General features: G+C 30.6%; 1 protein-coding gene and 1 long non-coding RNA gene across 2 annotated transcripts; both read left to right on the top strand.

The window, feature by feature from the left end:
• The first annotated feature begins 33,802 nt into the window (after positions 1-33,802).
• Positions 33,803-101,542, top strand: LOC132758722 (uncharacterized). Its single transcript, XR_009629616.1, has 3 exons — positions 33,803-34,356; positions 64,389-64,475; positions 101,347-101,542. It is a non-coding gene; the product is annotated as an uncharacterized LOC132758722 (long non-coding RNA).
• Positions 101,543-132,161: 30,619 nt separating this feature from the next.
• Positions 132,162-137,410, top strand: LOC132758721 (FMRFamide receptor-like). Its single transcript, XM_060750425.1, has one exon. It carries the CDS (start codon positions 133,392-133,394, stop codon positions 134,535-134,537), a length of 1,146 nt encoding a protein of 381 aa, XP_060606408.1. The 5' UTR covers positions 132,162-133,391; the 3' UTR covers positions 134,538-137,410.
• Positions 137,411-144,179: the final 6,769 nt, after the last annotated feature.

The following is a 144,179-nucleotide window of genomic DNA, read 5'->3' as shown; positions in this document are numbered from 1 at the left end:
TTCATAGCATAAACAAACGAATATGTCACATAGTTTACTTAAACGGATAAAGAAAACTTAATATTTTGCACATTTCATCGTTCGTTTTTATTTTGTTTATGTATGATATTTTGACCACATCGTATTGATTAAACCAAAACCATTTTAACTCTTTTCATTGATAGAAATGATCATTCGTCAGACATTTCTGCCTGTCTAAAGTACGTGCCATGTAGACATTGGGTAGATGTTGTATGCTGCACTCAGTACATACTGCAAATTTTTACTTTGGTCGGAGAATGAACTTTAAAGTTAAAAGATAAAACTAGCATCAAAGAAACATTTTAAGGAAAAGACTATGTGAGGACGTTCACCCACCTATTTGTTACATTTGTGTGTGCTGTCCATGTCTTTTTTATACGAATAAGGTGGTATTGAGTAAACTTGGACAACGGTTATCCCTATGTCATATCGAAAAAAAAACGTTAATTTAAAATAAAAACTAAAAGAATGGATGGATTAAATACATATATGTTATTTTTACAAAAGCTTGCTCATTGTGATATTATCGTTATGTTTTTTTAAAAGTTGTTTGTTCGTTGTTTTGTTGTATGTCTAAAATCATTCATGTTTTAATGAATACAATATATCAAGCTAACTGTTATATGCTGTATGTAAAGAAGTTTCTTTTTATATGTATTTCTTTATAAATTGTACTTTAATATAATTTCAACTGTTGGAAGCTTTGTCTTACGGACTAGTGTTTTAACGAAATGCAACACCGTTGCGATAGAGTCAAACTAAACGAAGAGACTGTGTAAATAGATTTATTAAAAAAGCCAAGTCCATAGACTACTTAATATATAACAATAAGTAGGTTTATTTTCTTTATTAAATAAAGCGTTTTAATTTAGCGGGTTATTAATGCATGACCGTATCAACACTCGTCTAAGCGTGTATAAAACAGGTTTAGAAGTTTACACCGTTATCTCTGTCACGTGAATTCCGTGCGTAGAATCCTACAGCTTTAGTAAATCACTTCTAGCTTAAATTCCAACGTGGTAACATCGTTCATTAAAACCCACAGCCGATGTTTATATAGCAGCTGATATGGTTTAAAATGCCGAATACCGTCATCTAACATTCAGATAAGTATTTTATTTGCCATAATTGTTTTTTTTTAACAGTTAGAGATTGTATTCTACGATTTTAAGTTCTACCTCTCATGTACATTGTATTTCATAGTTAGTGAGTTCGCTACCTTTGTTCTCTACCTTGCCTTAATTAAATAAATCAGTTAGCTTTAGTATTATACAATATAAAAGTGCATGATTTATTTAGTTTCCGACTGTTTAATACATTTGAATATTCTTTTGCTTTTTGAAAACCCAATTTTCTAGTTATCTAGACACATCAGCACGAACACGTGCCATCAGCACGAACACGTGCTTGGTTTATCCTAAACAGATAGTGATTCAACATTGACGATTTATACTGTTTATCTATATATCTGGTTTATATTTCAATATGTTACGAATTTCAATTACTGCAGTATCTGCCCTATCTGAAGCAGAATTCTGTTGTTATTCATTGAATGAATTTAGTTGGGGTTTTTCACCGCATAATATAAATTTTAATGATTTTGCGTTCATTTTATTTCTAATACCAATTCTTGTGTGGTGTCAATTATCATCCACTTATTCAGTAGGTGGTTGATATAAGATAAAACGAACAGTAATGGTTATATACAACTTTCGTGAAAAACCCTTATCGAACATAGACAACTGAATTTTCTACAGACTGGTTATATTTGTTTAGAATAAGTGCCAGCTCTTTTTTGAGACTTGTTATTATACCTGTAAATAAAATGGGTAGCTTAAATATTTAAAGCTTTGACAATCTTAACCTTTCGGATGTTGGTCGTATAAACCTCTGGTTAAATGCCGATTTAAATAAATTAGTACTACCACGCGGTCTTAGACCGTTAGTTGTGGGCGTGGTCTTTGATAATGTATAAAGTATGTATATAGTTGACATTGTTGGGTAGAGCTGACTATTTTTCACTTATTATCTTGCTGGGAGGCCAAACATTTATAACATTTTTTTTTCTACACTCACATGTGAATGATATTTTGTTGTAAAGTTGCATTTGGTAATAAGGGTTTATCGCAACATAAACTTGATGTGCGATCGGCCGTGTAAAGTGGACATCTGCTCAGTACTATAAATTCTGAGTATAGCTAGCTTAAAATTTATTTCTTACACAAAATTAAATCTTTTCCGATTATACTCTTCGTTTTATGTATCACCTTTTTCATTCTTGCCAGCTATAAATAAAGGAATTGATGTAGTTTCTGGACATTATGCTACGACTGACCGCGTATAATTTATGTTATCATGTGTTTAACTGTTTTCCTTGTCTTTCTATGTAGCATAACCAAAAGGATTGGCAGGTCATCGGCTCGTGAGTCTAATCCCATCAGTCATCAAAGGACGAACACATGTTGTCTTTTCTTATGAAGAAATTGGTCATTCAATCAGTAAACAATATGGCATAGTGGCATGGCATGGTTTTTGGTTGACAGTTAACAAAGAATTTCAATACGCATATGGCGTCGAGGTAATTGCATATTTGATAATCAGTTCTTCTTTTTTCTACTCTTATTTCACATATATAACTTCACTTACGAAGATACGATAATTGTTAATAAACTATAAAGCATCGAATGCAGAACTTTTCCATAAATTGAACTGTTCTCGCACATATATCCCCCCTTTGATTTGAATATGCAGCATGTCTCTAAAATCATGTTAATTCCTCGAAACTAATACTCTAAAAAAAAATACAAAGAGAACATAGCACGTAATTTACATATTACGGGTACTTTCAGTCATGATAATGTTGTGGGATAAAATATTTTTAAAATAATGCTTTAGCCGTGTTTTTATCACACGTTATATAAAAATATTGTTTTGCATATGTCATTTTATTCAAAATGTGTGCATAGTTATTTTTCCATATGTTGGCATTCTAAAATTTTATCGTTATCTCATCTGTAGGGCTGTAAGCTTTAAGTCCTAGCCGATATCAATGTACTGAGTGTACTTGCTTAAAGTGACGCTGTATTCCTTTTTCATTGTCAAGTCTTATTTTAAAAGAATAACTATTTTAATAGGTTATAGGAAATGTACAACAATATCTTATTACAAATCGATTTGTAAAAATATAAAAGATATCACAATATATTATAACACAATGTACTGATACAGAATGTGACTTGAATTCAATAGGATAATTGGATCAAAAACCAACACAAATTAAGTATCAAAACATGTTTCGCTTTATTCAGCTTCCTGAGTTGATACAAAAAAAAAAATGAAGTAAACGTACAAAACAAACGTTTTACGTTAATAGACATCACATTTGGCGCGTAAATAACGTTATAATATTACAATAAGTAATACAATAAAACATGTGCACATGTATGTATGAACGTATTTTTTTACATAGCATATATATAATTTTCGAAAAGAAATTACATAAACTAACTTGATCATAAGATACATATATTTTCATAGAGAAACTAGGCTAGTAAATAATTACAAAACAAGTATGAAAATAACAAGTAGTGAGTACTTATGTGAAAGTTTAGAATCCAAAAAAAATGTGCTTTAAGTTTAATCACATGTAGAAAATTGTAAAAAAGGGAGATAATAATTTAGAAACATCGTTATCAATCAGTATATCTTATAAAGCTATCAAATATAAAATGAAAATGATCTATCTATTATCTATTCAAAACATGGTATTATGCTCAAAATCAATTTATGTTATACGAAATAATCAAAAATCATATTAATACATTATGAACAAGAGCTGTCACAGGAGACAGCGAAGCTCGACTAATAAAATACTGGACGCAGTAAGGAGGACAAAACTATGAAAGAAAAATCAATTATGTATAATTATGTATTAAAAAATAGTAAAAACATAACATTTGTTAACATTAATTCCAAGATCAGGGGAATAATTCTAGAAATAGTCATGCTAGAGTTATGGACCTTGTCACACAACATTTGTGTAATGATAAGAAATATATATTTGAAGTTTGAGGTGGATGCCTTGGAGGGTAAAGAAGTTATTATATTTCTTAAAGAAAATCCTAAGTTCAAAGAGAGATAAATCTGTAAATATTGCTTCAAGAGTTATGAACATTGTCACATAAAATGTAATTGATGATAAGGAATAAGTATTTGAAGTTTGAGGTAGATACCTTTAAAAAAAAAGTTATAATAAAAAAATAAGATTTTTCTAGTAAAGAAATCTAAGTTTATGGGGAGATAATTCTTGCAATATTGGTGCTAGAGTTATGAACCTTGTCACATAACATGTGGATGATGATAACGTATATATATTTGAAGTATGAAGTTAATCACTTTAGAAATAAATAAGCAACAGTAAAAAATAAGATTTTTTATGGAAAATTTTAAGTTCAAAGGGAGATAAATCTGAAAATATTGGTGCTAGAGTTGTGGACCTTGTCACATAAGATGGGGATGATGATAACATAAATATATTTTGAAGTACGAGGTTGATCCCTTGGGAGATAAAGAAGAAACAGTAAGAAATAGTATTTTTTTAGGAAAATTCTAAGTTCAAGGGGAGATAAATCTGAAATATTGGTGCTAGAGTTATGAACCTTATCACATCAGATGGGGATGATGATAAGGGACATATATTTGAAGTATGAGGTTGATCCCTTAAGAAATAAAGAAGTAACAGTAAAAAATAGTATTTTTTAAGGAAAAATTCTAAGTTCAAGGGAAAATAAATCTGAAAATATTGGTGCTAGAGTTATGAACCTTGTCACGTGGGATGTGGTTGATGATAAGGAACATATATTTAAAGTTTGAAGTTGATACCTTAAGAAATGACAAAGTTATAGTGAAAAATATTTTACTGCACCAAAACTTTAATCTAAAATCTGGACGCGGACGCCGACGCCGGGGCCAGTAGGACAGCTCTCCATATATATATGTATAGTCGAGCTAATAATGTAGAATATAAATGTAACAATCAAAATATGCGCGAATAAAGGGAGGTAATTAAATACTTATATCATCGACATAAATAATGTATTTGTATAGATTCAAATAAATTAATAACAATTTTAGATACAGTTAATGACTACTAAAACAGAACAGTCTTTTTATGCCGATATGTACTAAAAAAGATATTGACGAGTTTGTAAAAAGTTGCAAGTATATATACTTGAAAAACGATTTTATTATTTGTAAAGCACCTTTGCATTCAAACCCTTCCGGAAAAATGTTTCTGTCTTACGTTACCAGTATGTCTCTTTCAAAAGTCTCTCCATATTATAATGGTGTTTATCAATCGGCATAAATTCAATGTAAGAATATAAGTACACATGTATATGTATGTCTTCCCATCGTAATATAAGTAAAAGTCAATATTACCTTAAAATAAATCGTGATTGTAATAGGTATTATCTGATTGGCGAATTTTATTTCATAAAATATTGTGTGGCCCTCAATACACGCTATTATGTGCATTTCGGTGCAATGAATGCTGTCCGTCAACATCATCTCATTATATACGGAGATCTCTGAGAGTTCACCTTCGCCTCGTTTTCTCTTTAGCTCTGAATATGTTATTTTTCTACTGGATTTTCCATGCCATACGACTCCATTTCCCAGACCGTATTTGTAACAGAATTTAGCATATTTAGCGCTTATTGTCATAGTTTTCAGCACCATTGCGTTGCTATGTAGCTGTCCAAGCATTTTCGCTGGGAGCTGTCTTTCATATTTTATTCATTACATTATTTCATATTTTGTTTTCATTGACATTTATTTGCACCAAATGCTTAATAAAGTCACGGCCTTATCCCATTCAATTATGTTTGTTATTTCTTTTTCTGCAATGGCAAATTACAATGTTGTTACAACTGTTAAATAAACCTCTTCATTTAAAGGCCGTTATGTGTTAAGAGGTTCTACTTATCATAGTAAACAGGTTCTACTTAACATAGTAAACACAAAATAGAAGATTCTTGGTTCTACTTTTGTCGTTAAAATGGTGTGTTTTCACAACATCATGTTGCTAATTGATGACATCATAATGTTCCCTATTTTACCTTTAAAGAGTATTTATGTGTGAGGCATTTTTCCGGCTGATATCGAACCTCAATTATTTTATAAATAAAACCCGCATAGAAATTAAGTAGGTTTATTTTCTTTATTAAATAAAGCGTTTTAATTTAGCGGGTTATTAATGCATGACCGTATCAACACTCGTCTAAGCGTGTATAAAACAGGTTTAGAAGTTTACACCGTTATCTCTGTCACGTGAATTCCGTGCGTAGAATCCTACAGCTTTAGTAAATCACTTCTAGCTTAAATTCCAACGTGGTAACATCGTTCATTAAAACCCCCACCCACCCCTACCCTTAATTGCTGATATTTATATACAAATTTTGTTGTACGCTTTACTGCTGTCAAGACTTTATATTTCAGCTGTGAGCCGGACTCCATTCCACTGTTAAACCATGCCATGCCATGCCATGCTGCTTGCCCAACTAAAGAGTACCACAATAAGGAGACCATCCGTAATTAACTTGGACATAGTGTTAACTTTCATCACTGTATGATCACAGATACTTGGGGTTTGGAGCTAAAAACGCCTTTAAAATCCAAATAAAATGCATATTTGTCAATCCCAGCACATGTACTGATCATATATATCAAAAAATCTTAATATATGCCGTTTTAAAAAAAAAACATATTTCAACAACTATAATAATACACAAGATAAAAATGTTCGCCGGAAAAAATCCGCACCCCTACCGTCATAATCACCATGTATTTTATTCCATTTCCAATATTTTTCACATAATCCTTTGGTCCATCGACACAGAAGATATAATTCTTCACGATGATGGTCAATTTTAAACTTCAACGGTAATATAAACAACGCAACAGCCGAAATAAACATCAATATTCTCGCCGTTTTTTTTTCAACGACAAAATCTTTCGATAAATTCAATGGACCAGACGGCTATGAACGAAGCTATCCGATTATGTGGCCCCAGCTTTGCCGTGTGCAAAATGCGCAGCGCTTTTAAGTTTGGGAACCACATAATCGGATAGCTTCGTTCATAGCCGTCTGGTTCATTGAATTTATCGAAAGATTTTGTCGTTGAAAAAAAACGGCGATAATATTGATGTTTATTTCGGCTGTTGCGTTGTTTATATTACCGTTGAAGTTTAAAATTGACCATCATCGTGAAGAATTATATCTTCTGTGTCGATGGACCAAAGGATTATGTGAAAATATTGGAAATGGAATAAAATACATGGTGATTATGACGGTAGGGGTGCGGATTTTTTCCGGCGAACATTTTTATCTTGTGTATTATTATAGTTGTTGAAATATGTTTTTTTTTTAAAACGGCATATATTAAGATTTTTTGATATATATGATCAGTACATGTGCTGGGATTGACAAATATGCATTTTATTTGGATTTTAAAGGCGTTTTTAGCTCCAAACCCCAAGTATCTGTGTGTATGATGTTCATAGCTGAACAAAAGCTGTCTGCAGTAGACATTTAACATATAAACAGCTTTAAAACTTGTAATCTTTAACAGTGTTAAAAGGCGTAACTAATAATTGTGCAAATGCGTAAAGTTAAAAAATACTCCAATAGAACATTTAAATAATTTCAAAACATGCGTAAATGTAAAATTTGTATCAATTTGCAAGGATGCGATCCGACATCCGGTGGTATGACATTGACAAACGGATGCAGGTTTCCTCTTTTCCCAATGGGTTTTGGTTTTCCTGAGCGAGTCGACCACAGTTTGCAGATTGATTAATTGCGCATGTTAGACTTTTTATTGGGCACACAATTGTCCTTTGTCGAAATTTAACCTAGAGATAAATCAATTGTATCTGTTTCGAGATGAACTTGTATGTTATAAGATTTTTTCCTTTTTTTGTGTGTGTGTTAATTGACATGTTAACCCCCCCCCCCCTGTTCAAATCGCCCGTCGTGACTTTAGCTCTTTCATTTTATTGAACTTAATTTTGAAAGTCATCTATTTCACTCGTCAAAGATTTTACTCTAATGCAATTTTATTTTTTTGAGTGAGCACCGGTTTTGTTTTATAAATGATTATACACTCTTTTTTATTTTAACAGCCGAGGCTTCCAAAATTAATCACAAAAAAAAAAACAACAACAAAAAACCCATCCCTCAGAAAAAAGAAAAAAAAAAAAAAAGAAAGAAAAAAAAAAAGAAAAAAAAAAAAAAAAAAAAAAAAAAAAAAGGAAAAAAAGAAATTGTATTTTTTCTTCTAGGTTGGCCTCCCGTATCTGCAACCTCGCGTTCGGTTGGCCATCTCTTATCATTGGTGTACCCTTTCTTTAGGGATTCTGTATTTATCTATTTTTATTGGGCGGGCGCCCTTTAACCGTTAGAGGGGGCCTAGACCTATAGGTCGGCCGTTCACCATGTCCTTGAATTGACTGTGTCTTATATGAACAGGGTTAAAATCAGCTTTTCGGCCAAACGGCTATTAGTGGTCTGTCGATAGCTGCAAAAATAGTATGTACGTGTGGGTCCGTATATATTCAAAAAAAATAGATGGCTTTGCTACAAACCTCTAACAAAATGGGTATGTTGAAAACAGACATGTTAGCCCCCCTGTTCGAATCTTTGTCTGCCGCTTAGCTCAGTCAATTTTTTGGGATGGTTATTTAGAACATAGTAGCTTAGTTGCTACGTTCAACCCTGCATTGTCGCTCTCCATATATTCGGTTTTCCATCTATTTATATAAACAAACATATTTATATGTTTTATCATTAAAAAAAAGAGCTTAAATAGGCGTCCTAGTAGTTGACTTTCTAAACTTTCATCATTTTTTCTGAAATTTGTAATGGTGTGTGCTTAAATAATTAACGTATGTAATACATAATTGCCCTCAATACACGCTATTATGTGCATTTCGGTGCAATGAATGCTGTCCGTCATCATCATCTCATTATATACGGAGATCTCTGAGAGTTCACCTTCGCCTCGTTTTCTCTTTAGCTCTGAATATGTTATTTTCTACTAGATTTTCCATGCCATACGACTCCATTTCCCAGACCGTATTGTAACAGAATTTAGCATATTTAGCGCTTATTGTCATAGTTTCAGCACCATTGCGTTGCTATGTAGCTGTCCAAGCATTTTCGCTGGGAGCTGTCTTTCATATTTTATTCATTACATTATTTCATATTTTGTTTTCATTGACATTTATTTGCACCAAATGCTTAATAAAATAGAGATAAACAGAATCCCTAAAGAAAGCCCAACACGGCAAAATTGAAAATGTTGCAGGCTCGGTTTGATTGAGCCTGTTCATGGACGGTACTGGATAGTGCAAGTTACCGTCCACGCCCCCTAGCTCCGGCTTCAGCAGAATTCAACAGGTAAAATTTTGAATTTTGAAACATCAGCAGATGTGTTCATACGCATTTGTCATGGAACCTTCAATGTGACAGGTTAGTGCCATCCCATGAAAAGCGGCATATGGTCCCAAGTAAAAGAATGTGTTTGCCTTGAACGAAAAAAAACAATTGGCGAAACTAAATAAAATGGAATTTTGAAAGGGGAACAGAGGTGAAGGAGCCTGCATATCACAGATAAGCTATAAAAAGACAAAATTAAAAAGCAGGCAACATATCCTACGGGTAATTAAACAGTATTCAAGTGAGGAATACTGGAACCACCCAATTGAAAAAAGCCAAATAGAAGAAACTAAAAATACCACATAACATGAATACACAACAATTATGTCGTGCTGAACGATCTTCAAGGATCGAAAATATAACATCTTTGATTAAATGTACGGGGCGACTTTTTACGCCGCCACACGGCACAAATAACACTGATGTGACCATAAAATAGAGATAAACAAATCCCTAAAGAAAGCCCAACACGGCAAAATTGAAAATGTTGCAGGCTCGGTTTGATTGAGCCTGTTCATGGACGGTACTGGATAGTGCAAGTTACCGTACGCCCCCTAGCACCGGCTTAAGCAGAATTCAACATTTATACATGAACTGGTACAATTTGGGAATTTTGAAACATCCGCAGATGTGTTCATATGGCGGTTGTCATGGAACCTTCAATGTGACACGTAAGTGCCATTCCATGAAAAGCGGCATATGGTCCCCAAGTAAAAAAATGCGTGTGCCCTAAACGAGAAAACAATGGGCGGAACTAAATAAAATTGAATTTTGAAAGGGGATCAGAGGTTATGAAGCCTGAAAATGTATAACATGTAATAAGGTAGAAGATGAATATCATTTTATTATTGAATGTGTAATGTACATTGATATTAGGAAAAAATATATTGCCAGAAAATATTGGATACGGCCTAGCATGTATAAATTTGTAGATCTTATGAACTCAGAAAATAAGAACATACTTAAAAACTTAGGAATATATATAAACAAAGCATTTATTATTAGAAATACTTTGCTATATGATTAACAATGCAAATTTGTCAGTTGTAAATGTTCATGTTAAAAAAAAAAATTACATAATACCATATGATTTGTCTTGCACTTTCGTTTCGGCAAGACAGATATAATTATGGAGAAAATTAAAACGTTGTACATAATTATATATAATATGCTTTCTATTGATATGAATGTCATGTTTATATGATAAGGTTAGCAATTAAAGTCAGCTCGAAGGTCTCTTTGCAACTTAACATGAATAGCCAAATCACTTTTGAAATTGGACTTTCGAAAGTTTTCAAAAATCAAAATGAAAGATAAAGATTTGTTACAATTATTTAATCTGCAATTGATGCGAAGGGACTTTAAATTTTTAGGATGTGTGTATAAATATATGGCAATGCGTTTATGTATTAAAATTCAATTAATTTACAACAAATTTTGCATAAATGGCTCATGTAATTGATATTTTGTTTTTTTGTATGTATGTGCATGTATATGTGTGTATGTATGTTTATATGTATATATTATAGATCTATAAGTTAGTGGTTCAAAGATCAATTTTGATTTGAAAATGTTTATTATGTAACTACTTAAGAATATTTTTCGCTGGTAATGACTTTATCAATCAAAATTGATCTTCTCCAAAAATTTTTCTTTTTCTTTTCATGATTGTTGATATTATGTATATATGTTTATGTCATACACTGTTCGTTATTGTGCATGATTTATGTCCGCATGGGCTTTATAGCCTATTGGAATAAAATAAAATGTCTACTGTCTACTGTCTACATATCACAGATAATACGTCAAAAGACAAATTTAAAAAGCAGGCAACATATCCTAAGGGTGATTAGACAGTATTCAAGTAGGAACACTGGAACCACCCAAATTGAAAAAAGCCAAATAGAAGAAACTAAAAATACCACATAACATGAATACACAACAATTATGTCGTGCTGAACGATCTTCAAGGATCGAAAATATAACATCTTTGATTAAATGTACGGGGCGACTTTTTACGGCCGCCACACGGCACAAATAACACTGATGTGACCAAAAAGTCACGGCCTTATCCCATTCAATTATGTTTGTTATTTCTTTTTCTGCAATGGCAAATTACAATGTTGTTACAACTGTTAAATAAACCTCTTCATTTAAAGGCCGTTATGTGTTAAGAGGTTCTACTTATCATAGTAAACAGGTTCTACTAAACATAGTAAACACAAAATAGAAGATTCTTGGTTCTACTTTTGTCGTTAAAATGGTGTGTTTCACAACATCACGTTGCTAATTGATGACATCATAATGTCCCTATTTACCTTTAAAGAGTATTTATGTGTGAGGCATTTTTCCGGCTGATATCGAACCTCAATTATTTTATAAATAAAACCCGCATAGAAATTAAATCTTTCTTATCGTTATGATAGGCATTCCTTTATTTCCTTTAAGTTTGCTATATCATTAGCTGAAATTGTTAATCTGGCTCAGAATCAGCGGGCATGTGATAAACCAGATGGAACCTGAATCAAATTATAGATCCATTGTATGCATGAAGAGATACAAAAGTTAAATTGAAATAATATTATTGTTACAGTGCTTTTCGTCATGCACACATTATATTTAACGTATTTGACTTGTAAAATAACAATAAAGCGTCTTGAAACTAAGCAGGCTTTTTTGTCAAAAACTGATAATAATAATTTCTGTTTTTAGATGACGTAACTAAAATTGATCCATTATTGTCTAGTACATCAAATGTTATATGACAAAATTTTTGGCTTTATTATTTTATCAGTATAACCGATTTTGAAAAAAGACAGACTCCAAGTATTTGAAGTAATGATGGGAACTATGAATTATTGCTTGACAAACTTATTTATCATTTCTTGTTAACGGGCAATCTATTGTATATAGCAGACTTTTATTCTCTGTGAACACAGGGAAATAATGATAGATGTATGTCAGCTTTATAAAAGATGCCCCGTACTTTTACCTCAGTGTCTGGCCCTTCCTGGGTATTGATTCCATTATTTAAAGTGTTGCGAATTACACACAATTAAAATCGGTGCTTAGATACATGATAGACGTGGCGTTTTCCCTTATCTTTCATGCGCAGACTCGTGACGGATTCTGTAATTTTGTTTTTTATTTCATTGATGTAAACATATCTCTTATTTCTAGATTATTTAACAATGCCTTAATATGCGTACAAATTTCAGGGTTTTATATACTTTATAACAAGACATCATGTAACAATGGAAGCCATTTTGACATATTCTTAGACCACACGAGTTGAGTCTATCAAATGTTGATGGTCTTTGTAATCACAACTGAGAACAAAATATTGTATGCTTGTAAGTAACTGGAAATTAAAGTTTTGCAAGGTAAAAAATGACGTATGTTAGCTATGAAGGGGAACGTTAATAAATTGGTAGACTACCTTTTAGTTTCGGGTCAATCATGAATGATAGAATAATAACAAAACGGAAGAAAGAGAAGGTAAATGTTTTGTTGCTTAAAGTATTGGTTTGTATTTTGCTCTTGGTAAGGGTTAGTTTATTCCTTTTTTTAAAATTGTCTACGTGAATGATGCCAAATGTTGCATGCATGATGATAAATAGGCATTTGTTATTACAAAAAAAGAACACAACTCTTTTGCACCGACACATGCTAATGCTTATGTTCATTAAATAGACCAACGGAGCAATACATTTACACATACATATGCTGCATACAATTTTTAAGTTATTCAATATAATGGTTTACATTTGCTTTTCTTATTTGTAATACTAATCAAATCCTAACTGTATTTTGTTAATTACCAAAAGCTCAAAATACTTAAAATATAAACAAGATCAACAAGGAAAGGCGGCGTTCAATGAACGCAACCCCCACATGACCCAGCAACAAGAATTAATAACAAGGAGCCCATACGGACCCCAAACAAAAACAGGACAGGGACAAATAATTCAGATAATACGCCAATAATACACGAGAAATATAAGATAAATCAACGAATTTTACTAAGTATTTTTCAAATTCTTCTGACATTTTCGAAATAAAAGTAAACTTTGTTTACTGTTTCATCAACATGATATATAAAATGTCAAACTTTACATAATTTCGCGTCAGTCATGTAATAAAAGTTGTGCTCTGTTTTGTATGAAATGAATATAAATATATTACAACGGACACCATCATAACAAACTAGTGATATATGATTATAGCAAATTTGTTATAAGAAATAATGAGTCATAAAATTATCCTTTTGTCTTTATGTTGAAATATTGTAAGAATCCTGGCCTGTATCAATATTTTCATTTCAAAATGTTAACAATCTGATTGTTGTAAATGTTATAATAAAAGCCTTTTGCTAAGCCGCTTGTAAAGATTATAATTTTCTTATCTAAATTTGAAAGAATAACAGAAAACAATTGTACTTTATAAGGAAAATTATATGAACATACATTCACCTTATAGAATATGTAATTAAAACATGATGTTATACATAAAACACTTTTACTGAATTATATGAACGAGGATTAGATTAAATCATTTTCTGTCCAAAATAAACCAAAAGTATGATTATATATATTTCTTTTAGTTAAAGCAACCAATAAAAAATCTGAAATAATATCCAAAAGATGGATAAGCAAATATGTAGTAGCGTGTGTGGGCGGCTATTCCCATCTTGTATGCAGCGAAAGGGTTAACAAATACGAATTTTTGTGACCCAAAATGTTGTAAATTTTATCAACAAGCCAGACGACCTCTGTTTATAGTATTTTGAAATAACAAAATGACATTGACTACCAAGAAATATAAAGCAATATAGCTACAATTTTTTTCTTTTAGATACATGATTCATAATCTGCGTTTTAAAAGAGACATTTTAAAATATCTTTCGGACGAACTGAATTTACTGTTTGACACTGTTGAAACACTAAAATAGAGAAAACGGAATCTCTAAAGAAAGCCCAACACGGCAAAATTGTAAAATGTTGCAAGTTTTATTTAAAACAACATAACTTCAAATACTTATTCTATATATTATATATTTGATGATTGACAACAAAAAACCAAGGTTAATCAGTGATAACTTTGTTTAGTGTACATTTAATACGGTTATTCTGTTATCTCTACTGTATATGTTCTGAAACAATGCACGATAAACATACAGAAGTAGAGACAGACAGTTCTTAGAGAGCAACACGAATTTACCTTAAAGCAAACTATCAAATAATTTTGAAATGCCCCTTTCAGCTTTTTAATGAAATTGAAAACTTGGTCAAAAGAAAAGCAGCAGAATTCAATTCAAAACATGAACAATAAAACTGCAATGCACATTTAAACCTACGCAATGTGAATACCGACATAAAAACGACATAAAACAAATAATGGGTTAAGCAGGAAAATAAACATACGACAAACGGCAGATACAATGTGATTTGCTATCTATCTTTATTTCTGCCGGTCTATTATCATGACAATTGTTGGATATATATTTATAAATTGAATGATACATTTCATGAAAAGAACAGACAAATATGTCCCAATGGAAATACATTGACTACATTTTAGCAATTGGCTTGCGTGACTCTAGAAGCGGTCATATAGAACCTGGCTTTAATGTCTGTTTGAGAATATGTTTAGAATATTTTTACCAGAAATAAACTGACAGAATTAAGTTGAACAAATTCATTCTGCTATTCATATAGTTTATCTATTCAAAGTAAAATAAAATCAACAAAAAAATCTATACTACGTCTTCCATCAAGAGATATAAATCAAAAAGAATTCATATTATTAAAATAATTACGAACATGTATTGTGAATGTCAACTCAGCTGATACATATACAAATAAGAATAGTCTTATGTCAATAATTAAGCTAGTATTATACTATCATAAATAAAAAAAGCATACGTTACATTTCAATATGTATCTTTTCGAAATCTTCAGAATAGCACTCCTTTCTCAGTAAAATATTAATGATTACAGGCATCTCATTACACCTACTATTTACACATACCATGTAAATTGTACACATATTTTTCAGCAAGAAATTTGTGACATCATAGCGTCATTTAGGACAGCAAAATATCGGGCTTAACTCAGCAACAAAGACTTAATGGACGGTAACTGTGAACGGTAACTTGCACTTTCCAGTCCATTAACAGGCTCAATCAAACCGAACCTACAATTTTGTCGTGTAGGGCATTATTCAGGAATTCTGTTTTTCTCTACTAGAAATTTACTGGCACATCAGTGTTATTTGTGCTAGTGGCTGTAAAAAGTCTCCCCTTACTAATCAATGATGTTACATTTTCAATCCTGGAAGATCGTTCATCACGACATCATTGTGTGTGCGTGCGTGCGTGTGTGTTATGTTGCACTTTTAGTTTCTTCCATTTGGCCTTTTTCAACGTGGGTGGTTCCAGTATTCCTACCTGAATAATGTATAATCATCCTAAGGATATGTTGCCTGCTTTTTAAATTTGTCTTTAGACATATAAAATGTAAAATCTAATAAATTATTGTAAATTCATGTGGACTGGAAAGAAATTATATGTTCTGGTTTGTTTTAAGGAAAGTTAAATATAATGTAACAGACATTGCCGTCACAAACAATTGACAGATAATGTATAACACTATGACAATCAAACATGTTATGTTAGAATTTAAACATTGTGTCAACATGCATATTAGTTAAAGGATAATCTGGTTCCACGTGGCTTATTTGATATCTACTAATATAATATTATATTCATTCCTAGTTGATGTTTATCAATGTCACATAATAACATACAGCGTAAATATTATTTCAAAGATGCATGCAAATCAAGCGAAGTGAAACGTTCATAAAATATTCCGGTTCAATATTATGATATAGTCCCCTTTTTATATTCCTTTTGTGAATTATGCACAGAAACAAGATGGATTTTTATTAAGTTCATCATGTGATAAGACTTACATTTTCATTTTTTTCGTGTTGGACTTTCTTTAGGGAATCTGTTCACTATTTTAATCAAACTGTGTCTGCTCCTTTTTTTATTTTGGCGTTTTTGGCAACTTTCGTGGATTCATTTTTCTTTTCAATATATTGTAATATCGGTGTTGGTTGTACCGTGTGGAGGCCCCTCATTTAATCTGTTATGCTATATTAATACTCATTCTAGAGCGTTCGGCACAAATTATTGATATGCTTGTGGTAGTTTGGTCTGTTTCCTGTTCGGTGGCCCCATTGTTCAATCTATGAAAATGCTCGATACCAAATATACCATCATAAATCTTGTGTAAAAGTTATAAGATAAAAACATTAAATGGAAACTTAAGAACTTAAATGGTAGCCTTAAACTCAAAAGGTGATGGTTAAATTACTACTTTCTAGCCAATACTTCACAATCGACGTCTTATTTTACGAGTAATTTTAAAGGCGTTTGATACTGGCACATTGTAGACAATCAAGGTTCTAAGAAAGGTTAAACAAAAATGAAAATACATTTACCAGAAAAGTGAAACTTCGTAGAAACGATGTACACGCGTCTTTAATTCATCTACTTCAGTGATTTAGCTTTCAAATATTTCACAAGAAGTATTTCTGAAGATGCAATTATTATTCTAATTATTGGAATTCAGTAGAAAGAGAAAGATTATGCAGCCTTAGAAAATTCATATTGGTATTGTAAAATTCACACATCGCAAGAAGCTAAACATTATAACTTTATAAGTTTACAGCAGTAACGCTTAAGTGCTAACCAAATAATACTTGTACCATATTAACAATTTGTCAAGATTACCATGCGAAAATGTCCGGTTTAATTTTCGAAATAAAAACAAAACACTTTTCTTGCAAACATATTAAGAGATTTTATGTAATATTTTACATTCTTTTCTTTATCAACCATTATAATTATGAATAAACATAATTTTACTGTTTTATCTTTTTTTTTAAATATTCCATTCCATTAGATAGTGCTTCATTATCGTTAAAGTGTTCACTAAATAAATCATCTTTAAAATAAATGTCTTGTATTTAAGCATTTTCATAATACCAAACACTTTTATTGGTATGCGATATATATCAAGATATCAGGCGGTATGTTTACAATAAAATGAGTTGAATGGAATAAATAGATAACACCGTATATTCCAAGTAACGCAAGAATGTGAAAATAACGCAGGATTCTATGGTGGCTGATTTTTTCCATTCATGATTTTGCTCCGCGACCCCTCTAAGCAAGAAGTCGAGAATAAGCAAGTTAAAATGGCAGAGCGAAAACACGCTTATTGGCCATTTTAACTTTTTAATTCTCGACTTTTCGCTTGGCGGGGTCCCGGGGCGAAAACACGTATGGCACAAATTTGCTACCATAGTATCCAATTATTTATTTCTTTTAATTTGATTTAACATAAAATACGGTGCCTTTACTTATTATTTTGCTCGATTTGACCATGCAGTGCACAGATTTTGCGTTATTCCACATTCCTGTGTGACGAGGTATACCATGTAGTTTTGTAAACTGATTATTAATGTGAATGCCAAATAGATAGTCAAATGCCAATTATTTAGAATAATTCTAAATATTGGCGATAAAACATCATCAAGTCGGTTATAAACTATTTTTATAATATTGTAAAAAGCAGAATGACTTTGTTTTGCCAGGAAATAACATGCATTCTTGTTATTATCGTAAATTTACCAGTTAATAAAGTAATTAATTTATAAAATATATTTAAATAAGTACATAATATATTCTATTGAATCGTAGTTATTTTGAAGAAAAGCTCTTGAGGACAAGATATCACAAAATCTACAAATAAAATAAATTTAATTAAATGTTTACACAAGAAGCAAACTTTAACATAAATATATCACAAACTAGGGATACAAAAACCGCGAAAAACTGAATTATAATATAACAAGAAAATTTTATTTTTGGTTGGGTTTTTTGTCGCACACATACATAATAGGATATATGGCGTCTTTCCAGCTTAACCGATGCAGGAAGACTTAAATTGCACCTCCGTGCATTAGTTCAGGCATAATACGGCACTTGAGTAGAATTATCGACGTTCTATAAGCTACCCAATGAATGAATAGAAAGCTCCTTACGGGATTCAAACCCACAGCGGTGAGGTGCAAGTGGTTTGAAATCAACGACATCGACCACTTGACCACGGACGCACCAGCGAGATACAGTCTTGTATGCAACAGGTTTATGACAGACCTCTACATATGAGCCGCGTCACGACAAAACCAACATAATGGGTTTGCGACCATCATGCATCCAGACCAGCCTGCGCTTACGCGCAGTCTGATCAGGATCCATGCTGTTCGCTGTCAGTTTCTCTACTTGTTAGAGGGTTTGTAAGCGAACAGCATGGGTCCTCATCAGGCTGCGCGGATGCGCAGGCTGGTCTGGATCCATGATGGTCGCAAACGCATTATGTTGGTTTTGTCATGGCGCGCTCATATTGATCTTATGATTTGAGACAACTTAAAGTTTACATGTTCGAACATTTATTTCATTATCGTACTTGTAAATGGTTTTAATGGATTAAAGATATCGTCTCTTTCCTGCTCTGTTCCAAGTTTCATAATTATACAGTAGTAAATGCATTAAATCTTTCTATTTGGTATCAAATATTAAATAAGAAAGTGGCAGTCGGTAAGCAAGAGAGCAGTCAAAGTTAAAAGCTGTCAGACATGAAGCACACAAACAACCAAAACATTATATTTGTAACTCGAAGTTGAGTATGTTAAGAGATAAATAAATGGCGCAAAATGTATTTACAGACTTCGTATTTTACTTTATTCATATTTCACGACCATTAAAGTCACTTCACCTTAGAAGTATCATATTCTCTCATGCAATGAGAATCGTAACTTCTAGTTTGAAAAGGTTCTGTTCTTGGATAAACTACTTTAACATTTATTGTTTTGCCTTCCCTTAGAAATAAGATAAACATTTCAAAGTACATATGGGGGCGATGGGCGTAAAACGTTTATTGCATGTTTAATAATGATTTTTTTTTGTAATTTGGCTAGGTATACGATCAATATAAAACATATCTAAGTCAAACAAATACAATTTATTTGGTTAAAAATATATTGTTGAGTGCTGATTTGTGACTTTATTTCATATTTTCTAATCGCACAGATGTGCCTTTTCAAAAAAGTCACTTTTCTCTTTCTTATGTTTATCTCAAATGTGGTTTTTGCTGAGTCTGTCATTTGCTTTTACTATGTTCATATTCATATATTATATCAGATAACAGCAGCACACGTGACAGTGAAAATATTTCCGATATTTTATTCTAATTGTCTCGTGCTGTCATAGTTACTGACAGAACATTGCTAGGTAGTCTTTCTATAGTACTTTGTGAAATAATTATATTCTGTTTTCAGACTGTGTGCGTAATTGAAAGTAATTGTAATACTTTGCTTTAAAAGCACAATCGGAGCAACAATGTTTTATTTATTTTACAAACATTACACAATGGCATATTATTAAAAAAGTAAATAGTTTTCAATTTGTTGTATTCAAAAGAAAAACACGACTCGTCGCATACTTTCACGTTATTATTCCCTTGTAACCTAATACTTGACAACATTTTGTACTCCGTGAACTCTGGTGGCCTTGGGTAAGGTATCATTATACTTACAGTTTGATGTCAACAGGATAATTTTAAAACAGAAGAACATTCTGATGAAACGTGTATTGAATTTATGTTTTATATGATTTTGCTGTGATATGTGATTTCTTCTGTTGTTACATATTATTTTGATTACATTTATTTTTCTTTGTAAAAATATTCTGCATTTTCATACGTTGGAATACTTGTGTCGTTTGACTTTCGAACGACATTTGTTTCATTTCTTGTACTTGTGATAAATTTACTGCCATATTTGATTCTTTCATTATTGGCAAACAAGTGCAGGGAAATAGTATTTTTACTTTTTTACATTTTTTGTTACTTAAGGATTTGTTTTTGTTTACATCAAATAAGTGCTCACTGTGTTACGTTGATATGTTACGCGTAGAAGTACATTTACTTATTCTTTTTCTTCAATAAATTATTTTTAGAGGCACCACCTTTTCTCCTTTATAAATATAAGTAGTGTTAATTACTGGTATATTCCCTTGAACTTCATTCCACTGAACTTCGTGACTCAGTGAAGTTTTAAAAAAGATATCTTTTGATAATTAAAGCAATGATATTATGGGCAAGAGTTAAATGCAGTCATTAAACAAAAAAGTAAAAGAACAACAAATCCCCCCAAAAATGTCAAAACGGCATAATTGGAAATGTTGCCGTCTTGGTTTGGTTGCGCCTTTTCTTCGGCGGTTCTGGTGAAACTAGCTACCGTTCACGCTCCCTGCACCGGCTTAAGCCGTATTCAAACACAACAATTATGCCGTACTTCAAAAATCCAAAACATTATATATCCGACTGAATGCTCGAGGCGAAGAAAATGTCAAATTTATAATAATAAAGAAATTTAAAGTGTTCAATGTAATAATAAGATTAATGATAAGAGTAAGCAACGATAGAGAAATTAATCAAAGGCAGCTGGCGTGATTTAACTTGAGGAGACTTATCCACGTCATAAGCCTAGATATGTGGTAATTATAAAGAAACATTTAGAGTAATACGAACCTCTTTGACTGAACCTATTATGTACAGGCAGCAGACGAAAATGCAAGTTTGAAAAAGACGCTGTTTTAATAGATACTTCAACTACCTACGTAAAATATTTATAGCAGACAGTTACAATATACCAAATGATGTAAACAGATTCATCTTTATGCAATCTCAGAGATAGATTAATTATTAACAGTTTAATTATTTCAAACTTGGATAGTATTTAATTTGCACAATTGTGATTAATTGCATTGAAAAGCTGATTACTCTCATCCATAAAATTTTATTTCTAATCACGATAAAATGATCATGTATTTAATTTGCAAATATTTAACAATAACATATTATTAAGATAGATATATTACTTTCAAATATATACGTTAAGCAAGAATGAAAAAGAGGTTGTGCTTAGTTGATATTAGCTACAGTTAAGTGCAATTTATCATTAGCATTAACACTATAAATTGGCGATAAATCAAGAACAAGGCTGTGGTAACCTGTTATGAACCACAGACACTTGGGGTGTGGAGTTCAAAGCGCCTTTAAAATCCAAATAAAATGCATTTTTGTCAATCTCAGCACATATACTGTTCATATACAAAATGTATATCAAAAAACTTAATATAAGCCGTTTTGAAAAAATATTCATATTTCAACGTCTATAATAATACACAAGATAAAAATGTTCGCCGGAGAAAATTCGCACACCTACCGTCAACATCACCATGTATTTTATTCCATTTCCAATATTTTCACATAATCCTTTGGTCCATCGACACAGAAAATATAATTCTTCACGATGATGGTCAATTTTAAACTTCAACGGTAATATAAACAACGCAACAGCCGAAATAAACATCAAGATTATCGCCGTTTTACTCCATTTACAAAATATTTCGATAAATTCAAACGTGGCCCCAGCTTTGCCGTGTACAAATACGCCCTGCTTTGAAGTACTGGAATCAGCTATATAACCGAATGGCTTCGCTTATAGCCGACAGGTTCCCATCTTCAAAGCGCAGCGCATTTTGCACACGGCAAAGCTGGTTATAACAATATTTAAGAATATTTAACTATTCGACACCGGTTTAGAGTTTTGATGCGTAGGAATTGACCAAAAGGCCGTACACCTGTGCGTTGTTTATTTCGCAACAAAAAACGACATTTTATTGTCATTATCTTCCCAGTGTGTAGATATTTACGTATACGGAGAACAAAAGTCGTTTTGAAGGACAATCATTGTTATATACGTTGACTCCATTTGTAACTTATAATTCATTTGCCGAGAGTTTACGCATTTTTTACTTGGGGACCATATGCCGCTTTTCATGGAATGGCATCTGAGGAACACAGTGGGGCGCCGCCTTGGAACGGTCAGCAGCATAATAATGACTGCTGGGGAGTTTAAACCGGTTAATGGTGCACCAAACCTCGCTCTTAGCCCCACCATGTTCCTTTAAACGAGACAGTGTAAATAAAATAAATCCCCGCCAAGTGAATTTCTAACAGTTGTCATGGTTACAAAAGGTTAAATAAGTAAAACACTAAAATGATCATGTAGAAACATATAAAAGTAAACCCAATGACCATAACAAAAGTATTCAATGTCCTAAAGGAAGACAGAACAACAAGAAAATCACCTACAAGGGCCCGACGAAGCAAGGCAGAAGACGAACATTAAGACAATTCAGTCCCAAAGGGCTTTACGAACTATCCATCATAGAGTCTCCCACTTGGTCCGTCAGATGCAATCAAAAGAGGAAAGCGTAGTGTCCAACTGTAAAAGGGTTGAACACTAAACATGCAGTATGTCTTAAAATAATAGGGTCATAACCTCTTTTAATAAAACGTTTAATGATTTTAGTAAAAACAGCAGAAAAATTACCATGACCCAAAATCTTACGAAGTTTGTAAATCACATCACTTTCCAGTACCGTCCATGAACAGCCTCAATCAAACCGAGCCTGCAACATTTTCAATTTTGCCGCGTTGGGCTTTCTTTAGGGATTCTTATTTCACTCTTTTTTATCGCCACATCAGTGTTGTTTGTGCCGTGTGGAGGCTGTAAAAAGTCGCCCCGTACATTCAATCAGGAATAGTATATTTCCGATCCTTAAAGATCGTTCAGCACGACATTATTGTTGTGCTTGTGGTATTTTAGTTCTATCCATTCGGCATTTTTCTTGTTGGGTGGTTCCAGTGTTCCTCACTTGAATACTGTTGAATCACCCTTAGGATATGAGGCCTGCTTTTTAAATTTGTCTTTTGACGTTATATCTGTGATATGCAGGCTTCTTAACCTCAGATCCCCTTTCAAAATTCCATTTTGTTTGGTTCCGACCATTGTTTTCTCTTTTAGGGCACACGCATTTTTTACTTGGGGACCATATGCCGCTTTTCATGGAATGGAACTAACGTGTCACATTGAAGGTTCCATGATAACCGCCATATGAACACATCAGCGGATGTTTCAAAATTCTAAATTTTACCAGTTCATGTTAAATGTTGAATTCTGCTTAAGCCGGTGATAGGGGGCATGGACGGTAACTTGCACTTTCCAGTACCGTCCATGAACGGGCTCAATCAAACCGAGCCTGCAACATTTTCAATTTTGCCGCGTTGGGCTTTCTTTAGGGATTCTTATTTCACTCTTTTTTTATCGCCACATCAGCGTTGTTTTTGCCGTGTGGAGGCTATAAAAAGTCGCCCCGTACTTTCAATCAGAGATGTTATATTTTCGATCCTTAAAGATCGTTCAGCACGATATTATTGTTGTGCTTGTGGTATTTTAGTTCTATCCATTTGGCATCTTTCTTGTTGGGTGGTTCCAGTGTTCCTCACTTGAATACTGTTGAATCACCCTTAGGATATGAGGTCTGCTTTTTAAATTTGTCTTTTGACGTTATATCTATGATATTCAGGCTTCTTTAGGGATTCTTATTTCACTCTTTTCTTTTGGTAGTTGCTGTGTTTTTTTAAAGCGACCCAGTTGAATTTAAATTTGTAAGCTACTATACTGAAGGGGACTAGTTTTCATGAACAAAAGACGAAAGTGTAATCATATAAAGTTTGCTTTTCAGACCACAAATATATCTTAAAATATCTGTCGCGTTATCACTGAGCAAATTGGAAATTCCATTAGATCCCGGATTGTTAAATGATAACATGAACTTCCTGATATTTTCTTGCATTTTTATATTAATTCCTCACATGATAGGTTGCTTTCTTTGATATCTTCATGATAGTGTAAATTTCTGACAACTTCTTAAATAAATAAACTATCAAATTATTATTTGCAGTCACACAATCGTCTGCCGATCAATGATTATTTGCAGTTCTAGGATATGTATAATTGTAGTTGCATTTCTAGGAGGAACAACAGCTTTTCAAAATATTTCTGTTTACATTCACTCTTCTTTAATTCATGATGATATCTATGTTGCAAATTAACGAAATACAGCTGGCCATTTATTTAACATCAAATGCGAACTTCTAAAACGTCAAACAGTGAACATATTGTACATTCATTTAGATTCTTTTGAATAAAGAATGGCTATATTTGCAAAAATATTATTTTAAATAATTATTCTCAGACACGATTGAAGATTGAAATTCCTTAAAAAAATCCGGGATTACGTGAAATCTCTTGTTGCACACTTTCTGTTTAACAAACAGTATATGTGCGGGTTCCTTACAACAAAATAGGCATTTATGTATATAGACATATTGATACCACTGACCATACATATTGTTTCAACTTAAAACATTTTTTTTTATTTCATTGCAGAACAAGTAACAGTACTTTTTTATAATTGCGACTTTATTGAATTATTAAGGAGACCATAGTTAAACTTTGTGACGCATGTTATTTTGTAAACAATTTTACTTATTTGTTATAAATTGTTGGATGAAACGGAATTTAATTTGTATGAAAATCAGTGTTTTATTATCATATAATATCTTTTCTTCGCGTAAACCTTTTTTTAATGAATATTACACAACTCACTGAGAACGAAAAACATACACATATACTTTGCTTGACTGTTTTAGCGCCTTAGGTAATATTAACCTCATTCATGATATAAACACAGCCGTATACCCCGTCACTAACATTAAGTTTAAAATACAATCGGAGGTCTCCATGGTTAGCGAAAATCATCGCATTTACTTTGTGTATTGCTTTTGTGTCGGACAGTATTTACTAGTTCAAATAGTAATCTGTTTGAATTGAATACTGAATAAATTAAAAGCCTGCTGTGAAAACTGATTGAACTTTACTCACAAATACTAAAAAAGCCTAACAAGCACAGTAAACGATAAAAACATTGTACAGTCTTATTATTTTATACATGTTTATACCAGTGAAAATATCTGGAAGTACTGTAAAATAGCAAATAGAAACAAGTTAGAAACATCCGTTATGTTAGTAAAACAATTTTGCACTAAATACATGTACTTTGTTTATAGGTTTGCAATATGATGTATAAATAATTTAAATAATAATTTAAAGTGTAAAACGTTGAGTTATCATGATACATTTATGGCAATATCATTGTGTATTGAAAACATTTCATTTACTTACCCTTAAGCTTTCATCCATTTTGTAAACAACAATAAAATCACTTACAATTCAGAGTCTACATACCCATATTTGAAAAAGGCTTCAAATTATTTAGTAAGTTGTTTGGAAATTAACTTAGCAATGTCTGATTCGACAGGTTTATGCATAACCCTGCCATGGCAACCTATGTCGTAGCCGTGCCATGTGAGCCAAACTTGTCTATCGGCAAACGGCAATGACCATTTACATAGAAAACAAGAAATGAAATGAACCATGGCAACTGATAAAAACAGAGAGAAAATTGAAAATGAAATGACTGGTGGTTGAGTACCTACCATCTGTTGTAAATGTGGTGATAAAACCATAGCAACTTATTATCAATAAACTCAAAAATTGACGATGGTCAATTTCTATCGCTACATCTCTCAACGCTCAGTTAATTCTGATCATAACGAATATTAAGTTTATTGTACATGTACATTGTTCATTAATGTTTGCATAGTAAATTTTTTACATATTTCGGATGCAAGTAAATATCACAATAAGTCCACTGAGAGATATTCAACGGAATGTCGACAGTTTAACATTATTTTACTCATAGTTTTCACACATTACTTTCGTTGTTTGATACCTATATATCAATATAAATGCCTGATAAATACAGTATAGAACAATGACTGAAGAATCTGTCTATCATTACAATGCAAGCAAGGTACATTGTATTGTCTCCGAATAAAGACAATTTAATTATTTGAATCTTTCAAGCTCTACCTTTAATTATTGCTCAACTGTTAATTCCGTGTACATTAAGAATGTAATGCATAAAGAAAAGTAGATTCTTATTGAGAAGATATAAGATTGTGATTGTGTTGCGTTAAATAACTTTCTTGTCGATGTAGCAAACCTGTTGTGTTAATATTTGTCGGCGAAAAAATTGTCGTTTACATAATTATGTTCACAGATTTGTGAGGGATCACTCAAATATTTTAAATACGTTTGCTTAGTTGATATAAATTTGTTTCATGTAAGACATTGTTGTCATGTTTAAGGATGCTAAATATGTATTTGCATGTAGTTATTTACCTGTTAGGAATAATATCATTTGAATTTTTTTTTCTACAATCGTATAATATTAAGTGCTAAGACAAAAAGACAGAGTTTGAATAAATAAGGATGTGATCAACAAAATTGATACCCAAAGAAATTGTATAAGTAATGTTTATTTTCGGATGCACTCGATATCCTTTTCAGCACCAATTTAACCCAAAATACCCCAAATAGCTTGATAATAAGATAAATAATAATTTCATTATCTTTATTGGTTTATCTTCTCTTTTATTATTACACTATAACAGGGTTTATAGTTTCCACTCATCTTATAACTTCATTTAGATAACATTACAGATAAAATAATGTTTAATTAACAAGTGGCTTTATATAATTATCATTTACTCAACAACCCTCAACAACCTGTGATCAAGTGTTCAAGAATCGTATTATCTGGAATTTGTTTGTTATGTTTGTTCTACATGTTATACGATTTGAGACGAAGGACATGAATACTTAAATGAAAAATGTCCGTTCGACATTTCGGATAAGAAGTACTGAAACACTTTGCCAAATAAATGTTTAATTACCAAGTATTTGACATGCAAAAGAAGAAAATGGAAAATAGTATCGTCTCATTGCATTCAAAACATTTGCTTAACATATATATATATATATATTGACTTCTTTTCACGCCTTTTCATCCCCCCCTTTTAAGGCCTCAAATGGTGGAAAAAATGCCCTATTTAGACCCCAAACTGTTTAATTTTGAGAAATGTTGTTTATAAATATCACATTTTCGGCGCCTTCCCCTTTCAAAATGAAGATTTTGGACTTGTGAGAGGCTAAAGTTAGCCTCAGGTCGATCAGAAGGTAACGTGTTACCAACGCTGATAGCCTTCAATCGAGATGTAGCAGCCCTCTTAAAACAGTTGTTAATTTTTGGAAAAACTCAACGCAAAATAGTGATTTTTAGCAATTTTAAGATGTTCCCTCGTTGCCATGGCAACAGGAAATTTACGATTGAGGATTTCGTTACAAAGGCTATGGTCCAGTCAACATTTGTGCCAAGTTTGTTGAAAAGTGAAGCATCTGTTACAGTTTCATAGCAATTTGAACGTGTAACAGGAGACTTTTCAATGAAAACAGCCATTTTTTACAAAACGCTCACTCACTATTGGGTTAACATTGACAAAGTTTTTTATTATTCTATGCGACACCTTGTATAATAATATTGATAGACTGGAATGAAACATTTTGCATAATATATTGTTAGCAAACAAACATTTAATGTAATGAATCAAATTCTTGACACAATTATTTTTTTATGGAAATAAAATCCTATACTACTCAAACGAAATTACACAATTGGTTATACTCGTATATTTTAATGAAAAGAAATGAAAATCGTTTCATCTTGAATACATTGCTTTATTTTTGACGTTAAAATGCTGGTCTAAAATACTGCTGAGCAAATATTTACCACCAATGATTTGTTCATTGTTGTTTGATGAGTTAGGAGTTAGAAATAAGTTAACAGTAAATAGATTTCCCGCTGCTAGAAATAATTGAACTTTGTTTATCTAAAATAGCTGAACATCCACAAATATGATAAGCATCTACACCCAGCAGTGGAGTGATTTGATACCGTCTTATAACAATATAACACCTGCGAATATTGTGCAAAACATTGGTTAAAGTAATTATGAAGCTAATACAATAATACACCTTCTTGTCTAAAATAATGATGTAAGGAGCACACACGATTAATTCCACTTTAAAAGGTGGAAGTAGATATAACAATTTAACATTGATGATTGCTGTCAAAGATAAATAATACAACAATTGTACAGGGAACGGTGATCTAGTGGTTAATGTGACTGTTTCCAAACCCAGGGATGATGGAATCGAGCTCTGCCATTTGATCATGTTTCCTTAATGACAAACGTTTTTATTAAACTTTGTACTGAGTTCTGTCTAAAAATCCCAGGTTTTGCATTGGTAAGTGTTCATTCTGTGGCAATTTCTGACCAATCAGATGCCTGAAATCTGAGTTTGAGCTATGAGAATTTCTTAGGTGACAATGCGATTTTCGCCTACAAATTTTATATGCATGCATATATAAAACTCACAATAATATTGTTCTAGACCATTTACTAAATTCCTACAATATATTAAACATTATCATTACATAACTCTGTAAATTGCATAACCGGCCTGGCTGCGTTTTTGCCAAGCCATGTGAGCCAAACTTGTCCATCAGCAATGGCCGTTTACATAGAAAACAAGAAATGAAACCACGCATGAAAACTGATCAAAACAGTGAGAAAATTTTTAATGAAATGCCTTGTCTGGGACCTACCATCTGTTGTAAATGTGGTGAAAAAACCATACCAACATATTATCAATAACGTCAGATTTTGACAGTGGTCAATTACTATCACGCATCTCTCAACGCTCAGTTAATTCCGATCATAACGAACATTTAATATAGTACATGTCAAGTGTTTGCATGTAAAAATGTTTACATATTTCAACTGAAAGTAAATATCACAATAAAGTGTAGCCCACTAAGATATACAACGAATCTCGATGGTTTAACATAATTATACGCATGGTTTTCACACATCACTTTAGTTGTTTGATACATATATAACACTATAATTGTCTGTTAAATGCAGTATAGAACTATGACTGAAGAGCCTGTCTATCATTACAATGCAAGCAAGATCTTGTCTCCGAGTAAAGAAAGTTAAACTAATTAAATATTTCAAGATCTACCTTTAATTATTGCTCAACTGTTATTTCCGCGTACGTTAAGAATGAAATGCATTTGAAAAGACATATCGAGAAAAGTAAATTCTGATTAAAGAGAATTTAAGAAAGTGATTGTGTTACGTTAATTTTTTTTATTGTCGAGGTAACAAACCTGTTGTGTTCTATTTCTGTTGGCGTAAAAAAGGCGTTTACATATGTTCACAGATTTGTGATGGATCACTCAAACATTCTAAATACGTTTGCTCACTAGTTAATATCAATTTGTGTCATGTAAAACATTATTGTCATAATTAAGGATGCTACACATGTATTCGCATACAATAATTTAACTGTTATAAATGATATCATTTATAAAATTCAAATTGACAAAAAGACTGATGTTGATCATATATGCCAAATTTGAGGTTTGAATAAAAGGATATGATCAAAAGAGTGAATATCGTAAAATATCTATAAGTATTGGTTATTTTCGGATGCACTCAATATCCCTTTCAACACCAATTTAACCAAAATAGCTTGATAACAATAATTTCATAATCTTAATTGGTTTATCTCCTCTTTCATCATTTTACTAAGATATGTTTATAGTTTCTACTGATCTGGTAACGTCATTTAGATAACATTACAGATATATTATTTTTTATTTAACAAGTGGCTTTATATAATTATCATTTACTCAACAACCTGTGTTCAAGTGTTCAAGAATCGTATTATCTGGAATTTGTTATGTTTGTCCTACCTGCTATGCGATTTGAGACGAAGGACACGAATACTTAAATGAAATATGTCTGTTCAACATTTCGGATACACAATGACAAATAAATGTTTTATTGGGCAAAAGAAGAAAATGGAAAATTGTATCGTGTCGTGTATTGAAAACTTTTGCTTAACATTACACAAGTTTTTTTGAATGAATTGATGAGACTCATTGTATGATAATATTAATAGACTTGAATGAAACATTTTGCATAATATACTGTTGGCAAATAAATTCGGTTGACATTTAAGGTAATAAGTCACAAGCTTGATACAGTTACTTGGGTTATGGAAATAACATCATTTGCTTTTCGAACAAAATTATACTATTGGTAATTAATTCTACATTGTATAATAAAAAATCATGAAAATAGCTTCATCTAAATGTTTTAAGCTAAAGCATATTGCCTTATCTATGACGTTATAATGGAAAGGCAATAATTTACCACCTATGATGTGTTCATTGCTGTTTGATGAGTTAAAACAGTACGTCTGAGGTTGGAAATAAGTTAACAGTAAATAGACTTCCCGCTGCTAGAAATAATTGCACTTTGTTTATCTGAAATAACTGAACATCCACAAATATGATAAGCATCTACACCCAGCAGTGGAGTGATTTGATACCGTCTTATAACAATATAACACCTGCGAATATTGTGCAAAACATTGGTTAAAGTAATTATGAAGCTAATACAATAATATACCTTCTTGTCTAAAATAATGATGTAAGGATTTCCACTTTAAAAGGTGAAAGTTAATATATCAATTTAATATTGTTGATTACTGTCAAAGATAAATAATTCAACAACGGTAAAAGAAACAGTGATCTAGTGGTTAAGTTGACTGTTTCTTAACTCAGGGATGATGGAATCGAACTCTGCTGTTTAATCATGTTTCATTATTGACAACAGTACTTACAAAACTTTTTTCTGTACAAATCTAAGGAATTTCATTGGTCAGTGTACATTCTGTGGCAATTTTTGACCAATCAAATGCCTGAAATCTGAGTTTGAGGTATAAGAATTTCTTTATAACTTCGGACCTGGTTATATCACGGAAGCGGAATCAAGAATGGATCAAATAAGTTTCAAGCATTCGTCATAATTTTCATTCATTCATTCATCCATTCATTCATTATGATCTTAATTTGAAATATATTCCTAGTGTTATATGTCAAGTGACACTGACAAAATTTCCTATTGGTTGTTTATTATTTATTTATGTACCCTGAACCGAAACGTTGGTATATTAACGGGGATTTTAAGAATTTGCAGTTGACTACTTATTTTCACTATTTATTCATTTAATAGATCTATCTAGAATTATTGTATAATTATATAAAGATTAATATAAATATGATACTTCCATCCGATAAGACCGACATTTACATTTGTTTATATTTAAATGAAGTACCTAGATTATTTCTTGATTTCCACATGAAGTTCATTTAATACTTTATATATTTCGATCAATATTAACATGTTAAATCTAGTGCTTCTAGAACTTACTAAGAATTGTATATTTTGGCACATTTTTCATGATGAAATAGCGAGTTTCTCGATTTGGTGACAAATCAGTTTAACTTACAAACTATAAATAAATGCATGTATAAAACTCATGTTAATGTTCTTGACCAATTACAATGTAGCTTGTAAACTCTTTTAAATCTTACGATAAACAAAACATAATGTCACAAACTCTGTTAATTGCATAAACCTATATGACGCGGAGTTGAATACACTATAAATGCTACACACATATATATGTGTGTGCAAATATTACTCGCCGTGCTGATGAATGCACTTATCTTATTCACAATGTGGCTTGCTTAAAAGAAGGTTGCAAAGTAGGTGCGGCTGTGTTTGAAAATAATTTTACATCTAGTATGAGGTTACCAGATAATGCATCAATTTTTACTGCTGAAGCAAAAGCTATAGATTTAGCAATGTCATACATAGTACAGCATACCCATGATAAATTTGTGATATTTTCTGACTTGCTTTCTATTTTAATATCCATTAAAAATAAAAAAATCTGACAAAATCATGATAAAGAAACTTCTTTTACGATTTCATGATATACTAAAAACAAAATCTGTTAAATTATATTGGATTCCAAGTCATGTAGGTATACGAGGAGATGAAACAGTAGATGCTTTAGCTAACCAATCGTTAAATTTTCAAAAAACTGACTTATTATTACCTGCTTGCGATTTTAGACCGGCTATAAATAAACTCGTATCTTCTTAATGAAAAGCAAATTGGGACAATGCCGTTTTTAATAAACTTCACGATATAAACCCATCTCTTGATGTGTCACCATTTCTTTCTCTGTCAAACCGCCATGATCAAACAGTTCTTCTTCGATGCCGAATTGGACACACTAAAATTACCCAATCTTATCTCCTCACGAATTACAATGCCCCTTTCTGTGTAGCTTATAATGAAAATTTTTACTGTCAAGCATTTTCTTCTTGAATGTCATGATTTTTCACAGGCCCGTAATAGATTTTATTGTGTAAATTCGCTCAAAGAACTCTTTGATACAATTCCATCAAAAAACATCATTGATTATTTGAAAGAGATAAACTTGTATTCTATGATCTAATTGGCTCATTTTCATTGTCATTTACATAGTTTAACATAACATTTTAAGCCTATTATAGCATCCGTAAAAATCCAAACAAACAAACAAACTGAAATAGAAAAACAACAACAACAGAACATGCATATAGGGACAAAAATATACTAGTACATGTAATAACTTTAAAACGTGTATCATATGTGTAATTACTAGAATAATATAACTCAATTTGTTTTTAAAAGAGATTGACTCATTCAAATACTTTCGACAGACACTCAACATAACAATTCATTCATTCATTCATTCATTCATTCATTCATTCATTCATTCATTCATCCATTCATTCATTATGATCTTAATTTGAAATATATTCCTAGTGTTATATGTCAAGTGACACTGACAAAATTTCCTATTGGTTGTTTATTATTTATTTATGTACCCTGAACCGAAACGTTGGTATATTAACGGGGATTTTAAGAATTTGCAGTTGACTACTTATTTTCACTATTTATTCATTTAATAGATCTATCTAGAATTATTGTATAATTATATAAAGATTAATATAAATATGATACTTCCATCCGATAAGACCGACATTTACATTTGTTTATATTTAAATGAAGTACCTAGATTATTTCTTGATTTCCACATGAAGTTCATTTAATACTTTATATATTTCGAGCAGGAAAAAAGTTTGTAAAAAAATACCAATATGATAAATCATATAATTTATATTGCTAATCATAATTTATAACACTTGTAAAAAATACATGTACAAGGCAAACGCCAACGTGATAAACGAGCCTAGTACTGGTTGGTACCAGGAACGAATTCGAAAGTGCGTCTATAAGCTTATAGCCTCCTACACATTACAACTAAACTAGGTCTGTTAAATCTAAATGAGAAAGACCTATTCAGTACTAAAAGCTGTAATTAAAGTGTTATCAAATTATCAGTGAGTCGTTCTTTTAATAACTGTTTTATGCCAAAGGAATACATTATAACTTTCACCTATTATAATATTTATGGAACGTTTTCTTAAATCTGAGTAAATAAAATGTTCAAATGATTTACTCTATTTGTTACTACACAGGAGTTTAACAATGTTTTAATTTGAACATGTCAGTGTGGTGAACCACGACTACTGCCGCCTATGATGATTAAATGATAAAGCCATCGTAGTTTTCATTGAAGCAAGCTGGTGTATAATGTTTCATTGCTAACCTCAACATGTTTAATGTTAACTCGAGTTTGAAAAGTCATAGCGCTCTATACAAAAAAGTAAAACGCTTGTATTGAAAAGAGTTCAGTTTTAGAAATTAAAAACAAACAGTGTCGATTAGTAAAAAAATAGTGGATACACTGTCAATGATGTTTTGTTTTTAGTGTGTTACAAAGAAACTTAACATTGGAACGGCTGTTATTTGAATTTATTCTGCCTGGAACATTTGTACTAGTCGCATGTAAGTTAAACGTTTATTGACTAAGTGTTCAAAATTATTTTATATATGTTTTCACGGATTTAAAACGCATTTAGTGCCAATGTGACATCGGCAATAAACCCCTTATTTCGATAAGTTTTTTTTCTGTGTTTAAAGGTGTATTGTTATAGTTTGACTTTTATTTTGTTTTGTAATGTAATGCCATTTATTTATCATATAAACTATAGTCTATTTATTCTGTAGTATGCAACTCTCATTGCAGTATTAAAATGGTTGGGGTATATAAGAGCAAGTGCACTTTCAAATTTTCGAAAATTGACATAATGTTATCTAATAAGATCATAAATTATTTGGAAAGTTTAAAACCTAATCATTGCTTTTGTTGGTATTAGAAAAGATAGTCAAACAAGAATACCTACAATAATTAAGAATTATTTAACATGAGACAAAGTTAACAGTTTTGCAGTGTCTTATAATCTATGACGTGCACTAGCACTTTATGTTTCAGCTTAGGCCAATTTAAAATTTATTTCCGTTATCTTTCAATATCGAAACCAGATTTTTTATCATCTTTTGTGTGATTTCTTTAAACGATGATTTTCCCCCCGCATGTCCGTACAAACGGTTGCGTTTAAATGTCCTTTTTTCCATTTGATACAATTTAAACTCTTCGTACATTAAATTTTCCTTAAACGTTTTTTTGCTGATTAATTGGACAGTAAAATAATTAAAATTGCAATTACATCGTGACACGCTATTTGTTTAACAAAACAATTACGAGAAAAGTTTAAGGTGTACGAACAATTTATAATGAACTTAAGTTGGTTTACATATTTGAGAACTTTTCAGAGTTTCAGTCAGTATAAAATATAATCTCTATAATTTCTATATCGTTTAAATGTTTTGAAATGAGAGCATATTTTTATTTAGTTTATTTACTCTTTTCAACCTTTTGTCCCTTTTCTTGTGTAATTGTGTAAATGAATGAACCTCTTAACTTTTTAAAATGTCTCATATATTCTGATATAATACCTGACTAAAAACATAACAAAATAAATTTATTTTTAATTATCTACATATCAATGAAAATGATAAAGTTTTGTATTGTATTATTTTTCTTAAATAAACGGGCCTTAAACGTGGTTCCAAAAATAAAATAAAAATAAAAAAAGAGAGAGCATATTTTAACTATTTAATTAGTGAGTTTTTTTTATACCTTTTACTTTACCTTCGTGAAATGTAGGCAGCTTAATTACATAACATTAAGTTTGTATCTGTAGAGTGATTTTCATCTTAACTCTGTATATCGTTACCAGGGTGACCAAAAACCTTAAATTTTTATGAATTGTAAACAGTTTCGTAATGAAACGCGATGACTCGATTTACAACAGACGACATGCTTAATTTATTTAAATCCGAACCGGAAATATCTGTGAAGAAACGAGACATTTAGTTCACTGATAAATTATGCGACGTTGACCTTCAAAATTGTCATATGCCCCACATTTAAATGTTAAGTGAATCACTTTATAAACCTCCATTTGTAATGCATAATTTATTAACATATTGCACTGGAGAATGTTTTGTCGATTACATATTTTTAGTACAATATATAAACATGTAACTTTTATATAACTTTTATATATGTAATAATGAGTATAGTTATTATATCAGAATAATCATCACCATCATAATGATCATCACTTCCATCATTATCATTTTAATTGTAAATACTTTAATTACTATTAAGCTTTTAGATAAAAAAATGTGTGTGTGTGTACTCTATACACTGTAACATTAGTTGCTACTAGTGTATGAAATACCGTATCAATCACTGAACCATATCGTTAGCTGTAAGCTGTTAAGATATGAACAAGTGTTAAACATCTAGGTCAAGTGTTAAAATGATACTGTTTCGAAATAAACAAGTGTAAACCCTTTGATATGTTAACGCCTGCAGTAGACCAAGATCCCTTTATAAGCGAGCGCGGGAAGCCTGCAAATGTTACACGTCTACACTGCAAGCGCATTTATGCTTTGTATTTTAACCTTGGATAATTTATAATATCGCTGAAGAATGAAGAAACCAAATATCAGTTTATTTCTGCAAACCGCATTTCAAAATACATGTCTCTAGTAATATTTCAAATCACTTTTATTGCCACTTTTATGATTTTGTTATGAAAACCAAACCTTTTATTCTTGCATTAAAACATCTCTCATAGGTATTCATAAACGAATGAGAAGACACAAAATACTTAAGTCAGGCGGACTCGATAATTTCATTATCAAAATGACATCGCACGATTGAAGCATGATAAATCTGCTTTCTGTCTTATTTTAAAAATAAATATGTTAGATAATCAGAAGTAAAATTTTTATGCATTAAATGGCACTAATGCATATCGACCTTAACGTCTGCATAAGCTTTCAGACTCGAACTGTTGCAGATGGTAAAAACAAATCATAATCATCATCACCATCATAATGATTAACAAAATTAAAGATGAGAAATATGAATTAAAATTTTTAGAAAAGTAAACAGATGAAAGATTTATGTAATGTGGGATTAAGAACCGATTTTGCAGTTATTTATTACCATATTCCTACGTCGTTAGGTAAGGGCTAGTTTTGCTTATTTTGACCTGTTTGTGTAATTTGCGTTGGTTGCAAGTGCTGCTTGTAATGTGTTAATTTTTTTTGTTCACTTTACAATATCTTTCTTAAAACTTTCATGAAAATCAGCATGAATCTGGAGGCATCTGCTTTAGATGCATCCTTGTGCTGTTGTAGATGCTTATGCATTAACCTTGTTATGCAACATATACAACAATCATTTTAAACATATATTTTATTCCAAAAAAGGCGCGTAAATTGAGAACTGGAAATGTCTTTAACTGGTGCCATTAACATTAACTTGTAACTGGTAAATACCTTATTTTCACGTGCTGGAAATACAACTTGGATGGATTTTTTGATATAATAAAAATGATATTTAGTTTTACCGAATGATCAATTTCTAACATAATCTGTCTGAGTAGACATGGTCAGTCAATTTGTTTTTGTTCAAAATAATATACAAGTACATCATATAATTTCATTTACAAAATACTTAGAATATACAAACACGGAGAAACAGCATTCTTTATGGGTTTAAAAAAAAATGCAGTCTAATTTGATTTTTCATCAACTAAAATCTTACTCTTTGATTATTTTTTACGTCCCTCTGTCGTAGATTTTTTTAGAAATTAATCAAACATTCAATCCAATCAACAGAATCATGAAAACTTAATCAACTTATCCCTGATTTGCTGAAGTGATTAAGTTTAAATGCTGCCTTAGTCTAAATTGTTGGAATAATATTAGTTTAAGGAAGACTTGTATCAACAGAATAATATGTTCACTTTAGGTTCAAAAGAATGGCATTTGCCAAACGATATGTCTTGACACATTTCTAACTTTAATGTTTAAGGATTTGAGTTTAATTTGCATAGTTTGATTGTATTAGTTTCAAATTGAACGCTGTGCATAAAAATAATTTATTGTTATTAAGTTAAGTCAGCAGCTAGAAGACAAAATTATATAAATATAGATTTACGGATGTTTATGGCTGAACTGATTTGATTTGCTACCAATTGGTTATGTAGATTTGTGAAATTAAATTAATATTGATGATATCATAGCGAGAAATCTGCTGACGATTTTTATATATCATTGACTACATCCTGTCGTGCACATTTGAGCTGCGTCATGACAAAACCAACATAATGGGTTTGCGACCAGCATGGATCCAGACTAGCCTGCGCATCCGCGCAGTCTAATCAGGATCCATGCTGTTCGCTTACAAACCCTATAACAAGTAGAGAAACTGATAGCGAACAGCATGGACCCTGATCAGACTGCGCTGATGCGCAGGCTGGTCTGGATCCATGCTGGTCGCAAACGCACTATGTTGGTTTTGTCGTGAAGCGGCTCATTTGATCTTTAAAGTTATCTTGAGTGGTGGGCCTTCTTTGCTGTCACAATTGATCCTATTAAATGTACACCTCATCAATTCAGCTTATTATGATTTAGTTGATAGAATAATGTACTGCTATCATCATATCACATAAATCAATATAACACACATCATATCACATGTTTTTGTGCAGTATTGAATTTTGAATAGTTCTTTTTATCAGAATATGGACGTTACATAATATGTCTGTTATACAACGATCATTCATCATAATTATCTTTTTATCAGACATTACTTGAAATTAGTGATATAATATTCTATAATCCCCTGCCATTCGTTATGTTCAAATTTCGCTTGCGATAAGAAAAGATTTGTTTGTTTATGGAATCGTTTTGTGATTCATGAAATTCGTACGTGTCAGAAATATGTGTTTTTAATGGTGTGTTTTTTTTATAGTATCTTTTGTTTTATTGTTCGCGACAAAAATGATAGATTAACGCAAGGTTAATTTGTGATCCTATTTTTGTTGATTTCCAGCATTGACATATTATAAAGTTAAGCGAATTATTGGTTTGAAGGAAAAAATCACATAATTGTATAAACGTATTGATACGTAATTTGACATTACATTCAGTCAGTTCTAATTTCTCTCTGTTGTCTTACTCCTAAACCAGTATGTAGGATTCAATGAGATGAATTTTCTTGTATATCATTGTATATAGGACGCTAGCCTCGTTACAAATCAATGGGTGTTAATCTGTAAAATATTATCTCCAACTTAAAATTGAAATATTGTCTATCCAGATAATTATCAAATAGATGTAAAACTGTAAGCATATGCATTTTAAAATCAAATCAATAAAAAGGGGCAAATCGTTAATATAGTGGGACGAGTCGATATTGGGTGAATGCCAGTGGACCAAGCCTTAACATATTCTTGGTTTTTCGTTGACTGTGTAAAAAGGGAAAAATAAAGAACAAAATTATACTTGTTAGATTGTACATAGCAGAAATATATCTGTGTGATTGCTGTTAACAGTCAGTCAGGACAATATTCACGAAATAACGACTTCTATTTTGAGTTTTTGTCATTCGGGAATAAGCCATATAATGGTCACATGATAGGCCGTTGGAAAATTAAATTCCTAATGAATAGCAGTCAGATACTTTGTCTTTTTATACTTTATGAACTTTATGGTTTCGTTTTAATTTTATTTATGCTTTGAAACATCTAAGATGTAAACGATCAGATATGACCTATTTTTAATTTCTAATTTTAACATAAGTAGTTTGGCAATTATTTTAAGCATATATTTATACGCTTTTTTATGTTTTGTTTTGCAATTGTTGATGTTGATATACGTTGTTTAGAACGTATGCCTGAAAATTGTTGAATTGAAATTATTTGTCGGAAGGAAACTGGATACTCTTTGAGAAGAAACTGGACATTCTTTGATAAGAAATGACTTTTCTTTTCTGACCGTTTGCCGAATAACAGTGTTCATTATTGTACTTCCGACTGGGATTGACATTTCTCTCCGCAGTATTTTTATTTGAGTACTTTTTTTGTTTCGTATTTTAATTGTGCAACACACTGTATGCAATCTTGTGATTGAATATTTCTGTTATATTTGTCTTGATAAACATTAATACAGAGAGATGACTTTAAGGTCAGTGACACATAAATCATTTGCTTTTGCAACTTTATCAGATGACACGCTGACTATAATTCTAAATGCAAAATATGTAAGATTAGCTGTTTTGACACGGAATTCAACGAAATTGATGTTTGACAGGAGGACACCGTTTTTAGAAAAAAAAATAATTTGACGATTAGCAGATCATTATTACATCATAAACCACTAATGAGGTTCAAATAAAAAGATTTCGTTGAAGAAATGTTGATAAACTGTTCAAGTTTAAAATCTATATATATTACCTAGGATTGTGCACGTAACACCAAAGCAATACGTTTTAACATTGTGCAACTGTCTCACCTATAAATATCAAATTGTCTTTAGTCTAAAGTATGCTGTACATGTCATTTGCCTTTGATGAAACAAGATATAACATCTTCAGGCTAATTCACCGACAAACTGTGACGATTACTAAAGAAAAAGCAAAATGATGCAGTGTAAATTTAACATAAAACGTAACAAAATGAGAATAAAAACATGACATGCCTGCAACTTAAAGTTTTCAGCCGCATAAACATGAGGTTATTCAGTATGCCTCATTTATCATGATTATCTTATCGTCAGCTATTTCTCAGAACTATGCTATAATATATCGTGTCACACTATTTGTCTTTATATCATTTTATGTCACATAGTTAACTTTTTTTCTGATAAATGTAAAAAGCGCCGTTGATGACATTTTTCATCTTGCCTGTGTCTCGATTGTTTTGTTATTTAAAAACGTGTCTGACGTATATATTAAACCGTTTATGATTTCATTAATTTCACACGAGTTTTGTTTGATCTAGCTTTATTTCGTCTGTAATCTTTAGCAAAAATGATGTTAATTATTCATAAATATTACCGACACGACACAAGCAACGAACATCCCAAGCTAAACTTAATTCACTATTAAATATACCTGTATAGTGTCGAACTCAGGAATACACCTCTGAAACAGTTGGTTTGAATATTTTGGCGGAGACATGAATAGTTTTAATGTTGGATATCAGAATTTGCTCATAATTACGCGAGTTGTATCAAAGAATTGGGCCATTTTGAATTTGCGCTCATTTGTGTGGCAGATGTTGAAATAGTACAGTTTGTTTCAAACATTTCCACATCGCTATTATGTGTTAGCGTTACTATATTCGATTGTTTGTGTGTTTCATATACTGCGATTAAGTAAAGTATACAATATTGTAGCTTTTGTCGTAAAAAATGTCGTTGAAAATTTTAAAAGAGGTAAATAAATTGCAAGCAAACATTAATTAATTTCGTTTAGTTATTATATAACCTGTTAAGATTTGACAGCACATAATTCATCTCTATAATCATATCGACTGACATATCCTATATGCACGTTTCTTAATTAATCTACATTTTATTGTCATATAAGCACGGAATTATAATCAAAATGCATGTTTGCAATTCCCAGTCTGTAAATGAAAACTATTTCCAAGTAAATATATATATATATACAGATTGCGTATGTTCTACAAATACAGGAGGTACTAAGTAAGAATATTTCGTACTTTTTACAGAAACGTGTACCTTAATATTAGAACTTTATCAAACAGGGAAGGAAAATACGATTTAAATTATATTAATCTGAACTGTAAAAAGAAAAAGCAATACATTTTAATATAGAGGTAATTAAATATTAAGTTTTTATGGGCGTTAAGAATTGTGTGAGCGCTATAAAAAGTTGTCATGTTCTTCATCCAGTCTTGTTATATTTGTCTGGCCATATAGGATCATTAATTCTTATTATCTCTTATAAACAGAGCCTGCAAATTTTAACATTTTATTATTATTAATACTTTTTAACATTGCCCTGGAAGAGTTTCATTTTTATATAATTTATTTTAGCTCTACTGTTGCGAAGAAAATCGCGCTGCGTCATTTTCTTGGAAAACAAATTTTTCCTAAAATATATAAGAGAAAATAAGAATCCCTAAAGAAAGCCCAACACCACGGCAAAATTGAAAATGTTGCAGGCTCGGTTTGATTGAGCCTGTTCATGGACGGTACTGTTAAGTGCAAACTATTGTTCACACCCCCTAGCACCGGCTTAAGCAGAATTCAACATTTAACATGAACTGGTACAATTTTGAATTTTGAAACATCTGCAGACGTGTTCATATAGCGATTATCATTGAACCTTCAATGTGACACGTAAGTGCCATTCCATGAAAAGCGGCATATCGTCCCCAAGTAAAAAAAACGTGTGCCCTTAACGAGAAAACAATGGGTGGAACTAAATAAAATGGAATTTTGAAAGGGGATCAGAGGTTACGAAGCCTGCATATCACAGAAAAGAGTCAAAGGACAAATATAAAAAGCAGGCCACATATCCTAAGGGTGATTCAACAATATTCAAGTGAGGAATACTGGAACCACCCAACAAGAAAATAGCCGAAGAATGATTCTTATTATCTCTTATGAACAGAGCCTGCACATATTAACCTTTTATTATTATTAATACTTTTTAACTTTGCCCTTAAAGAGTATCATCTTAATATAATATTCTATTACATGTAAGAATACTCATTCACCAAACAATGCGCAATTTTAAGACAATGAAGACCGTTTTGCCCCTATTTTATTTAGAAATTTGTTAATATTGCGTTTAAAGGAGAATGATTTGAAACCTATCAAAGGTATCAACATGAAACTTGGAATACTTGATTATCATGACACAGCGCAGTTGTACGACAACGAACTTTATTCTGAAAGCAGAATCCTTTAGAATTATGACCATTGTTTACTAAGAATTTTGTACATGTGTTATTGCTAAAATAATCGAAAACTATCAAAGTTACGCTGCGTAATGTTCCTCTTTAAAGTAATTTTGGTTGAAAAAAGGTTTGTTATATGAATTCTTCATAATGTTATATGTACGAGGCCAATCTTTTCATTTACTGGTCTCGCTTTCAACGCAATTTGTGTCAAGCATGGTATTGTTTTAGATTCGATTTACAGTACAAATTGCATTACGAGCAAATTAAATCTTTGTTTCCGCTAAATGTTTACTTCTAAGAAAAAGAAAAAATTCACATTTTCTTCGTTTGCATTAGATTACGTTTTAATTACAAAATTACAATCGCCTTGGAAATATGCGCGAAGGCAATGATATAATTTAAGATTAAACACTTTTTCTATTGCGATGTATGTTTCAAATATACCACATTTTTATATAATTGTCTAATCTTTCTTGTTTTGTAGAGAAATAAGTTATGATATAGTATCTTTTTAGGTCAAAACTAACCTCGTTTCATTATATAGAATTTTTGTGATAAATCTTGAAAATCATTTACATGACTTTGTTAGCATCATATGTAAAATATGAAAAATATAGTTTATATGAAAATTACAGCTATCACTGTGTTTACGAATGCATGACTAGACATATTTCCGAAGCGTTTATGAAGAGAAATAACTGGACGCAAGCAAATATTTATATATTTAGAGTTATGTCAGTAGAAGGATTTCAAGACTGATTTGATTATTTATTTTACTACATGCATTTCCGTATTTTATCGATATAATTACACAATACGTACAACTGTTTTACTAAATGTATTATAAGTCTTGTTTGATGTTAAGTCATGGTTTTTTACTTTTTTATGATGTTTTATTGAAATTCATGCCTTATTTTATCCGTATTAAATAAAACATCATTTAACCAAGCAAAGTTATAGTACAAGTCATTTCCATCTCATAGAAAAAGTCATAAATTCATTACGTTACCAATGTTTATCCTTGTTTTGAACACTAAAATGAATCAAATTATATAAACATGAACATCAAGTTTCCGTGCATCCTGTTATTTGTCGTGGTTCGTGTATTTTATTACATTTTTTGTAATCGACGAGGAAACACAATACCTTGTCATGTATTCTCATTTATCATTATCATGCCATTTTCAGACATTTCTGGAAATAAAGTATTATACATAGTATATTATGTCACATTGTTTTCCTCCTATTATGTATGGTTACAGCTAGAACCAATATTTGAAGCCGTGCTTTAGGCGTGTTTACATTATACGTGAAATTAGAGGGATATGCGGATTATATAAATAAAATAATATTGGAACACTTGCTGACAAAGCAAGCTTATTTTTATCAAAATAATTTTGCTTTAATGAACTAAGACCTTTTTTCCAATAGCCAAAATGTTCTTCAAAAATAAATTAAGGCTATCAGTGATTGAATTTATGAAACCATTTCAAGTAATTTAAAAGCAAGATATCTAGCAAAATACTTCGTTTGTTTTTAAATGAAAAAAAACAACAAAAACAAAAAACAACAAAAAAACAAAACAAAAAAAATCAAGTAAACAAAAAAACATACAAAAACAAGTGAAAAGTAACATTTTAAAGGACATCCCAATTGATAATTACATACATGATTACTTATTAGTATTTTGAGAGAAATATATTTGAAAAATAAAGTACTAATATGTCATATATATCTAAAAAAATCAATCAGTTACACTAAAATATCAAATATCTAATTTGAAAGCAAAACTCAAAGGTGAATAAATCAATGAATATTGGTGTCAGAGTTATGAACCTTGTCATACATGATGTGAGTAATGATAAAGAACACAAGTAATAACCAAGGAAAAAATATCGTTTGCTCTGCTACGCATGTAAAATAATACAATGTATTCTCCATTAAATAGTTCAAATGTTATAGATTATTACTTATCTTAACCTGAAGATATATGCCATATTAAACTCTATGATTTTTAACGAATTTTCTAATCGAACAGGAATATGTTTTAGCTTTAAAAAACAGATAAGTTACTGTAATAGTAACGATAAACAACACAATACAAAGAGCAACAAAATTCAAAATCTAATAGATGTGGTTAGCTGTACACATATTTTAAATGATATTTTATTAATGATAGTATATTTTAATCTTGTAGAGTTATATTTAGTTCAAAGTAAAACTAGTTTTGTTATATGTCATTATAGGTGTTTTTCTTCATTTTGCAAGCCTTGGGTGACAATCGCCAGAGGTGAATATCTCAAGTTAAACATAGTACACTTGTTTTATGTACTTTAAAAAGGATCTTAATTCTTTAAGAACAAAATAATAAAAATAGAAATAGCTTGATAGTTTACATTTAAACATTTTATCTGTCTATTTTTTTTCGGTCATTAATAAAGCAATTTCGTTGACGAAAAGCATTGATTTCTTTTATAGTATAGAAATATTTGTGAATTAGTCATCTTACTATAAATCATAGACGAACTATATGCTGCCCTTTTGATCGTCGTCCTAACTCTAAATATAATAAATGTCAAATGTGAGAGTATATTATAACACTTCTTAGATCTTAACATACTGTACATGCAAAAGTTCACGAATGTACTGCTTGAGAGTTTGACTAAAGTCTAAATAATAATTATTGAAAGATTAAGTGTTTTACTCACAGGGAAATGACATTTGCGGACAATGACCTGTGAAATTTACGTATTGAGTAATAAATGTAATTCAACTAATGCTTACATTAAGTGTAAAACTAACTTCGAAATTCGGGTGAGAAAAAAACGTATGTTGTAATTATTTTGTCATTCGAATACTAAATTCATGGGTTTGTTTGACGAGGAGATCTAGTACGCTGTAACATTTTGTTGAGACCATTTTTTCTCAAGCGTTTTATGTAACGCACGGTTTGATTATTGGTTTATAGATGCGTTGAAAACTCAATACCCTAATTGATGTAAACAGAAGTTTTGTTTTCTTTTTAAAACACTTATAGTTTAACAGCCTAAGCAATGTGTCATTTGGCCTTCCTTTTGTTAGGTATTTTACATTTTTGAGCCCGATTTTTTGTTAGGTCTTTTACATATTTCGAGTCCGACTTTTAACATTGATCATAACTCTTTTATTATGGCCACAACAACTCTTGGCCCAAGACTTTCAAGTACACCAGACTAATTTCGACCTTCATTTATAAATGACCTTGACCTTCAAGGTCAAAAGTCTGAATGTTGCTGATTTTTGCAAGACGCGGCTTAAATTGTCATGATTTTATTATGTCTTTACGGGTTTGATTTATGCTTGGACAAAACAAGACTTTCAACCAAACAAACATATTTAATAATGTAGAAATGACCCTGACCTTTACCGTCAATGTCAAATTAATAAAATTATCTTGCTTTTGCCTATACCTGGCTATAAAGTTGGAGTTTTTTTCATTTATCAATGGATTAACTTCATATTTAGATACAACGTTCTTTAGGATATGACTTTTATGTTTATCAAAGGCAAATTGACCTTGACTGTTTTATGATCATGAAATTAAATGTCAAATTATTGATTTTTTACTATATGTAGCTATGATTGGCTGCAACTTTGTTATTTATTAATGAATTGCCTTCATACTTCGAAATCTTTTTTCGACAAGTCCTTCTAAAATGTTTAACTGACTGTGATCTTGAGAACTAAATGACATTGACTGTCAAGGTCCAACTATTGAATTTTGATTAAGTTGTCGTAATTTAGTTATTTATATACGGATTTAATCCATACTTGAACAAAACAACATGTTCGATAGTATAGATATGACATTGATCTTTAAATGACCTGAACTGTCAAGGTCATATGATTCAGTTTTGCTTATATTTTCTTACCTTTGTCATTTATTTATGGATTAAAATTATTTATATTTGGGCAAAACAAGTATGACAAGACCGACCTAGATCTACTATATCTATTAAAATTAAAAAATTAAAACTATTTTCATTTTTTTAAATTATTTTTCTTAAAGATTTGTTTTAATCTTTTATGTGCTTACTTTTTATGTTTTAAAAGAAAAAATGGGCGTTGTGCCCGCCCGGCGGAGGCTCCTGTTATGATTCGAGATCTTTCAAGTAAATTGTAAGTCAAATGTAAAACATTATATTGTTACTGAATGAATAATACATTGCTCTTAAATAATAAACAATTGAAAACTTTCGATAGATATATATTTCACAATATGACCATGACAATACCGTGAATCTAGTTATCTATTCTCGTCAAAGTCTTCCATCATAATTTTTCAAAAACACTGAGGTAACACAATATGTCTAATCATATGTGCTCATTTATCATTATTATCTAATTTTCAGACATTTCTGTAAATAAAGTATAATATGTTGTGTCACAATGGTTTCTTGTATGGTATACTATTACAATAAAATGTAATATTTCCAGGAGAAACAATACTTTAGTATTTTTATCTTTTGCGTATGTCTCGACTGAGATGAAAACAGATGAAAATACGAGAGCGCTTCATTCTAATGATATACGGTCAATATATAAAACTATGAAAACAAACAGTGAAGCTCACGCTATAGACAATGTTCAAGATGAGACAAAACAAGTACATCAGTCCTTTAGTTTATTATTGTTTACTTATACTCTGTGTTTTTGCATGTTTTTAGTTGAAAACATTTCTAACAACATACCAAACGATACTCTTTATTTTTTAAGTTTATAAAATTGACTGTTTATACATTATAGGGGGATCCTCGAGCGCAATGACAAAAACAAATAAATGGTTTAAAATCTCAAACTCTGTTCTATTAAGCCTGCACATGAGAAATAACGGAACTCACGTCCTAAAACTGTAGTTTCCACTCTATATGCATCGATTATTTTGAGAGATAAGAACAGATCTGCAAAGATGTAATAACATCATATGGTGATGATATAATCAGTATTTAACGTTGACAGAGGTATGATACTAGTTTCAGAGTTATATGTACAAAGCGTTTTAAAAACTGTAAACATATATAGAGGGATATTGAAATGAGTGTAAATTCAATACTGAATTTATTGCAACGAGTTGAATAAAATTAATAGGGTATGCGAGCCTCTGGCGAAGCATAATATTATTTTATTCAACGAGTGCAAATTAAATTCAGTAAATGGAACTTACACCGAATTTAATATTCTATTTATCACCATACAGTCCAAAATAAAGGCCGTTTTAAAAGTGAAATAAGGAGTCATTTTTCATTGACGGCGCCTATAGTATATAACGCTAACATTTAGCGGCGTCTTTACACTATGTTTGTATAACGCTAATGACGTCACGTCAAAATATATGCACGGCCGTGCAATACCATATTTACGGAGTCGCAAAATCGGCACGGGTGTGTGATAAAACCCAAAAATGTTGAAATGTAACCGGACTGAAATATTTCTGTCGATACAGCGGATGTTATTTAATGTTATCATCTATGTCTTACGAATGTATCTACTTTATTAAATCATACGATATAGTCATGATGACTGCACATATATTTTTAAGTTAGATAGTCGTATAATTATTTAAATATGTAGAGCTGCTACTTATTAACATTTCTACACACATTTTTATAAAGTTCAACTTTACTCAAATGACAACATTTAAAATTTTCAAATTTGACTTTTTCTTTTGAGAAGTGAGGTAAAAAGAGACGTTGTGTTAATAACTGAAGGCTAGCGCTATAGAAATATACTAAATATTTTTCTTTCCATATTGAATGTTATTTGGCAATAAAGATTTTAATGTCAAAAGTGCCGCATGATGACATATTAAAATGGCTAATATTTTGAAAATAAAACGTTAGGCTTTGCATCATTATATTGTTAAATAAAAACATCTTCTACGAAATAGTCGGTACGTCCGTAGCCAAAAGATGGGCTGATCATTACTTCGATAAAGTTTATTTATATTATTTGGACTTGTTTAGACTTTGCTAAGAGGAGATAATACATATGTTTTTTAGTTAGTTTACTTAACTCGCACAAAATTAATCCTATCAAATAAAAAACAACAACAAAATGACATTTATCAAACGAAACAAAAAAATAACATGTATTCAGCAACATAAATTTTTACTCCAACTGTAACACAAACAGCAAATATACGATAAATGTTTTCTCTTAAAATGATTAAAATCACTTCTAAACTTTCAATGATATTAATATTAATCATATCTTTTATGGTAATGTTCGTCAAAACCCAAATCCCTTTTTAAAATTGGGGCCAGTGTTTTTAAAACCCACTTAAAATATCCCGAACTATTGAAAAAATTTTTCCCATTTAGTTAAAATATATATTTTGTCCAAGGAAAAAAGGGGTTAATTTTACAAACTATGATACTTTAAATTTTAATGGGGGCCCCAAAGCTTGTAAATATCATACTACCCTGTTATATAAAATAGACTTTAAAAAACTTTTTTTAAAAATTAAAAGGGAAATAATTAAAATTAAAACCCTAAATAGATTAGTTTTGCAAAATCAGTTTTAATTTTTAATAAAATATGTGGGCTGAAGACATTTTTCATTAAAAACTAACAAAACACCCCCACAAATTTTCATACAAAATTAATGACACTTTGGGGCTGAAACCATTTCTTGCCCAATTCAATTGAAAAAATAACTTTGTTATTGCTAAGTAAATGGGAAGAATCCTATTACTTTAGGTAAAATAAAAATAAATTTTTTATTAATATGACATAAGACAAGTTGTAATATATTAAATAAAGTAAATATTCCGCAGAATTTAAAAGAAATGAAACAATCTCATTGGCTAATTTCGACCATTTAAAATGATAAAGTGACATCATTTAGTCTTTTGGATATTTGTCAACACAATCATCTTTATCATTTATATATGGTACATGTTAGTCGTTTATAACGTGCGATAATTCATGTATGGACCAGAAATGGCTTCTGGCATGTTTTTTTATTAACTAAATGTATTGCAACATATGCCAAGTTGACAACGTTAATTCTAACTCCTTATATATCGATTGACACGATGTTAAGATTTCTGATTTTGAGTTTCTTAAGTAATTGATTTTGCGGTTGATCAGTTGATTCTTATAATCATTGTTTCGGTATCAAATCGTTGTAATCGTTGTCAAATTCATCTTACATGATGTATGTTTATACTACAGTATTCTTTATGTTTTAAAACAAAAAAAATTTCTTTCAAGAATTATTTGAATGAAAATTGCGTATTTATTTAGATTTGGCTTATCAATTTCCCTGTGTGGAAGACACTGACACCATTTTACACTATTCTCTTTGTCTCTGTAACGGAATTATACTTCTTACGGAATTGTTCAAATTCATCCCGTCATATATGTAAGTGTTCTCAAGTGTAAATACATGTAACTTTGAAAAACTTTTTTTTATAATATTTCAAACAATAACCATACTGCCTCTTAGTTTGTGTTAACGTTTCGTTTTCGTTTTTTGTCATGACAGCAAAGTAGCAGATGATAGAATACTACTTATAAAGATAATAATTTCATCGGTATAAAAATATATTATATGAATATACACATCACATGAATAGTGTCATCACATTGTGTTACCTTGACGTTAGTTCATGGACAGACCGTTCTCATGTAACACAATCTATTTGAGACACATACAGAACAACAAGATGATATAGATGAAGTAGATTAAGCTTATTTCAAATTCTATCTTTTTCCGCTCTATTACCTTAATTCCTGTACAAAATGAATTAATGTATTCATTTAGCCTGAATGAAATAGAATATTTCACTGGTGAAGCACTAATTGTAATAAGAGTTTTCTTTGCTTCGTCTCATTAAAATGCAATTTCATCATCACAATGTCTTGTTGGTAATTTGTGTCTATTTCGTGTTTTCTTCTTCTGTCCAACACACCTCAGTTACTACGTTTTTGAACAGAGCTAGACTGGGAGCTATTCCAATGTGTCTTTTTAACTTGTATGACGTGGTAATTGTTGGAATGTGTTCCGTAAATTTTGTTCTCCGTTGTTGATCATTGCTCTTATCATTTTACTTTGACTAAATTTAAACTTGTTCATCTTGTTGATTATCGTACACTGTCAAAATCAAACCGTATAATTTATATAAATAATTTAGTAATGACAACAAACAATGTTTTCCGATGTAAACATTTTTTCCCCTTCTTTTATCAAGTAGTGCCTTTAATAATTTCATATAACATACGCATTTTATATCAAACAAAGTATATAGTAGTCGTTTATACTGCATTATGTAATCATTACGCTTGTTTTAATTACAGTGATTGATTTTAATCAATTACCGGAAAAAAGTATTCTTTAATTTTTTGCATATGCATAAAGATTCTCATTTGACCATGCTAAACAGTGAAAAGAAAAAAAATAACATTTTGACAACTGAAAATAGAACATATAAGAATGTGGTTGTAATCAAGGAATCCGCGAAGGAAAACAAATATACGGTAGATGAGTTCGTCTTGTTGTACTTATTCACCTCTAACAATAATATTGATTCAAATTTAGCAAAGAACAGTAACTGTGTAAAGGTTCACATATTATTACACTATTCAAATGTAAATATATCAATAAGTGTTACTAATCAGATGATGTCCTGCAGCAATGTAAGTAGGTAGTGAATAAGTGATGACACTGATAAATCATGGAGCATATTATCATTGTTTACCCCAGATCATTTACATTTTTTATTTTGATATTTCTTTAAAAAATGTTCCACTTTACGGACTTAATTGAAAATGTTTCTAGGCTTCTTGTTATAACCTTTGAGTTTTATTTGTATACGCTCTTGGGAAATAATTGAAATATGATATAAAACGTTCATGTTATGTGTCTGTGCACCTGCCGTCTTTAATGCTATTACCATTATTTGTCCAAAGGACATATAAAGAAAATGTTTTGATTCAAGTCTATTTGATATATAACACACGAGCATCAGTTTTGCAACCAAAAAAATAAAACAAATATATATTCATTTTAAGCTTCTTAAATGTAAATAAAGAATGAAGTTTTTAATTTGATAAATCATTGATTAGTGTGACGTGTTAAAATGAACATGCTGTATGAAAAATAGATAGTAATAAGTAAAACCTTTATTTAAACTTAAATTGATTGTTTTGCTTAAAGCAAACGAAACGATCATGTTTTTATTTAAGAAAAAATTGTTTTAGAATTTTTGTATTTTTACTGCCAGTTGCACTTACTATAAGTGAATATACATGTATTTTATTCAACGATTTCGTTAAAACTATGTTCTCATTTAAACATTAAAATACGGCTGACGTTTTTAAGATAACTACATTGTTTTAGAATATATACATTGTTAATAATGATAACTAGTTACTAAGTGTCCACAAATCACACAACGCATTTTTTTCTTCAAAATGTCTCTTCATTTGTTATTGAAAGTAGAAAATCAGGAATTACAACTGCCGAAAACTATTTGAAAATGTCAAATACAGGACATGAAATAATCGTAAAGCATTTCATTTATTAATAAATAATGAACACTTTGATACATACGATGTCTGTATAAAATGGTTAAGTATATATCATGTCATTTATTCCTTTAATATATATTATTACTTTAGTTTAGTTATTGTTAAATAGTGCGGTATAACTTTTATATACACATTAAAATGTTTTATTTAAGTCCAAGATATATCTTTGTTACGTGACTTGCGAGTATAGGCTGTCGTAGTTTTGCTTAGTCCCCTACATGAAATCATTTCAAAAACGTTCATTTTTTATGATTTTGTATATTGTAAACTTTTTGAAAAATGTTGTTGATTCCTCGGAAGTTTTTTTCGCTTTTTTCACAAAATGTCTCAGAGAATGCTATCAAAGAGGATCAAAATATTGAAAAATGTACTTCATTTAAAGGTATAGCAAATAGGAAAATCACCAAGCCCACGTATAATGTAATGCGTTCCTAGAAACCGTTTATCATTTTTGCATCGTGTTTGGTTTTGTTACTTTACCACTATCCTTTATCTAGTACAAATACTGAACGTCTGTATTTGTTTTGAAACGAGGAAATGATAACTGCATTTAGATTATTCGCCTGTACAACAGTTTCGACGCAGATGGCACATAAATATATTAGGAAACATTAGGATTTCTATTAGGTCAGCCACTCACTTTGATTATCCCATAGACTTACATTATAAGAAATGGTCCCTAATCCTACAATAAAATTAAGTTTTCCTTGCACTTTTCAGCCAATCGCTGGCCATGTTACAATGCGAGAACCTGACATATAACTAATACTGATTGTAAACGCCATTAACTTAAGACTTAAGCTGATGAATATATCTAAGTAACAAATTATTGGAAAGTGCATTTAATTATTTTCTTGGGTACGACATTAGTGCAGTACCAATTCTGAAATGTCATAATGTCTGTTCCATAATAATTTAACAGATTTACATTAAGATCATAAAGTTTACGTTTCTACATATAATATGTTTCTTTGACGTAAATAAGTAGAAAGCATATTGCTTAGGACTAATTATTACTGATATAAGAACAAAAACATACACACTGCTGTGGGATTTTATATGCTGTTAATTTTATATGGTGTTATATGAACTTTTTTTGTGTGTAAATAACATGCTATTTAGTAACTCTATTACCTTTGCCCATTCTGTACAATGTACGTATTTAGAAAGCTCTGGTCGGTCAGAATAAATATTGCATTTATTTTAGTTGAAAATTTGATTTCTTGTTTATCAAAGATTTTTGCTATTTTGATGCTGAGTTATTAAATTAAGGCTGATAAAGCAAACTTCGATTTTAAATGCGTTCATTGAACCGTGTTTCTGTAAACATTATGAGGGATTTTCATTTGATCATCGGACAGGGATTAGGTTTTCGATTATATTGCTATCAAATGATTGTTGATACAAAGTATTTTAATCGAAATAACGTATATCTAAATGAAATGTAGAATCATTATTACATATTCTCTCTTATTTAACATACAACACATTTTTTGACAGAATATCACTATTAAGACAAATGTGTATAAATTTAAACCAAAAACATTTAATAACAAAAAAATAGCATAACATTTTGATAATCATTACTTTAATTGAACTTGGGCCATTTCCTAATTTCGATTTTTTAATGAATTAAAAAGAAATAAATTTAAATACAAATTTGTGCAATTTATATTAAACAGATAAGTACTAGATTATGAATGATATTTATCAACTATATATTAACTAATTATGTTAGGAGAAGTATTTTACAATATTGTAAATAGTAATAGATTTTCACTTTCTCAGGTAAAAATCATGGCATATAAAACAATATAATTGCTAAATAGTGTGCCGGCTATTGCCCGCATGTCTTAATTATCGTTTGAACTAATGAACCCAGGAAATGTTTATAAACAAATTAGCTTAAAAAATGAAAATAGTAATTCAAACATCTAAAAAGGTTCAACAAACTTCGGCAGAGGGCAGACAAAATGTATTGTTAGAAATATGACCATTTTCTTTTCTTATACGTAGAAAATCTTTGAAATATTACTTTCCATAGAATACATGTAATTTATGTTTCTGAATTAAAATGTCAAAAGTCGAAGAGAAATTATGAGCGATATTAGCCATAGAAGTAAATGTTGCAACAAATAAGAACATGATTAATAAACAAACAGACACAGAAATAGAATTGCATCAATAGTGAAACAATTAAGATTATTTGTCTTTAATTTAGTTGCTTGCTTGACATAATTCATTCATTTTCAAAAGCAAATCAGACATATTTTGCACTGTTTAACAATCTTATAAAAAACTACAACATTATTATTATATCATAATCTTTCAATCTGTCCTGTTTCTAGGCTTTTACGCTCTAATTGATTTATAATTTGATCATCTCTTGTTTGTATTAAAATGATTGCAAAATAAAATGACTACATTTATACTATGTTTAAAAATATAAAAACATCACTTATATGTTTCACAGTCGTCATTGCAGTTGACTAATATGATAAAATATTTGATGAATCATTTACGTACTGAAAACCAAAGTATTTATGTTTATATTGATATAAATGATATTAGTATAAATAATTATTGTCATTATAAATAAGATTCAAAACTAAAGGTTGACTTGAGTCCAACTTTATTGACATCATTCTTTAGAAAAAGGAAATGTTAGTGCTAAAAAAAGCAATTGCCGCTATTCCATTCCAATACCTTTAAACAGGTAAGTTGATTATGCAACTCCACTCAAAAACATTAAGTGTAATAAGACAAAAGTGTGCAGCAGGTTTAATAAAACCTTCTTGGTCTGAGGAGTTTAGATCTGACGAATATTTGATATTGCACAACCAATGTACTTCTTTTATTTTCTTATCCAAGTTAACTGACTCTACCATTTAACAGTTTAATTTCCTTTTTTTTCTGCTTCACGTGAAACCTTTTGAGATTAGAATTCTGCGCAATTTCACATGTATTTAGCCATCTCTTTCATAATTATTTTGACGTTGGCAATCCTTTACTTACGATCGTTAAAATAGCATCGACAGTATTGAAATATCCCAAGTTTAAATTGCTCATCTTCTATTCTTGTATAGCTTAATAAGACAACACCAAAATAAGTGATTATGTCCAGTCATTAAGTAAAGGCCCATTATGACTCAGCAATTTTCATTTTATTTCTCAAAAGCTTTTAAATTTTGGTGTACTTTTAAAGTATCCAAAAGTACCTCATCGTCCAATTACTGAAACTATCTTATTTTCATCTGTTGCTTTTTGGTAATAAGTACATTTATATTGAAGTAGTATTTTGTATTGACGTCAAAATACTACTTTGTCTACATTTTGCTTCTTTTAAGACAAATTATTTCACATTTATCCTATTTTTTCAAGTAACACGCTTTAAATAGTATTTAAACATAATGAAAATATGTTTTCCCTATTTAAAAAAATGAAAATCGTACTGTTCGTGAGGCATAATCTGCCTTTAAAAGCGAGTTCTATTATTTAAAAATATAAATTGCCGCAAATTTCAGTAATTATCTACCAACCTTTAATTGAAGTAATATATTTCAAGTATACGTACATATCGGTTCCATATCTTGTATTATGCGAACTTATATTCCTACATCAGTAATTACGATCTCAAAACTTCCCACATGTCTATTACTTAAAAGTATATGATTTTGGAAGGGTGGGGACGAAAACACTTGAAATCTGAAATGTGAGAACTTTGATATTATTATCAGACCTGAAATTAAATGCTGTTATCAGAAACACTGTATTACATCAAGATTTGGTCTAATAGAAGTAATCCCGAAGTTATAAATATTTGAAAGGAAATAAGTGTTTATAGATGCTGAAACGATGTCATTAAGAAAAGAAGGAATACTAAGTTATACTTCTAATTGTCATTGGCATTTTCTTCCGAAAGTCGAATTATTTTCTATGTATAACAAACATGTATTACTCAATTTCAAAGAATCTTACATACTTTTGAATAAAACTTAGTGGCAATTATCATGTCAAAGCATCGCATCTTATTTTCTATCATAAGTCAGTGCTGGAAAAAATAAACATGCGAGGGTTTAGTCAAAGGTTAGTAGACAAATGCAATAACGTTTTTTATTCCTAATCCAAAGGCTTGATAATTTGACATACTGCATAAAGCTGCTTCCAGAAGGGCTTTAGTTACTTGGTCGTTATTTTATACAAATTACACAAACGTTGTAACGATGGAAGATAAACCGAAAAAAGATGAGCGGTCGTCTGGAGCCTTGTGCCGGCGGGAAGTTCAGATGCCTACTTGACAAAGACTTGCCTACACATTATACGAAATCAATGAATATGAGCTAAGTCAAACAGTACTATTATAGCTCGAACTGGTTTTGCAGTGCTTTCTAGGAATGCTTTGCATGGCATCGGTTAGTAAAATTTGGCGGACAATCCTTATAGAAAGAATAAAGATGACATTATTATTCACAATATGAGCTGCGCCAATGCACATTTTTTTATGTACGTATTTTATTTTCTGTTTATTCTGTACCATATTGAAATTCGCTTTGTATATTATAATTATGGCAGTTTCATTAAATCATAGCAAAGTCAAAATTGCTCAAACCGATTAAGTGACAAAAAAGAATTTTATAGGATAGCTAACTATCGTACATTACTTGTAATAGATATTTTTGTTCTAGAACAATTGTTCATTATTGCAACATGTATTTCCTGATGACCACGTATCACTGTACATGAACGCGTGTATGTGATGTAAAAGAACAAAATATTAATATTGAAAATTTAAAACCTCGATAAAATTATTATCTTACTTTTTAAGTAACATAACATCACACACGAAGGGTGATAAATACAAATATGTTAGACATTCTATGTGTTCTTATCTTAATTGCTGTCAAGATAACGTTTAAACATAATTTAAGTCAATTTGACAGATAATATAACAACATTTACTAGCGTTAGAATTTGAGAATTTGTATCAGTCTTGAAAGACAAATTAAATTACTCACAAAAATAAGTTCAGATGAGAAATATACAAAATTTTCTTCGTTTTTTAATTGTAAACACACGCTGAAACCTAAAAGTTAATATATGTGACACGAAGTTAACACAACTAATAACTTTCAATTTTCTGCGTGGGTGGGCATGTATTAAAATATCTGTTGTATGTCAGTTAGTCTATACTAAGACAAAGCTTTCCTTGAGGTAGATTTACCTGGCTTTTTGATATCAAAACTGTTACCAAACACAAGAATTTACATGCCTGTTAAGAACATTTAATCAAGATATTTTCTGTTTATTTCATTATCATATCCAAGATATAATAAATATGAACTTGTTTGTATAGTATTAGGTATGGGCGGAGGTAGGATTAAGCCCACAATTATTTTAGCATGAACAATTAGATTATTTTTATCAAAATTTCTGGTAATGATTCAAACACAGGCACAATATTTTTGGTTATTGAACATTGTCAAGTACAATAGTAATCAAATTATATTGGACAGTTGCGCAGCCGTCAAACATATCTTGGACGAAGGCTAGGATAGCGAGACTGGTATAGGTTTTGCAGAATCAGTATTTTTTATTTCTCTCTATTTTTTGTGCTGACATCTTTTTTTATACCACAAAATGTTTTATATATTTGTATTTTGATAAAAAAATTGACTATTCCAAGTAATTGGTTCCTGTATGTACCAAAGATTGTGGCGACACTTGTGTCTGTTAATGTACTCTTATTTTCTCTATTTTGTTTTTGTTATCAATGTTAAATATCCCATTTTCGCTGTTTTAAGGAAATAGTTATGATTCAAATTTTATAAAAGTCATTTTGCTATCATAGATATTCTAAAGGTAAACTCAATGGATTAATGAATTTAAGATTTTGTTTTATATAAAAAAAAGACAGAAAAGCTGGCGACAAATGTTGAACACTACTCGTGCATTTATTTATCATTATTTTGAACCAAATGTCACTTCAAAACAAGTGTTTAAAGATTTAAGTGATATCTGTCTCTAAATAATTCATAAAATCGTTTCAGTTTGGTTAAACGAAAGGTATAAATCAATTACCTATCGGATATTTCATTTTGTATTAGTATAGATGCTAGCTAGCCCAGGTAAAAATACGGATGTTTGAAAGAAAACACGTGTTGTTAAAATATATCAGCCAGCTTTTGTTTATTTTTCAATAACTTAAAGAACTAATGAACCTGACTTATGTTTAATATGTAGAGACAAAAAAAAATATACATACATAGGAAAATACGAATAGTTTCTTACAGGAATGTCTGAAAAGGGGCATTTAAAACGGGCCTGGTCAGAGATCTTCAAATGGACAGATCATCAGTGTAATTCGTTTCAAAATAAGAAATTCTTATTTTCCTATCAGAAATGTGTTGTTTATAGTTTTTCTATGTTATTAGATATGGTCGAGTTTGTCTATGCATAAATGTATTCAAGTTTCAATCTCGTTTTAAATTTAAATTATTTAATGAAATAAAATGTAAAAACGGTAACTCACTATAGAAAAGAATGATTAAGTCCCTTTTTACCTTCTACCATGCTAATCAATATGAGATTTTTTATAATCTGTACAAACACATCAACTTTCATTGAATGATCAGATTAAAATCTGGAATATTCTAAAGTAATACATGATCTTAAAAAACTAATAACATGCATTTAAGAAAACTAAACACTTCTACAACAACGTCAAGCTCTCCGTCATGCTGTATAGTACACATTGTTATTACAATATCTTTTGTCATACACAACAGACAATTTGTATGAATGTCTAATAAAACTTCCATCTTTCTGCCAAAAAATATAACATGTGAAATAAAGGAAACGTTTCATAAGTACCGTTGTACATTTAAACATATTTGCTTTTACTGAGTAAGTATAAAAGAGTAGATTGCTTTTATAAAATTAATATAGAATAAAATCATTGTTTCTCGCAGTCTGGAATTAAAGAGAGAACCAGCATGAAATGCTGGTATAACATTTGTTTCAAATAATCAAGAAAGTGTGATGCAATTGCAACGTTGATTCCAATTTCTTCTATATAATGATTAATTGTTAATTGATGTTGACAAATTGTACTCTAGGCAGAATTAAACAAGATATTTTGTATCTCACAATTATATATACTACCTTGTCGTGAGATTAAAGTAAATTTAATTCATTTTACCGAGGTTTTCTACATTATTTCCTTCTCTTAGAAAGTTGTGGGATGTTAGATAAAATAATGTAAAACAATCGAATGGTATCTATATTTAAACACGTTATGAAAGGTATATTTAGCGTTTCATTTATTGACAACTGAAATAAAAAAAATCATTTCAAATTAAAATCTGTTACACGTGTTATAACAAGTCATTGAATTGTAATATTTAGTTTCCTTTAGAATTTGTGTCACTTATTATCCTTTGATATTTTGCACGTCATTGCAAGATTAATATTATTTATAAATGATGGATGGCCTTATCTTAATATAGATAAATATAATGAATTATGACTATTGTAAGTGTTTTCTATCAAGGCAACAACCTCTGTAAAAAGTAAACTTAAAATGCACAAAAACAAAGCATTTTTGTTGGAATGGAATGCCTTTTTTGAAAATTACTACTATAATCTATATTGACGTGTACTTAATATGAATCATGACGATGTTGTATCATTCATTCAACAACAGGAATAAGATTTCCACTTTCGGAATACTCAACAAAACGCAAAACTTCAAAATTCATTTTGTACTTTAACATCGATTTTTGTAGCTGTTCCTAACACAACAAGAACAATGAAATGGTCATAAAATCATTAATCAAAACCGTGTTTACAGTTACAATTAATTTATGTCTCAACAAAAGAGATAGAGAACATTAACGCTCGATCGCTGTTAAAACAGGAAAAAAAATACATAGAGGTTACATACAACATGAAAGGGTTGGTCAATCATATGAACATGACATAAACGTCGACACAAGGTGCATGCTTATCATTGGTTTAACTTATTTAAGTTTACGCAAGCTTTCAAATGTTTAATCGGCACGTCAATCACTTTATGAATAATATTACTTACTAAAAAAGGCCTTGACAGTAGATTATGCCTTAGAAACAGTAAACGTTTCTTTCTTTAAAAACAGTCATTTAGGAGCTTTATATTGTTGAATAATGGTTTTAAGTGCATGTTACATACTTCTTACCTGAAGAAAGGAGCGTGAAATCAGAAATTAATTATCATAAATATAATAGCAAGTTGTATGCTGACTTCCATACAAAATACTAAACCACTATAAATGTGGTAATTGCTAAAAAGCAAAAGAAGCAAAAAATAGTTCAGAAAATTGGTCAATAATTAACTTATAGGAAAATATCAGGACACAAAATAATAAAAGGCTTTTAGGAAATAGAATTAAAAACGGTTCTTAGTCATAATTGGCCTTTGATATTTATCTTAAAATATTGTATAACAACTTTTTACACCTTTTCCATTAGAACCTAATGTATATAATAATGTGAATGTATGTTCAAAACTGGCACTTTAATTCAGTAATACAAAATGCTACATATTTTATTCCTATTATATCTTGCTTTCTCTAAAAAAATAGATTTAATGAAAATATTGAGAAATGATTTAAATACCACACTTAAGTGTTTTTACATGGAAAAGTTCAAAGACGCTCAAAATATACCAGTTTCTAAAATAACTTAACATTAAACATTTTAAGTATGTTTATTATATTATATGATATTATCTCGGATGAGTGGAATCACTTTTACCTTAACTCAGCAATCAGGCATGTGGATAAAGTATTTTCCTAAACAAATCACGTGATCATTAAATTGTGATATATCTCAAGATTTTGTTTCATTTGTAAGGTATTTCACAGATTGTTTTATAAATTATTATACATTTAGCAGATATAAATAATATGTAAAACTAGCATCACGGTTAATCAGAAAATAGGCTATAAACTGGCGACGTATAAATTGGCTGAATAATGAATAATTAACATATAGATTGTGATGATGGATGCTTGGTCATTAGTTAAGATAGTCCCTCGACTACTAACCGCTACACGACTGCTTCCGTACGTTTTACCCTTTGACATTATTATTTACTCAGCTTGTTTACCAGACGGAATTTTTCCGATTTTAATATACATGTATAAATAATACACAAACGTCAGTTGAATCCATAACTACATTTCTACAATTTAAAAGTTATTTTTTATCTTGCATTTAAAACTTACACATACTTTAAATTAGTTTATAATAATGCTTCATTTCTTGCATAACTTCCAATTTATGTGATAAAACTGAGTTTCATTTCAATTAGAGGAAACTTTTAATAAGTACTTAAAAAATGCATAAATTATTATTTAAAATAAAAGTTATCTTCATTTATGGTTATAATTAAGATAAGGTTGTACAATAATACGACAATATATTTATACAGAATTATATAATCAACATTTCAGATTATTTTGAAACAAATAAAATTGGAACATTTTCAGATTTCAGTGTAGTGTATCCGTATGTAATGGCATTTTTGATGTGTGACTGTTTCACCACATATCTGAATTTTAGTAACATATAATTTTATAATCCTAAAGGACTGAAATAACTCGCATAAATGTTATCCTAGATTATAATCAGTAGACAACCTTTAATAATTTAAGTTTTAGCACTATTAGTGCTTGTAATTTCTCTATTGGGGTTCCAATCATTTGAGTGCTCTAGTGATCAAAGTGTGTAGGCAGTCAGCCAACTTGAAGGTTAAATCAGTTAAGTAGATTAATTCTGTTCTTTAACAGTTTTATATTTAATTGTTTTATTTCCAAGTATACAATACCAAGTCAAATTTGTGTGGGTGTATTTAGAGACTGATACAAAGTATAATACAACAACAATACTTATATCAAGCGTGGGTGTGCCCACTTATGATTGGCATAATGTTCGTAGCTCACCTGAAGTTTTCAACCACCAGTAAATCTGACAAGAAACCGCATAACATTTACATTGTCGTCGTTACTAACAACACAATCAAAACAAAAAAGGTCTTTACATAGCTACTTCTTGATACGGTTATCCCCTGTTCAATCAATTAGAAATGATCGTGGTACTTAGGTACATTTATAAGGCAGATCGGAAATCTGAATTTCAACAAAATATCAATCTATAAGCATTTATCAAACGGTTACAATTCACTTGAGTGATTTGACCTGGCAATGAAATATTTTCTATAATATATATATTTCTTTTATTTTGTTATAATTGTAAATGTTTGTAAAAAGTTTTCGAGTTCAGAAGTAGTTTTAAATACAACATACTACGTTTGTATATAAATGCCAGCTTAAACTACCATCGCGTGTAGAAACGCTACAATCATTTGTCAGCTTGCAATTGTAACTAATATTTCAACAATTTAAAACAAATGTCAAACAAAAAGATTCAATAAAAAACGTCAAAGATACTTATCCATACTGCAAATTAATCGGTATCGCTATTATACTAATTTTAAGTATTTTAATAAGTTTTAAGAAGTAAAATGGAAACAACACTGTAACCTATACAAATGTTCAAACATAAAAGTGATCTAGAAGTGTTGATAATCAATCAGAAAAATAATCTTAATTTATTCTTATAATATCATGCTGCTGTGAAAGTATTTCTTTTGTTAAAAGTTAATAATCAAGGCATTTGTTTACTATGATGTTCGCCGTTTAATCTATGCATATCTGAATTTTGATTAATTAACGAAAATCATTTACCAAGCAAATTCTAATCGGGACGGTAAAACATAATTTATTTATACTGTATGTTATAATGTTTTATTATACTTTATCAACGGTTGGTATCGCATAAAATGCTATTGGTTAGTAAATATATAACTATTGGTGTTTCTAGTATTCCAATATTTGTATTACAAACATAACAGAGTGCTTCTATCAGATGCTGTAGGCAGTGTTTCCCAGTCTACTTTTTGACTGATCTGAAACAATTGAATTTAATGCGCTCCTGTTAAGCGTCATTTTGATAATTGCAATTTAATTAGTGTCTGAAAATATATAAATGTCAGTAAAAATGGCTTAAATGTTCTTTTGTGTTTATTTGGTACTGGTATATAACTAGTTATATTTGACAAGTGACAGAAAATATTTCATCAAACAAGGATATTGTAACTTTGAAGCATGTATATAATTTGGAACGCTTCTGATTTGTTCGATGCATGGAGAACTAGATAGTGGTAGGCATATTATGCCTTTATATTCTTGCATTCTTTCGCTACATACTAAATATAATGGAATACAAATATATTATCTCCTTTTGGTCGTCAGTTCACCCAAGCACATAGTAAAATCTAACATTGCTTTTCTGTGTTTATTACAAGGTATGCATTAAAATAAGGACCTCCTAAGAAGAAATACTCTCTATGAAATGGTTCTATCAGCATGTGCTTATTTCATAAAAAATTTGAAAATGTATTTTAAAGACATATTGTGCAGTGAACAATGAAAGTGATTTACACATTATAAACTGGACTTAAATACACATAAATTATGAAAATTATGTAAAAATATGCAAACATAGCCCTTACTGCATAAGTGCATTAGTAACGCAGTAGAAATATGAGCCGCGTCACGACAAAACCAACAAAGTGCGTTTGCGACCAGCATGGATCCAGACCAGCCTGCGCATCCGCGCAGTCTGATCAGGATCCATGCTGTTCGCTTACCAAACCTATTACAAGTAGAGAAACTGATAGCGAACAGCATGGATCCTGATCAGACTGCGCGGATGCGCAGGCTGGTCTGGATCCATGCTGGTCGCAAACGCACTATGTTGGTTTTGTCGTGACGCGGCTCATATGGTGATTAATACTGCAAAATTCGGCAATGCTCGCACATAACATGCTAACTATTACATGATTCTTGAATCATTTTACTTGTCCTAAAATCTTAAAATCTTAGTTAATTTAAAATCTTTGTTCATTTTTCTCATGTTTGATATTCTTGAAATATTTTGGCTCATCTGGAGGCATGCGAATTTAAGATCCATCAAATAATGTTTATTTTATTTTTATTGCAGATAAGACGTATTGCAGGCTACCTCTTAGGCAATCAAACAACTCTTCAAGTTATTATTGAAATCAATTATACGAAGTCTTCATAACAGGTAATTTTATGTTTGTATGTTCTATATAGTTTTCTAATTATAGATTTCACAGAATATTTTCATCACCCGGGTATTATTCTAAACAGGTCACAGGGGCAATACAATTAATGACATCTAACAGACTTGACATTGATTCATTAACATTTATGTATATTAAAATATCTGTGAACGGAAATCAAATACATTTTTATTTTTGAACAAAACATGACTAGAACAGCTTAGAAAAAGAAGAAAAAACTTACAGAGAAGCGAACAATTGATTATATTTGAACGAGAAAAGGTAGACGAATTGGTGTTGTAAACATTAAATTTAGCACCGAAGTTACTGCTATTAGAATAACTTCTGGCAGTATTTCGGTATTGTATTTCCTTTTATAATTGAATTGTTAAATAACTATTTAATCCATAAACGTTTGTATCAGCATATTACTTTAATTCGTTAAAACAAGAAACATCTAATAATTTTTAATATTTTGCTGCGACTAGAATTCCTAGAATTCAAAAAGTACATTTTAAATAGTGATTAAAAAGTGATTACAACTGTCTTACATAGCTGAAAATGAATTAAAGGGACTCGTTGTGGTTGTTGGCACAAAAAAAAACGAAAATATTTTTACAGGATTTTTTGTGTAACTGGATGTAGGTCATTTTCTCACACTGTTTACTAGAGATATGCAAATTATCTCAAAATGAAAAGCGTTGCAACGCTTTTCACTGACACGCTTTTCAGTCATATCAGCCCAAAAATCCCTTTAAAATTTTTTATCAATACTATTATTTATATTTATTTATATTATCAGTTGCTTGGTTTTCTTTTTTAAGTGCACCATTTGATTGCTGGTAGAATTTCGAATGATATGATTTTTGTTTATTAGATATGTGTGGAGTGGAGGAAGAAGCGTTATATGATAATATGTAGTGTAGAATACATCGCAATTAAATGTATATGATCATTATACTATGTTCTTTAATTGAACTGAAGCAATCCAACTGAACCAAACTTTAGCACACATTTTAATGAGATAATAGAGTTTAGATTTAAATAATGTTCTCTTTCCTGATTTATTAATTGAATACAGTCATCATTTTTCATTAATCATTTGTTGTTTCCATTAGAAATTTATTTTATCTATTAGCCCACTCTCAAAGTAATCAAAAAATGTTTTGCTTCGTAAAAACATTAAAAGTGATCATTTCAAGCGAAAATGTGCGTTGAATCATGACTAGCATATAAATTTTGCATACATAAGTTATAATTGGTTGCCTAGCGCACACGAGTTTTGAAATGTTAATGGTAAGATAGAGTTATTGAATCCCCACGAGGAAAGTCACCATCCATCTTGTACCAGGCATATACTCTCATCTCCTAATATCAATTCCTTTTGAAAGTATGTTAAGCTAGAAAATATCATATGTTAACGATATTAAACATTTATATTTATAGTTGTCGTTTTAGCTTTTATCAAGAAGCTATTTTATACTTCAAATGTTTAGAGTGTTCGCGTGTTATTACTTAGTTTTAAGCATAACATCTACAAGAATGTGATCGATACATTTACATGGAGACCAGTACCCTTCTATTAAACATTTGGTCACTTCTCTCGCTTCAAGAAGCGAATGTATACTTTATATAATTTTCAGGATATTGCCCAATTTCATATATGACCTTTTTCATGTTTTATGTCTGACTGTTTTGCAAAAAGAAAAAAAATAACATTATTAGTTGAAAAAGTCATCTTTGCATGTGAAGAAACAATCTCATTTCTCCCCAGCGGTCTACTTGATAGAAAATGTCTGACATCTTACTATTTCCACTGTGATGTCAACTAGGTAACCAATTGATAAGTAGAAACCTCACAGTCGAAAATAATTCGATATTGTCTTGTTTAAGATGTCCTTAAATGCTACATGAAAGAATTGCATTTTAAGTTTAGATATGACAGAATTTATGAGGCATGTGTTATGTTCTGCGCAAATATAAAAGCTTTTTGTCAATCCCCGTGTTCTATTCACAACTAAAGAATGGAGAAATCGTATTTTGTTTTAAAATGAATAAAATACAAATCAATATCTACTGCTTGATAAGTGTTATTTTTGTAAATTCCTAACAATGTTGAATAATATTTATCAGGTAATTAACAATGTCTCGCTGATAACGTGTTCTAAGTGCATGATATAAAGAGCTTTAAAGCAATCACAACATAAAATTAATGTGCACTTTGCATGTCATGACTTTTTGTTTAAAACTCTGTGTAACCTAGATTGCAGCAATATTGCAACGCGTTTTGGTCTTATTCTTGCATCACTTTTAAGAACTAAGATCAAGCACATTTAGTGATTAGAATAAATGTTTCATTGCTCCTAAATAGTTTACAAAGATTTAAGGATCAGGATCAAGATCAGGATCAAATTTAAAAACTCTAATATTCTTCATTTTTTATCCTCATATATTAAATATCTAATGTTAATTTGATAAAACTTGACTTGCACTAGCAAATTAATGAAATCTTAAAGTAAATAGTTCACAAAGATTTAAGGATCAGGATCAAGATCAGGATCAAATTTAAAAACTCTAATAGTCTTCATTTTTTATCCTCATATATTAAATATCTAATGTTAATTTGATAAAACTTGACTTGCACTAGCAAATTAATGAAATCTTAAAGTAAATGTATGCTATTTTACATTGTACGGGATTTTACAGTGATCAATATTATCTGATCCAAAATTTATCTATTTTATCGAATTTTTTATTATTGTTAATTTATCTCAAAAAGTTATTCTTGAAATCAGCTTTATTTTCTTTTGAAAATTTACTATTTTCTAGAATTAGCAATTTAGTAATAAACAATGAAATAAATCAGGATCATTGATCCTGAATCTTATCTTTCTTTGTGAAAATGGCAGAACTATTGGAGCAAAGAATTTATTTTATTACAACAAATTTTGTGTAATCAGAACGCCTAAATCTATGCATTATGTATGATTGCATATGTAAAGTTTATATGAAACCATGTAATTAAAGTAAAGAAAATGGCTTTAAGCTTCCAACATAAGAGGCAATCATCGTAATTACTCAATAGACAATATTTCAAATATGACATTGAGTGTCATTGGTTACGAGTTATTGTCTGTACAATATATAAGTAATGACATACTCAATCAACATGTACAGGTCTGAAGGAACCACTTTGTTTTACAGCATTTTATATCTATTATAAAGCTGTCCAGATCTCTCAGCGAGCACGGGTCAATGTAAATGGTTTATCTTGAATTGGCATATTTAGAAACTATTTTTGTTAAAATATGACAAACATCTTAAACCCACCTTAATTATCATTCTTAAACAATTTATATAAGGCTTAATAAACTTGCACGAATATTATGTCAAAATACAGTGTTTATTTTTCTTACTTCATACCAGTTGAACAATTTTGAATGAGAAGAAAAATACTGCTGATACAATAAAACATCCCTAACAGAACAAGAGCTATCAGAACAAGCCGGCAGGTATTGGCATTTTGATGATTAATATGGATATATACTATATTGATGGAAGCACACTCATTATTTCGGCCACTCATATGACTCTTGACCGCATATTGACCGCTATTTAAGGGACGATGTTAATTAAATTCGTCTTACACTGAAAGACAAACTATCAATACACCAGTAATATCGTGAAAATTATGATATAAACCCGTTTATGGCATTTCAGTCATTGTTGTTTTCCTAAAAATAGAACTATTTGACAGGACGCACATTGTGACAGAATAAACTTAATTTGAAGGAGCTACATTGCCATATAGAAACCGTTTATTTGTATTAAACAGTTCGTAGTCACAAATATTATCATTTGGTTTTGCCTTAACGTTTAGTGTTTACTTAATCTAAAAATAAAAAGAGAATGGCATATAAAAAGGGAAAGCTGATCTTGATCAAAGGCAGATACATATTTTATACATCAGCACATATAATAAATCATATGCTTGTTTTAACTTTTTGTTATTACTGTTTCATTATCCGTGTATAATCTCAGGTTTCATATGCCAAATTTATTTATAATTTATATATTTAGTGTCTCTTTCATACAAAGGAGTATTTTATATGCCAAATTTATTTATAATTATATATTTATTGTCTGTTTCTAACAAATGAGTATTTACTACTTCGTAACCATTGTTCGCGCTTATTTCGATTTTGTTTCGTTTTCGTTGAAAACCTCAAAAAGCGACAAACACTTCAACGTCATCCAGTGACGTCATGGTAAAAAGAATTCTTCACTTACGATACAACTGTTTTATTTTAGAAACTGGCGTCAATATTTCTTGCTTTTGTGCCATCTTCTATTTGTATTTGCCGCCGTGCTGGGCTTCCTATCGGTGGTCTTGTATTGCTTGTTTTTGTTTTGGGACAATTTTCATTGAACGCCGTTCTTCCATGTTGACCGTTTTTTCCCCATTATTTTGAGAAACTATGATATGGTATTATGTATTCAGTGGTCATGTTACATTATAACTATTGACAAATATGTTTTCTGTTACGGGGTTATTTGTATCTATTATACAGGAGATTTACAGAGTTGCTCCCATCGTTCCGATTGATATTACTAATGTAACAAGGACAGACAAGGAAATTGATGGCTTGCTTAAAGCAATGTTTTATATCATACGTTTGATGTATATCAATTTGTTCAGACCGCTCTGTTCTATCTCAACTCTAGTGAATTATTCCAGTCCACATAACTGTATTGATGTAATTGAAATTGATATGACTTATATGTTCTGTCTCAGCACATGCCACAATATTATATATACAATAATAAACATTCAAAAGACTTCACTCAATTGTTATTGATGGTCTTGCTGCAAAGTTGTGTACATAAAATATTTTCCATTCGTTTATGCTTGATAACACATATTAATGTAATTGCTTTCTGATGAAACAGTTATTTAAAAAAAAAAAAAAAAAAAAAAAAAAAAAACGAACAAAAACACACACAAAAATCAACAGCATTTACAGCATTAATTGTAATAGACTTCACAGACGTTGAAAACAAATTTTAGAAGCGATTAAGTTGATATGATAAAGTTTATTAATATAATAATTTCACCTTTTACATATATACCAAGTACGTCTATTAGAAATGTTACAACAATCTTAATAATCTATATGAGTTAAATAAGCGCGATCAGCGAAGTTTTCTCTAACATAAATTGTATCAATAATCACAAGAATGTGCACAAGACAATAGCTCTTTGCAGTCAAATCACTGACATAAGTGCATATCGTTATGACAAAACCGATGAAACTAAAGACTGCACGAGTATAAAATTGGACCGACCGACATTTTCACTTTATTATTTAATGATAATTCGAGGACAATGAAAACTATTTAAATTGATCATATAACTGAATTGTCTGTTCTGGTATATTATTCTATGAACGACAATAAGAATATGCAACATCCCTCACTGATAGCAAAGTTGTTAGAGTTTTTATTTTAAAAAGAAAGATTAAGGTTAATATATTCATATTTTGCAGGCTCATACTAACACTCGTTATTCATAGCATATTGGCTCTATTATATCAAATTACACCGACAGCAATGACTAGAAACAATCAATGAAATCTGCAGACTAGGCTTGATTGAGTCTTTTTAAGACAGACAATAAAATATGCAAGATCTTTCACACCCGGGACAGCGTCTTATGCAGTATGCAATAAATTATTAGAAATGTCTGGCTCTCACACATATGTGATTATTGAGAGATGATAATTGTCATGTATGTTGTCAAAAATGTTACCTTGTTCTTAACCGGAAAAAGAATTTTGGTAAGTTAATATGTTTAATTAAGTATAAATTCAGTAGATAAAATATTTTTTTCTTAATACATTTTGCCAATTAGGTTCGCTCAATAAAATCTAGAAATAGTTATCAATTTGCTACGGTGTTCCGTTTGGACAATCGTGATTTTTTATTTAGTCTGTACCCGCGATGCACGATGGTACGATGGTGAAAGCGCGATGCTACGATGGTGAAAACACGATAGTACGATGATGAAAACGCGATGGTACGATTGTGAAATCGCGATGGCGCGATAGCACAATGGTGAAAACGCGATGTTACATCTCGCTTAAACCATCGTACCATCGTGTTTTCACAATCGTACCATCGCGTTTTCACCATCGTGCCATCACGTTTTCACCATCGTACCATCGCGGTTTCACCATCGTACCATCGCGTTTTCACCATCGTACCATCGCGTTTTCACCATCGTACCATCGCGTTTTCACCATTGTACCATCGCGTTTTCACCATCATACCATCGTCTTCCGGTGGGCATGCGCAATGGTACATCAACAACGTATGTATTCTCATTATTTAACCCCGCACCTTTTCTATTTGCGTATCTTTGAGATTTCAGTTTTTAAAATATGAAAAAAGAGCAAAAGGCAATGGCTCAAAAATTTAAGAAAATAAAGTTGTCATCCTTGTGCACTGTACATATTATGTTTTAAGTTGATTTCTTATATACAGCAAAAGAAAAAATGCAAACATATATTTAGCATATATAAGCATATATTAAATATTTTTGTTCTATATACAGGATAATGACATAAATGGAAAATTTAATGTTAAGATAACAAGTTTTATAATTCATATAACTCAAATTAATTATACTGACCGAAAGGCTATAGAACGATGGCACGATGGTAAAAACGCGATAGTACGATGGTGAAAACGCGATGGTACGATGGTGAAAGCGCGATGGTACGATGGTGAAAGCGCGATTGCACGATGCTGAAAACACGATGGTACGATGGTGAAAACGCGATGGTACGATGGTGAAAGCGCGATGGTACGATGGTGAAAACGCAACGGTACGATGGTGAAAGCACGATGGTACGATGGTGAAAAACGCGATGGTACGATGGTGAAAGCGCGATTGCACGATTGTGAAAACGCGATGGTACGATGGTGAAAACGCGTTGGTACGATGGTGAAAACGCGATGACACGATATTGAAAACACGATGGTACGATGGTGAAAACACAATGACGCGATGGTACGATGGTGAAAACGCAATGGTACGATGGTGAAAACGCGATGGTACGATGGTGAAATCACTATAACGCGATGGTACGATGGTAAAAACGCGATGTTATATCGCGTTTTCACCATCGTACCATCGCGTTTTTTTACCATCGTACCATCGCGTTTTCACCATCGGACAATCGCGTTTTCACCATCGTACCATCGCGCCATCGTGTTTTCACCATCGTACCATCGTGTTTTCGTTTGCTTTATCGTACCATCGTGTTTTCACCATCGTACCAACGTGTTTTCATCATCGTGTCATCGTACTATCGCGTTTACCATCGTACCATCGTGCATCGCGGGTACAGAGTAAATAAATAAAAAAATCCCTATTGTCCAAACGGAACACCGTAGTCTGCCGTTTTGTTTGGAATAATTATCCTTACTTCTGTAAAAGTCATTAGTACATCAACACATAAAAACACATACAGCCCTTGTGACTTATCAGCTAATTATGATAAATGATACATAAACATCCACACATCTTCATGTATTTAAAATTATCTGATTAATGGGTTTTTAATACAGGTAAACACTGATACATTTCTCTATACCCTATGTGATATAGAATTTTTATTTACACATACTGTATTAATGTCAGTAAAAATAAGTTATAATAAATAAAGTGTTTATCTTGTATTAAGATGGATACTTGTGGATTATATCCGAGGTCTTGAACTCTCATAAAACAGAGGTTATATTTACACTAAAGATATACTTGATGTTTGCTACATGTAAATCGAAGAATCCAGTTTATATTTTGAGTGAAAATGTGCAATTTTCAAAAAGGATATCATTTGCTCTTCTCCGTCTGTTTTGTATCATATTTAAATTTGACAATGCATTTAATGTAAATGATATTGAAGCAATTTTAGGTTGGTTTTGTGTGTTTCAGTTACTGTTAATTAGGAAATAGATATCAATTCTGAGTGCATTGTTGTAGAATAATGCACGGTTTGAGTTCAAATGCGTAGTAATATAATCACGAAGGCCGATAGGCCTGAGTGATTAATTACAAAGCATTTGAACGAAAAACGTGCATTATTATACAATAATGCACGAAGAATTAATATCTATTTCCATTCTAACACGTCAAGAAAAAATATAATTATTATTATAAAGTTGGACTTTATGCTTGGCGGTTAAATTTGTTTTCGCCATAGAAACGTTCTTTAAAGGCTGTTCCAGTGGGTTGAAAAAAACTGTCGTTAAATCTACCGTGTGTAGAAACATTTTGAGAATAACGAATTTTGAAAACGTTGGTAAAACCTTGTTTGTTTATTTTATTTCACTCTATAATTTTTCAAGCGAAATACAAATCATTAAATGTGAAATAAATGTAAAACTTAACTCGTTTGCGACATTAAAATAGCGTACTTGATTTGATTGTTTTGCACGTGCTACATTGTGACGTCACGTAAACAAGACTTTAAACGTCTGTACAGCGTTAACGACTGAATTAAAGATATTGGTGTTCGGATTCATTTTCTTAGTAAGACCATTTTCTATAATTCTAGATAGCTTTCATAACAAAATTCGACAAAAAATGTTTTTATTTATCAGATTTTTTAAACAAAATGGCGCCCTCAATGTGAAAATACACAGGGAGATAATAAGAACGGCGAGTGCATTGTTGTAGAATAATGCACGCTTCGGGCCTTCTTTGTTTATATAGAAAAAAAATCCGATAGTGTTAGAATTATACATATGGTACATATTGTATTAATACATCTAAGAAAATAATAAAATACCATGTAACTCTTATTACAAATACATTTGTACTTTGAATTGATAAAGTAAAAAATAATGATGATATAATTCATAAGGTAACGACTATATTACACGCATTTGGTACTCTTTAAGTAGAATATTTTATCTTACCTTTTAATATTTAATGTTGTTAAACATTTTAATTTAATATTTACAGTTATTTGTCTTATGTACAGAAGATATCCCAGTAAGATTATGATGTACTTAACTAACGAAACAATTTGTCTGTTTGTGGTTGAATTAGAACATAATCGTATTTTATTTTAGAAAAAGAATTTAAACAATTAGATAAATGAATCATCACAATTATACTTGAAATTTAAAAGGTTTATTGCAGTAATTAATAACAGTTAGTTCGTAAACTTAATTATGGCTAATGTTTTAATCATGTTGTATGAATTTGTTAAACATCGCTATGCTCATTTATAAACTTTCTTAAAGTACATTTTTTATTGAATTGAATAAAGTATGTAAGTAAATATTTTATTATAGTGACATTATATGACAATTTTACGTGTATGGCAATTTACATAACTTCATTAAACTTCATAAAATGCAAAATGTTACGTCCATGCGGCTGTATAATTTTTTTTTAAAAGTACAAAAAGTACATAAACGATAAATTATAGTTTACAAATGAAATGTTATATTATGAAAGATCCTGTATGTTGTGATCAAAGTGGTAAACCACACTAAGTGAAATTATATATATGTACATAATTATTCAAATAAAACCAATTTGAAACATCGAAGAATATGCAAAATGTGTACTGAAAATATTTGTGCATATTATATGTTATCATTAAAATATATGCATTCATTTCTTACTTAAACCCTATATAGAAAATAATTGTTTTCATTACCTCCCTTTATTTACATGAAATGTTAAATTCGATAATATCTTTAAATATAATGCTTTTTGGAACTTACAATATTGATAAATCTTATTTTGAATATCATATTTATGATATAAAACCATAAAAAATGTGTTACAGGATCTTTCAGTGATGCAATTAAATTTCGATATTCGTGTACATGACAATAAGTAAATAAGTAAGCTAAGTATGTAAATAATTTATAATAGTGACATGTGTATGACAATTTACATATAAGGGATTGAACAATTTAACGTAACACCCGGCCTAATAGACCAATAAGTCACCTTTAACATTTTAACATTATTAATATTCACACAAAATTATTATTATACTATATAATCAATTTTGTAGTATAAATAGTCATGTATGATTCAAAACAATGTACCTATCTATATTGACTTGAATTTACATTTTAAGATATTCGGGAAAACATTAAGTCTTTTGTTATAAACAAAAATATCTTAACGATTAAATAAAGAACTATTTCATTTTAGATAATCATTAACAAGGTATTTAGCTACTTTTCGGCAAAACGGTGAACACAAAGATGTTAGCGCAAATCACGATAGTGTATATTATCTATTTAATAATAATGTTTAAATCCGCATACGGAAGCACAATAATCTTAGATTGCTACCACTATTGATTCAAATAGTTTTGTAAGCGATTTAATCCACAATTTATTGATACTATTTCCAAATGTACGACCAGCAGCTTTTGCCAAAGCTCCACAATGAAAATTCCCCTTTATAAAAAACCCCACCAAGATACTTATATCGATCCACTGTTTCGATGATATCTTCACCTACATGGAAACTAAATGTAGTCTGCATAGCACGAGATTTTCTAAAATGCATGCAGTTGTCTGTCTCTGCATTTATAAGCATTAAGCATGGCTTGCTTCATAACCTCTGATCCCATTTCAAAATTACTTGGGGACCATATGCCGCTTTTCATGGAATGGCACTTACGCGTAAGATCGAAGGTTCCATGATAACCGCTTTATGAACACATCTGCGGATGTTTCAAAATTCAAAATTGTACCAGTTCATGTTAAATGTTGAATTCTGCTTAAACCGGTACTAGGGGTCGTGGTCGGTAGTTTGCACTTGACAGTACCGTCCATGGACAGGCTCAATCAAACCGAACCTGCAACATTTTCAATTTTGCCGTGTTAGGCTTTCTTTAGGGATTCTTATTTTCTCTATTTTGTAAATGTTCTTCCTTCCCAGCTATCCGACATGTATCATCCGCGTACAGGAGACTAGAGTTTTCTGTCATCGTCGATACTGACCAAAGGTCAAGGTCGTTGTTTTCTTTTACTAGGTCATCCGACAAAATGGCGAAAATTGTTGGTGATAACTTGTCTCCCTGCTTAAGTCACATGAGAACAATTCTATTAGTTTATTGTTTATACGGATACATGACGTAGACTGAGCATACATACTCTTGATCGATTTGTACATTTTACCGTTTATGTAATTGAGTAGTAACTACTACATGTGTGTGTACACATGTATGATACTAAGAAGTTGGACGAGTGGAATCAAGTCACTGGCCCCTCACCGATGTAAGTTCAAAGCACGTAAGGGATTTCAGATTTAGATTAGTAAGGGTCGGTGGGTCTACTCAAATACCCGAGCGTGACAAACATCATGCATGGTGTTAGAGCTGGTCTTCCTCAAACAGTAAAAAGCTGGAAAGTTACAAAAATAACTATGATTTGTGATTACATTTCCTTTATGTGTAAAGACATTTTTCTAATAGTAAAAGCACAACGAATTATGCTAGAGATATCAAAGATTGTAGAAATTTAATAACAATTTTCTATAATGTGTCTCAAAGGTGTATGCTGTATCTGCTTATTCAATTAATGATGCTATATATCATAAGATAACATCCTGTGATAATCCAGTTCTACTTACATTTTCATATATAAATATAGTCAGTCGTGTAAGATGAAATGCCGGATGCCGTTGTTCTAAGATTGGTATAATAGTAAGAAAATCTAAAGTATATTTGATAACTTTCCTTAAATGTGATCTTGTTATTGTTTATCTTATACTACCCTTTTGTAACCGGATAAACACTTTTCTTGAAACTTCAAAAAAAACTTTTTTTCCATAAAGATATATCTTACAAAATGTTTTTTTTTTTATATCTTGTAATTTTAAGTGCGGTTTTAATCGTTTAGCAATGATTTCGTGCATGTGTCATTCTCTTTTTAAGCAATATAACACTTTATTTCTTTCATACAAGCGTTTTGTAAATAATATTCTTTAAAAGAAATTGTTCATAAGTCTTTTGCAGAAGATATATATCTGTACGCGCTTTGATCATTAAAGAAAATCTCCTCTGGTTATAGCATCATTCTAGACATGTACATCATGATTGTGCGTACATTATAAGTGTACAGTAAGCAACTCTTACTAAAGAAATAACGCTTTTGTGACGTTTTCATTAGACTATCACGTTTGACGTTACTTCAATTTCTACAATATCGCAATATCATACCAGATTTCTAACAAAGTTTCTGATGTCAACATGATCCTATGCAATATGAAATTATAAAACATGTGTTTAGAAGTTATATGATAATCATTGCTAACTTGTACCATGATACGGATTAAAACAAAATTTGAAACCGGTTTTAGCAAGCTGAGAAGAAAAACAATTTTTGTGATTATTTCTCAGTGATCTGAAACAACAATTACTGTGCTATGATAAAATATTTCTAGTATCATGGAATTATTTCTTCTTTTATACATTTTTATTCTGAGAATTCCTGTTCCCTGCAGCCGGTCATCAATTGACTTTAAACGGATAATAGAGGAGTTAAAAAGAAGTAGATGCTCAAAGCAGTGGTTACACTAATCTTTATATTTGTTTAACGTATTTCTGCTAGATTTCAGTTTCCACTACTCACTAAAGCTTTTAATGTTTCTGTATTTTTTTTCATTCACTGACATAAAATTCATCCGTGCATTTGGAAACATCTTCAATATGTATCTTACTTTGTTACCAAATGGTTACAAATTCAGTCTGATCTGTGTATAAAAGTCATTTAAATTCAACTCAAGGATTGGAATAAACATGTAAATTGAAAAGGTAAATGCTCGTATATTTGGTTCAGAATGTTTTCAATTTCATTTTTGGGATAGCTATAATGTTTCCTCATTCATTTGGATGCTTTTTAGTGCTTGTTGTGATATGTTGCATTTTTTAAAAAGTCAATCTTCAACAACATTGGCAATAAAACAGTCAGGTTATATCTGCTAAAACTAGAATCACTTTCCGTTTTTTTGTCATCAACAACAAACAGGAGCGCAGGATGCTGTGTCATTACTGTCAAGCCAAACTATGTCAGCTTCAATAATCGACATTGTGATACCAGAAAAAGTCAAGATGTGTTCTTGAAAATGTCAAATTGTTTTAAAAGAGGAGTTCCGAATATAAAACAAGCGAATTTTATCGAACTTCTTTTTCTTATCATTTTAATGTTGGTATCAAACGGTACAATTATACGGATATGTTATAACTATATTTAAGGTATTAAATTTACTCCTTTGATTAGTTGAGACAGTTTTAATGAATTGAATAGCACGTGTAGGTATCACCACATTCGCATTGCAATGAAATATGAAATGCTGGCAGTTTCAGGAGAGCAGGGCAACAGTGATAAATTTTTTGTAAAAAATCAAAATTACCATGGAATGCATTTCAAGTCATGTTATCCATTTTAACGGATAGAAACATCTTAACGAGTTGTTTGTTTTAAAATGAAAACCTAATATTTTATGCCTTTACGTTTGAATGAGTCCGCAGACATTCTGTAGACATTCGCACATTTATTTTAAAAACTATTATCATATTTTATACATGAAGAACTGTCCATATTTGCCGTTCCCCGATAAAGTAAATCATGTGTGTTTGTGTAAGTCATTAGGATTTACGGTATGTTTTAAATGACCAGATTCCTGTACTATCATAATTTATAAAATTAAAAAGTGACTGGACATTCGTCTGAGTGGATTAAATCCGTTGACAGCGTAATTCAATTTAACACTTGACTCGTGATCAAACTTAGATTACATTGTTGTTTTCTATTTATTGTAATCATTGAAATATTTTGTTTTCATACAATTTTTGTTTATTTTTTTATTTTTCATTTGTTTTTGTAGTCGACGTGAAAATACTGTTCACCTTGAGGGAAATTTAGGCTAATTATGTGTTATTTTGTATAAAAATCTTTGGAAAGATTTAACAATAATATAGTTTCAATTTACGTATTGTAAGGTCGGATTGCCACTGGCGGACACTTTAACTGCTCAGTTCATTGTGCTTGTATCCATCGCATTGTTAGTATCGACATTTTCTCTGTTAATTTTTCAATTGGCTTTTTCAACTGAAAGCGATAGTTTTGAATAGCGACATTATGTTTATAGGTTAACTTTACATTATAACAGTTTTTATGAACTTAGTAAATTTACCATTCGCCACATTGAAGCAGTTTAAAATCATTGAAAGTGTGGATTTTGTTTACATTAAACAAAGTTTAACATAGTATTGTTTGAATATGGTTTATTAAACAAATACTTGAAAGGAGGCGTTTCCTTTTTTATTTGTAATTTTAATTAAAAAGAGACACTAGTTTGTTTTTAGAGTGTTTAGTGAACTATTTAAACGCTTCATTTGGAACAAAGAGAAGTTTTTTATGAAGTCATCCGACACTTATCTTCGTGAAAGGTATGTTAAATTTCTTATGATTATTAGAAAATAGTTTATCTAAAATGTTCTTGTTTAATAGACTTTGGAAAGGAAAAACGCTTAGGAAAAACGTTCATATAGTATTTGTTCACGAATTTATCGTTAAAAATGTGATATTTTAACAACAGGCATAAAGTGTGAGCTTATTATGAGAGATTTATAAAATTTGTAAACAAAAGCTGTCGGTGTTAAAGACAATTATTGTAAACATGTTTTTTTTTTATTTTCATATTTCCTATCAATTTTTGTACATAACTTCACGGTTTGTAGCCAGGTTAAATGTTCTAAATTGTTTTCATGTTTTTTTTTATTTCAAATCGCTCCACTTTCTTGTTTGTTTAAAGGATATTCGTTACTTAAGACCTTATAACAGTATCTGATAACCTGTATTGGACGTATTCAAACTGGTAGTGTTTACGAATAATTTGCTATGGTTTTACTGACAGGTGTAAAGTTAATTACCGGAGTTTGAAAAAAAAAATTCGTTTGTCGGTCAGTTTGTTTGATCGACAGGATGCTGTTGTAAGCACATAAATACAAGCAGGGGATTTTAAACAGCTGTTACACGTAGTTATAATGCGTTTATCTACAGTATTGGTTAATGTTATACATACTATTAGGTATATACGAATACTTAAAATGACCTACATAATTGATTATGTTATAATTAATGAATAATTTGATAGAACTGGAATTGATCTAACGAATTATTCTAAATACATCATTCCATAAACATATATAAACATTCAAATATAAACATATTAAGCGTAAGTCTCATAACGTAAACTATAAATTCATCTAAGATAAAGCTATAAAATGCACAAGATAAACCTCAACATATTGTTGTAGCCAGTGCACAATATTCATTACTTTTAAAGAAAAAAAATTAAAACAATAATTTCACTAGCAACAGCTTGTAATCAATGTTTTACAGACTACATAAAACTGCAATACATTGATCACGTGACTTTCTTTTCAGTGATATAGATTATAAAATGGACGATATATATTCAATCTTGTTTTGTTCTAAGGATGAGTTATTATATTAAAATAATAAATCTTAAATCAAATTTAGGATAGTAAAATATTTTCGCCCACTTTTACGAATATACTATAACAGTAAGGAGAATAATTTTGACGTAAGAATTAAAAAATTGTTTTGTCAAATTCCTATTTATGACATTGGTATCTCATAAACATTTCTTTTACTTTAAAACATTAAAGTACTACATTGTTTACAGAAATAAATATATTCTACTTATCACTAAATTAACATGTATTAACGACACTTAAAAAAATATGAACATTTGGCATATACAACATATGATTGCAATTAATGAATAGTAACAATAAAAATATTATACCTTGAATATTAGTTAATAATCACCCAAGAATAACACCCACCAATATATATATATATATATATAAAATTCAGTTAAAGAAGTAACTGTATGTACTTGGAAAGCGACATGTAGGGAGAAATATTGTTATTATTAATTAGTCGCGTTATAAGACATTATTATGACTTGTTAATGTTTGAATCACCTTAAGTTAAACTAGCACATACATCATAAACTAGTGAGAGAGTTGATAGATAGTAATATATAAGAAATATATCAGATCGTATCATGTAGCACTAGTAATAATACATATCTTGTTATTTTAGCCGTCCCTGGTAATTACACATTATCAACAGGTAAATAACACATCAGAATTAGAAATGTAACCATTAGTTCCCAGTAACTAAGATTGTTGATTCTTATGTTTAAATTTATCATTTCTAAATTGAATATGTAGTGCAGTAATATCTTAAAACAAACACGTTCAAGTATAAAATGAGGAAAAACATGTTAAAACCAAAGTATCGAACCCATGACCTTTTTGTAAGAAGAAGACACATTAAATACTAGGCTACTGTGTGTCCTCTCACGTCAGCTACAACATTGAAAAGGTTTTTGATATGAAACTGTGTGTTATTTAGACTTGTAATCAAGTTATTTGCATTAGGCATTAACATGAGCAGATAAGGTTAAGATCAAATTTAAATATCATACTTAGACAGACGTAAAAAGATTATTAAAGGCGTCGTCAAGCCTTTTATATCTTCTGCTAAATTCTGAATTTCTTGTTTCATTAATAAAAAAACTTCAATTAGGTCATCGTGAGTCAAATATTTCTAAGTTTAAATATTTTACTTGGTATAATAGACAATTGCTAAATATTTGTTTTTATTTTCTTCGTCACACGTAGAACTGTTATAAACGCTTATTAATATAGTATCTTAGTAAGTGGCGCAAAGCATACATAACACAAAATAAAAAGGGACGTAATAATTCATATATAATAATAATTATAGTTAAGTTTATACAGCAAAATATAAGGTGAGCGAAAATTTTTATTATGTAAAACCTATAATACATTCTAAACCATTATAAAAACAAGTTTGACAATTCGTTCGAAAAAGCTACATTGCGAGCTTTCCTTTAAAGGCACATTATGCTTAAAAACACACACAATTTCACTTCTGTAAACTAAGTATTATTTTGACTTTCATAGAAATTCTAGACTGTACTAAATGTCAAAAAGAAAAAACAGAAGAAGGAGCCAGTCAGTATCCTTTGGAACAATGTAAAAAATTATCAAAAATTAAAAGCTTTTGAGAAATTAAATTAAAGTAATTTCCGGGGGTTAATGGGCCTTTAAGAAAACAGAGAAACAGGGGCTGGTTAAAATGCAACAAAAACAACAAAACCGAAAATAAACAAATACCTCTCCCGCGCAAAAACAACAACAACAACAAAAAAAAGAATAGAAAAAGAAAGAAAGCAAAAAAGAAAGAAAATAAAAACAAAAATCAAAAGTGCTATTAATCGTAAATTATCCAGGTCAGATTATTTGCTCTCAGGGTCTTATGTTAGTTAAATAATCAAAGTCGTTTAAGGTGAAACACTATCCCTGTTGACCTACTTGATTTGTGTTTAAGTTTGTAAAAACGTTAATGTACATAGGGCATAAAGAGGTGTATCGAGTTTATATTTTTTAAAACTGCAAACGACATAAATATGTAGCACGTATATACAATCAAACGGTTCAATAATTAGAATATTTATTTGTTTCGTAAAAACACCCATTATGTGAAATTTTGATGTTGACATTTTTGTTCAGTAATTAAGTAGTACAGTGGAACCTGTCTAATCCGAACACGTCCGGACCAGAAGAAAAGTTCGGATTAGAAAGGTTTCCGGATTAAAAAGGTTTCCGAATTAGAAGGTTCTTTTACATATTTTTTCATGTTACATGTATTTGCAAAATAGTTTAGGGAAAGAAAACTGGAATGCATTTGAAATTGCAATTTAGATATTTTATTTTTGCAGTCTCTTTCACTCTCATTCATTCTAATACATGTGAATACAAAAATAAAGAAATAAAAATAAATAAATAAGCAAAAAAATATTATGTCCTCAAGGGTAAGTTAACCTACGATGTAAAACAGGAGGCGGAGACATTATTAAATATTCGTACCAGCATTTGTCAATTGTTGTTTTACTCTTATCCGATTCAGCCACTATCCGAATTCACTGACAGTTTCTATTAATTTTCATTGCTTAATCACGTTTCATTGAATCCATTACAAAGGATTTAAAGATATTTTTATTGCATTGTATCAAAATATATATTGAAGGTGGCGAAAAACAACCAATTAAGCAATTATAGAAGATATGAAGGCAAGCTAAGTGTAATTTTCACACCTTCGCAGATCATACGTTTCACCCATTAATCAAGTGAAATAACACATCAGTTTGGTGTACGTTTACACCTGCAAGATGTGTGATTATTTGTTATTTAGAATGAAGGTGTGACATTTGGCAAAATCTGTTCGGATCCGAGAGGTAAATTTTAGAGTAAAATAAGAACCAAAATTGAAAAAATCGTCCGGAATTCGGAGTAGACAGGTTCCGGATCCGAAAGGTTTTTTAATATTGAAAATAGAACGAATAAAATCGGGACTGGACACTTCGTTCGGATAAGAAAGGATTCCGGATTAGAAGGGTTCGGATTAGCAAGGCTCCACTGTATCAGAAATCAGAACATTTAGAGGCCAATAAGTAATCTAATCTGTGCAGATTCTGGTATTTCAATGTCATGTAATAGAGCATCGAAACACAAGCCGTAGCCCCCGAGTACACATCAGATTGCCGAGTGTTTCGATACTTTTTCTCTTTTGTATCATAGTCAAAAATAAAATCACGTTCCCTGTTGTCCTAATATGAAACCCCAGAAAAAAGTAACCAATACACGAGCGTCTGAATGTGATATTTCTGTCGCTATTCCTTTCCCTGTCGCCTCAGAAAAATGAGCAAATCAATGGGTATGCTCTGAAGTGCGAGTACCTAATTAATACCTGCACTTCAGTTAACGCACTGTGCATGAATGTGTACGATTTAACTTTGACACATTTTCAACAGAAAGGTCCCCAAACTATGATACAATACAGAAAAATCTCATTCTTTTGCAATTTTATTGACGTCACTGGTGTAATGTATTGCTAACCTAACAAGATTCTGCAGGGTATAAATTCATGTTTATTTCATGTAATTAGCAAAATGTATTATATATTAGATACTATATCAAATACAAGTACTACAACTACAGCTGCAACCCAGTGATTTTAATTACCACTAGTGCATTAACGCCTTAAACATTAATTGAAAAAACTCTAATTTAATTGTTTTGGTAATATAAATGTAAGTGCTGATTTCATTTCCTGGAGAATTGTTTTAATCACATTCCTAAAATGTTGGAAATACATTTGGCACTTTATTATCCGTGGTAAATGAACGCTATAATCTGTCTTATTTTCATTGATTTTAATTCCACACAGTTTTAATTATCTAGAGTTAGGGGCAAATTTCCTCACTGTGTTGTAAAAAACACGGAGTCTTTTCATTACACAAATTTCATAGTTTTTGTGTCATCTTTCTCCACAGTGAACTATTGCGATAAATGTGAAAGAACAATATTACAATAAAAGAATAAAATGATTAACATAACAACTTAATTTAATATCACACAAACTGTACAGGCCTTATGCTATATTATATCATTCTCCGTCATGTTATGTTAAGATCATTATAGTAACCACATCTATCTTTGTGGTCGTGCGTGTGCCTAAATTGTTCAGATTTATTTGACTGGAAGTTTCGATCCGAGACAGTTTTGTAAATCATATTTGACAGCGGGCGGAAGTCAATATTTCATGTTAAGGCACACTGTTTTATGAATGATGATAACCAGCTTAAAGCTCTTTTACTGACAACTTCATTATGGACATTAATCACAAACCTGAAAGAAACAAAGATAATTTTGTAAGGTCATTGAAAAAATCATAAATGTTGCGTGTTGCGAAGGCAAATAATTATCTAAGAAAAAGTGATTGCTTTAGATTAACAACAAATATTTGAAATATTTGAAACTACATAATGTATGTATTATTATAAATTTAATATATTGCTGGCTTTTGTTATCAAAAATATTGGATATGTATAATTTTTGACATTGATCTTATCTTGGTATTCAAACTATACCTTTGTATGAAAATATCCGTTAAAGTGCGGAAATATAACGCTAAAATAGGACTGCTACTTATAGTCATGTTTGTTGATTTAACATTGATGTACGGATGATCAAAAGGCGGAGTTTCTCATGCAAACAGAAATGTACGCCCGAATTCGCCAGAATGAGGTTGCACATTTATATGCTCATACAACTCATTTTGGTTGTTTTGACACCATAATAAGATCTGGAGTCGATATGATACCCGATTTATTAATGAAATGTCGCTATTTCTGTTTTTATGAAATTTATTTAATGTAACTTTAAGGTGATGACTTTATAATAAAGCAATATGAAAGTGTCCTGGTTGAATAATAAATAACGCATGTTCACGTGATATTTTTATATTGTTCTCTTCATTCACGTGTGAGTTGAAGAGCACGATAGATTGCTTGTTCTCAAAATTAAGTTATCGTTTTGCATTGATTTAACTAAAATAAAAATCTATTTATTAACAAATGAGTGTCCATTGTACATGACATATTATGTAAAATGTGTTATGGCAGACATATTGTAAACATTGTTCAATGCATACTTTTGATAGTTTATAAACATTTGTAAAGTATGTACTATTGGTATTATCGTAATATCAACACGCCTTTGGCTGTTTCAAAAGAGATTGAATTAAGACATTGACACGATTAACTTCGGTCAGCTAGGATCGTCCTTTATAATGCATGATAAAACATTCTGGTCAGTGACAGGAGTGGATTTAAATATGCTTCTATATATAGGCCGTTATCGAGTTTATCCAAAACAGTATAACATACAAAATAGACTTAACAAAAACGGTATGTGTAGTTGTCATGAAAATATAGTAGTTGTTTGTATATATACGTCATGATTTAGTTTATTACTCAGCACATTGAAAAGTGCGATACAAAATGCCTCCATACTATGATAATGATTTGCTCCAAGGACATACGGAATGTTGACACAACAGATATTATAACTTATTCACGAATGAATAATTAACATTCCATTGACATTATTTTGTGTTTAATATACAATTATACATTGTTATTATGAGGTCATTCAAAATAATGGGACATGAGCAGCTGTAGTAAGTTAATATATGTCTGACATATCACGTACATTAATACTGTGTACAGTAAAAAAAAAAAGATTCATTTTGCCTTTCAAATATTTTCTCAGAAAAGAAATTTTCAAATTTTAACATTCAAATTGCTGTAAAGCACATTATAGCCAGATGCGGAGCTATAGTTTAAGGTTTTATATAATCATGATATTTATGATATCTGATACTAAGCCAAATGCAAATTATCATCAAACTTTCATTTTTTTTACTTTATTGTAAATAAATTTGTGTACATAAGAGACAGATGTTTCAGTTTTATAGCTTCACACTATAATACTACCGTTCTCAAGAACATTGTTTATGCTTTCATTTTATGGGGAATATTGTTAGAAATCATATCCTGCAAAACAATGCTTTGCACATTACCTTTACAATTTTCTTTAAAATTACAAATATTATAGTTTAATTGATCCTTTGTCAAGCACTTTTTAGGCATATTTATGTTATATTTATTTCGAGTCAATTTTCTATATATAAAGTTGATCTATAAATAATCAAGGTATTTTACAGGCGCTCGATTGACTGAAAGTGATGATAAACAGATCATGGTGATTTCATGTTGTTTAGATTTGATGAAGGTTTGTTTAAAAGTATTTTCAACATGCAGTCATAATAATCTTATCAACCACACATTTAAAAATAATTACTTCGTGTAATTCTAAATAGTGTAGAATCGCATGCCACTAAAATAAGTATTTTCCGTGAAATTCAAAGTTTGACCCGTTGCATTTTTGTGCAGCGAAACCACAATGATGAAAGGTCGGACTAAGGATGGTTAAAAAGGAATTTTATCGAGTTTTCACCATCGTTGTTTTGTTATTTCGACTTTTCACAATCGTACATTATACATGCACAAAAATGCAACGGGTCAAACTTTGAATTTCACGGGAAATATTTAAATTATTGGCATGCGATTCTACACTCGTACTTTCGACTTTTCATCATCGTACCTTCCACGTTTCACACTCGTGGTTTCGTTATTTTGACTTTTCACCATCGTGTTTTCGTTGTTTTGAGCTATGTGTGTGACGCCATGGCTCGAACAGGACACCGTACTTGTAATATAAAATGAGTTTCTTTTTGTAAGAAAATCGCGCAGTGCAATATAACTGTTAAGACATAGGAACAACGATGATATGCAATTATTCAGTTTAGTGTGCCATTAATGAATCTGTATTGCTTGTTATCAAACATATCAACAATAAATCAACCTGTTACCTGTAGTATTTGCAGTTATTCTAATATTGATATCCCATATCAACGGCGGTAATTGCACGTAATAGACAAATAATGTACGACATAATATGCAAGTTATGAAAACGTTGAGCTACTTCAGAGATTGTCTATAAATTATGACAGACACAGAATAATGACTGTTTAATATACAGAAACATACTTAAAGAACATTAATTTTGGTATTTTTAGTTTTTATGTTTCGAAAAAAATTTTATATCATAAAACGTGAAGCACAGGAAGATACAAGACGCCTAGGCGCATCATCCGAACATGTATAAATCATAATATGTTCTTCATTTAATCGTAATGGAGGTGAGACTGAGAAACTTAGACCGTCGTAAACAGATAATTTTCGGCGTCATCTTGCTGTTTAACTTTAATTCTAACACTATCGGATTTTTTTCTATATAGACAAAGACAACAATGCACTCGCCGTCCTTATTATCTCCCTGTGTATTTTCACATTGAGGGCGCCATTTTGTTTGAAAAATCTTATAAATAAAAACAATTTTTTGCCAAATTTAGTTGTGAAAACTATCTAGAATGAAAGAAAATGGTCTAACTAAGAAAATGAATCCGAACACCAATATCTTTAATTCAGTCGTTAACGCTGTACAGACGTTTAAAGTGTTGTTTACGTGACGTCACAATGTAGCGCCAAACAACACGTGCAAAACAATCAAATCAAGTACGCTATTTTAATGTCGCAAACGAGTTAAGTTTTACATTTATTTCACTTTTAATAATTTGTATTTCGCTTGAAAAATTATAGAGTGAAATAAAATAATCAAACAAAGTTGTATCAACGTTTTCAAAATTCGTTATTCTCAAAATGTTTCTACACACGGTAGATTTAACGACAGTTTTTTTCAACCCACTGGAACAGCCTTTAAAGAACGTTTCTACTGGAAACCCCTAGGCGAAAACAAATTTAACCACCAAACATAAAGTCCACCTTTAAAATAATAATTATATTTATTCTTGACGTGTTAGAATGGAAATAGATATTAATTCTTCGTGCATTATTATATAATAATGCACGTTTTTCGTTCAAATGCTTTGTAATAAATCACTCAGGCCTATCGGCCTTCGTGATTATATTACTACGCATTTGAACTCAAACCGTGCATTATTCTACAACATTGCACTCAGAATCGATATCTATTTCCTAAACATACAAGTATATAGAACTGTCGGCATAAACACTTCTCAAGCACTTTATTTCCAAGCAAAATCATTAATGTTCTTTTATACAAATATAGAGAGATAGTGTCATGTTTTTTGTAAGTATGGTTTTCATACGTCAAATATTTCAGTGTTACAATCTCCGGTTCCCCCTACTTTCCTTTCTACCATTGTTTGACTTTCTCTCTGAAATAAGATAAGGCAAAAATAGATGGAAAAATGACAATTTAAATTCGAAATTTTCATTAGTTTACGCAACTTTGTTCCAAAGATTGTGCCGGTTTCATTAATACTTTGAAGACTGTAAGCATATGTGCATTGTACTTATTTCACATTAAAGCGGAAAAGTCCTTATTAGATTATAATTTAAATTTAAAATCGTATACCAATCCCTAACGGCTTGAAACTACCATATTACTTGTTTAAACATGTACGTAAGCTGACATTTATGCCACGATATACTCTAAATTATTGCCTGACAATAAATCATATACGTTCTTTATAGATTTGAGTAAAGATTTATTGCAGTATTTGCGCCTACATTCATTATGATTTATTATCTGCATTGTATTTCAAAATTGTTATATACATTATAACTTTAAGATACGTTTATTTGTATACATAGTAGTCACTCTTTTAGAATAAATAAAGAAAGCATCAAACAACTTACCTGCAAGCAAATGTAATAACTGCATTTTGTAATTTGACTTAATGACTTTTACTATAACTTTGCACTAACATTTTTAAGTTTATTTGATGAGTGGCCAGCTTCTATTTTGTCTGTGTGTGAACGATCAACATACGAGTATAATGTTTCATATAATACATGTATATGATAACATACATGTATAAAGGTGTTTATTTGTTTACAACATATTGTTCTATTTGATTTCTTGTTAAAAAGACATTTGCACAAATAAAATGAGCTTAATTAATGGAACTCAAATACTTTAATCAGATACCAAGATGACTCTGGTATTAGCACATATTGTCATGCAAAGAAGAAATAAACTTCCTGGAAATTTCGAACAGTATTCAGTTAAAATATCGCTCCTAACATTGAAGTCTTTTTTTATCTCTTTCAAACTATCTTGAAAATACATTTTATACAAAGGCATATCTTAGAATCAATATGTGTAACATAAGATGTGACAATTCTAAACAAAGATTCACTAAATTTATCTGTCTCTGAATTGTTACCTACATAATCGTTGTTGATGATACTTTTCACTGTTTTGTATAATGTTGATTCGTGCTGTAGACGTAATTCGTGGACTTACTTTAGACGACTACATAGACTCGTTGACAATTCAGTCAATCACATGTGACAGTGGGTGGAAACAATTGTCTCATGTTAAGATATAATAAATAATTGATAATGACTAGCCTCTAGCTATTGTACTTGCAAATATGATTTCCTAGAGTATTAATTAGAAACAGTCGATAGAACCGTGCTTGCCTCTCTGTATGTGCTGATATATTGTTCATCTTAATCACGTTCATAGTTTGCAACTTTGAAATTAAGGATATAATGCACATTTGATGAACCCGTCTCTGGTTATGCTACACATGCTTCACAACAACCTCTGATATCCTCCCTCTCAAATTCCATTTTATTTAGTTCTGTCTATCGTTATCTCGTTAAAGAGTACATATTATCTATTACTTAGGGATGACACGCTACTTTCCGTAGGATTGCACGAAAGCATTAATTAAAGTTCCATGATAACGGCCGATTTATCTTATTGTTTTACCTCACCACTTTCATAAGTGAATGCTGAATTTAGCTAGGCCGGTGCTAGGGAGAGTTAACTGAAACTTTCATTAACCATTAACGTCCATGAACTACAACATATTTCATTTGGCATTGTTGAAATACGTTCCAAATTCCAACATTTCACTATATTGTCAAATTTATACTTCATTTGTCTCCCGGTGTGACGACATATATTGAATTTCAATTATAGAGATGAATGAGCCACCTGATAGAGCTTAAAATAATTTTTATTAGATCTATGATACTTCGTTTTTTCCGGGAATAAAAATCTTCTGGCAATTAAAAGGATACAATTCACAATGAATTTGTTATTGTTGGAATACGATGCTATATTGTCTAGCCTTTTAACATCAAATGACAGTTACTTTTCCACTTTTAGTAAAATGTGAAAAATTGCAACAAAAAATCGGTCACTTAAGATGTACGAGTAATTGGTCAATATGTAATGCAATATGGTCAATAAATTAATAACATTTTTTTTAATATTTTTAATATATTCTCCTGCTACAGAACTTCAATGTTCCAGACGTTTAATCTATTTTTTAAAATAGCCTCTTGAAACAGGTACTTTGACAACAGTTCCACGTGTATTAAAAAAATTACGTACTTAACGTCTTTCACACTTGTCGATTTGCAAAGTTTGGTCGACGAACATTTTGGTTGACGAACTGTTATGTTAGTAAGTTGCGGCGCATTTAACTCGCTCCTTCTTCTGTTGTTCAAATGGTAGCAAATGGGATATCAATCTGGCAGTTATTCGCCTAACTTTAAATTGATTTTTCAGAATCGTATGAGTTGACCCTTTTAAAATCCCTGCAATATGTGCTAGCAAGTCGCTCATTCATCTCTATCATTGTTATTGAATATATGTTGCCATATTGGGAGACAGTTAAGGTATAAAAGCATAAATTTGATATCATAGTGAAATGTGAAATTTAGAACATTTTCCAGGATAGCCAAATTAAAAATGTTGTAGTTCATGGACGTTAATGAAGTGAAAGTCTGGTATCTTTGTCAATGATAACTTTGAATGTTTTGTCACGAACAGTTACTATGGGTCATTTTCTACAAGACTTACAGGTATCCCTAATTGACCCTTTGTGAATAGATGCATCCACCACGAAACAGTTGCATAAGATACGTTATTGTGCCATAAATATTGCAAGTACATCTATATTATAGCAAAATGCTGTTGTTATATTACAATATTACCCTGTATCTTTGTTTGTTTGTTTGTTTCATTTTACGCCTTTTTCCAACAGTATTTCAGTCATATAGGCGGGTATTTTCCTAACACCAGTACTAGACTACCTTCCTCCGCGCTTAACTACCAAAGCATCTCCCGGAGATCGAACCCACGCCAGAGAGGTATCTGGATTAGAAGTCATCAACTCTAACACCTCGACCACGGAGGCGGTTCTGATTAGCAAATAATAAGTCTCTTACTTATCACTTGATCATTTGATTATTTTTCTTATCAAACACTGCCCATCTTCTAGTACAGAATAAAATCAGTTAGTAATATAAATGAAATATAGGTAGTCACACTGATTACGGTATAACACTTCATAACAAAATAAAGATTTGTTCTATTTTAGATAAAATTATAATGTTGATTATATATTATTTGGTCAGTCTAAACGTTTCATAATGTCAAATTCATGAAATATGTGTAATCAAATGTTACTTCCGTGCCCTGTATCAATACGTTACCCTTTAATGCCAAATATGCTTACAATGAAGTCTATAATTTGATTCACTAACGATTCGATAATTTCAAACAAGATGGCGTTGTTTGCTGTCAAGAAATAAAATGCAAGACAACATTTGATCATGCCTTTAATTGTACGTTTTAGCACAAATGTTCATAGTACATTCTTCTAATTAGTAATTATGATGCTGCTTTAAAATATTTCACTTGAGTGTTTTTCTGGTCCTTCGGGATCATTGATTCGTGTACTTTTAAGTCTTGACAATTGAGTTCCGCTAAAGCTGAAATTGGGATGTGTGAGGGATTTTGCACTTTTTCATTATCCCTTATAACAGACTCAAATAAACTAAGTCTGCAATTTTAGTGTAACTTAAGATTAATGCTTCCGAATAATCACTCTGTCTCCAGATTTTTTGATATTTATATTTTTGTTACAGTATATCAAGGATTTGATCTGATATAAAAACAAAACATAAAAGTATCTTCAACTAATCTAATTCATGTGTGTGTTTAAAGCTTATTTTATCAAATTATAAGAGGAAATTATACTTCACCACCAGATGTCATTTAATTCTGTATATAAACGTATTTGCTATGCTACTTGGGTCTTGAGCTTTCGTTCATTACTTTACAGTGAATATTGATGGGTATCATAGTGGTCGGCTATATTGTAGCATACTCATCACATCATTTCAAAGTGTAAAAGTAGATTCCATTATGCAACTGGTCTTACAAATGCATGATATTTATAATTTTTCTCTGGCATTCACAGATGCTTTAACTTCAGTCGAAAAAAAAACGTTCGAGGTAAATAACCTAGGTATGATTACATTGTTTCATTACGACATCATTAAACATGATCGTCCCATTGTGAAAAATTTGCGATGTACGTCGTCTCTTTGATTATCCCATTTATATGCCCTGAGCGATACTATATAATCAATACAATTATATATTACCCACTGGAAGGTAATTTACAGAAATGTCACTGGTATTAGAATGTCCATTTTCGTAATGTAATAGCATTTACTAGCAATATAGTAGTTCTTACTGAAATTTTTATATATTTAGATATTTTTATTTGTCGTGTAGTATTTGTACAATGCCTCACATTGACGAGTAACACTAAAATATGTTTTATTTAGAAATCTCATATTAAAAAGGTCACACACAAAAGCATATGTGATTCTGAATTTTTCTGAAGCTCTATCTAAATAGTATAGGTTTTACATATTATGTCCAATAATTAAAATAATCAAATCTTAGATAAAAAATTGTATATAATTTGATAATATTTTGTCTTTAAATCTAAAGTCTTATTCATTACCTTTATATGCTACTGCATGAACGTTATATGGTTATACGGTAAAACTTTCAATAAAAAAATATAGAAAAGCCATCATAACTATAAGAATTGTAGTCTATTTATGGTCTAATAATTCACCCAGCATACAGAGACTAAAAACGGAAATCCTGATGTTTTTCATTTAACTTTAATACATCTAAAATGTCAGTTTATCTCCTTTTTCTATCAAACAAATGCAGTGACGTTAAGAAATCAATCAATCAAAAATTCAGCTAAGTAATACTTTAAACCACATGTAACTCAATCTAATCCACTTGCATCCGATACACAAAAATTGCCTATCCTTGCATTTTATAAAGTTGTGATCAGTAATTTATTATTATTACTACAGCATTCAGTATATAAAAGAGAATAATTGCCATGGTTAAATAAAATGTTGTTAGATATTTATTTATCTAACACGATTGATGTCTGGATGAATAAGACATCACAGTTTGATAAAACACCTTCTGGTCATTTACATCAAAATAATGTGAAATACATTAGAAAATTGTCCCTCTTTTAAAATAAAATACGATACATAGTGTATTTCTATTTTAGGCTTTAGGCTTTAAAAATAAAGGTATGTTTCGTTTTTACCATTTAATGTTAAATGTTGAATTCTGGCTAGAGGGCGTGGACGGTAGTCTGCAATTTACAATTCCGTCTATGAAGAGGCTTAATCAAATCGAACGTGCAGCATTTCCAAACGTTCATCAGATATTCTTTTTTACTTTTTACTTGCTTTTACATTGGCAAATGGCTGTATGACTGGGTATCGGCTATTTCACGCTCTTCTATCAAACTTTTTGTAGAAATCAGCGTAAGAACTAAAACAACATATCATTATCGTAGACAATTTATTTCATGTGCAGTGTGTGTTCATACGCAGTTATAACAGTGACGGAAGCTTTAGTTTATAGATACACTCATAATTCACTTCCTGCAACCAACCAGTTCTTAGCAATGTTTGTAAGGTCCCTAACGGTTGCTCCTAACTGCTCCACCCGTATAGCAATCGTTAAATTGCTGCTTGTCCGACGCGTTAGTCAACCAGCCATGAGAAAGATTAGCGACTTCAAATATTTTACCAGCAGGTCATTAAAATGTGAGTAAGATTCGAAACAAGGCATCTGAACCATTACGCGACTTTATGTATAAATTATTTGATTTTACTCTAATTAACTGTTTCATTATCAATCATATATTATTATCATTATGAGTTTCTGTTTTGTATAAGTCTTAACAAAATTTCTGTACTTAAAAGTTTGATTTAGATTTATTTTAAAATGATGTAATGAGAAAAAAGAGAAATACGGCATGTCGTGTAGAAAAATAGAAAGATAACATGCTAAATGTATTGTATTATAGAAAGAATAACTTACCCGTTCTTACTTAACGTAATTATAGATTATTATTATTATTATATGGCCTAAAGGTGGGATGTCTCTGAACGTACAGTGTCCCTGTAAGGTCATTTCCCTGTCAATAACTATGTAAGGTGATATGTTAGTTCACACTTTTAATAATTGTCCATTCTGAAACCTTCCATGATACCTTAAACATAAACGATACATGTTATCCTCCTTGCAAGTACATGCATTTTTCTGTCAATAATTGACTTTGGGTGGGTGGGTCGGAGTAGAAGCTGATATAGACATAAATAATAATTAAGTACTGGAGTCACTGACAATGCCTCCATTCCTTTTTGATCTTTCTTTTCATATCTGATGTCAAATATTTACCGTGTTTTCTTCATGGATTTACAAAAGAGTTCTATATTTTGTAAAAGAACATAATTTCCCGGTTAAAGGTCTAATATAGGCTACCTCATTAATAATCTTACTATTTAATGTCCTAATTAAAATTTGTGACTTACTGGCTCTATTTGATACGCACAGTCTTTGCTCTGCCTTTGTACTCTCTCTTTTGTTTGCTGCCCTGCTGGATGCCTTACCGATGTGGCTAGGTGTTATTGGAGACAGCATTTAATGAATTTCATCATTCTTTTCATATTATTTTCAAAAATTAAAACAAAATGTTTTAAAAGCGCATAAAAACAAAATATAGAACTTGTGATGCTTGACTTTTGAACTTTTATACGATTGAACTGCTGTCTATTTGTTTCTTTAGACTTTATTGACAAGACAAGCTCTTTCGTTCTTGTATGCAAAAAAGAAATTCTCACATCTTACAAGCACAGTAAATGTGTTACATCACTTTTCAAAGTTTCACTGTTATTTATATTACTCTACTTCTCAAGGTGCAGTAAATCCTGCTTCTCAAGTGTATAACACATTTACAACACATTCCTAGCGCTAACCTTTCCGTTCTCAGAGTGTCAGTCTGTTATTAGAATCATAATTTAAATTTTAAGGCAATGCATTATACTTGAAGATGAACATGTTTTAATGTACATAAACTTTGTAGGGAGTCTGATATCTTGATGCATTATTTTTAACATTTTGTTAACGTATTCCTTCTTATAGCTGTAAATCTTCACTTCATTAGACACACATTGTTGCTTACCTTTCATATTGTAGAAAACACTTCTGTACATCATATAAAATTGCAAAGCAGTGAAGAATGTAGTTTATTACATAAATAAGACTTAGTGTATAAAACATTTACATGACGAAACCTTCAGGAAACCTTAATTCTTTTTTTTAGATATTTATTAAGGAAAGACATAGATCATTATGTGATATGTACACAAACTAGTTACATAGATAGACGTGTATATGTGCCATATAGATTCCAGAAGACAGATAACGAGCACTGTTTATTGACAATAACAGACAGTTAAATCAGGCAAACTTGTTGATTTAAAGAGTTTAGGTTAGAGTAACACTCTGGTTTAACAATCATTCGTCTGATAAGATGTCGTAAGATGTATAATGCTTCAACAAGATTTTAATCAAAACCCTATGAAATATATGATTCTAGAGAAAATGTAACATTTCTGTGAGAAAATACTGCATGTTTTAATGTTGAAGTGTTTATACTGAAGATGATAGCACTGTATTCAAGAAGCTGGATTATTTTCAACATAAGTCTACAACAAAAATAGAGAAAATGTTATTTACGTTTAGACTTTAATTTGTTTAGAATTCAGCACGAAAGATACTTACAATTCAAAACGACTTATACGTAACACGTTTATCATGTAAGTCAGTCAAGGAAAATCTTAATATGCTTATGATAAATTATCAGGTAAAACCATCTTCAGTGTAATTAATGATATATGACTTTTTTTATCTTGGACAAAATTGGAGATGAAAGGCTACCATGTAAGATAAAAGTGACTTGTTTTCTTAATAAGTAATGATTTTTTAACGAAGTCGTCTTAAATAATCAGATAAAATCAATCTGACCGTATTACATGTATAATTGTCACGTAGTACAAAGTAAGTCACATTTCTGGTGTTCGGTATATAAAGTAATGCATATTAAATTATGACCGAGATAGACCAATGCAGTAGTCTCCCTTTGTATTCTTTCCTTAAAATACGCTCATGATATACAGTGTATGGGTTTGAATTTTTAAAGCTATTTTATAAGATAGCCGTATATCAACAATGTTAAAATATATATTTGTTACTAAAAAACGAAAAGTAAATAAAACGTGTTAGAAAAAAATATTCGTGAAACGGAAGCACCAGATATTAAAGAACAGTTTGATAAAACAAATCCTTTACATTCATATGTTCAGTAAATTGTAATTATTACAACAATTTAAATGAGCCGCGTCACGACAAAAGCAACATAGTGCGTTTGCGACCAGCATGGATCCGCGCAGTCTGATCAGGATCCATGCTGTTCGCTATCAGTTTCTCTACCTGTAACAGGGTTTGTAAGCGAACAGCATGGATCCTGATCAGACTGCGCGGATGCGCAGGCTGGTCTGGATCCATGCTGGTCGCAAACCCACTATGTTGGTTTTGTCTTGGCACGGCTCAAATGTACATATTGGGGTTTCCCATGATCCTGCATGCGTTCGTTTTATTTTAAGGACATCTTGTTTAAAATAATGAGACTTTTAATTATTTATAAACAGCATTGGTTCGTCTTGAATTGTTAATGCAGAAAAAACGACGTCACTTTAATATTTTAAACAACTTTACAGCTAATGCATAAGAAATGTCTGCTGTGCAGCAGTGACTTGTATCTAACAATGCTTGAATAAATGACTTTTCCATTAACGAACGCAATGACATTTTTATTGACTTGATTGTTTTTTGCTTTCACATGCCAAATTATTCTATTGGGAAAACGTTCGGTCGCATGGTTCATAGAGTATCTTATTTAGTATCTCAAGAACAAAAATCAGTAATGAAAGTATTGAAATGTCGGTAATAAATCGGGAGAAGAGAAATTTCGATCTCATTTGCTCAAGTCTTTGGTTGCATTCTAGTCTGTTTCTTTGTCCATTAATTATCCTCATTTACTCCTAGTCCATGGTGACTCACATAAACAAATTAGAATGTATCTGCACAAGATACGTTTGTGCTATATGCATAGTTATATTATAATTCGTTTCTCAGTAATTTATTTGATAGCATGTTTCATGGCATTCATGAGTTTAAGATAATATTTGCGAAGACTCCATATACATATGCATGTTTTAAAATTCATTCGCTTTACTTCTCGGGTTAGGGAAGGTGGAGAAATATATGTTATATCTAAATATCATTTAATTAATGTACAAACTATTAGAATGTCTTTCTTTAGCCTTTTGTTTAACCAGTGTATCTGCTATTATAATTATACCAGTCATATACACGCATTCCACGTCGGAATAATATAATGAAATGATGTTTTAGATTAAAATAAGATATTTAAAATTTTAATGGCTAATTCGTCAGATCCTGCTGTTTATTTATATCGTTCATATGAGATAACATTAAAATGTTTTCAATTATTGTTATACTGTTTAAAATCATTTACAGATGGTTTAAAACACAATATGAGATTATATAAAGTTCGAACTTATAAACAAATTTGAATTTAATTGAATGGGTTGAAGAGGATTGCGTGATATCATACTTAAAAGCAATCCATTACTACCTGTTTTTTTGTTGTTTTGTGATTTCTAAAATATGTTTATTTTCTATCATGTGAGAAATAAATTAATTACATTATATCATGTTAGTAGTGAATTTGTTTAAAATTATCATAGTTTCCTCGGTTACTGGGGCTGCAACTTAAAATCGATTTAAGTTTATACTATGCATGTTTCTGTTAATATGAAATAATAACTATATAATTGAAGTTCGCTGCTGTAAGAATGATATTTTAGACTCAACATGTGGTATAGGATTGTTTTTCTGATTATCTTTCAATGATATTGTTATCGGTTCTGTTTCGAGTTTTCATATTAAAACATTCACATTAAAATGAAAACATCTGTAACTGATTTTTCATTTATTTAAAAGAAAGTATACTTAATCTCAAAGCAATAATTTTATTTGATGTAGTATTGGTGTGGAATACCTGGTTGAGAAAAGACTTTGTAAGAATTGTAATTAAATTTTCAAGAAAGACATCAAAGATTTTCATTTCTGAACCAAATTTTACCAAAGATATTAAAAGAGTGATATGATTTGAAAACAACTAAAATGAGGAACGTGTTTCTTTTTTTCTTGTCATTAAACAATTATCATAACTCTATAAACATATAAAGAAAAAACTAAAACCAAGAAATGTAGAAGTAATCATCATGCAGTAATTAACGACACTTTACTTGAAGGTAGATCAAAGAATTACAAGTTCATCTCGCACGTCAAAAATGCTGTGTGCAGACTTTCTGATTGCTTTGACTTATTACTTTGCAGATAGTAAAATTTTCCTGAAAGACGATTCATGACATTTAGTCGTTTTTTTATTCAAGTCACAACTTTTATTATTGAAGCGCTTGTAGTCACATTTTTCCATATATAAAATATTTTGGCGCTAAAAACAGAAACACTTTGAATGTCTGCATAACTCATTAGAATAAATGTAAAATGATAAGATGAATTATAAACCTGATATTTTTAATATGTAACAAGTGTTCATTTTATAAGTCAAAATGGTATCACAAAGTGAACATGAAACTTTGACAGGCCTTAATTTTTCTGTTTCAGGAAAGACATAACAAACATGCCATTTTTATTTTATTACGTACCAACAGGATCTATCTGGCACTTTTTTTTATAGATTAATTATAAAGTAAAGTAGATAATAGTTTTTGTATCGATGTTTTGGTTTATAATGTGCCGTGTGACATTTCGTTCCAATGTATTAATAACAATACATTTCTGGACTTGTTCGAATTAACCGCTGTGGGTTCGATTCTCGGCAGGAATTTTGTCTTCTTTCATGTGATGAAGGTAAATTAAACAGCTAGCATACAGAACGTCTGGATCTACCAGTTCATGCCTGAAATAATGCAGTAAAGCATATGACCTATACAGTGTTGGTGCGACGTTACCTAACAAAAAGAAAATGATTATATAAATTTTGTTAATTATAAATGTACACACATTTTGATATCATAAATGTTGAATTTACCACCCAGGTAAAATCTCCACCAGGCGGAAATCGCATCTCTTGAATTGACAGAATGATAGCAGTATTGATAGTAACTGTTGTTTTCATCACATCAGAAATTTACTGTGAAAATGTTTGAGCTAACTTCTCGACGGTGTTAAATGCTGTAAGAAATTGTGGTGTTAAATAATGATATTGTGTTAGTATCAGAATAATATAGCGATACTCTTTCACGATCATTCAACATTCAATACAATGTTTGCCGGGCTATGAGTATTTTGTATGTTTTCAGATTGCTTTGAAATATTTCTCATATTATGTTGTTGTTTTTTAAATGTTTTATCTAAATATTTACATATAAGGTTCAATTTACTTTCCATTTTTGCATTTGATATTTGTCCAACTGTAATTTTTCATTCTACTTTTACGATAACACTCTTCTTGAATTCCTTCTGGTAATTACATTATAGTATTTCTCATGGTATTCCATTCATTATAACACGGATTGGTAATAATTTAAACATATGTGCCTTCAATCATTATATAAACATTGTGGAACGCATCATTAAACAATCGTAATATATCCCGAAATGAGAATAAAATATTTAAAACAAACACTAATCAACACAACATCTATATTTCCTACATTATGATACTGATGAACGAGAGTAACAGATATATTTATAAAAAATATTGATCAATCTTCAAAATAGGCCCTGGATTACATATTGTTGATACTTACAGCTCATCTGTATATATGTTATATATGATAGGAAACAAGAATTGATCGGCTATATTGTGACACAATTCAAGATAGTTGCCAATGAATGATATATTATAGTAAGCGCATTCAAAGTTGATATATTATTATTTTTTTAAAATCAAAACTCATAATACTCGTATATTATGTTTAGCAAAATGTAAGCACATGTTAAAGAATGATTTTATTTAAACCTTTATAACAACAATTTAAACACTATGCTCTAAGAATAGGGATGGACTTTAAGATGCAATTATTAAAAAAGTTTGATAATTTTGTATCAACAAGATATGCATTTTATATACATAGACACTACAAGTTTATAAAGTCAAAAATTGCAAATAAATATTAGAAAAGTATTAGATAAACATGAAATACATATAGGTATATCGTTCAATCCAATCAATACAAAAAACTTTTATCAAAAATGCAAACGGTAAACTAAATTGAAATATTATTTTCAAGATGTATAAATATTTTCTAAACCTAGTATGGTATTGTAAGTAAATTTCTATAGCTCAACCCACTATAACTAATCAACTATTTATTAACTTGACCTAATCGAAAGGCAATGCGTAACACATTTTACGCGGTTAGTCCATTCAACAAAGGGACTTTGTGACGCATGATTGAAACAACGCAAATATTGATGATGTCATAAATTATTGTATCCTACAAAATTATAAAGGAAGTAAAATGATTATTAGCACAAGTTTTGTTGTGAGTTTGTCACTGACCAGATAAGTTACGCCTTTTACAATATTTCTCGGGCATTGTATATTAAATTTGACAAAACAACACAAAATCCAACTAAAGCTAAATAAGGAGGCACAAGGATGGATTATTGAATATATAACAACACGAAATATTTTAGAAAACATGTGTGTGTTATCAAACAGTATGTTTTCGGTTTTCATTTGTCGTATTCTTGTGCAAAAATCAGCATTCTCCTAACAATATTTTATTCAACAATTACATATCATGAATGAATTGAAAAACAAAACAGTTTTGGCTTAAGTCATACATTTTTGTTTGTGTGTGTTTTTTTTTTCAAAAGTCTATGCAAATCTATTCATTGCTCTTTAATATTATTTCAGTAATAGCGGATTGACAATGAAACAGCGCCAGTAAACTTTACTGCAAATATGTTCAGCAACAAGTGGATTTCATTTTCTGAGATTTTAATGTGAATGAATGGTATGTAACATATTTTAATTTATACTAAAGTATAACGGTAGACCCCTCACCACAGTGGGTTCGAATCCCGACAAGGCTTTGGATCCTTTCATGTTAGAAAGCTATCCAGCTAGCTTACGGAACGTCGGTGGTTCTACTCAGGTGCCCGATCGTGCTTGAAATAATGCTTGGAAGGGCACCTGAGGACTTCCTCCACCAGTAAAGCTGGAACGTGGCCATATATTATGACTTTTAGTGTGTCGGTGTGACGTAAAAAACTCAATTAAACAAACAAACAAATAAGAGTATAACAGGCCAGCATACGATTAATGATATAGAATATTATACAGTTTACTACAACATTTTACAAATAATGTAACGAATTTGAAATTCTCTCATGCAACAAGGAAGTTAATAATTGTATATTTTTTAAAAGAAACAAAAATAAAGAAAATGTTAATTTTTTTTGTTTATGTGCATAATAATTTACAGTGGTAACTGAAATATACGGAAGTTATTCAATTAAGTAATGGGTATTCATTTTCCAGCTCCAATTTGACAAAGGACTATCCCAACTCCCAGAAAACCTTTAAGTTACCACATCAGCATGGCTTGAAACACATACACACGCACGTGAATGCATGCATGCACGCACGCGCCCCCCCCCCGTGCGCGCACACACAAAAAACAACAAACAAAAAATAACAACAACAAAACAACAACATTCAAACAAACGCATGTTATGGAATTATGATATATATATATACTAGTATATATTTATATAAAACTTTACCACTCAGTCCGATTAATTGTTACTTCTTTATACAGCTGTTGAAATAATTTAATCTCACTAATCTGGTACCATTAGAGGGCGAATAAATAATTCATCACTGATTGATACTGATACCATTTCTTTAGAGATAACAAATCGGAAAAGAGCTATAAATACTCATATATTGTTATGTTATATGAGGAACTCCCTCGTTTGTTATCATATCTGTTTTCTTTGAATTACAGAGAAAAAATGTAAAGCTTTCTTTCAGAAATGTATACATAAACCTTAATACAGTCAAGTGACAAATTTACAATAATACTTTATTCATAATTCACACGGACTTCATATTTTTAACACTTTAAATCACTCATTGGACGACCAAAAACGTTTTAGCCTGACATTTACCCATTCAAAATCTTCATCACCAAATCAATTATAAGGTAATTGTTTTGCATTCCAGACCTCATTATGTTTTTGCTACTGTACTTATTTTTGTGCATTTTTATAAACATTTACGGGTTTGTGGAGGTTCATGAAAAGAAAAAAGATAAATAATCGATGAATTGTTATGCCTGGATAATAATGTAATTAATTAACAAAACATTTCCTTTAAGATATAGCTGCTCATAAGAATGCCTTATTTCATTTGTAAAGATAAATGATCAATTACTGATCGATTGTTTCGGAAATTTACCGACTACGCTTATGAAGCTGTCGGGCATCGGACGACTTTGCAATAAACTGAAATGTTCGGTAATTTAACTTGACTGACAAATGGTCTGTTGTTCTACGTCTGTTTAAAAGTCATTTCTCGGTACTATCTTTTGTCCAGATTAGTTAGACTTGTGATTAACTTTCATTTTCCCACTGGCCTTCGGGAAAGTGATCCGAAAAGGAAGCGTGAATTGGTTGAAAAACTATCAACGTAAACATATCTACATCCACTGAATGTAACTTCATTATCAGCCATTCCTACTCTACCATGATTATTATTAAAAATAAGATAATAGACAAACATATTAATATTCATGTAACATATTATAAATCAAACAATACTTTATTATTTAGTCCATTTGGAATCATAGTATTTAATTTATGAATCCAAAAAGATTCTTTACATAACCGGTCCATGTTGTTTTCTATAATTTCTATAGGTAAAAATGAAAAATCTGACAATGAACACTTATTATCGTTTGATCCGAAATGGATCGCAACATGTGAAACTGGATTAACGTCACAATTTCTTATATCAAATCTATGTTTATTCATTCTGCATGATACATTTTGATTAGTCTGACCTACGTATTGCTTTTTACAGCCTTTACATGTAATGAGGTAAATTACATTACGCGTAGTACAATTAACATCATTGTGTAAATCAAAAGAACTACCTGTTATGCTGCTATTAAATTGGGAACCAACAATTATATTGTTACAATGTGAACATCTACTTCTTAAACATGTTGCGATCCATTTCGGATCAAACGATAATAAGTGTTCATTGTCAGATTTTTCATTTTTACCTATAGAAATTATAGAAAACAACATGGACCGGTTATGTAAAGAATCTTTTTGGATCCATAAATTAAATACTATGATTCCAAATGGACTAAATAATAAAGTATTGTTTGATTTATAATGCGTTACATGAATATTAATATGTTTGTCTATTATCTTATTTTTATTAACACTGTCTAATAGACATCTGTATCACTGTTGATCCATTTTAATTCATGTACCAGCTTTATTTATAGCATAAATATTTGTTTCTACATGTTATCATAGTTTTGCCGCTAAACGCCATAACGTTTTTCGCGCGTTTAACGCGTGTTCCGTTATGACGTCGCTTCCGGTAATTTTATTATGTTTTGCACTGATGAAGGCATATAGCCGAAACGTTTGCAATTAAATTTAATTACTAAATGTTCGTGTTTGTGTGGCTTGTCTGATTATGATTATTATTATACATTTACCAGGCACAACATTCTTAAAAGTAAATCTTTCTTTTTTAAATGAATTACAATGGAGTTTAAAGGAGAAATGTGCGTGTTTTTCTGTCTTTTCTGTCTTCTAATCAGTTATATTAGTTTTTGATTAAATGAGTTAATTAGTTTTCAATGTGTATAATGTCATTCATTAACTTTAATTTTATTCTTTCTTTATCACTTGCTAATACAAGATAAGCAACTTAAGAATTTCTCAACTTAATTAAACATTTTATACACTGACTTACATTACGCTATGATTTACGAAAGAAGTTTTAATTTATTGCGCATGTAGAAAACTTAAGAAGTGATTATTTTAGAGTCTACAAAATTCATTAAAACTGGTTGAACAAGGATTTCATAAATGAGCCGCGCCATGATAAAACCAACATAATGCGTTTGCGACCAGCATTGATCCAGACCAGCCTGCGCATCTGCGCAGTCTGATCAGGATCCATGCTGTTCGTTTACCAACCCTATTACAAGTAGAGAAACTGATAGCGAACAGCATGGATCCTGATCAGACTGCGCGGACTGGTCTGGATCCATGTTGATCGCAAATGCACTATGTTGGTTTTATCATGGCGCGGCTCAAATATTCTCAATCTGTTTGTCTAGAGGACTTTGCCTCATATCGAGGAAGTTAATTGATCAATATTTATGAAAGTATTTTATAAGGATTAGATATTCTTAGGGTTAAAAGTCACCGGATTCTTTAAAACAGTGATTTTTTTTTATCCCGGAGCAATAATATTCACAGATTTTGATGCAGTAATAGTTATCTCTCTTTTCTGGATTTACGTATTAAAATCCAATGTTTAACTAACATTTACGAAAATAACATATATAATTGACACACATATATAAAATGGGAGAGCACAATTATATTATTACACAATGAAAATGAACCGATGTTAACATCTTATGGTTTACATTTCGGAGCTAGATAGTTATGCAGTAACTGATTAGACATGTCTCTATTGATTTCAAAGTTTTTTACGATATAACAAATTTAACTATAAATTTACTATAAATTGTAACGGATTGAACACAATGATGGACAGCATTCTGTATAAATTCATCATTTTAAGACAGTCGTCAATATGTGTTGCCAAAATATAAAGACTATATGCAATTCAATTGAATTATTGCCATTGTTCAGTCCTATTCAATAAATTCCGTCAAAACATGCATGCATTTATCAAACTTCCCTTGTTTCAGATTGACTAGACCTTACTTGGAATTATAAAGACATTTGTTTACAAACTTTAAAGCAAGAAATATCGTGCTTGTTGTTTCACATTATCGACAAGAAACCTGTTTATTATGCTATATAGACCACAAATTATATATATAGCAAACAATTATGTTAATTGCTTTTATGATAACTTTTGATATTATTTTGATTATATATTTCCTTATGTTAAAAGCATCATTTTTATTTAATGAATATTGATTGGAATTCAAATCAAACAACAGTTTAATTCATCACTGCTGTTATATCTAAGTTTAGAGATAATTTTTACTTTTGTAGAATTTTATCAGGCTGGAAATACAGCGTTCAAAAAATAAACGTCTTATCGACGAATCAAAGAACTAGGTACCCAAAACTGTAAACATATGTTCAGCACATCATACAGTAGATCTAAATGACAGGACTAACTGTCCTCGAATCGCAACAACAACAAAAAAAACAACAACAAAATCATTTTATTTAGTCAATGGTCACAATTACATGACAACAGACATTGCAAAAGATGGGTTAAACCAAAATTATAAGTACTATAATTAGATAAAAGTAAGCATATGTAACAACCTGTATATGCCTGTTTGGTTAGCGACTGGCAGTTTAGGTACTAGAATGTAGTAATTTACACCAGTAAAACATAGTCTCAACTTCAATGATTATCGGCATTAATGGCTAGATATTAAACTTTTCATTTTAGTGAAAAAGGTCATAGCTTTAACAATCTTTTAGCTTTAAACCGCAAACAAAACTATGTATTTAATATTGTACTTGTAACACCTGAGCAAAATTATATTCTTTATGATACAAACAGCATTGGCCATTACTGATATAAGATGAAATAAATAAAATACTTCGAGATAAATTACACATGTATAAAATAATTTGATAACAATTTTTAATTCATTTTAGTTATATAAACGATACAGTTGTATTACACCTGCTTGTTAATGGGTGTGACGTTCATTTGAAAACGATTTTCTATTGGCTCATGGTTTTTGCACTACTATACCATTTTCTATAAATACGTAAGCTAGCTTGAACGAAAAAAAAAAAAACATATGGATAAAACACATACACATATGGGATTTTCATATCATTTTGTTAAAAAGAATTAGCTTAAAGATCGTGTAACACAATTTTCTTATGTTTTTATATAATGAATTTGATGTTCAAATTAAGATGTATCAATATTGTAAGTACCAAAAAAGCTCGTTTTTGAAGATTTTACCGAATTTTTACATTTCTTGTAAAAAAGGGAGGTAATTAGAAATAAATTTTTGATAGTCTTAGCCTATTATTTAATAAGAAAAGAATGCTTGTATTTTAATGATTACTTATAATGTGCTTTAACATTCGCATATTCTTTGGTGATTTGAAATTGTTTGAGAAGAATAATAATAGACATATATAAAATTTCACTTATGTGTTGGTACATCCTTAATTACAACATACAGGATCTTTAAAGATCCACTATGCCACAAAAATGTTATAATCCTTTTTCTCAAATCGTTCCCATTTTTGGTTACCCCTGCTTTAAATAAGTTATTTCTCTTGCCGTTAAGCTAACTCATCTTTTACTTCCTATGAAATTTGTCATTCAGACGTGTATAATATTAGGTAATTAAAGTAAAAATATCATTTTGGTTACATTTTGATGTAACATCTTTTCATATTTAGAACCTAGTTCCAGGTGATAATCTTTTAACATGCTCGACATCCATTATCATGATATCATATAGTTTGGCCTTTCTGCAGAAGAAAAATTTAATGTTTAATGCTCCTTTTTCAGATTTTATGTAACGAAAAACTTCAAACATTTTAATTTTCAAAAACTTTAAAATTAGGTAATCATATGTATGTTTATATTAATGCTTATATCAGAATGTGTGTCAATGACATCTTTTTCAGTTGCGTTAATGCAATTAGATTTTCCTGCATATGTGACGTATGATTTAACAGACTTTATTAAGTACTACCTTTAGGGTAAATTAATTTCCCTTAAGTGATTTTATATGCATTATTCAGATTTTTTTCTCCTAAAGTGAATGATTTTATAGTCTGCGAATACGTTATATTGTTTCGTGGTAGTTCTTCTGTGATACTATCACTTCAGGGTGTCAAAGAATTGGTGGTAAAACGTAAACCACGGAACATCAAAGGGAATATATTTATACGTTTGAGAGACAGTTTATATGATGTTTTGTTACATTCTATTTTTTTTCAGTTTTCTTAAAGTAAACGTGATCAATTGTTAAGAGTTTTCTATTCTTTGTTTAGTTTCTGTGATAATTCATGGTGATGATTGACGTGTCAAGAGAACAACTAAGAGTTTAGAGAAAGTGTCACATTTAAACTTACTTAATGTGCAAAATCATGGTAAAGGTCATTGAACCAATACTCGTTGTAATAACATGTATTATATATATATTTCAATACTAATGCATATTACCGAGTAAACCAGGTTTCATATCTGAATGCTATTTTGGAAATTTTTGAATGAAGTATCTGTAAAAGATTTTAATCTTTTGTATCAGATTTAATCATATTTTTCTGGCAGGCCCCATTTCGCCTATCACGCATTTGTCTGAAATAACGATACTCATGTGTGGTGCTTTTCTATTATAAAAATGAAGCATTTTTTTTAATGTAAAATTTGTTGTGTTTTTTACAGATAAAAATGTCAGGGTTTGACATCCATGATATGATCAAGAAGTTACCATACTGGTAAAATAAAAGTCAAAATTATATGCCTTACGCTCATAACATTTATGCCTATTTAACAAGCATCCATACGAAATAATGCCGACTTTAATAAAGCAAGTATTTTAAAATGATCTTTCATTAAGATAATGATTGACAATAACCTTTATTCTGACATGAATATTTTGGCTTGTAAATCTATAATTTCTCTATATTAGATCAAGTTAACTTGGTATAAAATGGTATTTAATTCTTTTGTAAACGAATGTTTTTTCTTCTATATGTAATTGTTTTTCTTTTTTTAATCAAAAGCCCGATGGATCAGTCTACATATTTCAGCAACGAAAGTAAACGTAATTATTGTGTTTTAATTACGCTTTATTTACCTATAAACAATCTTTTATCAAGTATTTATGTGTACAGTTCAATCATTTATAGCCTCCGGCTGTATATACATTATTCAATTTTCACCGTAACTGTTTAATTCAGGTCACTAATTTGTTGTTCATTAGCATTTCATATTGACTACTTTGTCATACAATTATATTCCATGGGAGAATTAGACGACGACCATATTGAATTATCTGATCAAATGGTGTATTCAGCGGCTACTGTCTGAATCCCCTTGGACAGAGCAATTGTGAATAATGAATTCAAGCCTAAGATTATCAGATGTCTGTTTGAATTAAACATGATTATAATTGTCATAAGTAGCTGCACAAGGATACGTAAATGCTAATAACGTTCTAATGTATGTGTACGCATGTTGTTGTGCTTAGTTGAATGAAGATTTTAGTCATTCAATGTTATTTGGAATTTAATGCCATGGATTCTTAAATATTCTTACAAGGCACTGGATTATAATCTTACCATTTCACACAGAAGGTTTCAGTGCAATTTGTACAGTTATTAGTGCATCCCTTTACATATTTGACCAATCAAAGCAAAAAGGTTATGTATATATCTTTTGTATGTTGTATTTACAGTGTGTTTAAAGAATAACATATCAGTAAACACTTTTACCATTTATATTAATATAGCTGTGACACATTTACATAACTTTATATGCTTTATGACAAAAAAATAGAGTCTATAGAGTCTATGTTTATGTTTTTATTCCGTGTTACATCTTAACAATTATAAGTATTTCATGATGATGATTGACAATAACCTTTATTTTAGTATATTGATATTGTGCTGAACAGTTTAATGTTGTCATCTCAGAAGTCACTGTAATTTCATGGATAAAACGATTAAGACTTGCTGTAAAATTTTGCAGCTGCTAGTTTTGAGATCGTCTGCCGTCTTCACCTCGTAAAATATGTCTGATATAAACAATCTAAGTCCGTATCTTATTTAAAGGTCAGTTATTTGTAGACGTACTAAACTTCCAACTGTTCGTTATCGGACGGTTTATTTACTATTTCTATGGTGCCAAAATTAACAGTGTTAGAGATATATGGGTCCAGTTTTAATTTGCACGGTGGTCAGAATCGATGAGTATAATCGTGGTAGTATTATGGATTGCTCTCTTTATCTTATCTGTACGCTACCCTTTATCGTTAGTAGTTATATACATAGTGAAACATTATTTATATAGGATTACATCTTCAAACGCAAATAAGGTAACTTTTAATCGGACATTTTTGGGACATTTTGGAATTTTTTACGCAGTAAGTTGCATTTTATATCAATTGGAATATTTTCAAAACAATAAATAATATAAACATTTAACACATTGTCCAACATTGCACATTTACTGTGTTAGCAACAAGATGGTTTTAAAAATAATAACTAATTTTGTATTAATATTTATGATTTAGTTATTAAGAATGTTTATTAAAGTACTTAGAACTGTTTAACAAACATGTAACATGTATATCATTGCGTCTTTTTATTAGAACATAAACTATCGGGTAAACTATTTTCAAAGATATTTAACGGAGCAAAATGATTCTGATAAATATTGAGCTCTTTAGCAGACCTGGGAATTATTTTAGTTAGACTGGTAGTTATAATGTTACATTAGATTACTTGGATAATCTTCCAGATCGACCCGTATGTCAAATTCATCAATCATTTTTATCTTTGTTTACGAAAATGTATTTTTCAGGAATATTTTATCCTATACATAATCCGTGGTTCTACATTCCGTACAAATAACCAGTTTAATCACTCTTTCTACATACAGTCATTATGACAGTTTAAAAATCTTTTATTGTTTTAAGCCATTTGATATCAAATTACGGATCGAATGCCCTTTAGGTTCACCGTAAAAGTAAATTTATCAAATACCTCTTTTTGACTTATAAAATTACCTTTCAATTAAAAAGTTGAACTGTTAATATATAACATACGGTTTGACAACAATCGTGCCACTTACTTATCAGATGTATTTGAAGGTCAAGGTCAACAACATTTAAATGTATCTGTTTAAGGACAACATTTACACGTTAGTTTGATAAGATACCATAATGAGAGCAGAATTTGATAACTGAATTATGATTCATTTTTTTAAATTTTCAACGTTGAATCTATAGGTATCTGTAATATAAATTATGATACATTTAAAGTATTTTATTTAAATGTTTTAAGCATTTTATAAAATTTTATTCAAAAACATTTACTTTAATTTGTGTCGAGTGTATCTTGTTATATGATAATGAGTACACATAACGATATCTGATGTTGACCTTGACCCTTGCTGCTTTTCGGTTATCATCACATAAATTTGTACTGTTGATATATACATTGTTCTTATCAGACATAAACATGAAAAACAATATAATTGCATGTTACAGTTACTAAAACTATGGAAAGCATATTCTGTAAAAATTCTAAATCTATATCACAGTCTATGTTATTTTTTGCACACAAACATTTGTTCAAATTAATAAACAGATTGTTCACATGTGTATTTAGTGTATCAATATCTGTTTATATCCGTGTCTGTCTGTCTGTCAGTCTAAAACTGCATTGCCTCTGCTTAATCTAGTACACGTGTTTTCCATGTTCTCATATTATCTTTATTCCAGATAAAGTTATCATTCGCAGACTAAGGGAGTAAATATTCGTAAACTGCAAGTAAAAATCATCTGTTTGAATCAGAAAAATATAGATTTTATATTTAGCTGCGAAGTTATCAAGATAATGTTATCATCTTTTTCAAATGTCTAACATAGTGTGCTATGTTTGTGCTATCATTTTGCGCGAATACCGAACCTATCTTGAGATTCTTTATAATGTGATACCATAAGTCAAGTTTGATACCTCCATCATGGTTGTTTAACTTAAATGTGTAAGCTTTGCTTTGACCGCTTTCATTGATGAATCTTAAAGTGACTCCACAGAAGTTTTTGACTTGGCGGTACTCTACATTTGTGTTTGCATATTCATTTACCATTAATTGTATATTGTTTCGTTATCTTTTGCATTTTTTTCTTTCGTTAAAGAGCCTCATGATCAGTTGATCTACGTAAGAAATTCAAATATTATGTTTTAGGCTTTTTAAACTCTGCGCGTTCCTTTTACAACAATAATTTAGTTCATTTATAATTTGGGCGTTTCATGTGTTAGAGGCATTTTCTGATTTCATGCACCTAACCATCCTTTCTTACATTACATATATATGGAGAAATATTCTAAATATTAATAGTTTTTTTGTTCAAAAATTTGGCAATTTACAAAACAATAATATGAGTTTTGTGTTATTGTTACATGCATGCGCAAATATACATATTGATCTTGCAATCATAATGATAATAATTATAGTAATAACAATAAGATTAGAAAAGCAGTACTAATTACAATAATTAAGATAAAACACGTTTGGACACTGGTTGGACAGTCAATGAATTGGAAGTAGAAAAACTTATTGTGTGTTTGATCCGTAATCCATTTTGATAACAATATCGACACTATCTACAGCGGAATGACCTTTGAGGACTATTAAACATATAAATTCAACAGATATAGTCTAATTTTCACAATCCAATAAGTTAAGTGTAAGATAATATATTGTTCAAACTGATATAAAAATTGTGATTTACTTTTACGTACTATTTTAAGTAGGTTACTTGTTGTGTCGACCTTTTTTATCCTACTACATTACCTTTTTATCTTGCTACAATGTAGTGTAAACACATCTCCCTTTGCTCAAATACAAACTAGGCATTGACATGTTAATATCATTGCGTAATAGAGTGAACTGTGCTTCAAGGTTGTGTATTACTTTTAGTACATTTAATGAGATAATTAAGTTCCTCATTTTACCTTTCAATTATAAAGTTAGAAAATGACATTAAATTAATTTACACTGCTCTTTCATTTTTGTTTTCTTGCAACATATTTAAGGATAGCAGCTTGCGATTAAATATCATTTGGTCACATACAATTGTCATATAATTATGTATTACAAAATGTGATGATGAACAATACAATTGTTATGGAAGATGTCCTGTATTCATCTTCAAAGAAATAGATGTTATAAATTAAACAAAAAAAACATATACATCATTTCACTTTACGATTTATTTTACTCGTAATTCTCTATATGTACATGAATTTCATACACCTTCAGTAAGACTTTATTTGCATATTTTAAAAAGGCAGCTACATGTATTGTTATTATCCGGTCAGTGGTAAAACGTCATTATTCATTGCTATTTCTCAGTTGACTTTCTTAAGTATATTTATATTTAGGATTATACTTTATTTCTTTTGCGTCACTTACATTACACCTATCATTACATATTTGTTTTGTTGTTCTTAAATGATCACCTTAACCTTTCATGTTATTTGCTTTCACACATAGTCGTCTATTTAACGTCCCATTTACTATCCTAAGTGTTTTATTCTCAATACTGGGGAATTAGGAGTAGTAATGCAATATGCATTTCATACATACATGTATATAATCTATTTAGATATATGTATTCGTTTTTATAGGGAATCAGCAACCGACAATGAAGGAATAACATTTTTATCCTGGTACTTAGGACATAGTTCAACTTCTTTTAATCCGATAACGAGTAAAATATTGTAACATTGATTCATTGCGAACTTAACTGAACGAAATTCTCAGTTCGACCTTTAAGTCACATCCAATAAGCAAGTCCAGTAGTGAAATGTACCTTGTTTAAGACTTTTTAACACCTCTCGTATAGGAGCAGCTTCCTTAAACGTGATAAGATCTTTGCAAAATTAATAACTGAGACATTTGGTACCATACTCATCAGACATGACTATATCTGTCTACAATATGATATATTAATATTTCGTCTGTATTGACCACATATACGAACGTATTGTCTAGCTAACAATAACCGTCTTAAATATACATACAATATTGCGATGACCAACAGCTATAAATAAATTCAGAGATCGTTTTGACATTTGGTAAAGTGGCGTTTTTACTTTGTATCTGTTTCACATTTTGAATTTTTAATAGACTTAACTTTTAGTTTTCTCAAGAGAAAATGATGAACACGTGTCTATAGTCATTTAACTTAATATTTTAGTCATACTTAACACGTATCATTTATTCTTGTGTAATACATTCGTACATAAGATTTTGACGAAATATTTAGATATCTTTAAAGCACTTAACATTTACACCAGTATTAAACCTGTTAAGACAAATATTTGGACGACGCATTTTAGCTGAAGTGTTTTATTAAAATTGTTAAAGTTTGCTTGCGGAGACACAGTATCAATACTTCTATTTCTTAAAATAATCTTAAAACTATTTTAGCACCTGTGGTGGTTTGATAAAATTTGACTCGGATATTTAAAACAATACTATAGCAGGAGATGGTTTAAAACCTTAGTAACTTAAATCGTTTTAAATATCTACACTGAAACTTTGGGTATCGTAAGTTTTGATTTCTAAATTGTTTCTAGAGGCAGTTTGTGACTATATTTATGGAAATGTCTGTAAATATCTAAATTGATCAATTCAAAGCTACTAATGATTATTTATTTCTTACATAAAGCATGGCTCCATGGATTGCTTGGAGTAACATTTACATCTGAAATCTTGTTCAAGTATTGATCATTTTATATCCGGTTTAGGATAAGACAAATGTAGAACATGCTAAATTTTCCCATTAATAATGTTTGTATTTAAAAAAATTCTCCAGGGATAAGTTTAAAGTAAGACATACATCGGGTAAGTTTATAGCCTAGGAATTCCGTCCCGTCTTAGAGAATATCATTTCATATATTCAAAATACTCGTTAAATATGCCTTAACTGTATCGTTGTTTTTTAACCTTTCTTTAGCCAGGGAGACATCAAATGCGACATCATGCATTGTAACTTGTACATTACTCAGTATATTTGCTAATTGTTCTAGTAGCTAATTTTTCTTTTGTACATTATATCGTTTTAAGAATTAAAATATCGTTTCTATGATTCCGTCATATATTTCATTAAACTCATGAAAAGCAAACGATGTGCGGGTTTGTAGGACCCAGTGGTTGTCTATTTCTTGATTATCTCCCCTTTTCTTTTTTCTTGTCCAGACCATAACTCAAGTATTCAAAGGATTTATTTGAAACCTAAAAGATATAAGATGACTTGTAGATAAAATAGAAAACAATTTTACAGCATTGGTAGATTTTCTTAAACTTTACTTGGATGGTCCGTGGATGGTCATGAACATTAATAAAATTGTCTTACGTTGTTCCGGTCCATTGAACAAGATTGATACCATAGCTAAAAATAGAAATACATGTTCGCTTTAACTAAAATCTTGTTTATTTTTATCTAGAAACATCTTGGCTCTCTTATTGTTAAGATTAAGACTGCAGCTTTGTGATTACTCCAAGTTTAATAACGAGGAAAAAACAACAACAGACCAACAAAAAATATAAACCTTGTATCAACTTTTTGCATGATAAATTGATACCATTACACCATGTTATTCAGTGCCATATATTTGTATATAGACTACTTTAAAACACAGCTGCTAGCAACACTTTACTGATTTAGAAATAGAAGGTGATAACGCAGGTCATAAATGCCTGGGAATTGATCATGTTGTATATATATATATATTGGAGTAATAAAACTATAGGTAAATTATGTTTTATATATAAAATTTATGATGAGATGAGTGATCCAAAGTTCATTTAAAGGTGTGTTGTAGTTTTAACTGATCAATCGATAACAACAAGGTCGGTAACACTTTATCAAATCTAAAAATAATTTCGACTTTTTTTTGGAAATATACATTTGTGATGAATATCAATATTTTTTTCTTGTTTCAATACCTTGTTTTTTTTTTATAATTTTGTTTCCAATAAGCTGTATTTAAGAGTTGTAATAAGTAGACAGAACAATTAAATATAGTCGTACAAAAAATAACCGAATTCATTGTAAAATGTTGCCTTTCTTTTCAATTTTATTATAAATTGTTAATGCTGAGACTGCATTTAAAACAGTATATTATATATGTTCCTTTTTGATACAGTTAGAGCGCAGTATCGGTACGGTTCCGACCGCGCAAATCGATAATGTAAAAATGGATTCAGTCTTTTCAAATCATTGTCATAATGTATTTTTTGGCTGTTAAGTTATAGAAAAAGTTATCAAAATCAACAAATGCTAAAAATTTCCTTTAATATATATATGTTCAATCTTATTTAATATTTATTTTCTTGTGTGTGTAAAAATGTTCTTCACCACAGTTAAAAATAAAGACGTGGCTGATAGCTTAAGATATAAATATAAAAAAAACCCAGTTACTTGTTTCCCTGCCAAAGCTTCCATTTTATCTCATCTTGGGCACGTATATTTTTGGCGTTATATGTTATCTTTTAACCCGATATGATATCGCAATCAGTTCTATAATTTTTGCTGTAGTGACTTATATTTGCACGGCTTGGAGATTTTCCTATCAATTTGTAATAAAAACAGGCACTTTGAATTGATATAGGATAGAATAAGATTAAGAATTTCTTTTATAATGAATAATTTCTAATTTGGTTTTAAACAATTAATGATTTTTCACCAAACAAATCAAGCAGTATCAAGTTTTTGGTGTATAGTACTTTATAAAAGTACTGGATAACTAATAACATTATCTTTCTATATGCGAGTTTCATCAACATTCTTTGTTACATTTGAATGGTCGATATAGAATACGCATCATATTAATTATATTCTTAATTAATGTTCTACTACTTGTTGTCTTGGTATATTGTTTCTTTAACACATATTGACGCAAAAAAAAAAGAAAACAGAATCCCTTAAGAAAGCCAAACACGGCAAAATTGAAAATATCGCAGGCTTGGTTTTGATTGAGCCTGTTGGAAAGTGCAAGTTACCGAACATGCCGCCTAGCACCGACTTAAGCAGAATTCAACATTTAAATCTAAATAACTTATTGAACAAGGACGTAATTAAAGATTTTCTTGTATAGGTAAAATTACACTCCCTATTTATTTTGTACGTAAGTTCTGACTGAACATGATTTAACTGGCTCCGTAGGAATGCATGTATTTATGTCCGCTTCTCAAATTTTAAACCCAATTTACACATACTTTATTCCTGTAATAATGGAGAAGGTTAATGGCATTTCAAAATCAAAGGTTATCGAGGAAAAAAAACACATGAAGAAGGAAAAACCGCATCATACAATATTTATTTAGACAATTCCGTCTCAAATTAGAATCAATTCATTTTTCTCAGTTTCATCTGCATTAGATACCTATATCAGTGTAACGAAAAAATTTCACATTTAATATTTCAAGAAATTATTGAAATATTTGCCAGCAAGAAATGAAGTTTCATCACGATCCTCATAATTAAAAGCATAATATTTCCCCCTAATACTTGACACTGACAGCTGGTTTTTACTAGAACAAAGAACTTAATGAGAAAAGATAACATTATTTTTCGTTTCTAGAAATTCAAACGTTTTCTAATAGTGTATTGTTTATTTAGAGTAAATTTCTCTGCCACTTTTTTGTTCAGTTGAATTAATAGAAAACCTTATTATAGCTGTGAAGAAGTGGTAGATATCAATACAGCATGTACCATCAGCATATTAAATGCATTATAATCAAATGATTTACTATACATGTATCTGATACTATATGTATATTGTTATATACATGTACAAGACTAATAGTCGTAAGTGGTCATGCAATAGCTGTAGATATAACATTAAATGATAATGGAAGATCTTTTTTTTTCGATTTAAGTGAAAAAAAATTAATACATGAAAACGGAACGTAATAGAAAAAATGTATATTTTAGCTATTGGTTAATTTCAATATAAACTGTCTTGTGAATTATCATTAATATAGTACATGTATGTATTTCTTGTAAAATGAAACGCTAGTAGTGTTGGCAAATTAATCAATATATACATATTTCACCATCTATATCAGACATGTGTCTAACATATGATTTATTAACATATCTGCTGCAGTGACAGCGCCCTTCCTGTTATAAGGTTTACAAATATTGCAGTTTTATGCATTTTTGTTGATTCATTCTCCGAAAAGACTTTTACGAATATGTTCACAATCTAAATATAATATTATGTCAATTTGTTAATTTCTTAGTTTATGCCAAATAAGTACAGTATTTGGATGGAACTTCTAAATCTTAACCAATTCGTGTGAATTTTTTAAATTAATATTTCAACACAATTTCTTTCATCGAAAAATAAAGGTTTTGATAACGAGGCCAAACAAAACATTTCTGTAATTGTAGATTAGATACATAGAACTTTTTACTAGTAATATTGTTCTTATCACCGTTCTTATTTTCGATTGCTATTTACAACTGTGCCAATATTTCAAGATTTGTTAAAATATAGCACGTACAAATACAAAAACTAAAAAGCGTGATCAGATATATTATAAAGTTACACCCTGTAAATGTTTTGTGTTTCTAGATACCATTTATTAAAAATAATAATGATATATCGTTTGGCTATAAAAGACATGCTACTTTATTTAACATTTGTCCCATTTTAAAGTGACACTTTCCCAGAAATTATGGTGATATTGGTAGGGTCTAACTGGGTGATTTATTGCATTGAAAAAAAGAAAAAAAGCGAGTTTCATTACATATATCGGTTATTATGAAAATGCAGATAAGTATGTGATTGAAGAATATTATTATAAATAAGTGCGTTATCCCGATCAACAACTTCTATATAATATTTTATCATATATTGAAAAGCATTAGTGGATTTAAACCGAGAAGAACAGTACATTAATTTATTGAGTCTTTAATTCCAGAATATCAAACGTTATCATGAGCTATTACCGACATACACAAATATTATAGTAATAAAGCTGTTAATACATGCAACATATTATTAAAATATGAATAATCTTTAGCGAACAAATGGTTAAGATTGCATAGTTAACGGTGCTGTACTTCTGGGTATGTTTCAAATATTTGAGTTCCTTATATCTCTTATTCTTATAGTGTTCATGTGAACTTGTTATATTAATTATGCTTGTTTTTGTGCTTTGAATAAGGAAATGTAAATTGTTAAGGTATATTAAGGCCCGGAAATGCTATTTTAGTTCTCAAAACCTTTTTGTTTTTGGTGCCCTGTTTTAGGTTTCCTTTGCCAAACAGTTTTTCTGTTTGGCAATTAAAACAGTATTAGTAATTAAGAAACTTGGATTTGTTGCTTTTGAAACAAACAAACAATAACATTCGAATCTTTAACTGTTATAAACCAGTCTAAAGAAGGAAAGCTTACCCGTGTCTGAGGCATAACGTGCCTTTGAAATAAACACAGTCACGTGTCCTGTGGTGACCTGATATTAAACAGGTCATTAATCTCTTGTGTTCTAGGAACTAATAACTTTATTATGTGCTTGTTTACTATATGGACATGACTAATCGGACCCATCAAAAGTTTAAGTATTTCATAGTTGATAAATTGCTACCCGTTTTATGAGTGCTTTACGTAATAGTTAGATATATATGCATTTGTTAACGAAGCTGACCATAAACATTTATATTGCCCGGTTATATACCGCATCATATCACACTTATAGTGTATATTGACGAAACAATGGTGTTTATATTACCAAATTCTATTTACATTTACTATAAGTCATTGACACATGGTAGTCAGTTTCCTAGAACTAGAGAGTATGTACGTAGATTCGTTGGTGATATTGTGTTCAATAACTTTGCTAAACATTATTGTTGCCATATTATACATTGGTGACATTTTTTTTCTATTTAATTGTTAACTGTTTTATTGTAAAACCGTTTAGACATTGATCAGAAAATTATCTCCTTACTCCTTTTTTTAATTCTTGATAATGTAAATATTTCGTTAATCATGTTAAATCTAGACTTGATTAGTTGTTTAAGTCTTCGTGACTCTCGGAGTTAAATGACAATGATAAAGATACTTCAACTTTCTGATTTATTATCATTTACTAAGATATAGACAAATATGTCAGACCTTGTCAGAATTTACTTATCAGAATCCAGTCAGTTGGTACATAACGTTCAACTGTATTTGTATGTATGACACCGACATATCTATTTTTAATATGATGCACTTAAAATTTCAGTGAAATTTTAAAAATTATGTTTCATGTAACGTAACAACTAATTGCATCCGACAAACAAATTTACTGATACTCGTTACTACGTTCAGTGTGTTGTTCTAATGCAAAACATAAAAGATAGACCAACATAAAACCGACGTTACTTGTTTTAAGTTATTGCTAATGAAGCAAAAACGGATCAACTTAAAACCTGACATTTATTGTATTTCATTTAAAAGTAATGTTTTAATAAAAAACGTCATAATGAGAAATATTTATGCTCATTAGTATTATATTGTAGTGAGGAAGAATCTGCGTGTCATTATTCTCTCTAATACATTATCTTTCACAGAAATGCTAAAAATTAAAGCATGATATTGCAAGAATTAGCAGCTTCATTTGCAAACAGCGCTTTATGAGTGCAATACCATACTTATTGCCTTTTATTTAATAAGATATGTTAAAAACATAATATTGTCGTATTTCACTTGTAATTTAAGATAATTCTTAAATGGAAAAAATAACTTTAATCATAACTTGATGTGATGAAACAAAATGAACAAACAATGACACTGAAGTGAACTGGGTGTACTTGTAAAACGTATTTCTAATATTATTTTAAATGAAAAAAAGAAAACGAAAAGCATTACGGAAGGAATTTCTCTGTGATACGAAGTCTCTATGATAGTCTAAGATTATTAACGCCTCACCTACAAAATAACCTGCTCCTTGCGGGACTCTATACTATACCTAGGAAGATTTTTTCAATTGTCTTATAAATAGATTATTCAAGTCTAACAAAATTAAATATTTATCAATCAGTTTCAGTAAGGATCGAGGCTATTCTTGAATCAGGAAAGTATACCCTGACTCTAGAAATCGGGTTATTTTTCCTCATCGTGTTATCTTATCAATTGCTGTCACAAAAGTACAGTTAGAACAGTAGTTACCATTTGCTTGAATGTTTTAGTTTTGAAGATATTTCAATAAGTCAACCATAAACCGCGGGAACAATAACAATATTTTAATAATTTTGGTCGGTGCTGTCCTACAATGTTTCGTAATTTCTTATGACGAAACATGGTTGTATTATTAGTTATTAGACTTAATACAAATACTGGTAGTTTTAATAAATGATCTTGTGATGAATTGTAAATTTCGTGAATGCTTGCTTGTTTATCGTGACATTTGAAATTTAGTTATAGAGATTTTAGTTTTACCAATAATTATTTTCATTTCATTTAATATTCAGGGAGTGAATAGTACTACATTATTAACAGGGATTTTACAGTACAGTAAATTAATGCTTAATTTAACATTCAGAGCCCACGCATAGCGGATATTAGTTAATCTCATATCTGGTCAGTGAATGGACACAAAATGTAGGTTATTTTTATGAATCAATGACTTTATCTTATCTTAGGCTGGCATTTTGGCAGTTGTGTATCTTAATATAAAATTAGCATGTTTATGAACTTACTGCGTTTGTAATCTCATCGGAGTTTCCCTGTTTATATAAAATGACTTTTATAAAGTAAGGTATGAAAACATACGTTTGTGTTAGTTTCATCATTACGGAGTTTATTTTAGGTAAGTAATAAAACGTTCTTGAACAGAGAAGTAACGTTGTAGAAATATGTTTTGTCGCTCAAAAAACATATGATAAATCAGAAACTGTTTCGGTCAAATCTTGCTGAATACTTTTAATGCAGAACTTATTTAACAATGTCATTATATTTTGATAATTTTTTTTTTTTTGCTATTTTAATGCAATTATTAACTTTGACGTTCTTTAAGGATTTACGGTATATGCTTAGTTGGAAATTAAACAAAATTGACATTAAGTGATTAATTATCATAATAAATAACTGAATTAATTATAAATTATAATGTATCAATGCTTTAAGATAAACAGCATGCAAACTTCTTATTTCATATATAATTGTATCATATTCACTCTTTTACATTTCCACGTGATTTTTATTGTATTTATGAATACCATCATGCATTTTCTATCTTAAACGGAATGATAAGTAAATTAAGTAATTTGTAGTGCTGGAAAGTGACGTCATGAAGTTGAAAGTTTAAAATTATGTCTAGATACAAATGCCAAGGTTCATTTTTATAACGTTCGAGTTTAACTGAAACTATGATAACACTTTGAACAGAGATTTTGATAACATTATATTTCGGTAAGGAATATTAGTCCAGTCAATTTGTGAAAAAATACTTCAGATAATGGGAAAAGCACCAAACTTGGTACAAATGAACTTTGATATATATAAGAAAAATTGAGCATGGGACCCATTTTTGAAAATCCAATATGGCGGGAAAAATCCAAAATGGCCGCCATATGTATTAAAAATTTCAAAAACGCTTGTTTTAACTAAGAAAACTTGACAGATAGCTGCATATTAGGGTATTGTAATCAGAAAAATAGTTGTTATTAGTATTTAAGCATTGCTTTGTCTTTCTAAAGCTATTACACTTCACTTATTTTATTATTTCTGTTTGTCATTAGTTTTCACGACCCTGGAAATCAGATGAAATAAAATATTGTAGAGGTCTGTTATCGCTGTCTTCTAAAGATGTTAAGAATCATTTTTTACAACATTCCATTTTGTTTACAATGTTAATTTATCACAAGGAAAAACTTATTAAACAGATAAAAGAAAAGTATTTAAAAATTCTAGCATAACTCAAGCAAACGGAAATTAAATATCTGCCTATCAAGTCAGGTGTACGCCTTGCAATTTTATCTTGTTGATAGCTGTGAAAGGTATTAAGCAAAGAAGGTGTGAATAACAGAATTATAAGCTAACATGTGTCAAATTTTACCAGTCATTTGGTATTTGAATTGTCATATCATAAAAATATGAAACTTTATAAAAGTGCATTTTTAGAATATGTAAAATAAAAAAACGAAAACCTGGCAGACATATATAATGTACATTTTGTTAAAGCAGAGATGTATATGTTATCTATGTCTCTGGACTCAAAGTATGCGTTACTGAAAATAAATTCATTATAAACTATCCCTTTTCTTCATATGAAAGTAAATGACTGTCCGTTTGTTGTATAAAAATGAAAAGATAATTTTGTAGAAATTTGCAGTTTACAGACTCATATTTTGACACACCTTTGATGAAATAAATGCTTTTAAAACACTACACATTGGTTTTGGATTGATTTACTGCTAACTTGACACCAACTTTCAAGACTTATCTAGTTAGAAGTTACACTAACTCATTATTGTAACAAGAGCTGTCGGTAGGACAGCAACGCTCGACTATTCTTAGTGCTTGATAGTAAAAAAAATGCTTGATAGAGTTACCTCCTCCTGTTTACAGGTTGGGGTCATGATGGTGAATAGTGTGCAAAGTTTCAAAGCCATATGTCAATGGACTTTGAAAATATTTGAACTATTACAAAAACTTTAACGTAAATTCTAAGTCGAAAAAGGGGCATAATACTGTCAAAATGCTTGATACAGTTACCTCCTCCTGTTTACAGGTTGGGGTCATGATGGTGAACAAGTGTGCAAAGTTTCAAAGCCATATGTCAATGGACTTTGAAAATATTTGAACTATTACAAAAACTTTAACGTAAATTCTAAGTCGAAAAAGGGGCATAATTCTGTCAAAATGCTTGATAGAGCTACCTCCACCTGTTTCCAGGTTGGGGTCATGATGGTGAACAAGTGTGCAAAGTTTCAAAGCCATATGTCAATGGACTTTGAAAATATTTGAACTATTACAAAAACTTTAACGTAAATTCTAAGTCGAAAAAGGGGCATAATTCTGTCAAAATGCTTGATACAGTTACCTCCTCCTGTTTACAGGTTGGGGTCATGATGTTGAACAAGTGTGCAAAGTTTCAAAGCCATATGTCAATGGACTTGGAAAATATTTGAACTATTACAAAAACTTTAACGTAAATTCTAAGTCGAAAAAGGGGCATAATTCTGTCAAAATGCTTGATAGAGTTACCTCCTCCTGTCTACAGGTTGGGGTCATGATGGTGAACAAGTGTGCAAAGTTTCAAAGCCATATGTCTATGGACTTTGAAAATATTTGAACTATTACAAAAACTTTAACATAAGTGGTTACGCCGACGCCGACGCCGACGCCGATGCTCGGGTGACTGCAATAGCTCTACTTATTCTTATCGAATAGTCGAGCTAAAAAACATCAACCTTTTATTACCTTCGGGATGTATCAAAAATTGATATTATACCCCTCTACATTCTTTAATGCCACCACCACCCCCAATTATATGTAAAATTCCATTTTGGTGTCCCTAAAGGTGCCCTGTGCCACAAAATATTACATTTAGTTGCTGGGTTTCATGCTTTTTGGCCTCCGTTTGCAATCATGTTTTCTCATATTTTTAAACAAAATTCCAAAAGGCAGGTTCTTACAAGTTTTTATTTAAGACATTACAAAGTCAACAGCCCTTTATATGAAGACTCGGCTTTTCCGCGCTATAATCAGATCAAGGAAAACAATGGACAAACATGCTAGATAATTCGCCATATCTTGGCACTGTTTTTCTTCTAAGGGCCTCAAATGTTAGTAAGATTCAAGATACGTCACCAAGTCTAAGGTTTAGAACGAATGGGACATTGAAAATAATATGAGTACGCCTTGCTGCCCATTAAACATCAGATACTAGTAGTAGGTATTTCTGTCTTAATGCTGACAGCTCTTGATCATGCTTATGAGAACATGTGATGAATGTGTTGTTTGTTACTTTTTAGAGTCTCAGTCAGTATTTCGTGCTTGGTTTTGTTGTTATAGCTCAGCAGATTCTAGACTTGACAACAAATTCCAAATTTTCGTGGTCATGCTTAAACAAGACAAGAATAAAGAGTAAAGCATATTAATTTTCATCATCAAGATCAAGAACGTAAATTCCAAGATAGGCTATAAAAGCAGGTTTTCTTTCTTTGTGACAGATTTGATCTGACATGTGCAATTCTTTTTTTTGATATGTGACGTAATTACGAACAATTCCATAGAAAGAGAATGATGGTTGAGATTTGGTACAGTTTCGAAGCTCAAATAGGATAAACATAATGGTTATCTTGTTTGCAGCTAGAAATCCCAAAAGATAAAAAGCAAATATCCTAACTAAGGCTCTTTGCTACCAATCCCAGTTTTGTAATTTTGTAATTTTGTTGTAAAAAAAAAACAACAAAAAAGTGACATAGCTCCGAGATATCTAAATAGCTATCCAAAGCTGCATCGTAATATAAGCTACCCACACAGCAAGTTTAGAGTCAATAGGTGAAAGCAAACTCAAATTATTATGTAAAAACTGAATTTCTATTTTTAGCAGCAGTGACCTTGATCACAAACACATGGGGAGCAATCCCAAGCTGCCTCTTGATATAAGCTACCCACACACACAAAGTTTAGTGTCTATAGGCAAACGCAAACTCAAGTTGAGCGGAAACCAAAAGTTGACGTCCTCTCACCTACACGCCTGCCGACTTTGGCATAACAATTACCTGTTTTCGTTGAAATTCATGTGACTTAACGTTTTCAGGACTGCATATCATGAACATTGGTCTCAGTTGTATTCATAGTTTGAGATTCCTGTGATTGATTAAGCATGTTAAGTCACGGTTGTTATTGTTATCAAGTCTAAGGCTGTCAATCCTTTCAGGACTATGTTTAACATAAACTTCAGATAAAGTCTTACCTCAGATAGACTTCCATCAACTAGAGAGATACTTGATATCATTATAATACATGAAAAAGGACACTCAGCATCACCCACAGAATTTCAATATGCATAGAGCTTGCAAAGTGCAAAACTACACTCTTAAATATCTTCATAACGTAAATGATGAAATTTAAAAAAAAACGACTTTATGGAATACGCAGGCAAATTAATGACAATACCAAAATTATCTTATGTACTCAAATCACGCTAAAATGACATTTGTAAAAGTCCAAGCATGAATTTCGGTATTAATTTTATTTATTCTGAGTTTGAAGTGTAAATATAAACGAAATTTAGCCGCCAACAGAATCACCGATGACTATATTTTTGAGGATTTACAGATTAATGAATGAAAAATTCAAAACGAGGAAATGAAAATGATGCCTGTGTTTTCCTTTAAAAACATGAAAATAAATATTTGGGTTATATCTTTAAGGTTGTAATCACTCTCAAATTGAATTATGAATAATCCAACATGAAAGTGGTGTTACATTTAATAGATCTGAGAACTCAATGCCTACAGGACCGTGTGTGTATTCTATGCCTAAGGAGGGTCAATCCACCCTTTCAGGCACTATATATATAGTACCTTGGATACATACGCTTTTGTTCTTTCATTTTCATAGTATCATAAGATTTGTTTAACATGGAATTTAAGTAATATTTGGCTAGCAAAAATTGTTGATTTAGCTGAAGGAAATATAAATATTTCCAGCTTTCATTGCATTTACAGGAATGGAATATGTTAAGACATCCTATTCTTTTTGTAAATTATGTAAATTCAGACATTACAATTTGAATACTTCTTATATGGTAAATTGCTCACAATCTACACATAAAGCATTTTAAGCCATTATATCTCATAGTTATTTGACATGATCGTAACAAATAAATTGAATATGAGAAAATAATCAAAAAATATTTCAAAGTACTGAAATAGACTGTTTTGTAATTTCAGTAACTTGTTACCATAGAAACATAAACAATTAATAGCATTATAATTGTTAACTAGTATCTTTGATTATTAGTAATGCAAATCTCTCATGTTAAGTGCAAACTGGGGTTATTGCCAGTATAATTGTAAGTATAAATAGCCTCTACTGGAAAAGAAAGGTGATAATTCCATGTAATGGCGGCAATTTTAAAAAATGGCTGCCATGGCAACCATCTTGACATATATAAAATGGGTCCCATGCCCAAAATGTTTCTTTTGCCTTTATTAACATATATGTACCAAGTTTCATGCTTTTCCCATTTTCTGAAGTATTTTAGTATATTTTGTTACAAATTGACTGGACTATATAGGATAATGCTTTTAATATGTGATTTAGATTTGTTACATTAAGGAAAAATTATGACATGTTCATTTAGATGTGATGCAGATCTGTAAGACTTCGATCCTTTGTATTAGCACAATTTACATGAAAACATGTATAAAATAATCGTTAAAACATGTTACTGATTAGTTTACTAGAGCACAATAATGTCTTTTAATTTTGACTAAATGATGCGCATCGAGAATTACTAGTTTATTTATTAACAATGGTTTTAACATATGTTACCCTGTATGTAAGAGTGTTTATGAAAATACTTGCATGCACCATTTCAAATAGAACATTTGAATGTATATAACATTTTTAAGCACACATATGCAGCATGACTATTTAAGGCATGCCATCCATCAATAAACGAGTAAGTTCGGCAAAAATCATATGCATAGCAATGAAAAGATACGGTTGTCATATCAATGTTTATTTTGATCTATATATAAAAGAAATGTGACGATACAGTTATATTATGACGGATTGTCTATTGTATATAATGTACAATATGATAATAACTTAATACATGATGACTCACTGATTAGTCAGCGCCAAAAATAGATAAAAAATAGTTTGTTTTCTTCCAAAACTTTACCTCAGATTGCATAATTTTTAAACAAGATAAATAGTTTTGTCAAACTTTCTCATCTTTTTTCATTGCTTTGCAGTTTATGACATATTTTTGAAAAGAATTTGTGCTGTTGAAACTATATGATTCTCTAGATTTGCTAGTATCTCGTATGAATTATTTAGTACCGGACATTATACACAAAGTTCAAACTTTACTAATACATACCTTTACTATTCATATTTTAACAAATGAATCATGATTGTCAACAATCCCGTGTGAATTCTGCTCAAAGCATGTTTGTTTACGATCTTGAAGGATTGCATGGTGATATATTTAACGGTGTTTTATCAAAGATGACAATGTTAATAAGAGGTTCAGACCGAATGTCTCAAAGGTCTATGTGTTTGTCATTCAACATGTTGGTTCTGCATAGATTTTGCATACATTTATAACAAAGTCAGAAAGTTTCTAAGATTTCCTTGTTCTCTATATAGTAAGAATCGTTTTTATTGAGCTGTTCTTTCAAACATCAATCGTGACTGAATTCCCAGATGATGTCTTTTAAATTCCGAAGTACGTCCATCAACCAGCAAAAAAAACAATTTTGCTTATATTTTTAGCATGTTAGAATGGTAGACTTGATTATGTGATGTAGTAATTGCTTCGGTTTTGATTTGAAAAGATGAAAATGATATTTAATGTAAACATATTTATTTCTGTCGCATCAGCGTTATTTGTGCCGTGTGTGGAGGCTGTAAAAAGGTCGCCCGGTAATTTAGTCAGAGATGTTATATTTGTTATCCTTGAGGATCGTTCAGACCGACATCTTTGTTATTTTTGTGGTTCTTTGAGTTCCTTCTATTCGGTTGTTTCTAGGTAGGTGGTTCCAGTATTCGTTTCTTGACAACTGTGTAATCACTCTTAACATATATTGCCTGATTGCCTGCTTGTGTTTCTTTAGAGGGCTTATCTGTGATATAACCCCTGATCTCTTTTCAAAATTTCATTTTATTTAGTTTCGCCAATTATATTCTCAACAAAGGGCACAGCAACGCATTATTCTATTTTAGGAATCATACGCCACTTTTATTGAATGGCACAAACGTGTCACATTGAATGTTCCATGATAATCGACGTATGATCACTTTTACCGATGTTTTTAAATGTTGAATTCTGTTTCAACTGGTAGTAATGGCGTAGACGGTAACTTGAACTTTTCAGGACCGTGTATGAAAAGGCATAATCAATCCGAGCCTGTAACACTATCAATTTTGCTGTTACGAGGTTATTTAGTGGTTCATTTTTTCTTCTAAAATTGATTTTACATCTCATTTGCTTCTTTTTGACCATTACGAGCATTCTTGACTAACTGATTCTATGAGTGACAAACAGCTTTATCATTAGAATATTGACAACCTTTCCTTAAAAGGAAATAGTTTTAACTGATACATTGTTAACTGTTTGTAGTAATTATCGTATGACCTCGTTAGTTTTATCTTTGACCTCATTAATATCAATTTCATAAACTACGCTTGAAATAGTGTATTGAAAAAGAAAGAAAGCATGTGTACGATAAATACTTAAACAAATCGTATACATGCTTTCTTTCGAGACTCAACAACGATTTCGTAGGGTCAGTAACGTTAGAAGAAATAAGGTATTAATTTCCAGTTTTAAATTACATTCAACATGTATTAAGACGCCTTTTTAGCAAAGTGTTGAGTTGATAACAGTGTATATCATTCTCTTAAACTTTACATGGACAGGTAAACCTAAACTCCTCACAGTGATTATAAGCTTCGCTCAAATCACTGTCTGGGTCCATAGAAAACAGCTCGAATATCTATCCTGGTATGAAGAATCCTTTGAGACCTACATTTCCTTATAAGATTATGAAAAGGGTAAGGGCAGATGTTGTTGGTTACATCAAGTACTCTTTCGAATATTTCGAATGTAAAATGCTTCCCTACAGAACCGCTATTGGTTGCATTAAAGATCCGGTGACTCAATTTTTTGTGGCCTTTATTACGGGAGTGAAAAGGGCGATACTCCTAGATCGGGGGAGGACCTTTTTAAGTTACCTTTGCTATCCGATATACACCGATATTATATGATGATGTTATTACAGCGACTATTGGACTCGGCAATAGCTTTCCTCAAGACACTCACTACTTAACTTGAGTATCAACAACAGTACTATAAGTTATACTTGTATATCAGCATTTAGCAACAAATGTTCATAACATTGACTTCTTCTTTACTGAAATTTAAGTTAGTAAACGTTGTGATATTTGATAACAATACTCAGTTATTTCAAAGCTTAAAGTAAGGTAGATATCTTTATATATTAACATTTGTCTTACGTTGCAATAATCATTTTTGATGAATCATCTGACAAGCCATATCTACGCTGTTAGATTTTTTAAAATTAATATAGGTTTTATTACTCTTTTTAATAAATTGTATTTTACCAAATGAAAATATTTCAGCATTCTGCTTTCATAATTTATGAAGTAATATCTATCATGGCAGGTACTTGAGTAAGTCATGCGAATAACAATTAATATGTCTCAATTTTTCATGAAATGCACCAATCATTATTGCATTATTCAGTACATCACGCTCGATGCCAAAGCAATAAACAAAAAATGCACTGATTTCTGCCAGACATGTCAAAACAGAATATCTCTCCAAACTCTGATAATAATCAATAAATTTTCTCTTTTTTCATTAACTTCCTTATAACAAATCAATTTTCTTACAGCTGTCTGGACATGCGCAGCACACGGCAGACACATTTATTAAATCTTAATTAGATATTTTGTCGAGAAAATGTTTTTAGAATGTCGGTACATGCATTTTTTTTAAACATCTGAAAGTGTCGTCTGCTTATCAATCAATCCGCTTTGTAACTTAAAGTATTTTATTTAAACTCAGTATGATGAGTTGAACTGTAGGCGACATAGTACATATAGGGCAAATACTGTTTACATTTCTTACAAGATATATGTTGTTAATTTATTTACTCTATGATTAAAATGATATCCTTTTGTTTGTTTGTTGATAGAAAAGTCAACCCAAACCTTGACTTCTAATCAAATCTATCCAAAATACTTAACATTTTTGTGTAAATGTCAATACTCAATGTATTTATATTCAATTTAAAAAGTTTGAAGACTTTGATTTTTTTGTTTTTATATTCAGTGTATTTACTTTCACTTTTATTTGAATATCTTTGTGAATTTTACATGTTTTACTTTATTTTTACTTTCTCGAAATATTTCTTTTAAAGTTATAAAAATAATTTTGCTTGTTACATAAACACCTGTGTTATCCCTTCTTTGTAACTAAGGAAATGTTTAAAGTGTTAAGGCAATTTGTTGTACATCTTAATTTATGATATTAAAGTATCATATATACTGTAAAGTTTAAACAAATTTCGATAACTGTGTTAAATGAGAGGCAGTCGGCTAAACTATATTTATTTCTATCGGCTGAATATTGTATCAACACATTCACTTTGGCTTCACGCTGGTATAAACAAGTCTTCACAAAACATTTGATAAGAACTTATACTTTGTTCAAGACAAAGCAGCGATTCAAATATATCATTGCCATTCTTGAGCTTAAATGGTTAAACAGTACAATTTGTCTAGTAAGTTAAGGAATTCCAGTGTCAAAAAGGAAGCAACATGTACGTCAGTCGGGTGTTTTTATTTTACTGTACACAATGTAAGAGCTAAATGATTTGTACGAAGAAAGAAAAATGAAGTTTGTATCATATAAACAATTTCATGATATGATATAAATACTCGTAGAACTAGTAGCTACTAGCTAGTTGTTCGCGCTTACAAATAAATCAAATGGTTAGTTGAAATCATACAATTCATACCAATACTGCATGAGACCATAAAAACTTAACGTTATATGTACTTATTTTCAATGAGATTTGAAACGAAAAACAATGTAGTCGAAATAATTATTGTCTCGTTATTGTATAATTTATATAAGTTAGGTTCAGATAGTTTTCACTAAACAATATCATTCGATATGTCACTACCACCGATCAATCATCTATGTTTTGCCGTCGGCAAATTTATGGCGGTAACAGCTGAATAGTAAAAAAGGTAATACAGTTCGTCCTATAACTTCGACACTTTTCTGCATAACGTTAACTCTATACGGATTTTATCTATGATATTGATAAAACTGATGAGGCACTTTTTTTTTAAAACAGCGGATGGATAAATGTTTATTATATTTAACATGGTGTTAATTAACGTTTCACGATTTTCTTAAACAGTTTTAATTTATAGAGAGTACTGTGTTACATGAAATGGATTTTTATAAGGAAAAGTATGAGAATAACATCATATATCAACGCCTACTTGTGGTCTATTTTAGAGCGCTTCTGTTGTCGTTTAAGAATTGTTTCTTTTTTGTTTTACTATAACACGTGGTATAAAATGTAGAACGATATTTCTTGTCATCAATTATTTAACTTTAAAGAAGCATCAATATTACACTATATCTTTTAAGTTTGTTTCATTATGATATTGTTTGAATTTCTGGATACAATTCACATATCTTGATTATTATTTTTATGAATCATAGAATTCGGTTTAAACTGTATCAAATATTTCAACTGACTGATAATCTTGTAAAAGCAAAGGAAAGCGTAATACAAATGATTATTTATTTTCTATTTTGCTATCTAAGTATCATAATCGTAGGGTTTTTTTCGTAACATTCACATGTATAAATGATATTTAGATATATTTTACAAAACCCATCCCAAAGAAAGAAAAACAGAAACACAACAACAAGCAACAAAAAACAAAAACAAAAAATAAACAAAAAAAAAAACATACACACAAAAACACACCCATAAGTTAGATGTTTATTAGATATTGTAACAGTTGGTAACCCTCGTGAAACGTTTTGTGACATATAATGACTGATTGTGAATTTGATTAAGTATTTTTATGCTTTGTGTTATTTGTTAATCATATACAATATGTCTATATGTAATATATGTTGAAATTTACCATAAGTGATGAAATATATACACGAACGTAATTATGACTAATCAAATTCTTTCGTTTCATTTTATCTCATTACTGCGGATAACTTAAATATATGTTCAAATGTAATTACTCTATACATGCAAAGTAAATAATCAATTTCAAATAAAAGAACAGCATTCCTTTGATTTTTCCTATCGCTAATGTCTTAACAAGGAAAGATCTACTTTTGAACTTTCACGTGTAGTTTTGTATCTAAATTTAAAACATCATGAATTGAAAAAGTCTGGTTTTATAAATGTAAATCAAAATAAGGAAAATCGTATATACACTGTAATAGAATCTATAAATGTTGGAAACACTAGCTGCGTATGGAATAATATTATCAGATATAAGAAATCACTAGACTATAAAAGAGAGAGGACTCGGTTACTGCTATATCTATTTTCAATTTACAGTTGTCTTGTACATATATATATATACAACTCATGTCTATTCTTGACCTTTGATATATTAAAATAAATGATAATGAAGCGTAATGATGTATGTTGATTAACAATGTTGCCTTCTTAATCATTGACGTATGTAGAAATAATTTGTAACTGCATTATGCACACTTATTCAATTATTTTATGTCTTTAATGTTTTCAAGTCGATGTAACGTAATACATTAAATACCATTTCATGTGAATTTGTATAAATATAATTACATATATTTTGTTACAGTTGTACATGTATATTCTTTTACAACTATAAAAAGTGTTTTGTTAATGTATATTTTATTCTTATATGCTATAATTATGCCCTTGAATCTAAAGCAAGTACTATAAAATTCAACACGTATTTTATCCAAAAATAAATGAGTGCTTTACAAATGTAAGAAGTAACAATTTTATTATTTCCAGGTTTATAGACTATGTAATCAATATTCGTTAAAATTAAATACATGTTTCAACAAAAATTGTTTCTTTTATTTCAGAAAGGCAATAAGCGGTCGTGTAGTTATTTAAAGAAACAAGACGTTTGATGAATTGCTCTTAGTCAGGTGTACGGTAATCTGTACTCAAAATGCCTGCCAGCGAGTTGAATCTGAAGGTGAACTTGACCTACGGGGATGACTATATACAGGGCCAAGATACGAGGTCACGTCAGATTATGTTTATATTCTGGGGAATTATTATTCCTATCATCAGTGTGATCGGATTCTTCGGAAATATGCTCACCATTATTGTTCTCTTCCGGCGAGAGATGAAGTCCACCACTGTGTACTTCTTACGAACGCTAGTAGTAACTGACACGGGTATAATAGTGGTGGGTGGCATAATAGGACTGTCCGTGATTTCCATTACACAACTAAATCCAAAAATGTGGCTATTTACTGATGTAATATATCCACATATATATACACCCACAAACTATATAGTTATGACACTACAAATGCTAAACGTATGGACGACAGTGGCGGTGTCGGTAGAACGATATATAGCTATATGTCATCCGTTCAAATCAGTTAGAATTTGCAACAAGAAGAACGCGTTTTTAATGATTGGAATAATAACTGTAATTTCTATTCTGTACAATATTCCGAGATGTTTTGCGACATGGTTTACTCGGTGTGGTGAAACAGATGGCCATGCTTGTTATACAGTTATAACAACGAAGTTTGGACAAAGTTTCTTTTATTCAGAGATATATACACTTTGGCTATATATGACACTGATTTATATCATACCGCTTGCATTGCTTGGTGTATTGAACACGTTACTCATATTAGAACTAATGCGCATGCGCAGAAGAAGAAGTGTACCAAATATTCAAGAAAACAGCGAGGCTAACATGAGTATAGTACTAATTCTTATAGTAATTGTTTTTATATGTTGCCAAACACCAGGACTAGTGGCACAATTCCAGTTTTTACACCCGCATGTATTATTACAATGGACTTGTGTGAGTAATACTTTATTTGTGCTTAACTCTTCTGTGAATTTCTTAATTTACACTGCAGTCGGTAGAAAATTCAGAAAAATTCTACTTAAAACATTTCAAGTTTTCATAAAGCGCCCGGTGAATCAATTAAAAACATCATACTCACAAGGAGCACCATATTCACAGAATGGAGGCACGGAACTTACTAAACTGACGCAAAAACCTATTGCGTATGATTCCGAGGAAATGTCAGACGAAACATGTAATCTCAAAGGTTGTGGCCGATAAAAAAAACCCAGTTAATTTACTCGTGGAGTTAAGGTTTTACAGTTTACTGCTTACGGTGAAATAATTACGAAAGACAACTGTATATGGTAAATGGTCAACCTAGTGTGTTGATTTAATAGTTGGTTACTGCCCTTCTTTGCGTAATGAAAAGTAGAATAAAAGTCTAAGCTAGCATACGATTATTGATAACTTGCATGATTTGAATTATAAAATGATCGTACATGCTAATATTGTTAGTGCTTGAAGAAATAAAAGGGTAAAATATAAGAGAAAAAAATGATAGAAACATGTGCAAATACTTTGACGATTGCGCGTAGAAGAATTTGTGACTTAATGCAAAGAAAAGGAAGCTATTTTATTGAATCAAAGCATTTGTCGTCAGGCGGAATCGATGACGACATAGACAGATTAGAGACCGAAGAAATCGCGCGGGGAAAGACGTGTCAATGACGTCATTTGTTATTTGGATATTGATAGACAAAATTGTGTCAATATTTAGTAAATTATTTAACTGTATGTGATACATATGATTGTGTTTTTTTTACTTTGAAGAACATCTAAAATGACTTTGATAATGCAGCTATGCAAAGTATTATTTTATTCTGTTGCTCCTTTCTATAGGAAAACGTTACGGAATGAGAACGCAAAAATGTATACAATAATATGCCTTGAATTACGACCATTGCTTTTGTCTTAAAAATTGTAGAGATGTATGACTTTCTTTAATTGTTTTAATCTGCTTTAGATATAACCTTGATCAATAAATAACGGACCAATATATGTACATATATTTAGTTGATATTTGTATATTTATTAGATAATACAATAGTGCAATTTTTCATCAAATATAAAACAACATGGTATATTATAGCCTAAAGCGCAAAGTTTAATCATTTGTATTGTAATCCTTAAAAGTTAAATACTTCCAGATGAACTAATAAATGTTCAAGCATCATGCAGCACTTTGCACGTGTAATGTTATTTACTATTTTGTTAGTATAGTTCTGTTCATTTATAACGGAGGTCACACTAATTTTGTATATTTGTCGCGTTATAAGTTTTTTTTCTGGACACTAACTATAGTCTAAATATATATACTTAAACCAATGTTTGTAACTATACAATGCGTGTACTTCTATTAAGAGCATCTTTTAAATTTTCATAAAAAATAACATTAATCTATTAATCTTGAAGCGTGTCACTTTAATTTAAAAATTGACTACACATACGAACAATGCAGATAAAGATCAGTCGGCACATCTGTGTTCTGATCATGATCTGCACTGTTACTGTCTACAAAAAAATATTTCCGAAGATTGCCTCATTTTTCCTACATAGAGAAACATTCCAAAAATAATTTGATATTAAAGTATCCTGTGTTCAACTATATCTTTTCGTTTTTAAGCTGAAATCGGTATTTAATGTTGGCTCTGTAAACATTTTTGTTATATTCTAAAAAGAACATACTTGTAAATACGCAACATATAATTTCATACACGATTGTAAATAAAAGTTCATCGTTCAAATGTTTACATCGTAAGAAATGTTTATAGTTGTATATTTCTCACAATCATCTTCATTTATTGTTAGGCATGATTGTTCATCTAATATATGTATCTGGTCTTATGTCGCAATCAGCTAAACAAATCTTTCTCTCAAATACTTTGCATAATTTAACGTGTACAGCATATTTATATAGTATGTTTATTGAAATGCTTTCATATAGTTAAATTCATCATATCTTCATTAAGCTAAACGTTTCTATGTGACTGTTCTGTCTACAATTATCTACATTAAACTGATCTTTTAAATTATTTTCATTCGAATACATATTATATTCAAAGTATTAAAATGTGAAAGTGGATTTTAGGCTAGAATCAAGAACATACATATTCAAATGTGTCATTTCTTCTAGAAAATAACTAATATGTAGGACTAAAATGTTTATGTGGTTAAACGCATTAAACGAGTAATTATTTTCAGATTAAAACATCACATGCTAAAGTTTCAATCCTGCAGCAGAATTTTATCAATATGACGAACTTAAGAGTTGAAATTATTTAATTGTTTTATTATTTTTAAAGATAGCTTTGGTAATTCTTATTAGTTTTTTTTTAAAGATCAAGCTTACAAACATGACAAAAAATCAACTTAATTTTTATATATAATCATAAATCATATAATAAACATTTTTGAGGATGTTTCTCCTTTTCTATTTCTTAATCAGTTGTGTTAAATGAATTACCTGAAAATCATTTCGTTTTATGATATACTGTTTTTTTTTTTATCTCAATCATGTACATATGTTATTATTGTTAAATTGTGTATTTTTCTAGATTACACAACTGTCAACCATAACCAAGATGCATTATTTCATTTTAATGTTAGCTTAATATTATAACGTAATAGTTTGAAATTGTTATATTGTCTTAGTGCTATTTGAGAGCGTGTTTACATTTGAGCGGCGCCATGACAAAACCAACATAGTGTGTTTGCGACCATCATTGATCCAGACCAGCCTGCGCATCCGCGCAGCCTGATCAGGATCCATGCCGTTCGCTATCTGTTTCTCTCTACTTGTAATAGGGTTGGTAAGCGAACAACATGGATCCTGATCAGACTGCGCGGATGCGCAGGCTGGTATGGATCCATGCTGGTCGCAAACGCACTACGTTGATTTTGTCATGGCGCGGCTCAGTTATATAGATGCTTCTGGGCTTCTAGCTGCAGACCGTAGCAACTTGTTTTATAGCAACACTAACTGCTTTATGTATGCCGCCGACTGATGACATCTGCCTATATGTTGTTATATGTTTAAAGACATCAAAGAAATTGTCATAAATATAAAAAGAAAAATAATATTTTGTATTATAGGCACGGTTTTATTATGTATCAATTTATATAGTTTTATGATTTTATAAATCAATATATTCTGCTATAAAATCGGACAGACGTTAGTCAGTCTTACAGGCATTACATAAGTTATACTGGTTATCATCAACACTTGAAACATAACTTTTTGTGGTAAATAAACAAAGAAGACAAATTTTACAGTGCTATATGAATGTTTCCTAAGTAATCTAAATATGGTCACTTGAATGAAATGAAAATATTTAGAACATAATTCTTCAAAAGCATTGACCATCGGCGTTTAAATATTCGGACGTTGTTCATGAGTGAATATGTTGTATGATTATCAAATCTTTGGAACGTAACGTAGAAAAGTGTAACGTAATTTATCTGACGTAATGTGTAATGCTCATTTGACGATCATAGGACAGACTGATGTTAGTTCATGAATAAATGAAAATGTGTTTATATTTTACAGTAACTGTTACAAAATAATATTTTTTTCCGCTAGTCCGCTAGTCGTTTTCATTTTCGAGTAATTTCTTTTGTAACATCCTAAAAAAAATATTTATCCTATATATGCTAAACATATTGCGATTTAAATTCATTGTAAAATAAATATTTCCTTATTATTTTTATCAAATTATTATGAAACTCACTGTCAAATGCGATACAATTTTGAATTTTGAAGAAATAGTGAACTCTATCTTCTGAGAACGACATATTTCCTGACTTCAAACTGGACTATGGGAAATGAATTATTTTTTATGATTCTGATTTCATACTTTTATTGTTATTTAACGTTGTCGTTTATTCTCTTATTATTCTATGCCAAAATTCCTGTGATTTTTCTGTCTTGCATATATGTTTGCGTGCAGGCGACGTTATTTAAATAAAATGTGTCATAAACTAGTATTTTGTTTCTCTTTGGTATTTACTGGAATTGACATTATATTCATCCTATTCTTGCATATCAGGGCGCTAGAAAAACCTATGTTAGTAGTCACGTGATTCCCGCATGCCCTTAGAATGATGTCATTTTGCCTTTATGAATGACGTTTTTAAAACTCATATGCTACTTCAAGACATAAAAGCGCTAAATGAAAATATTGACTTCTTATCTTTTCCGAATTATGATTTTTAAGTAATATGCGAGGAAAGGAAGAAAAAAAGTCATAGACGGGAATATCTACCTTCCGGGTAAGTGATTAATAGAAAGTCGCAAAGTCTCGTTACCACCGAAAACAGTTACCCTCGAGCTAGATATTCCCGTCAGCCGTAAGATTCTTACAGTCTAAATGGAACGGGCACAAAAAAAGTCAAAATATTTTTCCATTTTGCATTTCGTTTTTCAATTTTATAACCTCCGTCACTTAAATAAAGAATAACTAACGTGCCCACGGCAATTTACATAAATGTCCATCAGAATACATTCAATTGATAAAAAGAATGGAATAGTGTCTTTACATCTTAGGATACGTGGTAATTTGTAAGCATTAAATTTTGTAATTTTCAATTATTGATCAGTTACCATTATAATAGTATGAAATAAATTGCATCTATCGTATAGGCTTATTTTGACGATGCCAATATAATCAAAATGCCACTTAAGTACTAAACGTCATTCACTATTGTCCTACTGATTCGAATAATGTAGGTCAATTTGCATGGTGATCAGTATTCAGGTGAAGACTTATTTACAAGTACAAGTCATCATATACCCAACTAATTTCAAGTTATATCATTGCTTTATTGAATATCACTGTAGTTTTTGCCATTATTTTTTTTTTTGTTTTTTTTTTAAAGAAAGAAATAAATCAAAATTGTAATAAGCGACGTGTCTTAGAAAAGAAATGAAATTCATTGTACCAGCACTCTTTCAATACGATCGTGATCAAAATGATGAATTTTTTGTTCAAAATTTTACAAGTGTGACATCAAACATAGATAAATATTTAAAACAATCAGTTATTTATATGCAATGAAATACATAGAAACAACGCGAAGTTCAGTACGTTAAAATAAAATGATATAGTCATCGGTCTAGCAATCAAGTGGTATCTAGAAACAGATACTGAAAACGAGTATGATAACAATATTGACACAACAATACAGAGTGTGCGTCATGACAACTTGTTTCATATATCAAATAAACGAGCATTGCTAATTAATTAATTCATGCTACATCAAACTGCCCACGTTCATATATTTGATGAAAGATAATTCAAAGAAAAGCAAATAATAACACCTGATTTTATTGCGCTTGATCATAACAGATAACGAACATACACTACTTGCATGCAAATAGAATTCCCACAGGAGCTGTCATCGTGTGCACCCGGTGACATTTTCACATAATTGAGAACATTATAGAAAATGACAAATGACTTAAACAATATCATCAAATATTTATAATATATCAGTTTCACATTAGTAAGTAGCTTGTGTCGTCCTGTTACAGCCGGAAACATTATTCACTATTACTCTGCTTAATTACTTTGTTTTGCTATACACAATACACGTAAAACAATGAAGACATAATAAATTTATGCCTGTATCAGTCATATTGCAGAGTAATTGTGCTTTTAAAAAATGAATAGTCGCCAGAATACAAAATGTTTCTTATACATACGTTCGAGTAATATTTCTGAATATGTCCACACCCAATGTTTGTTAAATATCTTCACAGTCAATGTATACAAAACATGTCCTACAGTCAATATTATATAGTTAATGTATTTCAGTCTATATACTTTGAATATTATATTTACAAAATCGGTGCTGAATATGTCTTTGAACAGTCTATAGATATTATGTTTGTTCAAAGTTATGTATCCTAAGTAATGTCCTCAGTAAATGTTCATTAAATAAGTTCACAGTTAACACGGGGAGGAAATGTTACACGAGGGATGGAGTTCTTTTCAGGAGTTCTTGTGATAACTGTCACGGAGTTCGTCGGAAAACTTTAGTATAACCTTTTAAGGTGCTTTATTAAACTTTAATGATTATTCTTGCATAGCAGACTGCCGTTTCCGTGTGTTTTACCCATGCCGGAAATTTCATCTGGCATGGGGGGTGCCAGATGAGTCGCGTGCTGTACAATGGCACGCTTAGGATGACGTCATTTTACCGTTATGAATGAAGTTGCAATTTCATACGCTGTTGTAAGGAAATAGTTACGTCTGTAATGATATACATTTCCGTTGAAAATAAAGATGAAGAATTTAAAATATAATGGAATATAATTGTAGAATATGCAAGAAAAAATATCTGACATATGTTTTGCGGTTCGGATCGGAATATCCGTCCCTCGGTAACCCGCCCATGGGCGGTAACTCGGCAAGCCTCGTTACCGCCCAATGGGCGGGTCACCTCGGGACGGATATTCCGGTCCGAACCACAACATATGACAGATATTATTAAGCTTGCCTAACATTTTGTATTACATGTCAAATACTAATTTATAGGCCATTTCACATCGCCTCTTTTTTAAAATCTTATAGTTTTGAGTAAAATTTCTAAATTATTTGCTTATTCGCACATACTGACCTGTTCATTTCTGATCTTTTTTCTTGCCATACATAATTACCTAATTATAATGCAAAGTGGCGAACATAAAGCCCCGGCTATCAAATTAATGCCCGATTTTTCAAGTGTCCTGGAGTTCTTGTGATAAATCTGAAGATGTCCTAGAGTTCTTGTGTTAACTTTTGTTACTGCCATTGTGCTTCTTCCGCTACAACACGGCACGTTTTAGCGTTTTTTTTATTATCAATAAGGTTTTAAGTCATTAGGAAACGCAGTAAGTTCTTCCTTTGCACAAAAATAAGGATATATAATGTTGTTATATATAAGAATCCGGATGAATAGCAGTAACTATTCTTCTTTTCAATTAATTTAATTACATGTAAATGAGGCCACGTATAAGAAGACGAATGCTATTATCAAGTTGGTAATGAAAACTCGCACTGAGCATTCCTCTGAATAATTCTAAGTCAGTTGTTTTATTGTTAGATATTGACTACGAGAGTTAACAGTGCTACAAAAATGAAAATAATGATAAACAATGTTAAGGTTTTATATTTGAAAAATGTAAACTATTTTTCAGTCATGTTGTTCACAAGGCCCAATAATTCATAGGAGACCGACTATATTGTTATTACAAAGCATTGTTTAACGAAAAACCACATTTCCTTAGAAAACATACTTTTTATACGATTAAATTGAAATTATTTTATCTTGCTTATATGAAAAAAGGAGATTCATTCAATTTGTTAGACATAAATATTGTTACGAAATCATTTCACTTTTGTGAAAAGCTTTGTTTATTCACTTTTTTCGCTTAAAAGTAAACCATTTCTCTATGCTGGTAAAATGAACAAGTCAAGTCCAAGTGAAAGCAGGATTATATTTATTGCAGTAAATCAAAATAATGCATCATTTTATTCTCTATCAACAGTCAAAACCAAAGTAAAATCCTTAACAACTTCAACGAATACATTTCTGCAATTACTAACTAACTCAACTCAACCAACTCCAACTCACTCCAAAGCTCCTCAAAAACTCCAAAACTAACCCAGCTAGAAAAGTTGCCAGCTTATATACCCTTCTGTTTGCGCAGCTAGGGTGGTGTGCAAAAGTAGACTGTTGCGCGACCTCTTATTGCGCGACCTCTCCAGTTTTGCACACAACTCATTGCGCGACCTGAATGTTGCGCGACCTTTTAAAATGCTGACAATGCCTTCAATGTTCAAAATGGCCTGCAACTGGTTCAGGTATACAGACTGTTGTACAATACAAACATTAGTACAAAAATACATAATAGTTATATAAATTTACATGTTTGAACACTCAATAGGATAATAATTATCTGTCCAATAATGCATCTTAATAGTGCAAAATATACTTGCAGTAATAAAGATATATGTACTATATATGGCTTATAAGACCAATACATTTACTACTGATTGACATTTCTATAAACTTATAATACTGACTGATAATTCATTAAACAACAGAAATATAATCTCTCCAGCTTTACAACATACAGCTCAACATTTGAACCAAGTAACCTGTACATAGATAAAGCAGGAAGGAATCCCATTCATAAAATCTGATATGACCAAATTATGCTTTGTTAACAACAATTGAGATGCTGAAGGGCTAAAAATAACTTAAACCTTGTACTTTTAGACTGCGCGACCTCTTATTGCGCGACCTCTCCATATTTGGAACTAGCATGCCTGGGAAAGCTGATTCTGCGCGACCTTTCCTATTGCGCGACCTTAAGTGTCGCGCGACCTTTGTCTGCGCGACCTTTCCAAATTTGGAATGAGGTATGATCATAATCTAAAAATAACTGAGCTGTGCCAATATTCTGGACTGTTGATGACTCAATTGTTTTACAACAAAAAATGAGTAAAAGTTAACATAAACATTTTAACCAGCTTAGAAATATTGTCCAGATTTACCATCCTAAAAGAATACTCTTCTAGTAAAAGATTAGTTTCAAATTTCATAACACTCTCCCACCTTTGGACTTTGCTTACTCCGGAAGCAAAACCAATTAATTTACACATGTTAAGTTTTTAAATTTGAAGCAAACCTTGAAAACTCTTGTTAAGTGAAATTGAAATAATAATAAAAGAATAATATTGGCACTAAACAATACATGTGAAAAACTACTAAGTGTTATACGATATTATGCTGATTAAACATAAGCAAAACTAAACAAATTAACAAATAAGCATTATGGATTTTTATGAAATATAAAACATAAGTATTCTACTGTTCAATTAGATAAAATCCCATAACAGTTTTCCCTGTCTCTTCAATTTAATTCACAATCTCCAACACACTTTTGTTAAGTTCAGTTGTGGTATATGAACCTACCCAATTTGAGAACTTATACACTTTTCAGAAGAAATGTCACCATTTGGGTACAGACCTCCTGCATGTGATGTCTGTGCCATATCCTTCTCTTTGGTGGCATCACTTAAATCAATCCGCAGCACCAGACTTAGGCACACGTTTCTCCTCCGTTGCCCTAAGTCTTCTCACAGAAACAAATTTCTGACAACCATGAAATTTCTGTTCAATTTGCCTGAGAAACGCTCCCAGATACAACGCAAAAACAAACAGAAAATTCAGCACTGATGCAGAACAGTCCCTAATTAAGTCGGCAGGAACACCTTTTCCTCTGACTCGCTTGACTTTCTTAGACACCAGTGAAACCACATCATCAAAATCTGCAAGTTCCGACCACTGTTCATGCTTTTTCACACATTCTTTACAACCTCCACACGGAAGCTCACTTAGAATAGAGTGACCACTATAACAAGTACACGAACAAGGGTCACACGGAATCCTCGACAAAAAGTCAGCATTTGCATGCTTAGTTCCCTTGCGATGCTCTAGCTTAAAGTCATATTGTGATAGCACTTCAAGCCATCTAGCCATCTGATTTTCTGGTTCTTTGAAGGACATAATCCATCTTAATGAAGAATGATCACTTCTCACTAAGAACGAACGTCCTAACAAATACTGTTTAACATAGTAACAAATGTAACAACTGCCAACAGTTCCCGACGTGTTACACAATAGCGTCTTTGAGCCTTATTCAAGCTTTTGCTCGCATATGCTATTGGCTTCTCGATACACTGTCCAAGTTTTTCACTAAACTGCATTTGTGACAAAACTCCTCCTATACCGAAATTCGACGCATCGCAATCAAGTATGAATAATCCATCATCTTGAGGGTATGCCATGACTTCATCACCAGTCAATGCACTG

The sequence above is a fragment of the Ruditapes philippinarum genome, unplaced genomic scaffold, assembly GCF_026571515.1.
Source record: "Ruditapes philippinarum isolate M1 unplaced genomic scaffold, ASM2657151v2 ctg571_1_1_1_1, whole genome shotgun sequence".
Taxonomy (NCBI): Eukaryota; Metazoa; Mollusca; class Bivalvia; order Venerida; family Veneridae; genus Ruditapes; species Ruditapes philippinarum.
This window is presented reverse-complemented; position numbering and strand designations above follow the sequence as displayed.

Coding starts and splice junctions, on each gene's coding strand:
- LOC132758721 (XM_060750425.1), top strand. CDS start 133,392: ATGCCTGCCAGCGAGTTGAATCTGAAGGTGAACTTGACCTACGGGGAT.